The following is a 110,185-nucleotide window of genomic DNA, read 5'->3' on the forward strand; positions in this document are numbered from 1 at the left end:
TCCACTCCGGTCTTTTATCATTGCCTGAAGAATCTATGTCTGTATCTAACTGAGCAGATGTTGAAGGCTGGGGAGTATCTAAAAAAATGGAGGGTAGTGTATAAGAAGATAATTATTACTAGGAAGAGAAAATATGAATTTTAGACGTTAAATTTGATAAACATAAGTATTCCACTTAGTTTCTAACACGAGTTAGTATATTGAAACTTTTTACAACACTGTTTTTTTCTAATAACATTTTAGAAAATAAACTATGTATAAAAAATGGAATTGCCAAACCTCCTACGTACCTAACTGACGTATATACTTCATCTTTTTCTTTTTAGGGCGGTCTTCTTCAGAACTGCTTGAAGATATCTCGCCGACCAAATATGTCGGATCCAAATCAGAATCTGAGATATTTGAAAACTCGTCACTCATGTCGAGGTCTCTATAAATCTCTATTTATTCTGCTGCAGCCTCCACTGCTTGTTGCATCTCAGTATCAGAAATAATTCTTTTCTTTGCCGCCATTGCTCCTCCAAATTATAGCCCACAAAAAACATGTTTTTACACCGATTTTTATAGAAAGAATCACTGAAGAAAGCAACAAACATAAAATGCACGTAATATTTACGCTTCTAGTGAAAACCGTCTCGAAATCTGCTGCCATCTCTCCAGGCGAATCAACATTGACCTTGTACGTGTCCAGATAAGGTACACATGGCACACGACATCAAAAAATAAAACCTGTACAATCAGGTGCCATGTGTACCATATTTGGACACAGCTTTTTTAAACTAAAAAAAGCAAAAATTACATAAATTTTTACACATGCGTTCCTTTTGATGCACACAGACACTGTTTTTAATAAAAAAGATACGTGGCCTGTAGGACCCGGTAATTTTTTTTCTAATTGGGACTGGCAGTTAACGTGTTAATAGTTCCAGGCATCTGATTTCATTAATATTATCACAGGTAATTGAAATTTCCATCATTTTCAGACATTTTTTATTTGAGTTTCGTATTGCAACTTCTTAACTTCAAGATTTTCAAGACTTTCCAGGAATAAATCTAAATAAAAAAAGTACTGCTTACTCAATATTTCCGGTTGAAGCCAGTTTTTTACACAATAGCTACGTTTACAACGCGTGTACCAAATATTTAATACTTGGATCAAATGACGTGATGTAAACTATTTTTAAAATTTGATTCCCGAATTTGATGCTTCCCAAACGGGGTAAATTAAATTAATTTTTTATGGTGTAAACACCCAGGACCTATTTCGAAGTACCAAAATGACAATTTTGACATTTAAGTTAACTTAGAAGGTTTTTATTTTTGTACACAAATATAAAGTAGAAGAGAAAGAAAAGCCTTAAAAAATTATTAGTTTATTTTTATTATTTTTAAACAACAATAACACTTTTAAGGATTTAGAGGTTATATCCTATAATTCTTCGTCTAAACTGATTAACTGCATTCAACTGACATTTTGATTCTAGAGATAATCGTGCACTAATTAATTTAACCCTCATAATCAATCCTTGTAAACAGGGCTGTACTAAATAAAAATAGTCTATCATTTGATCCATGGACCTCGTAAACGTAGCTAATAAGTCATTTTCTACTGCTGCCAAAATAATGGAAGTAATTTTTTATTTCTTCTAGATAGTTAAAGTTAGTTTTAATTTTTTTGAAATGCATTTGAAGCCAGTTTCTCATTCTGCCAGGTAGTCGAAGTCAGATATATTTTTTTTAATTGTCAAAATAGCTTTTAAATTTTTACTGGCCGTTAAATCTAGTTTTTCATTCAACATTTTTTCAGAATGAACCCCTAGTTCTTTTTTCTTTTAGACCTCGGAAAATGCTCGATTCCAGATTTGTACGATCTTCTGGATGGTCTAACTGATTTTATGAGAAACAAATAATCGTTATTAAGCACGAACTCCTAGTTATTTTTCATCACAATGATATCATCTAATAAAATGAGTCCGAACCAAATTTAGCCATCAAGCATATGACATCTCATTATATATAAACACAATGTTTTCACTATAACTCGTCATCGAAACAAATTTTGTCCCCCCCCCAACCTCGATTCGTCAACGCACGTGAACAACACCACATCGTTTTCCCCCCATTTTGTAGAAACAGAAATCAAACTTCCCGAGAGAGAGCGAGAAGAATTTACCAAACAGGTAGTCCGTCGCGGTACCCATTGAATAACCTCGACCAAAAGTCACCTTCGTGGTTTCGAAAAGTATTAAACATCTTGTGATGATTTGTGATAGTCGTGGTGATCTGTTTCTGGAATAGTTGTGAATTTTTGAGAATAATCTCGTGGTTCCGTTCCGAATTAGATGCGTGCGGTGCATTTATAGTACCAGTTGTTATTATTGAAAGGGAAATCGATCGGTTGTTTCACGGTAAGGTACTCGGTTTGTTTATCTTCTCCGTCTCTTTGGGCTTTAGCATTGAAAACGGTGACGTCATTAAAAGATGTTTATTTCATGCACCTTGATTGGTGTCTAGTTTAATTGCGTTGCACTTCAAACTATAATTGAGTCATTATATTTATTTTAATTAGTATTTACGTGGGAGAAGAATTATTAGATTGTTGTGGTGTTGGTTCACTTAGGAGTGATTTGAAGGCACAACAGTAAGTTAATTGGAAAATCAACCCTTTAGATATCTGGATAATTTATTCTTATATATATTATTCTGGAAACTATTAATCTTTCCTACTATAACTCTTCCTAGTCCTACTTGCTGGGATTTAGTTGGCTCATTTGATCATGTTTTGGCTGTACGTTAGTTCAAACAGAAACTTTTCTTCAAACGATCTTCAAGGTGAGCACTCACTTCAAAGTCTAAAATTTCAAAAACAAGTGGGAATATACTAAATAAAATATTTAAGTATCTTTAAAGATTAAAATAGTCCAAGCTCAAAGGTCCGAAATATCGGACATATTATGCAGTGTTGATCAAAAACAAAGTGAGCCTTTAAGGTGACCACTCACTTCAAAATTTAAAATCTCATAAACTAGATAGGGTATTATTGTCATTTAACAAGTAGAATAAAATTGAGAAAAACATTCCGAAGAAATAGTGTTAAAGAATTAAAATAGTCCAAGCTCAAGTTTCAGAAATATCATACTTTTTACGCCATGATGACAAAAAACAAAGTGTACCTTTAAGGTAACCACTAACTTCATAGTCCAAAATCTTAACAACTAGTAGGAATATTCTCATTTAAAAAATAAATTAATATTAATAATATTCTTTAGAAATAGTGCTTAAAGATTAAAATAGTCCAAGCTTAAAGGTCCGAAATATCGGACATTTTATGCAGTGGTGATCAAAAACAAAGTGCGCCTCTAAGGTGACCACTCAGTTCAAAGTTTAAAATCTCATAAACTAGTTAGAATATTATTTTCATTTAATGAGTAGAATAAAATTGAGAAAAATATTCCAAGGAAATAGTTCTAAAGAATTAAAATAGTCGAAGCTCAAGTTTCAGAAATATTATGCTTTTTATGCCGTGGTCACAAAAAACAAAGTGTGGCTTTAAGGTAACCACTAACTTCATAGTCCAAAATCTTGACAACTAGTGGGAATATTCTCATTTAAAAAATAAATTAATATTAATAATATTCCTTAGAAATACTGCTTAAAAATTAAAATAGTCCAAGCTCAAAGCTCATAAATATCGGACATTTTATGCAGTATTGATCAAAAACAAAGTGCGCCTTTAAAGTGACCACTTACTTCAAAATTTAAAATCTCATAAACTAGTTTCAGAATATTATTTTCATTTAAGAAGTAGAATAAAAATGAGAAAAATATTCCGAAGAAATACTGTTAAAGGATTAAAATAGTCCAAGCTCAAGTTTCAGAAATATTATACTTTTTATGCCGTGGTGACAAAAGACAAAGTGTGCCTTTAAGGTAACCACTAACTTCATAGTACAAACTCTTGACAACTAGTAGGAATATTCTTATTTAAAAAATAAAATATTATTGATTAAAATATTCTTTATAAATAGAGTTTAAAGATTAAAATAGTCCAAACTCAAGTTTCAGAACTATCGAACCTTTAAACCAGTGGTGTCCACAAAGTTTGCCTTTAAAGTTGGCCACTAATTTCATAGCTCAAAATCTCGAAAATTAGTGAGAATATTCTCATGTAAAAAATAGAATAAAATTGAGAAAAATATTTTACAGAAATAGTGTTTAAACACTAAAATATTCCAATCGCAAGTTTAAAAACTACTGAACCTTTTAGGCAGTTATATCCAAAAAAACATGTGCCTCTTCAAGGTGACCACTAACTTTAAAGTCAAAAATCTTGAAAACTATTAAGAATATTCTTATTTAGAAAATTGTATATTATCGTGAAGAATATTTCTTAGAAAAAGTATTTAAAGATTAAAATATTTTGAGCTCAAGTTTTAAGACTATCACACCTTTTATGCAGTGGTGACCAAAAACAAAGTGTGTCTTTAAGATAACCACTAACTCCATAGTCTCAACTAATGAAAATATTCTCATTTAAAAAATAGAATATTATTGACCAAAATATTCTTTAGAAATAGTGTTTAAAGATTAAAGTAGTTCAAACGGAAACTCCAGAAATATCAGACTTCAAAAACAATATTTTTCTTTAAGGTGACCACTCCCTTCAAAATTTTGAAAACTAGTGAAAATATTCTCATTCAAAAAAAAAAGAATATTATTGAGTAAAATGTTACTTAAAAATAATATTCAGAGACTAAATTAGTCCAAGCTCATGTTTCAGAAATATTGGATCTTTTAGGCAGTGGTGCCAAAAACAGAAAGGGCGTTTAAAGTGATCACTCAATTGAAAGTCCAGAATCTCGAAAACTAGTGGGAATTTTCTCATTTTAGAAATAGAATATTATTGAGTAAAATGTTTCTTAAAATTAATATTTAGAGACTAAATTAGTGCCAGCTCATGTTTCAGAAATATTGCACCTTTTAAGCAGTGGTGCCGAAAAACAAAGTGTGCTTTTAATGTGATTACTCACTTCAAAATCCAATATCTCAATAACTAATAGGATTATTTTCCTGAAATAAAAACCATTCAATTTAAAAATGCATTCTATATAACCCTGGTTAATTTAAACTGATTTAAGCAAGAATTTCAGAAATTTTTGAGTTTCTATGCACTGCTATCCAAAAACAGAGTTTGATCTTCAAAGAGACGGTTGTCTTCGAATACAATTATCTAAATAACTATTGGGAATATTTTTAAAAAACAAAAATCATGGGATTAACAAACCTTATCTCCAACAGTTCAAATAGATCTTTCAGAAATATCTCCTCTTTTTTATATGGTGGGGCCTAAGGAGACAATTCTGATTTTAAATTTAACAGAAGTTATAATTAAATTTTTCGTCAGCAAATGAAAAAAATGGAAGGAAAAATCTCGCATAGCGGTTTGTTAGCCCGAAGTCCGGAAGGTCACGCGGCCCGAGGAATGCAGATAAAAGGCAACGAAGACGTGTGGGTGGAGATCCAAGCGAACACGTTCAGAAATTGGGTCAACGAACACCTACCAAAAGAGCTACGGATCGTCGACTTATCTGAGGTAATTTGCCGCTTTTCTACCACCATTAGATGTATGAATCCATTTTACAGGACTTACGCACTGGGGTGAGACTATGTGCTTTAGTAGAAGCTTTACAAAAGAGACCCTTAAAACCAACGTGGAACAGAAAGCCCGTTAATCAGCACCATTACTTGGAAAACGTTACTACAGCCTTAAACGCCATAGAGAAGGACGGTGTGAAACTTGTAAATATTGGTAAGACCTTCGATTTGCAAGTTATAAATAACCGAAAATGAATCTTTGATAATTGAGAGAGACCTTCCGGTTCATATAAGGCATTTATGAATTTTAATAAGTACGTAGGTACGCTACAGTATTTTCCTTTGATGCATATTTAATTATAATTTGACCAGATTGCATAAACATTTGTTGAGCAAATAATATACAAATTCCTGTTTAAGGCATTTCATGCCGTGACATAAAAACTAAATTTAGTACCTATAGTTGTTTTAACATTAGCGTTCCATTATATGCGAATAAACCGAGGTCGTGTGTGAATGATGCCGTCGATTTTACTTGAAATACCTATAAATTATGTAGTTGAGATGATTATCTCTTGTGGGTATTCAATGGGTTTATACACGTTTCTTTTTTAATTTTTTACACTTATATGTCCTTCGTTTAATAAAGGTGTCCAGGGACCAATTTTGTTTTTCAAGCTCATCATTCACTTCAAAGTTCGAAATTTGAAAAACCTTAAGGAATATCATCACTAAATAAGAGGCATAATATTGAAGAATCTATTTGTTATAACTATTATGAGACAGCAAAAGTGCCCAAAATATTGGACTTTTTATGCTATGGAGTCCGAAAATGATGTTTGAGTTTCAAGGTGATCACTAAATTCAATGTGCAATATCTAAAACACCAAGAGGGATAGTATCATGAAACAAGAAGCATACTATTCACGACAGTATTTGTCACAGCTATTATTTGAGGTTTGAACTCATCTAAGCAAAAGTGCTTAAAATATTGGACTTGGTATTCAGTGATGTCCAAAAACAATGTTTGATCTTCAAGGGGTCCACTAAATTCGATGTGCAATATCTAAAAATCAATCAGAAATATTCTCTTGAAACAAGAAGGACAATATTTATTTAAGTATTTATTACAAAGAATATTTCGAGGTAAAAACTGTACAAGTAAAAATTTTAAAAATATCGGATTTTTATGCCAAGTCTGCTGAGTTCAAAATGAAGTTTTGATATTTAAGGTGTTCATTGAATTCAAGGTCTAAAATCTAAAGAACTAGTAGGAATATTCTTGTGTAGTAAAAAGGATAATATTAAAAAAATATTCTGTAAGATTTAAATATGTCCAATTAAAATTTTTTTAAATATCAAAGTTTTCATGCAGTGGAATCCAAGAACAATGTTTAATCCTTAAGGTAACAATTGACTTTAAAGTCTAAGATCTAAAGAACCAGTAAGAATATTCTTGTGTAATAAAAAGGATAATAGAAACGTATCATCCATTTTTCTCTAAGAGACCAAACGAAAACAAACACAAAGGTAAGGACACAAAGTCACGGTCTCATCCAATCTATATAATTTATTAAAAAAGCTTAAAAGCTACACGTGTTTCGCTCTGTGTAGGTCTAGGCCTGATGATGCTCCGACAGGAGCGAAACACGTGTAGCTTTTAAGCTTTTTTAATAAATTATATAGATTGGATGAGACCGTGACTTTGTGTCCTTACCTTTGTTTTTGAAAAAGGATAATATTTAAATAAATATATACTTTGCAAATATTCTATAAGGTTTAAACATGTCCAATTAAAAGTTTTAGAAATATCAAAGTTTTTATGCAGTGGAATCCAAGAACAATGTTTAATCCTTAAGGTAACAACTGAATTCAAAGTATAAAATTTAAAGAACTAGTAGGAATATTCTTGTGTAATAAATAGTATAATATTTAAAAATATATATTCTTAGCAAATATTCCGTAAAACCAATAAAAATTCTTAAAATATTAAAGTATTTATGTAGTGGAATCCAAAAATAGTGTTTAGGGTAATAACTGACTTCAAAGTCGAAAATCTAAAGATTGAATAGGAATATTCTCGTGTAATAAAAACATAAAATTTAAAAAAAACATTCTTTGCAAATATTCGTGTTGGCTCAAAACTAGTGTTTAATCCTCAAGACAATGACTGACTTTAAAGTCTAAAATCTCAAGAACTAATAAGAGTATTCTTATGATAGAAAAAGCATTATATGAAGAAATGTATTCTCTACAAATGCTATTATTGGTCTAGCTCACCCAAGAAGAAACTTTAGAGCTATCAGACTTTTCTATAGTCATGTTCAAGCACATTTAATTGTTAAAATAATTGTAGTGGTGGTAGCATGTACGGAATGACATTTTATTTTATTAGGCACTAGGGTCTTGTTTTGTCCAAGCATCTCAAGTTTTTTTCAGGGAGTATAAAGTTCAGTTTTCAATGCCCTGGATATACTTGTTTATTTCTTATAGGCACTTAGTTGAATGTTCATTTTTTAACTGGCTAGTCATTTCTCATTTCTTTTAGGGAATTGATTTCAAGTTTTCCAGTGAGTATTCATTGTTTAACTCTCTGGAAGAAATTCCTTCATTTCATCAGGGACGTTAATTTCTTTCATGCAGTTGAACGAATTTCTGAAATTTTCAGGTCAACCTAAAAATAATTTCTAGTCTAGGAGTATTTTTCCAGGCACTTGAACTCATTTATAGGATTTGCAGAGAGTTGAAAGTTAATTTTTTAACTGGCTAGTTATTCCTACGTTTTTATGAAAATATTCTAATTTTCCATTGAGTATTCATTGTCTTTGGAAGACATTCTTTCATATTTTCAGGGAGTTGAACGTTCATTCTTCAACTACCTAGACGTAATCTATTGTTTTTTCCAAGCAGTTGAACTCATTTCTGAAATTTTCAATTATTGAACTGCCTGAAATAATTTCTGATACCTTGCAGACAGTTGAAGTCATTCCTAGTTTTTCCAGGGAGTGTCAAGTTAATTATCAACAACCTAGAGGTATTTCTTCTAGACACTTGAGGTTCTTTATAGGATTTGCAGAGAGTTGAATGTTCATTTTTTAACTGGCTGGTCATTCCTCATTTCTTACAGGGAATTGAATTCAAGTGTTCCAGCGAGTATTCATTGTTTAACTCTCTGGAAGAAATTCCTTCATTTTATCAGGGACGTTAATTGTTCAACTGCCTTAACGTAATTCATAATGCCTTTCAGGCAATTGAATGCATTTCTAAAATTTTCAAGTACTAAAACTGCCTGGAAATAATTTCTTATGCCTTTTAGGCAGTTAGAGTTATTTCTTGTTTTTCCAGAAAGTGTCAAGTTAATTATCAACAGCCTAGGAGTATTTCTAGGAATTGCAGAGAGTTGCAATTTTATTTTCAACTCGCTGGTCATTTCTCTTTTTTTATAGGGGATTAAATTCAATCTCAGTTTTCACTTGATTTTAAACTGTCTGGAAGAAATTTCTTAATTTTCACAGGGAATTAAAAATTCATTGCTCAACTGCCTGGCCGTAACTCATTATTTCTTTCATGCAGTTGAACGAATTTCTGAAATTTTCAGGTCAACCTAAAAATTTTTTTTTCATATTTTTCAGACAATTGAATAATTTATTGTTCATCTGAAAGTGTCAAATTAATTATCAACAGTCTAGGAGTATTTTTTCAGGCACTTGAAGTCATTTCTAGGATTTGCAGAGAGTTAGTTATTCCTACGTTCTTATGATAATCTTCTAATTTTCCATTGAGTATTCATTGTCTTTGGAAGACATTATTTCATATTTTGTTGAACGTTTATTGTTCAAGTGCCTAGACGTAATCTATTGTTTCTTCCAGGCAGTTGAACTCATTTCTGAAATTTTCAAATATTCAACTGCCTAGAAATAATTTCTAATGCCTTTAAAACAGTTCAAGTCATTCCTAGTTTTTCCAGGGAGTGTCAAGTTAATTATCAACAACCTAGAAGTATTTCTTCTAGGCACTTGAGGTTCTTTTTAGGATTTGCAGAGAGTTGAAAGTTAATTTTCCAATTGGCTCGTCTTTCCTCATTTATAAGGAATTTACCTGAATTCCAGGTTTCCAATGTGTATTCATTGTTTAACTGCCTGGAAGAAATTCCATTTCTGAAATTTTTGGATATTCTACTGCCTGGAAATTCTCACGTTAAGCCTATAATTAAAAACTCCTAGACTACGTGACCAAATGAATCAAGTCACGTAGAGCAATAATAGACTTATAGATTTAAAAAAAAGAAGAAACCAGAAGAAAAAAGAAGAAAACATTATGAGTATTTTCTTGATGAAGTTCTTAATTCCAGGAAACCTAGACATAGTAAATGGGAACCTAAAACTAATCCTGGGCCTAATATGGTCCCTAATCGTCCGCTACCAAATCGGTCGTTCCAAATTCCCACCCAGAAAACTAATGTTGTCGTGGCTCCAGGCAGTACTGCCCGAATGTAAAGTGAGCAATCTTACCACAGACTGGAACTCCGGAGTGCTACTATCCGCCTTGATTGACTATTGTAAACCAGGGCTCTTTTCCCATTGGCGCAGACTAGGTGAGCGACTTTTCCACTACTAAACTAGTGAGTTACTAAACCTGATTATCCAGATAAGGCCAACGGAATCGAAAACTGTCGAAATGCCATGGACGTGGCCCAAAAAGATCTTGGAATCCCCGCAGTTTTGGAGCCAGAGTATTTGGCATCTCCATGGCTGGATGAGTTATCGGGCATGACTTATTTGTCATATTTCATGAAACCTGGATCGCCCGGCTTTCAGGCTACTTTAAAATGGGTTAACTCCCGACTCGATAGGCCAGTACAGAATTTTACCGTAAGCAACAATTTTTTTTACTATAATTCTTATAAATGCTCATTGAATTAATTGCAGAGCGAATGGAACGACGGCAGGGTGATAAGTGAGATAATAAGGTCTTTAGGTGGTTCCGCAGCTGCTCCGGAGAAACTACGCACCGATCCACTGTTTTGGGAACAAAACCATAATCAAGCCATTGAAGCTGGAAAGAAACTAGGTAGGCTAAAGAGTCTTGATCAACAAATGTTTTTAAATAAAAAAAATATATTTAGGTGTGCAACCGGTGTTATCGGCAAAAGATATGGCGGATAAAAACGTGGAACATTTGGGGGTGATGGCGTACGCTGCTCATTTCCAATGGATCCCAGAGCGACCCCCTTTGCATGACCTCATTAACGTTTCCCTTAACTCGACCTCGGGAAGAGTAGGAGAGACTGTAAGTAAAAAAATGACTCATTTAAATTGTTTTTAATGGAACCCGATACCATTCAAGGTACCGTAGATAATACCATGACTGCCGTCATTGTTTTTTTAACCATAAAGCTTATTAGAATTCATGTTTCGTACTTCCTTAGGTATCGCGAGCTTATTTTAAATGTTATTTATTGTTGGCTTTGAACGTGACATATTAACTTGTGTGTTGATATTTTGGGTGAGTTAAGAGAATTTTTCTTGTTTGGCTTTTTGTAAGAATAACACACGGCCCACCGGCAAACATTTCACCTGGAGAGGTTTAACTGAGCAAAATTCCAGGCTATTACCTATTATTGCATTCTATCTTCTTTTTTTCTAATTTTATATAGTTACCATACATTATTTTAAGTTTAAAATATTTAACAGCTAATTTAGAATAATTTACCTATTTCGGTATGTCACACGCGTTTCTTGGTAAATTATTAATATTCTAACTCGACCTATGTTGCACATCTTCACTCTCTTAATCCAACGCTTCTTCCATGAATTCTTACTTTTTTATAAATTGTTATTAATATTTATTACGACTAGTAATTCTTTCCTTGATTAGTTGAACTTGTTTAATATTGCATAACCAGGCCCAAAACATTTGGTCCTTCGAGTCGGATTCTGCAAAGGTATAACTGATTTGGGGTGATTAATAATCAGAAAAAACAACATGTCATAAATCTATGGAATTATTGCCTTATCACTATTTTTAGGAATTTTTCGAGTAATTTTATTCCAGATTGTCCACGTTGTTGTAATTATAAAATCGGACATTTCTATTTTTTCATCTATAAATGAACTGCCTGGAAGTTAAATTAAATTATTCAATTAATATTCATCACTTTATTAGAGGCTCAATTGCCTACTATTAGTAACCAAAAAATCTATATATAACTCAACTGCCTGGAATTATGATTGTATGAAATCTGAATATATTCTAGGGAGTTCAGCCAATATAAACTTTGGTTGAGCTAATTGATTTCCATGTTTTTATTAATAGATATGTTTCTATTCCAGGCATTTTAACCATATATTTATTCAATATAGTTCAATTTTTAATTAATTATTCTACTTAAGTAGTTAAACATTTGAGACATTGTTAGACGGTTCAGCTATCGGTTTCTTTTTATCATTTTCATTTATGATCCATTGTTTAATTGAAATATTTTAGATCGCCCTTGATAAGCCTTTGATTTATTTTATGTCTGAAGCTGTTGAGCATCTTTTAAATAGTTGATATATGAATTTTTAATCAATAAATTATAATTTTTTAGCATTTTTTAAAATTTATGCTATATTTTATATTTTTTCCACATTTTTGTTTTGGTTTTAGTAAATTATATTACGTTAAAAAAATGTCAAATCTACTTTTGCATTCCTTAATTTGCTCATTATCTTTGAATGATTTTTTGAAGTTGTTGGTTTAGCCCGAGCGCGTATGCCTTAAATTAAGAAAAATAAAAGATCAAATTCCATCATTTTTCCTATTATTATAACTAAAATGTCTGGTAGTAGAACATTTTTTTTTCCCGCTTTTTTAATATAAAAGAGAACGTACATGAACCCAAAATTGCGATATTTTACACATACTCCTGGACTAACAATTTGCAAGACCAGTTGTCAAATTTAATTTGAGAAGAATAATGGACAAGGCAATGGATTAGAACGAGAGAAAAACATTAATAGGCAGGAATTATTAGTCCAAGTGCCAAAATATCGAATACAAACATTGTGCACATACTCCTGGACTAAAACAACACAAGACCAGCTGTCAAACTTAATTTGAGAAGGATGATGGATAAGGCAATGCATTAGAGCGAGAGTAAAATATTGAGAGGCAAGAATTATTAGTCCAAGTGCCAATATATCGAATACAAATATTGTGCACATACTCCTGGACTAAAACTAGACAAGACCAGTTTTCGAACTTAATAAGAGAAGAATGATGGACAAGACATTGAATTAAATCGAGAGCAAAATATTGAGGGGCAAGAATTATTAGTCCAAGTGCCAACATATCGAATACAAATAGTGTGCACATACCCCTCGACTAAAACCACATAAAACCAGCTGTCAAATTTAATTTGAGAAGGGTGATGGACAAGGCAATGCATTAGAGCGAGAGTAAAACATTGAGAGGCAAGAATTATAAGTTCAAGTGCCAATATATCGAATACAAATATTGTGCACATACTCCTGGACTAAAACTACACAAGACCAGTTGTCGAACTCAATTAGAGAAGAATGATGGACAAGGCAATGCATTAGAGCGAGGGTAAAACATTAAGAGGCAAGAATTATTAGTCCAAGTGCCAACATATCGAATACAAATAGTGTGCACATACCCCTCGACTAAAACCACATAAAACCAGCTGTCAAATTTAATTTGAGAAGGGTGATGGACAAGGCAATGCATTAGAGCGAGAGGAAGACATTGAGGGGCAAGAATTATTAGTCCAAGTGCCAATATATCAAATACAAAGAGTGTGCACAAACTCCTGAACTAAAACTACATAAGACCAGTTGTCGAACTTAATTAGAGAAGGATGATGGACAAGGCAATGCATTAGAGCGAGGGTAAAACATTAAGAGGCAAGAATTATTAGTCCAAGTGCCAATATATCGAATACAAACATTGTGCACATACTCCTGGACTAAAACCACATAAGACCAGCTGTCAAACTTAATTAGAGAAAGATGATGGACAAGGCAAAGCATTAGAGCGAGAGTAAAACGTTAAGAGGCATGAATTATTAGTCCAAGTGTCAATATATCGAATACAAACATTGTGCACATACTCCTGGGCTAAAACCACATTAGACCAGCTGTCGAACTTAATTAGAGAAAGATGCTGGACAAGGCAAAGCATTAAAGCGAGAGTAAAACGTTAAGAGGCAAGAATTATTAGTCCAAGTGTCAATATATCGAATACAAACATTGTGCACATACTCCTGGACTAAAACCACATTAGACCAGCTGTCGAACTTAATTAGAGAAAGATGATGGACAAGGCAAAGCATTAGAGCGAGAGTAAAACGTTAAGAGGCAAGAATTATTAGTCCAAGTGTCAATATATCGAATACAAACATTGTGCACATACTCCTGGACTAAAACCACATTAGACCAGCTGTCGAACTTAATTAGAGAAAGATGATGGACAAGGCAAAGCATTAGAGCGAGAGTAAAACGTTAAGAGGCAAGAATTATTAGTCCAAGTGTCAATATATCGAATACAAACACTGTGCACATACTCCTGGGCTAAAACCACCCAAGACCAGCTGTCAAATTTAGTGACTCAGCGAGAGCAAAACATTGAGAGGCAAGAATTTTAAGTCCAAGTGCTAATATATCGAATGCAAACATTGTGCACGTACTCCTGGACTAACAACTTGCAAGACTAGTTGTCGAATTTAATTAGAGAAGAATGATGCATAAGGCAATTTGAGTATGTGAAATAAGCAGTGTAAGTACAGTATAAGTGAAATAAGCAAGTTTGGGTTATAACTCAAAAACTATTTTATTAATCAAAAAAATATATATCTATATCAGTAGATTCTATGGAAAAAAATCTATAAGAATGAGTTAAAACTTTTACAAAAACTGTAAAAATAACGGAGATACGACGGGGGTCCCAAAATGCAAAAATTTCAAAAATGTAAAAAATTGTGTATCTTAAAAAATAAAAGGGCTATGAGAATTTTGTTAACAGCATCTTTGGTTTTACGAAAAAGTAGCACCGTGTCGCGAAAACCGGAACTCTCTATCTCTAAAAATAACGGAGATATCCCGCGAAAGTACCCAAAATGGGACAACCTGTACAGCACTAAAATATGCTACAAATACTTTTACTTCTATTCCTACGAAAAAGGGATTACAGAATACTTTGTCTGCTAGCAAATCCACAATACCAAAAACACAACATTTCCCGTTCGTTAAATAATTCAACTTTCTATAAGAAAACCTTACACATATCATTAATCCCTAACTTCAACAACAACAACATTTTTCAGACTCACTATCAAGTAACTCTCAAAAACTCCGACCTCACCTATTCAAAAACAACCGTGGAAATCCGCGGTCCAGACAACAAAATCTACCAAGAAAAACGCTTAACAAATGGCCGCGGCACCTTCGTACCATCCAGAGTTGGAATGCACGAACTCGCCGTAAACTACGACGGCCAAGAAGTACTCAGCGGTCACTACTTCAGAGTACTACCGCCTCTGGTTCAGGTGGCGCCACCAGGAATGGCGCCCTGTGCCCTAGGCTCCTTGGTGCAGGTACTGGTGAACGCCACTGGAGCACCAAAGCGCGAAGACATCTTGGTGACGGCCTACAGTCCTACAGGGCGACCGTTGGATTGTCCCCTTACCACCATTGAAGGCACCAACAGTGCCACATTTAAACCAGACGAACCTGGAGAATGGAGCATCGAGATCACTTATCAAGGGAAACAAATCCAGGGCGGTCCGTTTACTTGCTCCGTTTTCGATCCTAATGGGGTGCGAGTCTCCGGTTTAGAAGGGGCGCTGCCTTTGATCCCTCATAGTATTGAACTGGACTGTAGGCAGGTTGGGGTGCCCGGGGAGGTGTTTGCTGATATAGTTCACGATAAGCGATCGGTGCATTGTCACGTTGAGAAGGTTGATAGTCAGGGGTTTCACTATAGGGTGCATTTCACCCCCAAGGATGCCGGCAAGCATAGGGTAAGCTCCGTTACACTGTTGCGCAAGATTATGCAAGGATTCTTTTAAAGGTTTATGTGTACTTTAATGGATATGACGTCAAAGGATCACCGTTTATGATGAGGGTGGGTACTCAGAGGCGCAGCAAGTCTTCGAATTCTAGCCCCAATAGCACCTATCGGCAAAGCCCTACAAATCGTTACGCTAGCCCCAGCCCCACGTCTAAAAATACGATTTATAACAGTTACAGGCAGAATGCTAGTCCTTTACTAGGTAAGTGTTTTCTTGTTTTGGATTTGAGCTTAATGTTTATTTATATGTAGAAGAGACGCACAAGTATGCTCAAGATTACCATAGCAGATCAGTGGCAGCGGAAAAGGCCAGATTTGCCTCGAGTTCGCCGAGTTATGAAAGAAATGGTAGTCCGAGCTACATGCATCGGACTGCCAGTCCAAACTACCCCCCTCAGAGAAATGAAAGTCCTAACTTAAGAGGATCTAGTCCGATATATGGTCGGGATAGTCCAGATTTTATTAGTAGTAAAAGGTAAGTGAATAATAGGTTGGGAGTGAAGATATAGAGCAGGTACAATTCAAAGTCTTTAAACTTGACAATTCTTTAGATTAAACGAGAAACGTTACGAAACATCAAGTCCAAACTTCGCCCAAAAAACCGTAGACTCCAGTTATACGAGCAAAATATCCTCCATGAGAATAAATGAGTCCAGAAGTCCGATTTATGGTGAAAGAACGACCAGTCCGGACGTCGGGTATTCTTCTACGAGCAGAAACGAAAAACGATACAGCGAAAACCGAAGTTACAACGATGGTGAGAAGGATGAATGATCAATCCGAAATGTTTTATTGAACAATCAATTTCTGGATAGGGGTCGATACCACTCCATTGGCGAGAGTTTCTACTATGGCGGACCAGTCCACCCGCAGGGACTCTTGGGACGCAATCAATAAAACGAAAAACATATTTTCGGAAAGAAGTTTGGAGTCTCTGGCTAATCTTACCGATAATCAGTTGGATTCTGAGATTAGGAGGCAAAAAACTGAAGAAAACAACAGGTAGGGCATAGGGGAGACTCGAGAGGGTTGATACGTACATACTTCTATATAATTATTTGACACAATGTTCATAACTCAAAAAATTGACTAGATACAATTTTGATAATTTGTACACATATTCCTCGGACAATTTAATTGGACCCCTATTTTAGCGTTTTTTCAAATTCGTACAAAATTTTAAGAAAAAAAATATTTTTTGAAAATATTGATTTTTTTTCTAATTATTTGACACAATGTTCATAACTCAAAAAATTGACCAGACATCATTTTGAAAATTTGTACACATATGCTCCGGACAATTTGATTGGATACCTATTTCAGCGTTTTTCCAAATTCGTATAAGATTTTAGGAAAAAATTTTTTTTTTGAAAATATTGATTTTTTTTCTAATTATTTGACACAATGTTCATAGCTCAAAAAATTGACCAGACATCATTTTGAAAATTTGTACACATATTCCCCGGACAATTTGATTGGACACCTATTTCAGCGTTTTTTCAAATTCATACAAAAATTTGAGAAACAAAATATTTTTTGAAAATATTGATTTTTTTTTCTAATTATTTGACACAATGTTCATAACTCAAAAAATTTACCAGATACATTTTTGAAAATCTGTATACATATTTCCCGGACAATTTAATTGGACACCTATTTCAGCTTTTCTTAAAATTCGTACAATATTAAAGAAAAAATTTTTTTTTTGAAAATATTGATTTTTTTTTAAATTATTTGACACAATGTTCATAACTCAAAAAATTGACCAGATACCATTTTGAAAATTTGTACACATACTCCCTGGATAACTTGATTTGACACCTATTTCAGCGTTTGTCCAAATTCGTACAAGATTTTAAGAAAAAAACATATTTTTTTAAAATATTGATTTTTTTCTCTAATTATTTCACACAATGTTCATAACTCAAAAAATCGACTAGATACCATTTTGAAAATTTGTACACATACTCCCTGGACAATTTGATTGGATACCTATTTCAGCGTTTTTCCAAATTCATACAGGATTTTAGAAAAAAAAATATTTTTTGAAAATATTGATTTTTTTTTTCTAAATATTTGACACAATGTTCATAACTCAAAAAATTGACCAGATACATTTTTGAAAATTTGTACACATAGTCCCCGGACAATTTGACTGGACACCTATTTCAGCGTTTTTCCAAATTCGTACAAAATTTTGAGAAAAAAAATATATGTTGAAAATAATGACTTTTTTAACTATTCGACACAATGTCCATAATTCAAAAAATTAACCAGATCATTTTGAAAATTTGCCTAGACAATTTGATTGGAAATACATGAATTTCATAAAAAGGTTAATCTGAACTACTTCTCAATAAAATGCTTACACTTACCTTAAGTAAATATTCAAATAGATAATTAGGAAGCGTTACACTGATGCCAAATCTCACAAGTAATTCATATTTTTGGGCGGCAAATTTGAAAGCGTATCAAATTTTCCGTGGTATTAACCCTCCCTAATTTCCCTAACCCTAACTTTCCTAAACCACCTGATATTTTCTCCTAAGAATCATAGGACATATCCTATGTATGGCCCAAGGAGTTCGACTTTCCGGGATATCTCCCATTCATAAGATCTTCTCAGGAAAGTTTTGCATTCTTCTGGAGTTACGTTTGGTTCCCTCATTTCCTGCCTATTTGACCTCCTAGTTCATTTTTCACTGATACAGTGAGTCGAAAACGACTTCCAATAAAAGCTGACCCTCCCGCATAAGTTTCACAGTAAACGAACAGAAATACACGACAACGAACTACACGTCATCGACCTCAGAAAAATACAGCAACAACACGGACCACTACAATGAAAGAATCTACGGATCTCCGTCCAGACTGAAGAGGAGTGGAGGAGCTTCCGCCATCCGGGTCCAAGCGGTCTCCGAGGGTGTCTTAGGAAAACCGGTCGAGTTCGAACGTGAGTTTTATCAACGTTTTCAGGTGGTACCGGAGTCTGATTTGATGGTTTTGTTACAGTGGATGGTAGCGGAGCTGGTTCTGGTGACTTGGAGATCCTCGTGGAGGGTGGCAGGGTCACCTCGAGCGTGAGGAGTCTCGGCAATCAAAGGTTCAGGGCCGCCTTCACTCCTCACCAAGCGATACCACATAGGGTCGATATCAAGTTTAATGGCGATACCGTGCCAGGTAAGTAGGGAGAGAGTTTAACGGTTTTGGGTTAATTGTTTTCGAAAAGTTTCGTTAAGAGGCTTATTTATCATTTTGGTTTAGTTATGACCTATTCGTTTTTTGTGCAACAATGAGCTAGTAAACTAATAAATGACCACCAGGTCGTTTGAGTGGAAAGAAATTGAGCTGACATTACAATTTTTTCGCTTAATATGAACTAAAAACCTTGAAGAGGAACAAAAATCAGCCCTCTCTTTACGTCAAACAAAATGTCAAATCGATTTAATAGGTTAGGATTCATCTCTTGACACATAATTCTGTCAACTAAAGGTAATAACGTTGGTTTTTATTATGAAGTAATCTCTCCTAATTTTTATTGCCTGTCAAATCTATAAAGAAATAGGACAGACATAACCTAAGAATGTATAGGGTGTAATTATGTTAAAACTACGTTTGCTTGATAAAACTCTTTTTTGAGAAGGGACTAGTAATCCCTTTTACAATTATTTTACATTTATTGCTACATCAGCCAATGATCTGTCAAATCCTTAGAAATATGGTAAGTATTTAACCTAAAAATATATGGCAATGCTGGATCTACGTGACGAGTTTTTTGGTGCAATTTAACAACATGACTTAGCATGTTTCCTGCATATACAGTAGCTCTTTACATTCAAGTTATGATTTTACTGTAAACAAGAAAAGTAGGTCGTCAAAATGATAAATAAGCTCCGCCTAATTACAATTAACATGATTTCTCGTTTGACAAACAACAATTAAAAGGGAAATCGATTGGACGTGTATATATATGTTAATATTCGCTCTTCTATCTTGCGGCGAGAATTTTCCATTTAATTAAATATGCAGTGGCGTCCGTCAATTTTGCGAATTCCATTTACGAGGGAGCGGCCGGTTACGTGGTGGGCAAACCGTGTAGAAAAATACGTCGATAGTGTAGCCCACCTATAGATAATGCTTCGTTGGTATTCCTCCGTTTGGCGAAGAAATAAGGTTGAGTTCGAGCGTAGGAGTCTTGGGTGGATGGCGATTTCAGACAGTCAAAGTGACTTGTTAATTATTTCAGGCAGTTAGAAGATACAAGGCCTGGAAGTATCAGAAGTAGACTGGAGTAATAAAGCCTGGAAAAATGAACAAATTAACTGACACTCAAGTTACCTAAGAAAAATACATAAATTTCAGGATACAAATGCAAGAATGCAACACCAGTGGCCCAGGTTACCCAGGAATGAAAACCTGAGGTCACAAAGCTAAATTGCCTAGAAAAATGAAACAAGCGCAAAAATAAAGGATAATGGATAGAGGTCCAAGGATACCAACCCAAGTTGCCTAAAAAAAAATAACTAAAATTTAAGGATATAAATTCGGGAATAGAATGTGAAATTATGCCGAAAAGATATCGAACCTATTGAGATAGAACGCTTAAGTTTCACTCACTAGGTGCCTGAGGATATAAATTTAAGACTAAAAAATCAAGGACTTAAGCCAAGTGATCAAATAATCCTGGAGAAATTGGACAAACCAGAAGAGTAAAAGGATCTTGCTACTTAAAAAAAAACAAAGCCTCTGGAAAATGTAGAGAAATTCAAAAACGGGCACGAAATTCAAATTTTTTGCAAATTCAGGGATATTTTGAACCTGGGGATAAATGAACGTAAAATTGAAGCATATAAATCCAGGAACGTACACTCATACTCTCTAGGAAAAAGGAACTCAAGACTGCTTAAAAAAGTGAAAAAGATGGAATGAAATTAAGGATACAAGCCTGACTGAGAAAATTACACAAATATAAGGACATAAACCTTTTATTAAATAAAGACTCCAGGATACAATTTCAAATGTCTTGAAAAAAAATTAAATTATTCAAGGATATATATTCTGGAATGGGAACTCAAAAATACAAAATTCTAAGAACCGTATATATATTTTATAATAAAATGAGTCCAGGGACAAATCCAACAAATACAACCCCAAAATTAATGCAAAAAAATACTAAAATCCAGGGAATAAATCCTGGAATGAATAGTTGAAGATACAATATAGTTAAATTAACTGTAAATAAAAAGAAAATTCAATTCTAAGGAACGTATTTTAATTTTCTAAAAAAATTATTTGCAAACCCAGGAATAAAAGGATATACAAATTGAAAATGTAAATCCAAGGATAGAGACTTAAGGATACAACTAAAGTTTTCTGGAAAAAAATTAACAAAATAGTAAAATTCAAGAATATTAATCCTGAAAAGAAAACTTAAGGATACAAAATTTTATTGTCTGAAAATCAAATAAAAACTCAATTTTAGGGATCGTAGTTAACTTTCATGCAAAAAGGGGTAACTCAGGAACAAAATGAAATGAACTTGAGAATATAGACCCAAGCATACAACCAAAGTTACCTAGAAAAAAAAATTAAAATTCAATATTAAATTACCTAAAAACTAAAAGAAAGGAATGTAAATAAATTACCTGAAAAAGAAAACAAAATAAACATGCCTGAAAAAAGTTCTTGCTGGTTAAAAACTTAGTGTAGAAATTCAAGTTATAGGTACGAAATCTTAAGGCCACAAATCTTAAGTTTTTTAGAAATATTTGGTAAATCTAGGGATAAAATGAATCTGACAAAATAAATTCAGGGTTAGTGAACTAAACTTATAAGCTGGAGTTGCCTTTGAAAAAAACTGAAATCCAAGGTTATAAATGCAGGGAAAAACGAACTAGAGACTGCTTGAAAACGTGAAATACATTAAGGATATTAACCCAAGTTTTCTGGAAAAAAAATGAAATTACTATGATTCAAAGATATAAGTTCGGGAATTAAATTTAATATATATAAAACAAACCTGAATTCTAAGAGCGATGCTTATATTACTTGAAATAATATTTTAATAACAACTTTATATTAGTAGGATTGCCTGAAAGTATTAAATAAATACACGGATTTAGATTTAATTAGACTCTTTATTGAAAAGGATACACAAATCCAAGGATATTATATATCAGAAATATCATAAACGAAAATGTACTGGAAAAGGTAAGAAATTCCAGAAATCTATTAGAAATTCAAATTGCGTGGAAAAATTAGATAATTCCAATGATGAAAGTAAGGAATCGAGGAATAAAAATTCAAGGATATTCCGACTAGCTTAAAAAAATTAAAGCATAAACCCAAGTTTCCTGAACAAAAAAATTTTAATATCAAAATCTACGTCCAGGAAACTAAAGGATATAAATATGCATAGAAATAAAAAAGTGTATGATAATAAGACACACCTTAATTTTAAGGGCCATACTTACCTAAAAGCCTTACTTAGATAAATTACCTAAAGTAACCTAAAAAAAGTTTAAAAACGTTACGTGGATTCAAACCTTTTGACTTAATTTTTGGGCTTGTATCCAGGTATACAAAAATTATACAAATCAAGGATACACCGTTCCTGGAAAAACGTAAAAAATTCCCCGAAACCCAAATTACCTGGAAAATAATTAAGAAGATAAGTACATGAACCTGAGAAAATAAATCTAGAGCTTAAGGATGCATCAAACACAAACACCCTGGAAAAATCAATTAATTATATTTAATGATAAAAACATAAACTGAAGAACACGAATCCTAGAATATAAATTTACGAATACAAAAATTTAATGCCTGGAAATCGTGAAAATAACATAATGCCTAATGAGCAAAACGTCACCAGTTGCCTAGAAAAGCGAGATAAAAATCATGACAAAAACAAAGGTAAGGACACAAAGTCACGGTCTCATCCAATCTATATAATTTCTTAAAAAAGCTTAAAAGCTACACGTGTTTCGCTCCTGTCGGAGCATCATCAGGCCTAGACCTACACAGATCACATTACAACTGAGTTGTAATGTGATTGTTTTCGTTTGGTCTCTTAGAGAAAAAATGGATGATACGTTTCTATTTAAAAATCATGAACCTGAGAAAATAAATCTAGAGCTTAAGGATGCATCAAACACAAACACTATATTTAACACACTTATAATATTTAATAATAAAAACATAAATTGACTGAAAAACACGAATCCTACAATATAAATCTACGAATACAAACATTTAGTGCCTGGAAATTGTAAAAATAACATAATGCCTATTGATCAAAACGTCACCAGTTGCCTAGAAAAGTAAGATAAAAATCATGAACCTGAGAAAATGAAGTTCCTGGATAAAAATTCCAATGACAAAAGAACATGAGCTTGAGGACGTAAATCCAGAGTAAGCAACCAAAGTAGACAAACTAAAAAATTGCCTGGGAAAAAACTCAAAATTACACAAATCGTCTATAGGGACTTTCCTGGAAAAAATTGAGTTAGAACCAAACGTTGCATTAGAAAAAAACAATTGTACGGCCTCACCTTAATTGCCTAGAAAAGAAACCAGAACCTAAGACGTCATGAAAGTTAGCGACACAATTAGAGGCTAAAATCAATTTTTTACAGTCGCCCAGATAAGTTCTGCCTCCAAAAATTATTTTTCATATTTAGAGGTTAGATTAAGTCTGATGTTTAACTTCTAAAATGAAGTTGAGACATTTTTTCAAAAAAAAGGGATGTAGATTTGTTGAAGTGTTAGAATGTTCATAATAAGTAATTGATAACAATTTTATTACACCATCAAACTCGGTGTATGGATAAAACAATATAAAATACACCATATATATATCTCATAAAAACACGTTTTCTCAGGGAATGAAGGGGTGCAAACTACCCTCAAATAATTATTTGATAGACACACCAAGTTTAGTTTGAAGGTGTAACAAAATGTTGATGGCGACTGTAAACTTTTGATCCTTGTTTCTGATTCCGTTGCTAACTTCTATGACGTCTCGAGTTCCAAGCAATTAAGGTGAGACCTTACAATTGTTTTTTTCTTAAGCAATTTTGGGTTCTATCTCTATTTTTCAAGCAAATTTCTATAGTGTAATATTGAAAATTTTCTTTCAGGGGTTTTTTTTATTGCTAACTCTGGATTTACGTCCTTAAACTCGTGTCCTTTTGTCATTGCAATTTTTTTCCAGCTACATCTAATCCCAATAACAAATCTCACACTCCACCCAATTCATCTTCGACCGATATAACTCGCCGCTTGCTCACCGTTTATATCGTAGGAATACCATTCCCCGTCCCACGCCCCGCGTCCCACCGCCGCTGCCCGGGGTAATGGTACAGTGGTACCGCTCGTTGCCCGACCGAGGTACCATTTTACATAGATTTTATACCGTACGGTCGAGTAGTAATATCGGTAAAAACAGTCGAAGAAATCGCGTTTAAGTGTTCGGAAATTGTGCAGTTTATCGGTGTTTTTTCACCTATTTCCGGTTATTGGTTAGTGAGTTAAAGAGTGCCAGGTAATAGGATTTTCTTTGGGTACCATTAGTGGTGTTGTTTAAAGAGGTCGCCTGCGTGTCATCTGGAGTTTAGTTTTGTTTATGTGGTGGCCCAAGAATGTAGAAATTGGCTGAAATAACCTTTGTAGAGGTTGTAACGTAAGTAGCATCTGTTGAAAAGTACTTTCACCTGTGCCTTAGGGCTTTTAATATGGTACTATTATATTACGCAACTCCTAGGCAACCCACTTGTCTTAAATTGCATTTTGCAATAATAATTAAAGAAATTAGATTCAAGGAAGTGCGCTTTGTGGGTAAGACCTTGAAGTTTTACTTAAAGTACATACCTAGGATTCCAGTTTGGTTTTAACCTTGTTTTAAAAGAAAGTAGGTAGGACCGTGTTTTTTTTTTAAATTGCCTTAAAATGATGATTTCATTTTTAGTGTTATTTAAAACCACAGAGTTTTCTTTAAAGAAAAACTCAAGTTGCCTTGAAAAGACTAATTGCTCAATTCTAAGTACACAATTTAAAGCTTAAAAAAATAGAGGGACTCCATTAGCCTGGAAACTAAAAGGTTTAAATAAACTCAAATTGCTTGGGAGTAAATGGGCAGGAATGTATGTAAGTTGTAAAATAACCTCTGGATCCTAGTCGAAGTTTCCTGGAAAAAATAAGCGACAAAAAAAGATGTCTGAGAGAAATACATAAATTGAATTTAGCTTAGAAAAAAAGGCTCAATTTCAAGGACAGAACTCGGGTCATAAATTCGTCAATTTGGCTGGAAAGTTTTCTTAAGAAGCCTAAAAAAATACAATTTTTTAAAATATAGTATCATTGCAATTAAAAGAAATGAATAAGTTCAAATTGCCTGGAAATAGGTCTTAAATAAATACACAGAAAAAGATATGTGCCTGGAAAAGTTACTTGAATGGAAAAGTACTTTGAGGAAAAAATTTGACCCATTTTTTTTGAAAAAAAAAACACAATTCTTAAAAATTACTTATTATAAATTTATAAATGTTCGTTTTTGAGGATACGTATCTTAATTGCCTGGAAAAACATATTTAAATATTTTTAGTTATCTCGAAAAGAATACGTAATTCCAATTTTCCAAACAAACATAAATTGCCTGGAAAAACTGTAGAACACGAATAAGTTGCCTAAAAAAAATCATTTCTCAGATTGCAATTACAACATATTTATATAAAGAAATATTTAAATAATATAATATTAGTTCCTTGACAAAAGAAGCATAAGAATTCTAAAGACAAATCTAAGTTGCCTGAAATAAAATACCTAAAAGATCAGAATTGCCTGGAAAAAATACAATAAACAGAAACGATATAAACAATTAAGTTTCCTAGGAAAAATCAAAAGGATACTGAATGGCAAAGTTTCTGGAAGAAAGAACAATTGTAAGGATACAAATTAAAAAAAAATACAAACCCATTGTGCCTGAAAAATATTTATTAATGTTCATTTTCAAGGATACAAATCTTAATTGCCTAAAAAAAATTTAAATACAGCTAAGTTGTATGGAAAATTTTTAAAAAAGTTATCTGACTGAAAACTTTAAAGGAAACTCAATTTTAATTTTCAGGAGCACAATATTAAGTTCTTGAAAAAAATCTAGAAATTCTCATTTTTAAGGACATAAAATCTAAAAAATCAAAGTTGTCTGGAAAAAAAAATTAAAACAATAAATTTAAGGATAATTTTAAAAGATAATAGAATAAGAATAAAAATTCTAATAAGAATTCAAGCAAGAAAAAATTAAAAGATTCTAAGGACATATATAAATTAGCTGAAATAAAAGAATTCCTATTTCCAAGAATGCAAACCGAAGTTGTGTGGAAAAACTCTTAGTATTTCCAAGGGTATGCATAATTAATTAAATATAAATATAAGGATAGATATATTGGATGCCTGAAAAAAATACAAACCTACGTTGCTACGAAACAAATGTAAGGATTTTTATTTCTAACGATGTAAATTTTTTCTATCTGGAAAAATATACTATATAAGTAAATTACCTGGGAAAAATACTTAATTTCAATTTTTGTGGAAGAAACCTCAATTCTAAAAATATAAATTTGGGTTTTTAAGAAAATATTTTTCTAGCAAAAAAAAATTAAAAGATTATAAGGATATAAATATTATTTGCCTAAAAAAATGTAAGAATTATTATTTCCAAGGATGCAAGCCCAAGTTGTCTGGAAAAACTCTAGGAACAATAGACACAATTAAGTTGCTTAGAAAAAATCTCAATTCCAAGGATGCAGACTTAACCTTTATAAGACGATTTAAATATTAGTTGCCTGGATATTAGAAAAAAAAGTTGAGGCCTGGAATAAAAATTGTATTATATTCTGATATCCTAGTATATAGTCTTAGTTGCTTGGAAATAAATAAATAAAATACAGAAACCTAAGTATTCTGGCAAAAATGTAAGAATGCACAAGCCTAATTTTCATGGAAAATAAACCATTTCTAAGGGTACTAATTTAAATTTCCTAAAAGATATTAAAAAAAATACAACTATGAAAAAAAAACTAAAATATCAGAACTGCATGGAAAGACAAAAAAAAATACAATCAAATTGCCTGGAAAAAGTGAATTCCAATTATTTCATAAAGAAACTCAATTGTGACGATAATAAATTAAAAATTTTTTTCTGGGAAATATTTAAAAAATCGAATTTTTCTGATAACAAAAAAACAAAAGATATTTAATTCTGGGGATATAAACAGCCTGCAAAAAAATGCAAATGTACAAACATTGTCTGGAAATAAAAGTAAGAATTATTGTTTCCAAGCATGAAACCTTGAAAAAAATAAATAAACTCAGAAACCCAAGTTTCCTGGAGAAAGTTTTAAAAAATTATACAAAATAATTAAAATGCCTTTTGGAAAAAAAATTTACAGAATATACAAACCTAATTTTCGTGAAAGCACATCAGTTCCAAGGACTCCAATTTCGGTTTTCTGGAAAATATTGAAAAAAATTCAAACCTAAAACTTGCCTTGTAAAAAGATGGGAAATATTCACATTTCCAAAGACACAAACACTACCTTACCTCGAAAGAAGACAGATGTCCAAAAAAATAGTTGAAAAAACCCAAGTTTGCATTAAATTATCAAACATTTTTTAAAATAATTTGTAAATTTTTTATACTTCATCACAATTGAATAAAACGTGTACTTTCTCTATACAATTATTACAAAAAGGCCACTATATAAACAAAAACCTCCTCCAGATGTCCCTTGAAAGACCAAAAAAAAACAAGAAAGAAAAGATAAAATTTTAACATTCAAGGAAGTCCCTGGCACGTGGATGTCATGCCTACGCAAGGATCGCCAGTATCGGTGATGGGCGAGTCCACTCGGCTCGTACCAGCCAACTCGCCCGCCATTTTCGAAATTATCACGAACACGAATCTCGCACCGGACGATTTGCTCGTGCACGTGATTGCACCGAGCAAAAGGACAGTTCCAGCCAGGGTGTTACCCGGAAATCGCACAGGTAGGTTGAGATTTTGTTTGAGAGGAATTTGTCAGTTTTTATTTGGGCTTTAGGAAAATTCGGGAAGAGCTAAGAAGGAAACATTTTTGGGAAATAACTGAATTTTAGGTTTATGTCAAATGTTCCTGATAAAACAATAAAAACTTACATTTTCCACTAAAGAAATGAACCTTTTTCTCTATAACCCCTCGATCAAAACCGGTTTTAGGCATCCAAAGTGTGGAATTCGTACCCACAGAAGTGGGCACCCACATCGTAGAAGTGACAGTGAATGGAGAAAAACTCCCTTCGGGCCCTTTGATAGCGAAAGTATACGATTCCAGCCTAATACAAGTAGCCGACGTTAGTGGTGGGGTTGTGGGACAACCTGTACAGTTCAGAGGTAGGTCCAGTAGTAAATTATTCATTTCAGTTAGTTATTCAGTCTTGAACTTAAAAAATTCCAAATATTCTAAAGAACTTGCATAAAGCTCTCTCAATCATAACAGTCAATTTGCCTAGGTTATATTGGAATCTACTTTCTCCCATAAACTGCTGTTACGCGTACAACAAACTGTCCGTCGTGGTAATTAAAATTATGCATCGCCTACGTCACCCTAAGTAAAACAACAACTTTCTTCTATGTTTCATATAACATTGATATAAATAAATATTAATATGATGATTGGTCTCACTTTTCGCAACGGTTCTGCTAAGATAAATAATTAGTAAAGTACTCAGAGCATGATAATTGGTCCATGTTCAGTCTTCTGTTGCCTAAGACGTGGTCTTTCTTTTTTTACTTCTACGTTAGTGCTGGTTGTTTGTTCGTCGAAGACTGACCGGTTCTAAGAATAGAATTTGGAAAATTGTGATTTTTTGAAAAATAAATTTAAGGCTCAGAGGTAATCATGAATTAATAACCTGATATTGCATGTTCGTATTTTTTTCTTTGGTCTCTCTTTAAGTTTTCCACTTTTTATGGTCTTTATCGCATTTCAAGTCTACATTACTAAAGCAGTGATGTAGACTTGAAATGCAATCATCTGGAAATCACTACTCACAATTCTTCGTTAAGTGACTTTCTGAACAGTGATGAAATCCCTGGTACTGATAATAGTAAGATACTCTTATGCTATCATAGACTGGTAAGTCCAATAACTAGTAAAAGGAAAGACTTCAAGTAACATCCTTTAAAAAAAGTTTACTTACCTTTAAGGAATGACTTTAAATATTTGTAAATAGCATGAATTGACCTCAAATGCCTGGAATAAATTTCAATATTTTTAAAGTTTCTACTTTAAATTCCTGGATGTCCAGAATCGATGTCGAACTTCAATTGCCATTCTGCCATAGAATTCAGCCCCAACAATTTCCTAAGGAAATCTTGTTCTACCTTTAAATTGAAGACGAATTACAAATTCACTCAACCCATGCATTATCAGAGTAATTTAATTAATAATTATAAACATTTTTAGGAATTAATTAATTTTTTGACGCGAATTTTAATTTGGAAGCTTCAGCGTGTTACAGAAAATTTCAGTGTGGTGCTGAAATGAAGGGCAGAATGGCAAGTGGTGCTCAAAGGTTCATAAAGTGAAAGTATTTCTTGATTCATAATTTTTATATAAAGGCTTCCTCATCACTTAGCAAAGATTGTTCCAGTCCAATTTTATTTATCCATTTTATATATCTATCAAGTGGTATTATAATTTCATATACAAATAAACAAAAATCCTTCAAAAATCTGGATTATATAGGGAATCCCTTTAAGTTCCTGGAAGAAGTAACATGATTTCAAGACATTGCTGCATTTACCAAGGAGGAATTTAATATGGATTTAAATTTTTCTGCATTTTAAATGCTTAATGTCCGGAATCGATGTCGGACTTCAATTGCCATTCTGCCATAGATTTCAGCACCAACAGAAAATTTTATTCTAGGGGTAAACTGACATTGAAGAAAATTCCCAAATTATAAATTCACCGAACCCATACATTATCAATGTAATTTAATTAATAATTATTAATTAAATTACTTTGGTTAGTTTCAGACTGTAAAAAGAATGAGGTGCTGAAGTGAATGATAGAATGGCAAGTGGTGCTTCTGATCAAATGAATTGATCTCAAATGCCTGGAATAAATTTGAAAATTTGTATCATACAAGAATAATTAATCCATTATTTAAATTGACTTAAAGAAACGACTTTAAATTTCACACAAATTAAATGCTAAATGTCTAGAATCGTTGTCGGACTTTCAGTTGCCATTCTGCCGATTTCGGCACCAACAGAAAATTTTATTCTATGTTTAAATTAATGACGAAAAATACGAATTATAAATTCACCCAAAATAAGTTAATTAATAATTATAAAAATTTTTAGGATGTTTTTTCGTCTAGAATTTGGATTTGAAAGCTTATTTTTCGAAAAATTCAGATCGTAGAAATGACGTAGTGCTGAATTGAAGGGCAGAATGGGAAGTGGCGGTCAAAGAATCATAAATTGTCTTATACCCAATTTAAAATCTGGAGGCTCTTTTGCTGCCTTTATCTTTTCTTTGCTTATCTTTACACTTTGTGCTTCTTTCGACTTAATATTGATTGATGGTAGTGATGGTTGAGTTTGGAATTTAATCTTTTTTCATTTCCTCCAGCAATCTATCCGTGTAGGGCATTTTTGCAATTAATACTTTGCAAACTCCACATATAAATCGTAGTCATCAACGCAGTCCTGTTTACATTTTACACAATAATATTTAGTCCATACCAATCAATGCTTAGCCTTGATGAAAAAGTTTGTTTTCTCTCGTCCTACTAAATCCAATGAAAGTATTTTCAAGGTTGTACCTCTAAGAGTTCCTAAGATATTGACAATTTTGTGGCTAATTTGGGCTCAAAAAAAATATTCGAATATAGCAAATTTAGCAATTTTTATTTCCTGTAGATTTACTGAAATTCCTTTAAAATCTTGCGTTTTCGTGATCTGCATATTGAAGTATTCCTATTGGTATAGATAGTTTAACTAAAAAAAATTTTTTTTGGTAAATAATTTCTATAGCCGAAAAACGAAAAATCTTAAACTTTAGCAGACCATTACGAAAAAACTATGAGTCCTTTCTTTATAATTCCAATGATTCTTGAATCTTCCCGTCCTTCTAAATCCGATAAAACTATTTGCAAGGTGGTACTTCTAGTAATGTTTGAGATATTGTTAATTTTGTAGTTAACTTAGGCCAAGGTCTTAAGAAATTCCTTATATTCAACTAATATTCCAGTAAATCCAGCAATTTTAACTCTTGGTAAATTTGCTATTGGTTCATCTAATCTATATTTGTCTTTAAGCTTTACCTTTGCTTTCTGCTTCCTTTAATTGTCTTATACCCAATTTGAATCTGGGGGCTCTATTGCTGTCTTTATCTTTTGTTTGCTTATCTTTACACTTTGTGCTTCTTTAGGCTTAAATTGATTGGTGGTAATGATGGTTGAGTTTGGAAGAACATTTGCATATCTCAAATGCATTGAGACGATTCTTTTAGAGAAATGTAGTACATTCTTGCAATTAATACTTTGCAAACTCCACATATAAATATCAGTCATCAACGCAGTCCTGTACTGTCCTCCATACTTAGCCTTGATTCCAAAATACTTCTCACATCTATGCAAGAGGAATGCCATGGAATGCAATGGATCTTTTTCTTTCTTCACACTATTGTATAATGGTTTTCATTGTTTGTTCACTATAAGCTAACAAATCTCAGACCCGCAAAAATAGAGCGTTTCTTGTAAGAATTCACCGCACTTCAAGTATTGCTGAACCACTAATGTCCAAATCATCATTTTCTGATGCCATGAAATCTACTTCATACAACTCAGTGATACTGATCAGGTCTGAAACTATAAAAATATATTTTTTTTCCACTTTTTGACTAACGTAACACTAACCGCCATTAATTTTTAGTTGACGCAAGCCAGGCCGGCGAGGGCCAACTGGAAATCTCCATAAACGAAGGCGAGGTACCGAACCACGTCCAAGTGGTAGGCGGCGGTCGTTGCTTGGTATCCTTCACCCCGGACCAAGCGAAACCCCACCTGATAGACATAAAATTCAATGGAGAAACGGTGCGTGGTTGCCCGTTCGTATGCGCAGTCGCAGATACGAGTCGCGTGACCTTGAGTTTATCCCATTTGGAGTTGGTGCCGGTGAACCAGCCGAGTTCGTTCCATATGGGCGTGGCAGGGGGCGGGGCCGCCGAGCTCGCGGTGGCGGTCAGAGGTCCCGTGGGCGAGTTACCGGTTAAAGTAACCGGGGATATTCATTCTGGATTTACCGCCGAGTTTACTCCGGTGCAGGTGGGAGCGCATCAGATCACCGTCGATTATAACGGGAGACCGGTGCAAGGCACCCCGTTTGTTGCGAAGGCGTTTGATTCGAATAAGGTTGGTTGATAAAACTGTTTAAGGTCCCTAAAGGGCTTAATTTGCCCTTCATTTGTCTTCTGTCTTCTCCCACAACCTGACAAAGTCGTACATATCAACAGGTAACGGTCGGTACCGTAGCCCGGGGTACCGTAGGACGTCCCGTGACATTTGCAGTTGATGCCAGTGAGGCAGGCGAGGGTAACTTGGAAATCACGATTTCGGCCCGGGGGTTGAACATCCCCACGCAGGTTCATCCTCAGGGTAATGCACGGTTTGCCGTCAGTTTTGTTCCCGCTGAGGCGTGTGACCACGTTGTCAATGTGGCATTTAATAAGAGACCGGTTAGTTTTCTTTTAAAAAAGAGAAACCTGGAGAAACTGTTCAGGTCGAGATTCCTCACCTCAAAATGGCTTTGCAGATGGTCAGTGTCATTTTAAAATCGAGATTTTCTGAGAATGATTATTGTCGACCCCGGTAGCACCGTGGGCAAACTGTTAAAAAAAAAATACGACGCGAGTAATTGAGGAAGAAGAAGAAGAAGAAGAAGAAGAAGAGAATGATTATTGCTCTTCCAGTTGACCACTTTTTATTTATTTATTAGTAATCACACACTTCAGTTCCAAGTAGCTAAAGCAACTTTCCCAGGCATTTAAGGTAATTCTGAAGTAAGAGAAGTCATTTTTTAAAACGTCCAGGCAGTTGAAATTAATGAGAGTAATTTTCTGCCACTTCCAGGCAGTTAAGCATCAATTTCTTCCACTGAATCGTCGCATTAAATTGCATCAAAATATGATACGATAAATTTAAAAGCAAACTGCTATAAGGACTCAATACGTGTTATTCATCACTTTAAGTCATGTTGTACTACTACACCAATTAAAGTCACTGCAGAATTATCATCAAACTTGAAATCAGAGATTTAAATAAATAAAATAAATATGTCTTTATATGATATCAAATAAAGACATATTTATGACGAAGATTAGCTAAAGCTACTTTTATCTCTTAACCCTAATAATAATAATTACAAATGTTTTGACAAACAAGCAGTAATAGTAATATATAAAAATTAACCAAAGAACAAATTGAGAGAAAAAAATGAATTAAATACATTTGTAAATCCGCAGAGAACAAAAAAACTAATTGTGCAATTGTTCCTCCAAGAACAAAGTTTTATAGTCATTTTTAATATTAGGGAGATAATTGAAAAATTAGGTCCAAATCGATTATAAATTGTTATGCCAATGTAAGTATAACTACGTGAGAAAAGAGGTGTGCTACGGTGTAGCCATGTCAGAGTCTTATGTGTTATATCTCTGTCATGAATTGCATATCTTGGAATTAATTTCTCTAACAGATATTTTGGCTTTTGGTTTTTATAGAGCCGATACATAAATGTAAGAAAACTAAACTCAAAGAGAAATGACATTTTTAGCCACTGCAATCGATAAAACAGTAATTTAAAAGCCCGTTCTATGTCATCTGGATCGCAATAATGAATTAACTGAGATTTGGTACTCTTATGAAACCAAAAGTAGATTATTAAAAAAAAACGCTTGCTACCTCGGGCTTAAATCAATTGCACCAATAGTTTCAAAATCAAATTGACCACTGACCTCAAAAGCCTGGAAGAATTCTAACAAACCTTATACTCAATAATTCAAGAGGTCCTGCAATCTGAACAGTTCTTATCCAGGATAAAACTTTGCATATTCCTTGGAGGATGTATTAAAGATCATAATGAATTGTTGTTAGGTTGTGGGATGTCCCCTGATAGTATCTGTGGGCGGTAGTGGTACGGGACCAAGTGTAACTTTACCGGGTCCTGGACCGGTGCACCGCCCTAGCACCCTCTTGGTAAACCACCCCGGAAGACTGGAAGATATCGAGGTGAACGTTGAGGGTGAGAATCGTTTTCTTGGTGGTTTCATGGTCCTTGGAGGGAAGTCTTGCTTGTTTTTTTGCCTAAGCAGTTAATTTATTTTCTCTATATAAATGAGGTGTCTGAATTAGTAATTCGTGAATGGGCTAAGATGGCACTGCTGTAGCTAAATAGAGTAACAAAAATTCTTTTTGTTTAGTCTATTGGAGAGTATTAGAAATTTTTATGAGCCTATGTACAGGGTGTCGCAAATTCGAGGGTGACTATTGGAATCTCGGAAACCATAAGAGTTACAGGGTCGATTAAATAGAGGCAAAGTTGCGTAATTTGGAGCTTAATAAAATGATGTTTAAAAACATTTAAAATTTTAGATACTCTATAAAAAATCGAAAATTAACAAAATCGTTTTTACCTTCTACCGACTTTATTTAAAGAGACATCGAAAAACTAAAAACAGGAGTAATCGGATATGCAAGTGCGATACCTCATTTTAAAGACAATTAAAAATACTTTTTAAAAATGAGAAAATCCAATATGGTGCCTATAAGAAAAATTAAAGTTGATGATGATGATCGAAAAAAAAACGAAACGTTGGATTTTTTCTTACGTCATGTTGTAGAGCATTAAAAGTGTATATATCTCCGGAAGTATCTGGAATTTTAATTTTTTTTAAATGTCATTTTATTAAGCGAGATCCCAATGGTTAGCCTCGAATTTGGGACACCCTGTATTGTAAAATAAAGTATATCGAATATATTTTTTAAGTGATGGTTTGAGCCCTTAAGATTAATTTAAAAAACGTCTCAAATCACCTTAAATTTCGATTTGTTATCTTTGCTCTAAACTTTGCTCAAATCTGTAAAACTATCGAGTTGAAAAAATTTTCTGGACATATATTTATAGGCAATTAAATTCCTTACAAAAAACTTTTCTGTTTTCGAATAATAAGGCTTTAAGCATTGATATATTTTTTATTTTGGAATTTTGTAACTAATGAACAAATAAATATATAAAAGAGAATAATATAGATTTTCTATAAAAAATTTAATGCTGTACAAAAAAGGTTTCTTAAAGTTTGTACATAAAATCAATCTTTCAAGAGTTATTCACAAATTAAGACATAGTAAATATTTAACTTAAATAATAAATAACTTTTAAAAGAGTGGTTTCATGTAAAATTCTTAAGAGACCTTTTTTATAAAGGGTTAAATTTCCTTTAAGAATCTATATCGTTAATTTCGATATATTTATTTGTTCGCTAGTTACAAAATTCCAAAATATAAAAAGTGAATCTAAAAAATGTATCAATGTTTAAGTTTGATTATTCGTAAAAGGATCGTCTGGCGAAAATTTTCAAAGAGAATTTTATTTCCTATAAACGCGTGTGCAGATAAATTTTTTTACCTCGATTTTTTTGGTCAAGTCTAATGTACATGTTTTTTCTGATAATTTGTTTGACTTCAAAAAGGATTTCACTACTCGAATGTTGGGACATTCTGTATATGTTTTGCTAAAATATGACGTAATCAAAAAGTCTCTTGAGACTTGCTAGGCTAAAAATATCTGGTTGTGTATAGTGCTTGCTTGTTGTTATACAGGGTGGTCCTATACGAGCAAATTTTCTTGTTTTAACCGGAATATGATTTTTTTGATCATTTATTGCATTCTATGCAAAATTCTAAGTAATTACTGTCACACGTTATACTTTGGACTTGCGGTTTTCAATATATAAGCGGCTGAAAATTGCTTTTTTTTGACGCTGTTGTTAGGCAAAATAATCTGTCAGATGTCAGCACTTTTGACATAAAAAATTGACACTAAGTCAGCAGATGAAATAAATATACGTGCACAGTTAATTATTTTTAACTGTATCACCTTTAAAAGTTTTAAAAAATAGCAATTTAACTCAAAAACCACTTGACCAAAGTATACCATGTAAAAAATTGCACGTAGATTCAAAACTGTAATAACATACAGTAATTTGTCATTGTTTTTTTTTTATGATCACCCTGGTTTGCATTAAATATTTTTTCTTGTCGGTTTGGCTTTATTGGCATGTGCTTAATTAAAATATTTACAAACTTTAATTATGTAAATGCTTTATTGTTAGCTTTGCATGTTGTGTTTTGTTTGCTTTTTTTTGCATGCCAAAAAATGTAATTTTCCATATTACGGTACAATATAGATAAGACGACAAACAAGTGTATTATTGTAAGTTTTTAGTTTATTCCTTCCTCTGTAACTAAAATTGAAACAAAATATATCGATTTTCACGTTCACGTTTGTTTTCCTTTTTTTATTTGTTTCTTATTTCATACTTTTGCACGCCCTTTTTTTCTTGTTTTCAGGTCACCACCCATATGTATACTAGATGATCCCGATTCTCCTCCCTTATCACTTTATTTTTATTTCACACCCTTCGTTTTTGTCTTGCTTTTGTTTTACTAACCATTCCTCAACCCCTTCCTTACCAGTTAAAACATTAATAAAAGAAAACATGTTTTAAGAATGTTTGTTTTTATTTCATTTTTAATGTATAAGGTTTTTTTGTATTCGTGTTTGACGAGAGGCAACAATTTAATTTTTTGATTTAAATGATTTTTTTTTTCAAAATAAACTCCGAGCTGTTTTAAGTCATTTAAATGACACTTTTTTATGGAATGATCTGTATATTAAGGGTCCAATTGTTGGATATTTAAAATATAACAATTAAAAAATTAGACGTTTCAAAAATATCCATAGAGTGTCCCATATAAAAAATAAACCTGCATAATTTGTAAATTGTCTTTCTAGTGTTCTTAATTTTTTTATTTGGGCGGGGCACGCTATAGAAAACAATGCAATTAATTTTTTTTCAAAATTCTAAATGCTACGCCCATTTTTTTTTGGAAAAAAAATCAATAGAAAATTTTGAGCAAAGTGGATATTTTTTCGTAGATGCTTCAAATGAAATTACATTAAAAACCTCAGTACTCTATATAATACTTCTAGTAGGGAAACTATGAGGATATTTCCAGGTTTTTTTCATTATTTTTTATACAACATTGAATAATTAATGGAATTTTTAGATTCTGCATAATATTCTTATGCCTTACTTTGGCTCAATAATTTCCAAGATCAACAAATAAAACTCAACTCTTTTTTAACGTTTAAATACTCAAAAGTCAGTTGTATTCAACACAGAAAGAAATACTTTAACTTTTTTATCTTATTTTCTCAAACTCTTACCCATTTGAATAAATTTTAATATTCACAATAAACATGTCTATGTGTCAAACTTTTAAATGGCCATTTTCTATTAAATTTTGCACTAACACATAGTTGTTGAAAAGATGAAGAACAAAATTAAAACCGTTCCCCACTATATCAATTAGCTTTGACTCCATTAACTCTAAAATTTAAAAAAAAAGTTATTTTTAACTGCTAATATCTGGATAACTATTCTACTGATATAACAATATATGGGGCATTCCAGTTAAAATACTGCCTAAGCTTCTATTTTTGGTTATCAGTGTAAAGACACTGGTGATTTCATTCAGATTTTCGTAATTATAGTTTCCACCAAAAAATTTTTGCTCTCGTCAAACGTGTATCACCTTGAATATTTTTATTTTTTTAATAATTCGAGTAGAAAAAACTAATAAAAAAATACAAATATAAGTTTTAAAAAGACTGACATTTCCTTAACTGTTGCATGATTTCCTGCTCTATAATCACTTGCCTTCTATAATTTCTTCAATAAATTAAAAACTTACATACTGCACGTTGCGTCTATTTCTATCTATATGAGTACGTTAAGAAATATGGTATAAAATATTCAAGTTGAGGAAGAATGGAAAAATACTCCTTTATATAGGAAAATTCCATTATATTTTATACCATAGAATCTATACAAGGAGTTCTTTAAATACAGTATATAGTTGCCATTCACTTGTGAATCTATGAAAAGGACTCCCTCAGAGAACCACTGGAGCAGCATGCTTAAGTGCCATAACAAAATTCCAAAAAAAATGCATATTTCTGACAAGCATTCTTAAAAAAATACTCCGCATGCCACAATAACTCTAACCACCAGCCCCACATTCCAATTTTACCCCAAAACCCTATGGAGTCCAGGTCCAGGCGGTCAGGCGGTCCCCACCCAAGTGCAACCGCTCGGCAACGGTCAGTACCAAGCCGAGTTCGTTCCTAGAGTGGTCGGAGAACATCGCATTAATGTCTCCGTATGTGGAGTACCGACTGCCGGCAGCCCTTATGCCGCCAAAGTCTACGACGTTCAAGCGATCAAAGTCAAAGAGGCCGCCAGTGGAGTGGTGGGAAAAGCGGTGACATTCTTGGGTAAGTTTTCCAAATTTCACCTCTTGCTGCCTTAACAAGCCGTTTTATAGTTGAAACGAGCCAAGCGGGTCCCGGGAACCTTGAAGTGACGGTAAACGGAGGCTTGGTACCGACGTCAGCTCAAGCCCAAGGACCTCACACCTACGCCATCTCGTTCACACCGAGAGAGCCCACGGTACATTCCGTAGATCTTCGATTTAACGGCCAAGACGTCCCAGGCAGTCCGTTTAAATGCAACGTTGTACCAGCCGCCCGAATTATATCCCCGGAAACGTTGGATAAGGTCTCAGTTGGACGCGCTTGTACCTTCATAGTTGAAAGCCCCACACCACCCATCGTGGAAGTTCTAGGACCAGCCAGAAGATCCCTCCAGACCCAAGTGAATCCTCACCTCGGTGATACGGGAAACTTCGAAGTTTCCTTCACACCTCTGGACGTGGGAGATCATAGCGTGGAAGTCCGCCTTCCGACCGGACACATTGAGGGCAGCCCCTTCCTAGTCAAAGCCTACGATGCCAGCAGAGTGACCGTCACCGATATCATGGACGGTGTGGTGGGAAAACCGGTATCTTTTAGCATTAACGCTTCTCAAGCTGGTGCTGGAAACCTGGAAATAATCGTCGCGGTAGGAGGACGTAACGTGCCCAATTTCGTCCAGAGCGAAGGCAACGCCAGATTCAAAGTGAACTTCAAACCTACCGAAGCTGCCACTCATACGCTCAGCGTCCGGTTCAATGGCCAACCGGTACCTGGATCGCCGTTCAGCTGTAAAGTGAGTCCTGGCAATATCCAGCCGAGATTACCTGTTTCGGGATCCGGGGTGGAGCTTGCGGCAGTGGACACCCCGGCTGAAATTAAAATTGAAGGAGTGACAAGTGGGGAGCCGCAGGTCGTGGTGACCGCTCCAACGGGAAAGCTTATTCCAGTGAAAATATCTGGTATCGGGGACGTGTATACTGCCCAATTTGTTCCAGAAATGGTGGGGAGACATTCCGTGGCCATATTGATTAACGATCAGCACGTGATTGGGTCGCCGTTTAGCTGTAACGTGTATGACGTTAACAAGGTTAATGTCACTGGACTGCCTGGGAAGAAAAGCGGTGATGTTAGTAGAGTGATGAATGATTTAAGGTATATAGATAATTTAGAACTTAATAAGGTTCACCTAAAATTTCTGGATTATAGTGAACTTGGTCCAGCTGAAGTAGGCAAGCCGGTAACATTCAGTGTAGACGCTGCTCAGGCAGGCGAAGGCACCTTGGAGCTCGTGGTATCCACCCAGCACACAACGATCAAAGCAGAAGTGGTGGCTTGTGCTAGAGGTCTCTATGACGTCACCTTTGTGCCCTTAACTCCCGAAGATCATTTTGTGAATATCACTTTTAATGATATTGCTGTAGGAGGCAGTCCTTTTCATTGTCCAGTTGTAAGTAGCATGTCATTCAATCATACTCGAGCTAACCTTACCAAAAAATCCAGATTGAGACAACTCAGTACCTCCAAATCGGCACCACCGGCTACATGGACTTACCGTCAGAGAGTCATCGTCTGGAAATCAAAGATCCCAACAACCATAACGTAAAATACGTCGTAAAAGACTACAAGGCCCAATATGTTTTGACCCAAACTGGCACCTACCAGATCCACGTGTATAAAGGCCACGAAATATACTCGACTAGGACCATGCACGTCTTCGACACCACCAAGATCGACATAGTGAACGTTCCAGAAGCAACTTGCCATCGGCCAGCGGTTGTGGGGATCAATATGGCCAAAGTTGGTCCGGGACAACTGACCGCATCGGTCCGAGTGGCCAACAGAGATGTCGCCCATAGCGTAAGACAGAACCCGATGAATCCCAACATGTGGGAGATCGTTTTCCATCCCCTTATCGCTGCACCCCATAAGATAACGCTGTTTTACAACAACGTACCAAAGTTTGGAGTACTGGAGGTGCCAGTAAAAAGTCCCGGAAGTGAGCCGTGGGCTGGCGGAGCTGGACTTTACCAAGCCAGGGTTGGAAAAGTCACGTCGTTCCAAATAGACACCCTGGGTCGTTCGGCAAGGGAGTTCGATGTAGTCGTGAGCGGTCCCACGGGATCCGCGGTTCCTGTAAGGTGTTACCAAACGAAAACCGGGAAACTGCAAGCGGAATTTACCGCGAGGGACGTCGGAGCTCATAAGGTCGAGGTACTACATCAAGCTAAACAGATTAACGGAAGCCCCTTTACTTGCCAGGCCGCTGATCCAGATAATGTTCGGATCGTTGATATTCCGACGTCGCAAGGGAACGTGGGGGAGAAGATTGTCTTTAATGGTAAGTCAGTTCGAGAATGTAAGAAGAGCCCTAAATTGTTTTCCCATTAAAGTTCTTACCAAGAATGCCGGGATTGCTGACTTGGAAGTCCAAGCCACGAATCCGATCAATCAAACGTTGGCAGTCCAGGAAATGTCCCTGGGGGATAATTTGGTTCAGATTAGTTTCGTGCCTACGTCAGCTGGTCTGCATCAGGTCGCCGTCACTTATGGTATGCCTCAAAGTTAATTACTTAGGATCATTAAAGTAACTCCTTCGAATTCTTAGGTGGAGTTCCGGTTAAAGGGTCTCCACTAGCCCTAGGAGTGGGCCCGGTAGGGCCTACTCCGCCACCAAGAGCTGTTGGTAAAGGGTTAGAATTCGCCAAAGTAGGAGAAAAGGCTACTTTTACAGTCAGCAGCGTCATTCAACCAAGAGTGTCTATTGAAGCTGTCGAAGGGAACATCGAGGCTCACATCCAAAGTCCCAAGCCCGGAGAATACACCGTCACATATATTCCTAAATGGGTTGGAACGTACGATATAATTATAGGGATAGGACCCAATGATGTAAGAACCTTTTTTCATATTTCTTGTTAATCGAAATTATGAAGAACATTCGTTTTAGCTTCCCGGATCACCATTTAGGCCCAATGTAGTAGATCCCGAGGGAGTGAGGTTGATCGGGGGTTGGGATCAGTATTTGGATGAATCCGGAAGGCTTAAGCTGCCGGCCAAGTTGGCCTTTGATATTTCAAATGCCGGACCTGGTTCTCTCGAATGCCGGATCGATGGCAGAAGAGTAAATCCGGATAAAAATGGTACCCGTGTGAGGTTTGACTTGTCTGGTAAGTCATTGCCGAGTAGATTTCTGAAAGTCCAAGAGCATTTTCAAAGCTCGTTATCCTTTTAGGTGAAGGCTTGAACTCTGGAGAGCACGACTTTGAAATCAAATTCGCAAACTCTGTTCTACCAGATGCCCCAAGCAGCGCAGTCTCCTCTGGAGATCAAGTGGTACTGACTGGAAGAGGTTTGGCGGAAGCCAAGTGTTGTGAACCCTCCGTGTTCACCATCGATGGTTCTAAAGCCAGTGCAGGTAAAGAAAGGAAAGCAGTAATTCCTTCCTAAGCATAAATGTTTCATTTGTTTTATAGGAAACCCTGAGGTGACTCTGCATGCGGCCGACACTAACATTCCAGTGCCAGTAATGATCAGTTTGGCGGGTGAAAAAATTTGGAGAGCCACCTACACCGTTAATACACCTGGAAATTATCTGTTATCGGTATTATGGACTGGAAGGCCTGTTAAAGGTTGTCCACTTATGGTGGAGGCAAAGGGAGGTGCAGATGCCTCTAAGGTACTAAAGAAATTTATATTTGATATCGTAGAAATTGCCTAGCAATTTTTATTGTTTAAGTTTGGCTTACGTCAGTGTAGGCTCTTGATGGGTTCAGGTCAAGTTTCTTGGTTGATAACTCTTGATCCGCTGAAGATAGAATAATGAAATAAACAGCTTCCTCGATGTTTGGTACAGAATTGTACAAAATGAGTTTCAGAGGCATTAAGAATGCACAAATGTAGTCTCTTACTCTTTCTCTCTCAGATAATCAAGTCTACACAACTGCCTGAAATAACTAAAAATATTCTTTTAGGCAAATCAATTGAGCTAAACCTTTTTACGTTTTCTCTCTTTCTCTCTCTCATATGGTTAAATTCACTGAAATGCCTGAAAAAAATAGAAAATTTTTACAGGCCGTTAAGTTAGAGTTTCTTCTATCTGTCTTCCTCTCTTAGAGTATTGCATTCAGGTGCCTGAAATAGTAAAAGAAATTCTCAGGTAGTTAAGTTGAAAATGATTACTCTTTTCTTTCTCTCTCTCTCTGTTGTGTGGTCTAATGCACTCAATTACCTAGAATTCAAAAAAGACATTCTTCCATATAAATCAATTGAGTTAAACTCTCTTTCGTTTTCTCTCTTTCTCTCTCTCTCATATGGTTAAATTCACTGAAATGCCTGAAAAAAAATAAGAAATTCTTACAGGCCGTTAAGTTGGAGTTTCTTCTATCTCTCTTCCTCTCTTAGAGTATTGCACTCAAGTGCCTGGAATAGTAAAAAAAATTCTTCCAGGCAATTGAGTTGTACTCTTTTACTCTCTTTTTGTCTCTCCTCTTCTTAGAGGATTAAAGGCACTCAAGTGCTTGGAATAGTAAAAGAAATTCTTAGGTAGTTAAGTTAAAAATTATTACTTTTTTCTTTCTCTCTCTCTCTCTCTCTGCCGTGTGGTCTAATGCACTCAATTACCTAGAATTCAAAAAAGAAATATTCTTCCAGGTAAATCAATTGAGTTAAACTCTCTTACGTTTTCTCTCTTTCTCTCTCTCATATGGTTAAATTCACTAAAATGCATGAAAAAAATAGGGAATTCTTACAGGCCGTTAAGTTAGAGTTTCTTCTATCTCTCTTTCTCTCTTTGAGTATTGCATTCAAGTGCCTGGAACAGTAAAAAAAAATCTCCCAGGCAATTAAGTTGTACTCTTTTACTCTCTTTCTGTCTCTTCTCTTCTTAGAGGATTAAAGGCACTCAAGTGCCTGGAATAGTAAAAGAAATTCTCAGGCAGTTAAGTTGAAAATTATTACTTTTTTCTTTCTCTCTCTCTCTCTCTGCCGTGTGGTCTAATGCACTCAATTACCTAGAATTCAAAAAAGAAATATTCTTCCAGGTAAATCAATTGAGTTAAACTCTCTTTCGTTTTCTCTCTTTCTCTCTCTCTCATATGGTTAAATTCACTGAAATGCCTGAAAAAAAATAAGAAATTCTTACAGGCCGTTAAGTTAGAGTTTCTTCTATCTCTCTTCCTCTCTTAGAGTATTGCACTCAAGTGCCTGGAATAGTAAAAAAAATCTTCCAGGCAATTAAGTTGTACTCTTTTACTCTCTTTCTGTCTCTCCCTTAGAGGATTAAAGGCACTCAAGTGCCTGGAATAGTAAAAGAAATTCTCAGGCAGTTAAGTTGAAAATTAGTACTTTTTTCTTTCTCTCTCTTTTTCTGCCGTGTGGTCTAATGCACTCAATTACCTAGAATTCAAAAAAGAAATATTCTTCCAGGCAAATCAATTGAGTTAAACTCTCTTACGTTTTCTCTCTTTCTCTCTCTCATATGGTTAAATTCACTGAAATTCCTGAAAAAAATAGGAAATTCTTACAGGCCGCTAAGTTGGAGTTTCTTCTATCTCTCTTCCTCTCTTAGAGTATTGCACTCAAGTGCCTGGAATAGTAAAAAAAAATCTTCCAAGCAATTGAGTTGTACTCTTTTACTCTCTCTTGCTCTCCTCCTCTTAGAGGATTAAATGCACTTAAATTCCTAAAATTGAATTCTTCCAGGTAATTAAGTTTTACTCTCTTACTCTCTATCTCTCTCTCAGATGATTAAATGTATTCAGCTGCCTGGAATAAAAAACAAGATTCTTCCAGGCAAATGAGTTGTAATCGTTTATTCTTTCTCTCTCTGAAATAATGAAATGCACTTAAATGCCTGAAAAATAATTTTTATAGATAGTTCACTTGCAGTTTACTTTCTCTCTCTTCCTCTCTTAGAGGGTTAAATGCACCCAAGTGCCTGGAATAGTAAAAGAAATCCTCTCTCTGTCTCTCTATCGGGTGGTCTAATACCCTCAAACTGCGTTAAATTATTTTCTCTTTTTGTCATATGATTTAAGAAGTGGAATAATTCTAATAAGTGGTAAAAAATTTGAAGTGGAGTGAATAGTGATTGCGGAAGATGTTTTCTAAAGGGAAATCTTTTTCTCTGTAAATCAACTGCTACTTTTAGGCCTAACCTCAGTCCCATTTCACTTATAATGCAAGCCCACAAGCCAAATGCTTTAAATGAGCCGATGATGCTACTTTAATGTCTTTGAATAAATGCCTGGAATAGTTTTTTAATTATTACGAATGAATGATACATTTTTCAGAAGTAAAATTTATCAAAATCTTCTAAAACCAGTTTAAGCACAGAATTGCTCAAAAACATCTTTCAGGTCCTATGCTCAGGTGAAGGTCTAAGACAAGGCGTGGTGGGTCGCGAAATCCGCTCCTGGATAGACACGAGAAGGGCCGGTCCTGGAGAACTTACCGCCCACTGTACCGGTCCAAGGAAAGTCGCTTACTGCGAACTGTACGACCATGGAGACGCCACGTTTACCCTTAACGTAAAACCCCAAGAGCCCGGCAGACATCAGCTTACCATTAAATATGCCGGACAGCACGTTCAAGGATCTCCGTTCATCTTAAGGGTAGCGGGAGCACCCGATGCCAGCAAAGTAAGCTTTAACTCAAAATAGAAATGGAAATGTGCAAAATATAGTTTTTAGGTTAGGGTTTATGGGCCGGGCATAGAGCATGGGGTCTTGGCGACTTTCCAGTCAAGGTTTATTTGTGACACCAGAGGTGCGGGGGCGGGACAGTTGACCGTTAGAGTGAGAGGCCCTAAGGGGGCCTTCAGGGTGGAGATGCAACGGGAAAGTCAAAAGGATCGGACCATATTGTGCAAAGTATTGTTGCTTCTGTTATGTTAACGAATCGATAGTAAAGTTGTGATTTTTCAGTATGATCCAACGGAACCTGGTGATTATCGGGTCGAAGTTAAATGGGCGGGTGAGTTGGTACCCGGGTCGCCCTTCCACGTGATGATTTTTGACACCCAGGAGGAGCTTAGGAGGTATATCGCCTCCCTGTAGAGTAGCAATCGGTTTTTAACTTAGTTGAATTTTTAAATGGAGTTTAGTACAAACTGTTATAGTTAAAAAAAAATATTTATACAGGGTGGAGCATGCATAAGGGATTTTTTATGAAGGCTTAGAATGAGTGAAGAATTTTTTTTCGAGAGCAAAGTGCCACTAATAGTTTGCTCCGTTTTGGTTCACTCTGTATTTCATCGAAACGAAAATCTTTATTTAAAATTATTTTTTTAATTGTTTAATATAGTTTGTTATATTATTATTTATTAAAAGAAAATGAAATAGAAGAAAAATACAAGTACTGAAATTGGTCATATTATAGGCATCTATATTTACGCTAATATTAATGAAGGATAACGAGATTATTTTAAATTGTATATTTTAGTCTTTTAATAAAAATCCTGTTGTTTTTTAACAAAATATTAGTTTTATTTTTTAACCTTAAAGAAAATTTGGTGTTCCGGTATGATGGTAGAAGAAAATGTTAAAATTTATTAGGGAACATCCCAAGAAAAGCTATAAAATTGACATTCTTGGAATAAATTAAATATTCCCATGGTAACAGCAGGGTTACTTCAAGATTTTGTAGATTTGGGTTTTTTGGTGCAAATAAATGCAAAATAGGATTTTTGACTAAAAAAACTGTAAAATGATTTTTTAAAGGTTTCATATTTTAGATTTTTTTTTAGGTTTTTGTAGAAAATCAATAAATTATGAATATTATTTTAATACATGATAGATAATTATGAATTTAAACAAAATCACAACAATTTTATTTTTTTTATTGGTATTAAATTTTATTTAATTTTTCCGTCATTTAGTACTAATTAATTAATTATTATGTTTCCTTGATTTCTTCTTTAAAAAATTGATAATTTGATTTTTTTGCAATATTTAAACATATTTTTTAAAGAAATACTTTTTCAATCTAATTTTTGTTAGATTGAACTAAGTACTCAAACTGACTCAGATTTTTTTGAAAAACATGGTTCACCTGAAGGATATCACATTAGGCTCAAATGGAAAAAATTCCTGAAATACTTAAACTTAAGTACAACAGGGCTAGTTTCCTCTGAAACCACAGTTTAGAATCGCTCAAATTCCTTCAGACTCAAAATACAGCTTTTAAGCTCGCTTTACTAAAAGAAACTCAAATATACTTAAAAAATAATTTTTTGTACTCAACATTTCTATAAAATACCATCAAAAGAACTTTTGAAAAATGACCCTATCTGTAAAGTCCAAATTTAGTCAGACATCTTTTTAAGCTCACATTCGTTGAAAAACACTTCGAACCATAAAACTATCCATTCAAAGCTACAAGATTTTAATTTTACTCAAAAGGTCCAGTAAGGAAATACTCAGTAGGACTGAAACTGGAAAAAATTTTGCCAGACCCTCAAAAATGACTCAGAATCCAGGAATAAGACTCCTAAAGTAACTGGAGTTCATGAAAAAAAACTTCAAATGTTCTAAGAATGATCAATTTAGAAAAAACTAAAGATAATTTCTCAGTATTCTCAAATAAAGTGAAGAGAATAGTCAAATAGCGACAAATAGATAGTTTCTTTAATTTATTTTTTTTCCTATTTATATAAGTTTACTTAAAAGTTTTAAATATGTAGGCTTTTAATTTTTTTAAACCTTAATAAAATATCTAATTTTTTATTTAAATAATTTATTATTTGTTACACTTTGTAATTCTTCGATTTTTACTTAAATCAAAACTGAAAAAATTATTGACTACGATTTTTATTAAAAATGAATCAATTTTTCTAGGAATTTTTCTTATTTTACCAAATTTTTATATTCTCAAGTTTGTAGAAGTGTATTTTATACTCACTTACTATAACAATTTTTTTTATTTAATTTTTCTATGCAACTGGAACACTAGAAATTCATTTATTTGTCCAGGCACTAGTTATTTTATTTAACAAGCTTATTTCTCGTGGCTTGTCAGATAAAAGAACTCGTGGCTGGACAAATAAATGGATTTCCAGTGTTTCAGTGCCAATTTTAGTTTTTTTTGGCTATTCCAGATAGCTATCTAAATATTTCTCACTATTAACAGTATTTTTTTTTCTTTTTTCTAGTAGTTTAGTTAAGTAGAAGCAATTTCTTTTTTTTTTCTTGAAGGTCCAAGACTGTTTTATTTAGGCAAGACTTCCTAAATTCCTGTTTTATTTAGGCAATAATCCTAAAATTGGAAAAACTATTGACTCCATAAAAGTTGTTATCAAATAATAGAAGAATACATATAGTTTTTTTTTAATTTAATTTCCCAGGAACTCAAACACTGGAAATTTATTTTATTGGTCCAAGCAGTTGAATGCAGTTGGTATTTAACGAGTAATTTTCTTAAATTTGAATTTTCTTTACTTTTCCAGGTAGTTTTCCAAATATTTCTTACAATTTTTTTTCTTTTTTAACCGGTTCAAATAGATTTTTATTATTAGAAATCATTGAATTTAAATCTGGATTATTCAGGGCTTACCTGTAATTTTCTTAAATAGCATTTTTTTGTCAGGCAATTATTTTCTGGAAAAAAGCCGTTTTTCATTAACCCTACTCTTACCCCCCCACCCACCCCACACCACTTACCAGTAAGAATTTTTTTTTTACAATAATTTTTTTTCCCAAAATAATAAGCATGAATAAAAGCTGGTTTCATAGTTAATATCCAATCTAATAATACACTTTGTTTATGTAAATTTGAGATAATTATATATATGTATATTAATAAATATTTAATACAAAAACAGTGCTATTAGAATACATATTATGGACGAAAAACAGTGATTTTTCAAAGGAATTTTTTACTGGGCGTATGTTTGGGGTGGGTGGGGGGGGTAAGGGTTGTTTTGAAGAAAAACAATGTTTCTGCAGAAAATATATATGCAATATTTAATTTAATAACATTGTTTATTTAAATTTAATATAATTTTATATGTAAATATTTAGTATAAAACAGCGTCATAGCCCGAAAAGGTATCTAATTATACCCGGAAAACAGTTTTTGTTCCCATCCTCTTCTAATTTTCAGATTGATAGGAATATATAAATAATAATTGGTTTTTACCACCTTTTTCTATATCATCGTTTCATTTTCTAAATAGGGTCTGAATTTTCCGAACTGAAACTGTATTTTCCAGCCATAAAGTATTTATTTTCAATATCATCGTTTCGTTGTCTAAATAGTGCTTGGATCGCCTGAAAATGGTGTCTTTCTCCTGTAATATATCCAATTATACCCAAAAAACATCATTTTATTCCTATCTTTTTCCAATTTTTAATTTCTGAAGTCTTAATTGCACGAAAATCCTAATAATTCCCGGATTTCTTATTGCCAACTGGTAATTTTGCAGCCTGGATAGCAAGTATATTTTTTAATAAAATAAATTTGGTTTTCAGGCTAAAAAAAATATTGTTTTTTTGGCAAGACTGTTGAAATTCCTGGAATTATTACACCTTATTCCATTTCAACAGTGTTGCAAAAAAATATATTTTTCTTAGCCTGAAAACCAAGTTTATTCCATTAAAAAATTTATTGCTGTTTATTCCATATAAAATTTTTTTTTTTGACAACACTGTTGAAATGTCTGGAATAATTGATTATTGCCTGGCATCCGAAAATAACAGTAAGGAAATATTCATTTCTGTACTGTAAGGAAATGTTATTTCCATACAGTAAACTTTACAACATAAATGCGAACAGGATTTTTCCTAAACAATTTTATTTTTAAAACTTTCAGCACAAACAAGGTTAACATTATATTTTAAAATTATTACTTATTATTTGTTATATTTACTGTTATTTGACAATTAGTACAAGTATTGAAAACTGGAAGAACTTGGGAACTAATAGCATTATTTTGTTGAATATGTTCCAAACTAATAATTTTATTTGTATGACAATAACTATTACTATAAATGATCTTGATGTATTGGTTTTTGAATCCGGTATGGTAACTAAAAGTTTAGATAGTAGGTCTTGTATATCTTGTACAGTGGTTTTAACCAGCTCGTCCATTCTGCAAGCTCCGGAAATTCCAAATATTACAGCTACCTACAACAATAAATAAGCATATAAATAATCCAAATATAATTTGAAGTTTTGTAAGTTACCTTAATCATTAAATATTCCTTATCTGGAGCTTCCTGAATAAATTTGTTTATTTCTTCTTTAGTTAAAAATCTTGGATTTTTTTGGCTTATAGGCATGTGCTTGCCGTTTCAGGAATGCCCGAAGTTTTGAATATTTAGATATATCCACATCATGTCTAATTGCAAGGGTTGCCTTCAGCATTGAATAATTGGCCCATAAAGTTGAAGATTTTATCTTGGAACCAAACTCCAAGAAGTATGCCATTACAACATTTTCCGAGAAAGAAGTTACATTTTTATTCGTACGGTAGTTCATGAAGCGGTTGTATGCATAGTTATACTTATTTCTAGATTTTACTGGTAACAATTCCAATGATGCAGCATTCACTGCCTCCGTGAGTTCTGGGGGGGTTCCAGAAATGGTCATCATCACTCATCATTTTACACGTTACTTTGGCTTTTTAAAACGTTAAAAAATCAACACTTTGGAAAGACGCCACAAATAAACTTTTCACTCGTCAAGTTTGACAATTTAAAATTATGTACTTCGTTTCCGTAGTTACGAAACAATGTTTCATGGCTTCTTTTATTTAAGGGAAAAATAATAATATTGATTTGAAATTTTTAACATGATTAGTAATAATTTATCGTAATTTTAATGATTCCCGATTTTCGGAAAAATAGTATGTAGACCTCGTAGGAAAAGCCACATTCTCGGACTACGTATTGCCAGGCAATTTTTACGATCGCCCGGGAATGTTAGGCTTTTCCTGCTAGGTATACAATATACTATTATTCCATTAAAAAATATATTGCTGTTTATTTCATATAAAAAACAATTTTTTTTGACAACACTGTTGAAATGCCTGGAATAAGGGAATAATTCCAGGCATTTCAACAGTGTTGCCAAAAAAAATTATTTTTCTTTGCCTAAAAACCAAGTTTATTCCAGACTTTTCATTAAAAAATAAGCTCGAAAAAAATAGTATTCAATTAGTTCAATTTCGTTTTTTTCTACTAGAGGTGTCTGAGGATATTAATCTTGAAATGGTCTCTTATATCTTTCTTACGCATAATATAAAAAATTAATGAGAATATTCTTTGGAAATGTTGAATAGGGTTTTGGCATTAATTTTGGAAATATCAACCTTTGGAAGGTGGGTGAAGGGAAATGCTCCCTTCTAATTCCAAAATTTCGAAAACCAATTGAGGTATTATCATTCAACAAAAAGTAGATTATTTTGGACAACATTCCCTAAAAATTTCGTAAAGAGCTTAAAAAATACAATTTTTGAAAATATCGACATTTTGGAAGACATTCATCATTTTATTCCATTCTTCTAAATTCAAGAGACTATTTTTTCAGTACTAATTTAAACACAACTAAAAAGTGATTTCTTGCGTGGAAAGAAAATAGCCAATTTTGTTCCAGACTGTGCGGATTTTTTCCAGTTAAAAAAAAATCTTTATTATCCATTCAGGTCCTGTTTCCAGGATTGTCAGAACGTGACTTTTATAAACCTGTAAGCTAAATTGTCACTTAATTCTAGATTTTCCGACGGTAGTTCCTTCTGTTTCAATTCTGAATATTCATTGGACTTGGATCCAGATTATTCCAGGCTTCCGAATAGCGTTGCCAAGAGACCAAATTAATTGATTTTCCTGTCAAGTTCAATTTGAGGCCAATAACAAATTAACCTCTTGAAAAGTCCAGTAATTCCAAAAAGTGATTTCGCTCCTCAAATCATAACAAAATTTGCATATATAGTCACTGCAATGTTTAAGTAATTAATTTCGATCAATATTCAAAAAAAACGTAGTATTCCTAATTGAGTGCACCACGTTAAATATTGTGAGTTCTAAAAGATAAATAAAAAATATTGGCTCACCGAGTTCAGGTGGAAAAATGTAGTAGGTAAAGTCCAGTGCAACGATATATTAGAATGGTCACCCGTCAAAACACCAGCATTCCACCTGCCAAACAATGTCATCCACCTTCTATTTACATTGTTTGGCAGGTGGAATGCTGGTGTTTTGACGGGTGACCATTCTAATATATCGTTGCACTGGACTTTATATTTTATTGTCGCACCTATGTCAATTATATTAACAGTTCTTATTTCTAAAGCTATAGATGGCGATGCATTTAGGTCCTGTGACATCCTGAAAATATTTATCCTTTGGCTTTTGAAACGCTATACATTTAACAGAGTGTTTGAAGACATCATTAGGAAATGCAAAACATTTATCACTCCTAAGGTATTATAGGCCCGTTCTGCCTAATGTGTGCCTATTCAATATTCAAGAACAAGTACGTCGACGATTTCTCCAAAAGCCTGTCGGCTAACGACGTACCCCGTTTCAACTTAAAATGTGGCGAAGAATAACTAGGAGCGCATGCCCGGCACGGACTCGTTTCTTCGGCATTTTAACGTCCTTGTCTTCTCTTATGTGTGTCTCGAAGAAATTTCTAGGTCATGAAACAAGGCCGGCAATTTCTCCGGTTTGTAGCAGGATTCTGACGCCTACTATGCCGACTACGGCGATTTTATTGAAAATCTACCAGCTTAAACCAACTAAATTATATCGGTCGGACACCAAGACAGAACAGTAATATTAATGGTCTCAGATGGATTTCTGGGTTTGACAGATGTGAAGCCAGTGCTTGAAACAAAGTGTATTAATGGAATTTCATCAAGTTATTGGAATTGTCACACTGCTGTTTACTAGTCATAATAATTTAATATAATATGATTTTTCAGAAACAGGAAATTTAGGAAGAAATTCGTGTAACACCCGATACTGAATATGCGAGCTGAACATTAATGGGTCCAATGGAATAATATGCTAGTAACAACAGTAGAACAGAGGAAATTATGGCGTTTATAAGAAGTAATATTTGCATGTTGATAGTTTTGTTTGGCTACTATTTATTGAAATGTCTATGTATGGTGTAAAGCACTTAAAGAAGAAGATGCTAAATTAATGGATTTTTTAATGAATATCTAGATGAAGCTATTAGAAGCTCAGGAATAAAAAAACAATGAAATTTTTGTTGGTGCAGTCAGTAGGATACCAGGAAATATCCGGAATAAAGCAATAAAATAACCTTTAAGACATAAAAATTGATTTGTAAGGTCTGAAAGAAACAAGAAATTATTCTTTCGGAGTAAAATCTAAAGTGAAAGAAGATAAAATTCCAAGGAATTTGTATACGTTTGTTGGAGCATTCTGTAGGATAACTGGAAATATCCGGATAAAACGTTGACATTCTTCAAGGCATAAAAATGGATTTGTAGTGCCTGGAAGAAACAAGAAATCATTCTTCCAGGCAATTAAGAAAAATCTGAAATAAAAAAAATTTAAGTCTGAGGAATTTGTGTGAGCTCATTGAAGCAGTCTGTAGGATAACTGGAAATATCCGGAATAAAGCATTGACAGTCTTCAAGGCATACAAGTAGATTTGTAGTGCCTGGAAGAAACAAGAAATTATGCTTCCAGACAGTTAGATAAATCTGGAATAAAACAGAACAAAATATTTGAAGGAATTTGCATAGGTTTGTTGGTGCAGTCTGTAGGATATGCAGAAATATCCGGATTAAGGCAATAAGAGCCTCCAAGGCATAAAAATGGGTTTGTAGCGCCTGAAAAATACAAGAAATTATTCTTCCAGGCAACTGAGTAAAAACGAATTAATTTGTAATAAATTCGGAGAGCTGGAGCTGTCTGTAGGATGCCCAGAAATATCCGGAATAAAGCATTGATAGTCTTCAAGGCATACAAATTGGTTTGTAGTGCCTGGAAGAAACAAGAAATTATTCTTCCAGACAGTTAGAAAAATCTGGAGTAAAACAGAACAACATTCTAAGGAATTTGTATACGTTTGTTGGAGTATTTTGTAGGATAACTGGAAATATCCGGATAAAACATTGACATTCTTCAAGGCATAAAAATAAGTTTGTAGTGCCTGGAAGCAACAAGAAATTATTCTTCCAGGCAACTGAGTAAAATCTGAAGTAAGTAAAAAGAAATGAAATTTGCATGCGTTTGTTGGAGCAATCTGTAGTTTGCCTGGAAATATCTGAAATGAAGCATTGACAGATTTCAAGGTAAAAAAATGGGTTTGTAGTACTTGGAAGAAACACGAAATTATTCTTCCACGCAGTTGATTAAAATCCGAAGTAGAAACGAATTAATTTGTAATAAATTTGCATGCGTTTGTTGGAGCAGTCTGTAGGATGACTGAAAATATCCGGATAAAACATTGACAGTCTTCAAGGCATAAAAATGGGCTTGTAGTGCTTGGAAGAAACAAGAAATTATTCTTCCAGGCAATTGAGAAAAATCCGAAGTAAAAAAAAATTAAAATCTGAGGAATTTGTACGAGCTTACTGGAGCAGTCTGTAGGATGACTGGAAATATCCGGATAAGGCATTGACATTTTTCAAGGCATAAAAATAGGTTTGTAGTACCTGGAAGAAACAAGAAATTATTCTTCCAGGCAACTGAGTAAAATCTGAAGTAAAAAGAGATGAAATTCTAAAGAATTTGAATACGTTTTTTGGAGCAGTCTGTAGGATATCTGAAAATATCCGGATTAAGGCAATAAGAGCCTCCAAAGCATTAAAATTGATTTGTAGTGCCTGGAAGAAACAATAACTTATTCTTCCACGCGGTTGAGTAAAATTCGAAGTAAAAACGAATTAATTTGTAATAAATTTGCATGCGTTTGTTGGAGCAGTCTGTAGGATGACTGGAAACATCCGGAATAAAGCATTAATAGTTTTCAAGGCATAAAACTGGATTTGTAGTGCCTGGAAGCAATACGAAAATATTTTTCCAGGCAATTGAGAAAAATCTAAAGTAAAAAAAAATTAAATTCTGAGGAATTTGTATGAGCTTATTGGAGCAGTCTCTAGTATGACTGAAAACATCCGGAATAAAGCATTGACAGTCTTTAAAGGATAAAAATGGGTTTGTAGTGCCTGGAAGAAACAAGAAATTATTTTTCCAGGCAATTGAGTAAAATCTAAAGTAAAATAGACTGAAATTCTAGCGAAATTACATACGTTTGTTGGAGCAGTCTGTAAGATGCCTGAAAATATCCAGATTAAGGCAATAAGAGCCTCCAAGGCGTTAAAATTGATTTGTAGTGCCTGGAAGAAACAATAAATTATTCTTCCACGCGGTTGAGTAAAATCCGAAGTAAAAACGAATTAGTTTGTAATACATTTGCATGCGTTTGTTAGAGCAGTCTGTAGGATGACTGGAAATATCCGGAATAAAACATTGATAGCTTTCAAGGCATAAAAATTGGTTTGTAGTGCCTAAAAGAAACACGAAAATATTCTTCCAGGCAAATGAGAAAAGAAGAAGCAAAATGAGAAAACAAAGAAGCGTTTGTTGGAGCAGTCTGTAAGATAGCTGCAAATATCTGGAATAAAGCAATAATAGCCTCTAATGTATAAAAATTGGTTTGTAGTGCCTGGAAGAAACAAAGAATTATTCTTCCAGATAGTTAGATAAATCTGGAGTAAAACAGATCAAAATTCTAAGGAATTTGCAGACGTTGGTTGAAGCAGGTAACAAATTAACTAAAATGCTATTTATTCAAAGGGTTTCACACAACTTTTTCAACAACTACCAGCATGGTTTCTAGAAGTAAGACATAAATCGATTTTATCATTACTAATAATAAGCATCTGACATCTTAAATAAGTGACTAATCAAATCTGCAACAAAAAGAAGAAGTTACCGATATAATAAAATATCAGCGATCTTTGAAAAAATATAACTGCGAACAACTACAAAAATGAGCTGCTGAGCATTAACTAGAATAAGAAGCTCTGACTTGACTTTATTGACTGATCCGTTTATTTGATTAAATTTGTTTATTTGATTCAATAATGAACTCAAAAAAGTTCAATGCAATCATTTATTTGATATTTTTTGAAATCCCTGGAAGAGATTTAAAGAGATGACTCCGGAATACTGGAAAATTTGGAAAAATTTAAATTTGTGAAAAAAAATTCTGAAAACTTCTGGCTGACCCAATCAAAAGCTTTAGTTACATCACAAAACACTGCTGCGATGACACCTCCCTCTTTGATACAGAAGTAAAACTGGTGTATATTGGCTCTAGTAAGTATATGTACATCTTCTTCTTTTGCATGTTCTTCTTCTTTAAGGGTTTGAGTTACTACAGCCATAGTTCTTTTTGTCTTTCTCCTTTATGATCTCAACTGCCTGGACAAAACTGATGGGTTTACTTTTAAAGCAGTTCATTTGTTTTTTCCATCACTCTTTTAATTATGCCAACTGCCAGGAAGCTAAATATGTTTTAGATTGAATGTGTCCTGAGGTCGATATGTCGATACAAAATTGATAATTTATAACATTAGAAAAATGACGCTGGAAAGGGATATTTTATATAAAAGGGCTGTTCTAAATAAAAGTGAGGGTGCTTGAGATGAGTAAAAATAATAAGAAATGGTTTTGTATAAAATTAGAGTAGAAAAGTGTTATAAGAAATGCGTAGATTAGAATAGAAATAATCTTGAAAAATTGTGGAATAATCTTAAGATCTTGGTACCTTATAAAAAACAATTTTGAAGGAGAAATAGTCCACGAAGAGGCAGAATAGTAGAAAAATTTAATAAATATTTCATGGAGAGTATAGACAAACTAGTTGATAATATCCCACCAAGAAGAAACCAACATTTTCGTAATAATTGCTGCTTTTAAATGCTATACAGATGACCAAAATGAAACTACTCATCATTTTCTTATAAAATGCGGATCTATTAACCGGTCTCGTTCAAATTGATGCAATCACTGGTTACTCTTCATAGTCAACTAACTAATTTCTGGCACCTACATTTAATTAAGCCGACTTTGGAATATATTCAGTTCATATGCCAAAGAGAGAGTTTATTTCATTCATCTAAACCGAGTACTAATTTATAATGAAGTCGGTGAATTGAGATATGGATTGATCAAGAACTTCATTAGTATAATCTCCAAATGCAATTTGAAGCTATAAAACTCTTATTACCTGAATTACTTTTATTGATTCCAAGTCCTGGTATTGAGTGTTTTCTTAGAATAATTATTTGCAAATTAATATTTTCATAATTTTATACTTACTAAATTAAACTGATTTTGACTTAACATATCTATCGTATGTCGAGTTCTTTTAACAAATCAGAGCAAAACCCTTGTTCAAAATTCCATAATTAGTTAGAGCCTCTAATTAAATGGGTATTGAAATGATCATTTTTCAACTTTCGGGAACGCTGCATTTTCCAATTAACTGAATTATCTGCATCTGTTAGATACGATTAATACATCAACGTTTGGTTCCTTGGAAGTCTTAAAAGATGTCTACTGTTTGTTTTTCTTAAATTTAGTAAGGAAAGTCCCCCATCAGTCCTTAACAACAGGTTTTCCTGCGATTGACAAGTGACAATTTTTTAATTCAAGTGTATTTTTGTATTTGAAGAGAGCATTTGAAACTATTTATAGGAAAATGTTGTGTTTAAAATTGGTCTTTAAATTCTTAAAATTTTATTTGCGTAGTATAGAGACCCACAGGTCCAACATGACATTATTAGTTTAATTTTTGGTGAGGCGCAGAAATATTAGTGAATGGATCAGATAGAGAATAGAAGAGACTTTCAATTGAAGGAAAATGCATTAAACTGTATTTGACTAGTATCTACAGTTGACCTCGATTATAATACAACTGTCACACCCCTCTTAAAAATTATAATTCAATAAAAAAAACCTCGTGAGAACATCTCATTACTATCTCTCTGAAAAAAAAACATAAATAAATGGCTAAAAACGAGTTATGCAGCGCGAGATGATGACTGTGTCCTACATTATTACACCGCTGTACCGTAGCGTATTATTTAAATAATAATTAATGCGAGTGGCGTCCTTTTTTACTATGAGAGCAACGTAATCATCGGTACTACTGAATATCTATCTATAAACTGTCCACGTGGTTTACATTAGGCCGGTACCATGTGTCTCAGTTTTTTTTTTCTCTTAAGGACGAATTTGGCCGTGGCTAATTTTATAAGAGAGCGATCGCACTTTTCTCGTTAAAATCCGTCAGATGGTACTAATAAGGCGTATCATGTTTTTATTGTGTTAAAACGTAAATATTTTGTAAATGCCTTAATAACTTACAGATGTACTTAAGGTTCTATAGGTCATATTTTTTTATGGCACCATGCTGTATAGCAGCCACGTGTTGCCATTATCTTGAACTGCGTTTCGTCAGATTTAGTTATTATTTAAAAAAAGGCAATTGAATTGATTTTTAAGGTTTTAGCTAAGTATGTTGGAAAAAAAATTAAATGATGATAGGAAAGTAAGTAATTCTTATGAATTATTCAGAAAAAACTTTGATCTGAATCTGACATTAAGTCACTTTTATTAAATTAAAGAAACTTTCAGTCAATTTTAATTATTTATTTTTTCAAAGAAACACTGAATGCAAAAACATTTGCCAATCATATTTAAAATATTATAATTTTAACAATTTTATCATCTACCCATTGAATAAAATGAATATATATGCATCTAAGGTTGTTCCCTAGAGAATTCCATCTAATTTCGACATACTTTTATTGTTTTTATGTATCTATGACCGTGTGACCTGTTCTGAGTATTGGATTTGAAGTTGTACTATGCAGTTTTAAAACGTTTTGCAATAATTTGGATTCAATAAATTATTTAAATTGAGCGTTAAAAGAAGTCTCGTTTTTCTGCTCGAATGCCAATTTTTTTATATGGCATTTATTTTCGTTTTGTTATTTCAACGGTACATTTGATTTTTGTGTTATATTTTTTAGTGAAAATTTGTCCTAGATTTTTTCTCTTTTAGCACTTAAACACACTTAAAGAGACAAGTGCCTTAATATTATGAGTCTTAGTTAATTTAATATAGTACTAATTTTTTCCAGGCAGTTAAGGATATTTTAGACTCCTGGAAGGATTCAACTGGCAGATTTTTTTAAAAGTTAAGTTCTTGGAATAAAAGATACGTGTAAATATTTTAAATAATTGAATCCCTCTACAGACAGTAAGATGGATTTCAAATTTAATTCCAGTAAATTAATCCAGTAAGTCGTTATTAAGCTTGTGAAAAAATATTGGATCTATTATGTGAAAATGTATCGGAAATTAATTTAAGTAATTAAAGGTATAAAAAAAGTCTTTGCACGTAGTCCCTGGAAAACATAAAAACTATTTTTTAATTCCAGGCACTTATGTAAGGAGCCTTAATATTTTTTTTCAGAAAATGATTATCACTGAATAATAAGTATTTTGGATTTTTGCTGATTTTTGTATTTTTTTCTTTTGTATTTTTTTCTTTTAACTTTTTATCGAAAAAATTTTTTTACTTAATGCTTCGAACACTATTTTTCAAATTTCAGGCAGTTATTTCCAACCTAAGAGTTCGACATTTAGAGAGTATAAGAAGCCTATGATTGTTAAAGGGTGAGAATGATGTATGTTAAAAAACTAAATTTTTTCCAACCATCGGGTGGAATTTTCATAAATAATAATTTTTCAAAAAGTTCTATAAGCTCTAAATCAACCTTTAACTTTTACCTATACAATGCAATTTTAATCATCTTCCTAGATAAACTAGTAAGGAATTACAGGCAATTTGGTCAAAGAACCATTTTTTTTTCAACTGTGCAACAACATTTTGGGCAATTTCTCAAAAGATTAGGATTTCTCAAAAAATTTATAGATACATAAAATGATCCTCTTACCTTTTTCAATCAAGCACCATTTAAATTATTTTTTTAACTAACATAATAAAAATTTTAGAAGGAATTTTGTTATTTTATTGTTTTTTATTTGCATTTTTATTCAACTGTTCGACCTTATTTTGACAGATTTCTCAAAAACTAATGGTTTCTGAAAAAATGTGTAAATATAGTAACGGATCTTTTAATTTTTTTCAATCGAGCATGATTTAAATCACCTCCATAGCTAACATAATAAAAAAGTTACAACTAATTTTATTAGAGAACAATTTTTTTTTCAACTGTCTGACCCCATTTTGGGCAATTTCTCAAAAACTGATAATTTCCTAAAGAAATTGTTAAGACACAAAATGAACCGCTAACCTTTTTCAATCGAGCACTATTTAAATCACTTCCTTAACTAACATAGTAAAAAAGTTACAACCAATTTTGTTAGAGAGCAATTTTTTTTCAACTGTCCGACATCATTCTGGGAAATTTCTCACAAACTAATAATTTCCCAAAAAATTTATAAAAACACGAAATGATCCTTTAATATTTTTCAATCGATTACTATTTAAATCTTTTTCTTAACTAAGATAATAAAAAAGTTACAAGCAATTTGGTTAGAGAATAATTTTTTTTCAACTATCCAACAACATTTTGAGCAATTTCTCAAAAACTAATAATTTCTCAAAAAATTTATAAAAACATAAAATAGTCCCTTCATCTTTTCCAATCGATCGCTATTTAAATAACCTCTTTAACTAACATGATAAAAAAGTTACAACCGATTTTGTTAGAGAATAAATTTTTTTTCAACTTTCCGACAACATTTTGAGCAATTTCTCAAAAACTAATAATTTATCAAAAAATTTATAAAAACATAAAGTAGTCCCTTCACCTTTTCCAATCGATCGCTATTTAAATCACCTCTTTAACTAACATGATAACGAAGTTACAACCATTTTTGTTAAAGAACAATTTTTTTTTCAACTGTCCGACATCATTCTGGGAAATTTCTCACAAACTAATAACTTCTCAAAAAATTTATAAAATTACGAAATGATCCTTTAACATTTTCCAATCGATCACTATTTAAATTACTTCCTTAGCTTATATAATAAAAAAGTTACAACCATTTTTGTTAAAGAACAATTTTTTTTCAACTTTCCGACACCATTTTGGGCAATTTCTCAAAAACTCATAATTTTTTTAAGAAATTATAAGAAATAAACGTTTAACCTTTTCCATTCGATCACAAGGCATGCCAGGCATAAGGGTACTTCTTATATCACATTATATTTAGATAAAATTCCCATTTTGGTATTATAATATGTTGGGCGCCAAAATAGTGCTTTAATTTTTTAATATTCGATTGTTTTAAATAATGTAATTACCATGACCCTCTACTTACAACAATAAAAAATACTAATTTGATTAGGTGATTTACCGCCCCGTCCCCTTATTATAATTTTATTTTAACCAACGTTTAATTGTACATTATAAATGAAAAAAGGGTAATTTTTCTGGAATCTCAAATGCCTGGAAGAATTTTTTTTTCTATGAATTTTCACGTAAGATATACCAATTCTCGAAAATATTATAACGAAGAAATAAAACAACATAAAATTAATTTTTCTTATTAAAATAATGGTATTTATTACATTAAAAAAGTATTAACATATTCAACAAAATAACAATTAAAAAAAAAACTTGAAAACCAAGTGGTTTTTCTGGAGAGTTTTAAGTAGTTACACCTACACGGCCTATCTGGGGTGCCCTTTCTACATACATAAAAAATAAATAAATAGGTACATAACTATACATTCTTTATACATGATTATCACAAGTAATCAAAACTAACTCAGTGAAACTAAATTTCGAAAAATCAATACAATAAATTATTAGGCAAAAAAAAGCGAAACCAGGTGCGAAGCAAAAACGATATTTTCTTCATTGTCTTTCTTACATGCCAACTTAAACTGAGATCTATCATTTTGTCCATAAGTGCTTACAAAGAATTTGTAACAACAATAACAACTTAAATATTAAGTACACTTTTGGTCGGGGCGGAAAGTACATACATATTTCCAAGCCGGGACCTAACTTTGAAAGCGATTGAAAAATAATAAATAATAAATAAATATACAAAATTAAAAAAAAAAATGGCGTAGAAGACGAAAGAAAATTTACAAAACAGTCGAGACTAGGAGCGAAGAAACTTGCATCAGACATTGATTGCACTTTGTCCTGCGGAATATTAAGGTACATCCATTATAGCACTAGTGTGGAAACAATAAGACACTTAAACAGGCATAAAAAACTAGCGTAAAGAAATTTTTTAGAGAAAATAGGAATCGAGTTTTTTGTTTTATTTTAACCGCTACACTATACAAAATCGACAAAATATACAAAAGAAAAATCAAGATACCCGTATCTTTTATATACACTCTTTAAAAAAAAAAAGTTTCTTATACGTATTTAAGTGGTTATACAATTTATAGGGTCGCAAAGATAAGATAAAGGTGATGAATTTACACATAAGTTTTATAGAAATTTCAAAAATGTACTGTAAAATGGATATAATAGCATAGTAAGTAAAATAAGAAGTCCTAAATTTTTGCAAATCTGGTAGTTTTGTATAATTGTTTAAATTATTATTAAATTTTTTTTGTACATATTTTGTAAAACTTTGAAATAGGTGTCCAGACAAATTGTCCAGAAAATATTTGTACAAAATGTCAACGTTTTACCTAGTCAAGTTTGTCAGTTATGATCATTTTGTACAACTTTTTTTAATTAATATTTAAAAAAAAAAGTTCTCAACTTTTTTAACAAACTTTGAAAACCGCTTAGATAGGTATCAGGTAACAGTCAAACTGTACCTAGTCAAGTTATTGAATTATGTTATAATGTACCATTTTGTACAATTTTATTTCATATTTTTCAAAAATATATTTATATTAAAATATATTTCAATATATTATAATTAATATATTTCAAAAAATACTATAATATTTTGTGTTCAGCCAAATTATCCATAGAATATTTGTACAAAATTTCATAGTCCTACCTAGCCAAGTTTCTAAGTTATGATCATTATGTACAATTTTTTTATATATTATTTTTCGATTTTTTTTCCTCTATTTTTTGCACATATTTTGTAAAACACTGCAATAGATACCCAGTTAAATTGTCAAGAAAATATAAAAAAGATAAAATAGTTCGTCAGTTATAATAATATAGTACATTGTTTTTTTATTAATAATTAAAAATAAATATTTTCTTATTAACTTTTTGCATATATTTTAAAAACGCTAAAATGTGTATCTACTTGTACAAAATTTTAAATGTGTACCTAGCCAACTTTGTAAATTATAATCATTTGGTACAATTTTTTTGTACTTAACATTTTTCGAAAATTTATTTTCTTACTTTATGCATATATTTCGAAAAACGCTAAAACATATCTCTAGTCAAATTATACAGAGAATATTTGTACATAATTCTAAAGGTGTACATAGTGAAGTTTTAAGGTTGTAATCATTTTGTACATTTTTTTTAAATTATTATTAAAAAAAATACTTTTTTACTTTTTGTACATATTTTAAAAAATGCTGAAAGTCCAGTCAAATTATTTGGAGAATATTTCTACCAAATCTCAAAGTTGTACCTACACAAGTTTGTGACGTATGATCATTTAGTACAATTTTTTTTTAACTCCTTGTACATATTTAAAAAAAACGCTGAAGTAGGTGTCCACTAAATTATACAGAGAATATTTGCACAAAATTTCAAAGTTCTACCCAGTCAAGTTTATGACTTTAAGTACATATTTTGAAAAATGCTCATATAGGTATCTAATCAAATTATCCAAAGAAACTTCTGCACAATTTCAAATTTGTACCTAGTCAAGTTTGTGAGTCATGATTTTTGGTAATTTTTTTTTTTGGTAAGAAACGCTAAAATAGGTATCGAGTTAAATAATTTTTTCAGAGAATACTTCTACAAATTCAGAAAAAAATAATTGTAAGTAATCTCACCCTCATCTTATCTCGCAAACCCTTTATTAAAAATTTCAACAAAAAAACTAACCACACTTAATCCCTTCCAATTCTCTTATGAATCTGTTGATGTTTCAACAGGTGTGCCTTTTGCCTAAACGCTTTCGCACACGTGTCGCACCTGAACGGTTTCTCACCCGTGTGCGTGCGCAGATGCACCTTAATATTACTTTTATTTAAAAAACCCCTATTGCAAATATTACACCTATGCACCGGCTTCTCTTTGCCCAATAAACCTAAAGTCTGATCCGTAGAAAAAACCGCGGTACTGGCCGACTGCTGTTTCTTCGGATTCCGGTTTCGTTTTTTCGTCGAACTCGATGTGGTCGTTGTGGTGGTCGTGTGAGGGTAGTTCTGCCCCATCAGCTCCGGACTTCTTATCCGATGATCCTCGTGCAGACTGTGAATGCTGTACTGCGGTATAAATCTACCGTTAACCGTTAACAGTAGATTATCCGTGGTAGAGACAACGTTAGCTGGTGGGCTCGCGGTCGGAATCAGCTCAGCAGCATAGTTGGTCGAACTAGGAGCTTCTTGCTTAACAGGAGGGCCGTTCTGAAGTCTGTATTGTAACAAAGGCATGCTACCGTGAGTCAGTAGACTTTGCAACGTCGAACCGCTTTGATGCGCTTGTGGTTTCCCGTTTCCACCGTAAATGTTGCTTTGGGACTTTTGAGAGAATTCACTGCTGGTGCTCGGCACCAAGAACTCACTCATGCTGTCGTTAATGATCAGCGCCTCTTTCTGGTCACCGTAGTTCTGATCGATCCACGCGTCCAAGTCCATCCAACTGTCCCTGGACGCATTCGGATCGTCACTTTCTGGATTTGTACTGGGAACGGTGGTGTCAGCTATCGCGGACCCGATGATAGCAGCGATATCGTCAATGGACGATATATCGTACTCGGTTATTTCACTTTTAATTTGCGCGGCCGAGTCTATGCTGGCGCAATCCTCGAATTTGATCGCGCTCGATACGGAATCGGCACAATCGTAACCCAACTTCGCCACCTCGTCTACCGTATATAAAGTCTTCTCGTCACCGGAGTCTGAACCGATATTACACGTCGAACTGGACACTATATTTTGCTCGCTAAAATTACTATAATTATTATTGTTCTCTTCTGGTATCCTTTGGGAGATTGTGTGATAGTGGTGCCCTTGGATCCCGTTGATGCTCAGGTTCGCGGTGTAATTTGTGAAGGGCGGCAAGGGCTTCAGTTCGGCCAAGCTCATCGTTTGGGAGGAACTAAGTAGGTTATTGAGGACGTCCATCGACGCTTTGTTCTCCATATCCGAGTCATCTTGGACGGAGGCTTCCAGTAGTAACTTATCGGAGCCCAAATTACTAATCGCCCCGTCCAGGATCAGTTTGTGATCGATAAACTCGCTACTGCTGGAATTTTGCCAACACGGCGAGGTGAATATCGAGTCTACTTCGTCTACTGCGCTGCTTCCGCTTACTGCCATATTGCTACCGGATAGGTTCGGATATTTCATTGTTTTCATCTGGGGTAGTGGGGCGGTTTCTTTCTTGTCATCTTTTCATTGTGGCCCAGGAGTTTCTGAAAAATAAATTAAGTTTATTAGTTTTTATTGTTTAGGGAAGGTTTATGGGATTCGGGGGGTTGGTACTCCATAGTGGTGACTTGCTTTAGCATGGATGATTGGCACTTGCTTAATAAACATGATCGAGTATACATCACATACATTTTTAAGAAAAGGGTTTTTTATTAAAGCAATAATTAATAAAAGCAATCAACTTTGAAGCAGTCTCTTGTGCAACGCTAAACCAACTAATGTTGGTTTAGCGTTAGTAAATGCATGCGCGTAGTAAATGCAATTTACTAATTTTCAGACCGCCCAAATATAAACTCGTTAGCGTTCAATCAATCGCTAAGGGTTCCAAGTGATTCAGGTTCAATAAAATTAACTTAAGTACCAAGCAATATGCAAAAGAAGCGTCATTTGGACGGTCCCTAATGATAGACCGCGACGTTCTTTTAATTATTCGCCCATTAAAAATCTATAATAAACAAAATGGTGTTATTAGAAGAGAAAGTTTCGCGACGACGTCGAGGCCTGACCTCAAAAACTGACTCTTCAAACGATATGATCCGTGGTTTTATGGGTTCTATGGCACATTATAATTCGATATTTTTGTTTGCTTGTGCCACTTTGAATTTCTTTAATTTCACTTTTCATTGGTTTGGGTGTTTTTTTTTCACGTTGTTATTGATGGAAACATTCGTTGTGGTTCCATTCGAACGAGCTTTTAAATTATGGAAAAGTATCTGGGTTACTCGCCCGTGAGATTCTTGAAGACATTGACGGGCAATTAGGGTACAAACCCAATTTTTTGGATAAATGAGAGTGTTACTTTAAGTATTCTTCTTGTAACTTTAGAGCAACGAAACGTTAATTATTTTTTTCATAATTCAACGGAAAATTTATAAATTTCTCGCCTTGAAAATCCTAACCCAATTGTCTAACTGAAACGGAAAATTTTGAAGTTTTTTTTCCGAAATTTGGGAAAACAATATGGCGGGTTTTATTCACTGCTTTGCGATTTTGTATAGTTCTGTTTTTTTTGTCATATTTGTCGAAAAGAAAATGGTGAAATAAAAATTAATATAAAATGCCATAAATAAAAATTAAAAATCATTTCAACTACTTTATAAATAAAGACTTTAAATCCTTAAGTTTTGAAAGTATTAATATATAAAATTACTAATTTTTTATACTGAGTAATTTGAACTTAATCAGAAATGAGTATGATCTGACATTTTATATTTTGGAAAAAATTATTTTCAAAATAATAGCTTAAATTAAAGTCGCAGTTTTTATAATACCTAGAACAACTGCCTGGAATAAATTTTTAATTTAAATCACAAAAAAAGTTTTTAATCTCTTTAACACAGTTTTTCCTAGTTGTAAAATATTTAATAATTTTTTCCAGGCATTAAGTGTATAAGGTATGAAATTTTTTTAAATATACTAATAACAATTGCTTGGAATAATTAATTTTTTAATTTTTAAGCAACCAAAGCAATTTTCCAGGCAGTTTTTAAGCACTTTACGTGAATTTTTTCCGGGATTATTTATTAGAACTGCCTGGAATACATTTTTAATTTAAATCGCTACTTGAAGTCAGTTTCCAGGTAGCCTTTGTGCTCCTAAGTCACTTTTTCCAGGATCTTGTAGAATTGTTTTAATTTCTTTCACTTTTTTACGCATGTATGAACCTTTCGCATTCAAATATTATATAGAACAACTGCCTGTAAGAATTTTTAAGAATATATATTTTTTTCTAAGCAATTAGAGGTAGCAGGGAGTAAAATTAAATTGCTTTTTAACTTTCTTAACAGCTTCGCAATTTTCAAGTATCTGGACCTATAAAAGTTAGTAAACAGTTTTTAGTCTATTGATTTAAATTATCTAGCTGATTCTGGAATTTTCTTGAATCAATTTCTTTGTTTTATTTTCTGAGAAATATCATCAATTTTCAAAAAAGGCGAGGAATCATTCATGAAAAATGAGTGAAGAAAATTTGATTGATTTTCTTATGACTCTTTGATCACACTAATACTACAAATTGACGTGCAGTAATTAAAATAAGAGGCAAGGAAAAAGTCCCTGCAGAATCCAACTGAGAGCAGACGATACCGCCGTGGTGGGTGGTGATCAGAGAAATTTTGGATCTAATGCAAAAATTAAAACCCAATGATATAGACCCACTCATAAAATTATTGAGAAGCAAAAGAGGACTGGATAAGGACGAGGTGTGAGGTACTGCAAGACTTACAGCAAAAACATGATGGTGTCAACTTGCACAAAAAATTAAAGGAAATATCTGGAGCAAATATGCGACCAGCACCATATAGACTAATAAAAACCAATATCTTCAAGGAAAATTACATCCTTGACTTATTTGCCAACTTACGATAATTAAATGTGAAGTTGACTATTAACTAATTAAAGAACAATAAGGGTCTAAGATCTGACAATATTTATACAGAAGTTATTAAGTTAGTTGATGCAGAAAAGTTGAATCTGTTTCCAAAGCTACTAAATCAAACTTTTAAGTCTGGTAAAATTCCAGAATGGCTAGGTTCATTCCTATTACCAAAAGGCCAGATCCTCGTCAATGTAATGACTTAAGTTTGATTATATTAATAAAAAAAAAATTTTTAATTAATATTCCTTAAATTTAATTTTTTGCTGAAAATTTTATAGGAATTTAGATTGTTTTATGAGAAAATAGAGAAATGCAAAAATTTCACGAAAATTGGTTACTATCCAATCCAATTAGCTTAATTTATTTCAATATATTGATGTAAACTTTAAACTTTTAATTAATTTTGGAAAATTGCAGAAAAAAAAACATTGTGTTTAAGTCGTTTTTAAAAATCGTTGAAATAATTTCGTAAAATTATAGAAAATTTTAATTTCATAAATTTTTTAATCAGTTTCTCCAATAGAACTCAATTATAAAGAATCATTGTAATGTTAGACATATTAATGAATATTTAATTTTTATTAAATTTAATTCTAGGCGAATTTAACTAAATACAATTTTATTCAATTTTTGCTAAAAATTTAATTTTCACAAGAGAAATGCGTAAAAATTGGTCGATATCTAAGTTAACCCAATACAATTCAATAAACCCATCACAGAAGCAACTAAATCAGTTATTATATTACAAGTTAATTCCAACCCTGCTACAGAGTTCAAAATTTTAATTTATTTTGGAAAATTAAAGAAAAATTATTGAAATTTCATCCAGGATCATAGAAATCGTGAAAACGATTTGATAAAATTAAAATCGTCTAAATTTTACACATTGTATTATTCAGATTAAAAATATGATATTGTGACGACAAGCCACCTATTTGAGAGACCACCCTGTACGAGCTAGACATCCGAAGCGCACGTGGGCTGGGAAACAACGACTCAGCATAATGTGTTATTGTAATTGCATAGCTAATAAAATGTACTAATAATTAGTTGTCACGTAGACACCAGAATTATAACATCTAGGCAACTCAATATACCATCTGTTCATTAAAGCCCAACACAGTAGTATTAATTAAGCTACAACCCCCAAAGAAAGTACTGGTGTCACAACTGATGGAGGCGCCGCGTAATCCTATCGTACAGAGTAACTTCCGCGAAAACTGATCTACATCTACAGTTAAAGTACTAGTTCACGTGGTTGATCACTCGTAACGTAACGTCGGTCGTAGAAAGTGTAGAGTACATGTTAATGGTTAGAAAGTGTAGTGCGAGTGTAGTGAATGTTCTTAAGAAGTCACGCTAGAGCCAATAGACGCCGCTCATCACTTCTACCAGTTAGAAGTAATCAAACAGTTAACATGCCTAATAACCAAGATAATGATGAAGTAGGAGAAAATCCCAGAGGTCAAGACCGAAACGCAAGGGAAGTCTATACTTCCGTAAATCCAAAAGTATTCGCAGGAAAAGAGGGTGAGAACGTGGCATCATTTATAAAAAATTTTAATAGAGCCGCAAGAGCAAACCGTTGGTCTAAGGAGACTAAACTTCTCCAACTACCATGCTATTTGGAAGGTGCAGCTCTAGAATGCTTTGAAACGATAGAGGAAGATATAGAGACGTACGACGAAGCAATAGAGTCTTTAAGAGCCAATTTTACAAAAACAAAAGACCAAGAGCAGGTGTATGTTGGGCTTTAATGAACAGATGGTATATTGAGTTGCCTAGATGTTATAATTCTGGTGTCTACGTGACAACTAATTATTAGTACATTTTATTAGCTATGCAATTACAATAACACATTATGCTGAGTCATTGTTTCCCAGCCCACGTGCGCTTCGGATGTCTAGCTCGTACAGGGTGGTCTCTCAAATAGGTGGCTTGTCGTCACAATATCTTGAGATTTTGGTATAATCTCAAATGCCTGTAAGAAATTTTTCATTTTTTATAGGCAGTTAAGAAGGTAGGTCTCATGGCTTTAAAGCATTTAAAATAATTTTTTCTCAGTTATCTTAACTCAGTAAACTAAATTTTCAACTGCCTGTAAATTCATAATTAATATTCAATTTTTTAACTACCTGTAAATGATTTCTCAATTTTTTCTAGGCAGTTGAAGGCATTTCTTATTTCTTCCAGGCAATTAAAGGCATTCGTTCTAGGCACGTACAGTATTTTTCCTTTACTCTCAGGCAGTTAATACTGAAATGTCAAATGCCTGTAAGAAATTTCTAATTTTTTATAGATATCTAAGAAAGCATGTCTCATGTCTTTCAAGCATTTAATAAAAAGGTTTTTTCTCACTTCACTTAAAATTGAATTTTCAACTGCCTGGAAGAAATTTCTGATTTTTTCCAGGCAATTGAAGAAGCTTTTAATTTTTTTTCCAGGCAGTTCAATATTCAATTTTTAACTACCTATAAATTATTTATAATTTTTCTATGCAGTTGAAGGCATTTTTTCCAGGCAATTAAAGGTATTTGCTTTAGGCACGTACAGTATTTTTTTTTACTCTAGGGCAGTTAATACTGAAATTTCAAATGCCTGTAAGAAATTTCTATTTTTTTTATAGGTATCTAAGAAAGCATGTCTCATGTCTTACAAGCATTTAATAAAGTGATTTTTTCTCACTTCACTTACACACAACTGCCTGTAAGAAATTTCTGATTTTTTCCAAGCAATTGAAGAAATTTCTAATATTTACCAGACAGTTCAATAATCAGTTTTCATCTACCTGCAAATGATTTATCATTTTTTCCAGGCAGTTGAAGGCATTTCTCATTTCGTCCAGGCAATTAAAGGCTTTCTTCGTAACATCTACAGTATTTTTCTTAAGTATTTGTCACAGGTAGTTGCTAAAGTTACTATTTATGGATCACTCACTGCGTGTAGGTGCGAACTGAATGCACACCTAATTATACTACTTGATTGACATTACGTGATGCAAAATTCAATAGAGACACATTTAGATCATACAGTGCACAAATGACATTTACTTGGCACTGCTCCTTCAATACCTCCAGTGGGGCATGTTCGGGTGGTCGGGTGATCCAAGACGGGTCCATGCTTTTTGTTGTTTCTTCAACAGCATTATTTGTCTGTTCAACTATGTGTTGTGGTGATCATTAAATCCTTTTTATATGTGGTTAAGTCTATGAATTGTAGACCATTGAATGGGCACTGTTTCCGCTTTTTTCCAATGTTAATAACTTCGCGGCTAATTACCTTTGAGGTTGTACACGATTTTTTTCTTGTAACGGGATTTGACCGAGAAAAAGAAAATCCAAGGAAATATGGAAATCTGAAAATCGTGATAGATCGAGTTAAGAAATTCATTAGATATGATCTCAACTGCCTATGATGTAATAAAGATCTGTGTTTCAAGTATCATCTTGACTTTTTTTAGATTTACCTTTTGATAAGCACTAAAGCTACTATAGCAAAAAGATAGGTAAAAACTGTGTACGAGTGAATCATCAGTGGCTTTTGTGTCAGAAAATATCTGAAAAAAACAAAGATGCCAAAAAATTAAAAAGAAAATTTTTTTGCCATTAAAAATGTATTAAATACAAAAAAGAGAGATGCTGGCTTTTTGGATTGAATCAATGACATGATTAAGACATACATAAGAATACTAAAAGAATAACTGACATTTTGTGATTTAGTGATGATCCCATATTATAAGATTCTGTAGAATTTATGAAAATACCTTTGGAAGAGGAAAAAAGAACAGATGTGGCAAAAAAAAGGAAAAGAGATTGGACTTTTTTTGTTTGTTTTGAAATTATAATAGAAAGGAATATAAGGTAACTCAAAGGGAAATAATTTAAAAACCACAACTAGTTCAACAAATTCATATAAAAAACCATTAAATCAGATGATATTTTATTGCGATTTTGCTAGACGGTCCAAACTTGAGAAAAATTTAAAGGAATTTTAAAAGAAGAAAATCTCATTTAAAAAAAATGCAGATGCAAATAATTAGCTAATTTATAACAAATTTATTAAATCAAATTACAAAATTCAGCTGCAATGTTTCCAATACAATTTCCTTACTTATCATATGAGAGATACTCATTAAAGAAAATATCCTGAGTCGTCTGCAAAAAACGCCTCGCCTCGGGAATACTTATAAGCAAACGCTCATAAAATACAAAAGGCGGTACCGTTAGCCGAGCGGCGTGGAGGACGGGAGGGAGGGAGGGCACTTGGTACTGCTGACACACTTCTACTGTACCGGGCAGACGGAGGATCTCCCATCGTTGCTGATTTGCCAAATGTCGCAGAAATATTTTTTTTTTACTTGCGTGCGGTATTAGAAAGTGGTATGGGCTTTTATGGGTGTATTATTTTGTTTTTATTGAATGCGTTTCTATGATGTTGACAGTGGCAAGGATTATTTTAAAGAGGTTTGATAAAAAAAATGTTTTTTTTGCTTGTTTATCGAATTTAATTCGATATAATTAATTAACAATTTTAAGTACGTAGACTTACTGAGAAAAACGCCTCAGCTGCCTGAAATTATTGAGTAATTTCTCCTCGTATTTGGAATTTTTAATCAGAATTTGTTGAATTATCACGGTTTGCATTTTTTTCATTTCCTTCAATTTTAGTCACTTTTTCTTAAATTTCCTACAATTTCCTTAATTTTAATCAACTATCTAGGCGAATTCAGGAAAACGCCTCAACTACCTGAAATTATTGATTGACTTCTTACAGGCAGTTGAAATCATATCTAATGAATTTCTTAACAATCCTCGTATGTGGAATATCTAATCAAGATTTGTTGGATCTATCACGATTTTCAGATTTCCATATTTCCTTGGATTTTCTTTTCATATATCCTTCCGTTTCCTAAATTTTTGCGACTACTTAAATGAGTTGAGGAAAATGCCTCAATTGCCTGGAAATATTGATTAATTTCTCACAGGCAGGTTGAACTTATACCTAATAAATTTCTAAAAAATCCTCGCATTTGGAATTTCCAATCAGGTTTTATTGGACCATTATGGTTTGCAGATTTCCTAATTTCCTTGGATTTTCTTCACTTTTTCATATATTTCCTTTTGTTTCCTGACTGTTTTCAGCTATATAGACAAATTGAGAAGAAAAATACCTTAACTGCCACTACAACTGAACTATTGATTGATTTCTCACAGGCAGTTAACGTAGGTATAACCATCAATTTATTAAAAATCTTCGTAATTTCTAATCAGGATTAATGAATAAGACCATGATCAGTTTTAGATTTCCTCCGATTTCCTCAAATTGATTTTTCAGTGTGTTAAGATCCAACTTAAATATTGGCTATCGGACTTCTGACTTCGTAGTATCTGAAGTTTTCTGTAATGTTATATTTTCTTAGTTTTATAGACGAAAAACTACTTGAAATTATTTATTGTGATGTGCAAAAGATATTTTCATGCTGTCTTGAATATCTGATATTTGGAATCATTCTGGACAATGAGAGGTAAGAAAATTTATTATACCTCATTAGAGTTTTTCAAATTTGCTAATTAATTTTTTTTTTACTTTTCAAATTTTTCATAAAAAATGCCTTAAAAAAATTAAACCGACGAGGATCCAGTTTAATTTTTAAATACTCTTAGGTTGGTTTGACTTTCTTTCCTCGTAGCTCCTTAGATTTCCTTTCTTCATTTTTTTTGGTTTTCCTCAATTGCCTGGACGAAATATAAATATTAACTTAACTAACTGTTCTTCTCTTATATTCTACTGTTCTATCCCTTTAGTTGCTAAATATTTCAATTATTAAAGTTATAAGCACAAACACTGGTTGATGTTTAAAAGAGTTCAACCGACAATCAAGCAGCAAACACCCATGTATAAACTGCTACGAGTTTTAATTAAGAAACCCAAATAAGAGCAAAAAAATTACATTTTAAGCACACGAGGTAAAGAACGAGTCGATTAAATGAAATAGCAAAAACGGTGCATCCAACATGGCGAGGAGAAAGTGGTTGTGACTTTTGCGAGAAACGCACGAGCGAGCCATTGACTTCTTCATCGTTAAGTTCAAAGAAATCTAAACCGCGGATCATGGAACAACCTTTACCTTTACGTCGGTTTATTCATCATACATCGGAGTTGTTCGTACACGCTCCCAATTAACCATAATGTTAATTTATAATTAGTGTTTTCAGTTACCTAACCCAAATAATCCGTAAATATTCGGCGATGCGGGCCAGAATACCGTAACGTATTAAATAAAACATATAAATATATAACGTTGTCAAAATTTATTCGATGTGCTTGTGCCCACAGCCTTTTTTTTTTCGTCGAAGAAAGATAAGAGATTTAAAACGGTGTTTTTTTTTTAATTAATTAGATATTTATTGAGAGGGCAGATTTTGAGTGTAGAAGTACCAAACGTTTAACTGTCTATATATTTCCAAAGGTTTTCTGTGACACATTGTCTACAAACCAAAAGTTTGAACCCTAACTGACTGTTGATCTCGTTTAAAGTTCAACAGACAAGTAAGTCAGTAACTTTAGGACCAAGAATTAAAGTGATTCTACCAAAAATTTCCCCAGTAAAGATAAATGAACGCCTCGGCCCACGATGACATTTATTTAGGCCATCCAGCCATACCTTTGCAGATAGGCACGTTAGAAATACGTCTTTACAGACTGTCAACCCAGATCTCAGCGATGACGCTCAACGCGAAACAATACCCAATAAATACTACAATATGCCTCTTTGGCTCATTTACAAACAATGGTCACATCGGTAATATATGCCACAACATAACGGATCATGTTATATCTAGCATCTGCATCTCATTAGTATCTATTTGTAAAGGAGGATCGACGAAATTGGTGCATATAAAACTAATAAAAAAATTCATATGCAGGTTGGAGAGTCGATGGTTACATATAGAGACGTATTTTCCCAACCTGTATAAAAATTCTTTTGGTAACGAATCGATTGGAAAAAAATGGAAAAGTGACATAAGAAGACCCAGGAATGGAATTTACATGGATATTATTTTTTTAAACTTAGTGATGGAACTTCTAGGAAGTTAAGATGTAAATTCAATAATTCAAAGATATACACACAGTTGCCTGGAAGGAATTTAATTTTTTTTAAATAAATTCAAAAGTACTATGGGATGTAAAAGCCAAATTGTCTTGAAAAGATTATAAAATGCAACGATGTGTATAAAAGAATGAAAAGGCATATTGCTTAATGACTAAACTGAAAGGATATAAATCCAGGGCTGTAAACCTGTTGATCAAAACCCTCTAATAAAAGTACGTAAATCTAAGGGCATGAATTCATGGATAGAGACCCAAGGACACTAAGGACACCTTACCTGGAATAATAATAAAAATCACAAGGATAATAATACAGGAATAGAAACTCAAGTTGATGGAAAAAAAAAGAACTGATGGTTAGAAAAAGGAGTAACTTTAAGAAGAATTACAAATATTACCTAGGAGAAAACGAGAAAACAATAGAGGCAATTTAAGATGCACTAAAAACCTTGGAAAAATTGAAACTTGTAAGAGCACATACGAAAATTGCCTGGCTAAAAAATACAGATTAGATTTGCCTGGAAAAACTTAATTAATTAATCAAAAATACAAAACTCCAAAAATATGCATCTAAATTGCCTAAAAAAAAACTGTAAGAGCACATAGGCAAATTGTCTGAGAAAAAAGACACATTGATTTCTCATACTTCAGGCAGTACAACCATCAATTTAATCAAAACATTTCCAGACAATTAGGCCAAAGTAGTTTAATTATTCCAGGCGTGTCTCGGCTTTATCTCAACTGACTGGAATAGTAAAACCACTTAAGTGCCTGGAAATGATAAGCCTCTATTACATAGTTATCTGAAATTTCAAATTCAATTGCCTGAAAAAATTTTTCTTTTAATTACCAAGCAGTTGACTCATTCAAACAGTCAAAGCATTAGTTGCCTGAAATAAAGCAGTTGTTTCATAACTTCTTACGCAGCTGTCTGAAATTACAGTTTTACAAATTCTGATTTAATTGCCTGGAATAATTTTTTTTATTCCAGTAAAGCCATCAATTTTTTTAAACATATTTGCAAGAAGTTGGAACAAAATAGATTTATTGTTCCAGGCAATTGGTCAACGACAATTCCAGATAGTCCAGAAGTTTCGGGCCTATAAAAATAACTATTCTAGTTACGGTAAAATTACTGAAACTCCGGTTGAGTTTCAACTATGCCTGGAAAATTACTTAACATGTACTCAAATTGTCTGGAAAAATTGGAAAAAAATACAAAACTCTAAAAATATGCACGTAAATTACTTGGAAAAAATATAAAATGCCAAGGATTCACTGACGTATTGTCTGAAAAAAAAAATTATATACATTGGAAATAATAGAAATTTTTAAATAATGAATTCCAATATTCGACAAAAATGTGTTTTATATAAACGTTGTTAATTGAAATTTCCAATATAAATCAATTATATTCAATTAAAAAAGCAAAAAAAATATTGTATTGACTGATATTTTTTAAAATTTAATTAGAATTTACAATAAATTTCCGACCTAATATTATTACGCTACTTATCCTACCGACTGCGCTTATTTTAATAAACAAAAAAAGAAAATCGCGAAAAAATTTAGGAAATTGAGAAAAACTTAAATAAGAATTTGCTAAATATTTAATTTTGCGATTTTTTTGGAAAAAATAAGGTTTGTTATATATCTAAATAATTTACTGTTAGAAAATAGAGAAACAGTGAAATTTCCACTTTTTTTTTCATTCTTTCCAGAACTATTTTTAATTTAAATCAACTGTATATAATTAAAAAAAAAGCTATGGAAAAAAAAATAGTGAATTGAGGTATATTTTTATATATTTAAATATAGAAATTAATTTAAAAAAAATTAATAAAAATAGAATTTACAACAAATTTCACATATTTACAGGAATTTATCACAAAATGCCTGGAACTCAAAAACTTCAAAAACTGTTAAACATAGAACTTAACATTTTTATAGAGATTGTCTAGGTAATTTATTTGTGACACATATTTAAGGATATTTAACAAAATATGTAAAAATGATTAGAGAAAAATTAATAAGGAAATCAAAAAATGCCTGTCACTCAAAAACTATTAGGCATAGAAATTTGAAAATTTGTCTACGAATTTTTTAAATAATTTAATTGGACACCTATTTTGAGATTTTTCAAAAAAAAATACGAGGATAATATTTTTAAAATTTTGAAAAAAATGAATAAAAAAGAAGTAAAATTAGAGACTTAAAATTTTATATACGGATTCTTTTAATAATTTAAGTAGACATCTTTTTCAGGATTTAAAAAAAAACAATAAAAAATTAAAATTAAAAAAAATCATAAAACGCCTATAATTAACAAACAAATACCAATAGAAATCTAAGAATTTTTATACGGATTTCGTGATTAATTTAATTCAATATCTACTTCAGGATTTTTCAAAAAAAATTATAAAAAACCACAAAATGTCTATAATTCAAAAACTTTTGGACATAGAAATATGAAAATTTGTATACGAATTATTCGGTTAATTAATTTAACACCTATTCCAGGACTTTTCAAAAAAATATATATAAAATTTAAAAAAAAATTGGAAAAGGTTAAAAAACAAATCACAAAATACATATAATTACACAGTGCTACTCGGCTATAGGTCATTGGTCAATTAAGTTACATAACAGTATTACCAAAAATTACGAAAAAATATAAAAAAAGAGAGTTAGATACAACTTTTAACAGTAAATAAGAATAGAAAATGTAGGAATTATTTTGCATTATAGTTCACCATTTTCACTGTTCTACTTTTCTTCTTTCCTTTCTAAGCCAATCTACTTCTATAAAAGCCGTTCCAGGACTTTGTTTTTTGAACTAACAATCCTGGATAATTTGACAATTTTATTCCAGGAATCTGACTCTACTATGGATCCTTAAAGTAACTCTATAATTTTCTTCCAAAAACACCTTGTCTTTAATATACTCTATTGGTTTTCAATACTGCTGTTACCAACATACAACCACAAAAACACCTTTTTTAAGTTCAAATATTTAATCCGTGTCTAATAACACTAACAAATAAAGTCATTATTGATCATTGTCTCTCTCTCTCCTGAGAAAATTTCCGTTCAAAGACGGTGATTCGAGATGGAATCATTCCATTTATCCACAAACCGTGTACCGCAAGAAGAAGAAGAAGAAGTAAAAATACACAGTCGCAAACAATGATGCAAAAACTGGAGTAGGCCACGAAACGAGTCCAGTTGACTAAATTCACTTTCAATTAACGGTTTTGGAATGATTAGGCTTTGCTTGCCGCGATCTACGTATATGACGCGCTTTTAAAAGTACCGTTAGGGCGAATCCTCGCTATTAGTGGCCACTACTCGGTAAATCGTCGAGGATTTTACGAATTAACGTTACATTTATAACTCGCGATGTGCCTAATTAATGTTTTCTTTAGTTTTGGGTTATTTCTGGCATAATTTAGCTTGCGTGGTAGGAGGAGATCTGATGGGCAAATGGTCATTGATGATATACTTTGAATTTGCAAGAAATTTTACCTATTGCTAGGAGGGTATACCTATATATGGACTTAATTTTGTTGGATATTGGAAGAAAAATTAAGGAATTAAGGAATGTGCTGAGGTATTTTTACTAAGAAAATCTGAATAATTTAAGGTGACTTAACTGAATTTACAAATAATTTTTTTTTTTTGGTCTGTGCATTTTTTCCAGACAATTTGAGTACATGTTATGTAATTTTCCAGGCATAGTTGAAACTCAACCAGAGTTTCAGTAATTTTACCATAACTAGAATAGTTATTTTTATAGGCCTTAAACTTCTGGACTATCTGAAATTGTCTTTGACCAATTGCCCGGAACAATAAATGTATTTTGTTTCAACTTCTTGCAAATATATTTAAAAAAATTGATGGCTTTACTGGAATAAAAAAAAATTATTCCAGGCAATCGAATCAGAATTTGTAAAACTGTAATTTCAGACAGCTGCGTAAGAAGTTATGGAAGAACTGCTTTATTTCAGGCAACTAATGCTTTGACTGTTTCAATGAGTCAACTGCTTGGTAATTAAAAGATAAATTATTCCAGGCAATTGAATTTCAAATTTCAGATAACTATGTAATAGAGGCTTATCATTTCCAGGCAGTTAAGTGGTTTTACTATTCCAGTCAGTTGAGATTAAGTCGAGACACGCATGGAATAATTAAACTACTTTGGCCTAATTTTCTGGAAATGTTTTGAATAAATTGATGGTTGTACTGCTTGAAGTATGAGAAATCAATGTGTCTTTTTTCTCAGACAATTTGCCTATGTGCTCTTACAGTTTTTTTTTCAGGCAATTTGGATACATATCTTTGGAGTTTTGTATTTTTGATTAATCAAGTTTTTCTAGGCAAATCTGATCTGTGTTTTTTAGCCAGGCAATTTTCGTATGTGCTCTTACAAGTTCCAATTTTTTTAAGGTTTTTAGTGCATCTTAAATAGCCTCTATTGTTTTCTCGTTTTCTCCTAGGTAATATTTGTATTTCTCCTTAAAGTTACTCCTTTTTCTAACCATCAGTTCTTTGTTTTTTCATCAACTGGAGTTTGTATTCCTGTATTATTATCCTTGTGATTTTTATTATTATTCCAGGTAAAGTGTCCTTGGTGTCCTTGGGTCTCTATGCATGAATTCATGCCCTTAGGTTTACGTACTTTTATTAGAGGGTTTTTAAGCAACTTGGGTTTTGATCAATAGATTTATAGCCCTGGATTTATATCCTTTAAGTTTAGTCATTAAGCAATATGCCTTTTCATTCTTTTATACACATCGTTGCATTTTATAATCTTTTCAAGACAATTTGGCTTTTACATCCCATAGTATTTTTTAATTTATTTAAAAAAATAAAATTCCTTCCAGGCAACTGTGAGTGTATCTTTGAATTATTGAATTCACATCTTTACTTCCTAGAAGTTCCATCATTAAGTTTAAAAAAATTATATCCATGTAAATTCCATTCCTGGGTCTTCTCATGTCACTTTGACCCTTTTCCATTTTTTTCCAATCAATTCGTTACCAAAAGAATTTATATACAGGTTGGAAAAATACGTCTCTATATGTAACCATCGCCTCTCCAATCTGTATATGAATTTTTTTATTAGTTTTATATGCAGCAATTTCGTCGATCCTCCTTTACAAATAGATACTAATGAGATGCAGATGCTAGATATAACATTATCCGTTATGTTGTGGCACATATTACTGATGTGACCATTATTTGTATATGAGCCAAAGAGGCATATTGCAGTATTTATTGGGTATTATTTCACAAATAAAGAAAAATTTTTTAGTTGTATCTCATCTAACTATATAGCCAGAGATTTAATTATATCAGTTATAGCATATGAGTATATTGATTAAAAAAATAATTTTAATTAATACGTCTTAAATTTAATTTTAAGAAAATTTTTGGAATTGTAATTTTATTCCATTTATTCTGAAAAGTCCAAATTTACAAAAAGAAATTCTATGCAATTTAGATTATTTGAAGAAGAAGCCAGATAAATGCGGAAAATTCATGAAATATGGCTGATATCGAAGTTGGCCTAAACCAACTCAAATATTGCATTTCAAATTTATTTTAATTGTTGAGAATTTTGGGAAATTACTGAAACATTAAATAAATTTAGGCCAATTTTTACAAGCCGTGAAAATAATTTCAAAAATATTAGAAAACGGGAATTTTATAAAATTTCAACTCAATTTCTCAACCCATTGATAAAGCAAGCCTGCCTCATCTAACTATTCCTCAGGAAAAATCAACTATGAAAAAATCTATTTCAATAATAAATGCCGGGTAAATACATAGAATTCCAGAATATTAGAACCTCCAAGTTAACTCAGTCCAGTTCGACAAACCCAATAGGGATGGGATGAAACTAGGAAACAGCATTTAATTTTTGGTGGAAATTTCACTCTTTTGAAAATTCAAAATTGGAATTTCCAACTTAACTGAATAAATCTACAAGAATTAATTAAATCGATATTTAATAAAATTGTGGAAACCATGATAATTTAACAAACCGTGATTTAGAAAATCCACATACGACATTAGATGTGGACCTTAATTGCCTGTGAGCAATTAATCAATAATTCCAGGTAGTTGAGACCTTTTTCTGAATTCGTCTAGATAGTTGATAAAAATGTAAGGAAATTTAAGAAAAAGTGAAAAAAATTCAACAAAATAAGAAAAAATGCAAACCGTGATAATTCAACAAATTCTGATTTAAAATTCCATAAAACGAGAAGAAATTAATCAATAATTCCAAGCAGCTGAGGCGTTTTTCTCAATTAGTCTACGTACTTGAAAAAAATCAGAAAAAAAAAGAAATATAAGAAAATGAGGAATTGTGGAAACCATGATAGTTCAATAAACCCTGATTTAGAAAATCTAAATACGAGGATTTAAAAAAAAATCCATTAGATGTGGACTTCAATTGCCTGTGAGAAATCAATCAATAATTCCAGGCAATTGAGGCACTTTTCTCAATTTATCTAAAAATTCAGGAAATAGAAGTAAATGGAAGAAAAATTTAAGAACATCCAAAAAAAGGAGGAAATCTAAAAACCATGATGGTTCGACAAATTGTGAATAAAATTTCCAAATACGAGGGTATTAAGGAAAGCCATTAGATATAATGAAGCTGCTAAGAAATTAACTATTTCAAGCAGTTGCAAAAGTTTGAGAAAAAGTTATGAAAATCACACGTCCAACAAAATTCTGATTGCAAATTGTTAATAGAAGGATATGGCCTCAACTGCCAGAAATGATTGATTTTTTAGATACGGTCTCAACTGCCTGTGAGAAATCAATCATTTCTTGCAGAGAAATCATTGAGGTCCTGAAGAAGAAATCTCATCAAATTCTCAGCTTATGTTAAAACTGAAGAAAATAATTTATTTCTTCTAGGAGTTACAGTCACTAAAAATGAGAAACATAAAAAAAATTCAGCAAACTTAAGAAGCCTTAAGAAAACGTCAGGAATTCTAAATATGAGAAAAGTCAAGATGTTTCACCTTAAGGAGTTAAAAAAAACAGATTCAAGGAAATTCAAAATGAGCTTTAATAACCTGAAATTGAGGTAAAAAAAATCCAAGAAAATTAGGAAATCTGTCATGAAAATCTAAGAAATTCTGATTTTTGAGAAAGCCTATGACCTCAACTGCCTGGAAGGAATTGACCATTTCAAGCGGATTAAATGCTATGTCAAAATGACCCTAGGCAACAAACCCTGACCATAAGGTGACACTGAAAAAAATTCTGTTTAGTTGACAGTTTTTTTGATCAACGAGCAAAAGTTTTCTGGATAGATAATGACTTTGATAGAATCATTAACCAGGAAACCTTGAATGGGCTTAATGATGGTTTTCACCATCATCCACTACTGCTGAATTAGCAGATGACATAACAGGTATTTCCCTGATTTCACCTTCTTAGATCAATTTAATGATCATGATGCATTGATCCCAAGAAATAATTTGCTTATGGTGACAGTGAATCTGTCTCCCTTATTATCTGGTTGAGAAAGACTTTAACTTATTTTGTCTCTCTCTGACCTAAGACACCCTGTCGAAACTAAAAGTTTTACATAACAACAATAACTTTTAAGTAACAAACGTAAACAAAAATGATTCAAGTCGATTTCGTAGTATAAAAATTCCACGTTTCGTAACTTGTTTTTAACACCGCACTATAATACCAGGTCCGCATTGGGCAATAGAAAGGACGGACGTTGACTCGGCTTTTAACGTTAATACATCGTTATCCTTATATACCCATATTTAACTAATAATATTTCGCTCTCTAATGAATAATTGCATCCCACATCCTCTAATGATTTTATGGTACCAGCAACACGATGCAGAAAAAATGCTGTCGAGAGAGAGAAAGAGAGAGAGAGAAAGTTGCCTTTACACGCATTTCCTATGTTTTAACTAATGTTTATGAATAGTTGTTAATAAGGGCGCCGTTTGTTTATTATAAAACTTATTCAGCTGAATTGGTAATAAAATGTTAATGACACGGATACGCAATGCAACAACTGGTCTTCCATTCAGGTGAAATACGAATGAACAAATAATTAATTTGCTGATAATAAATTGGTATCGAGAGAAAGTTGCAGAACCAGACGTCATATCTTCAAGCTGTCGTTAGAACAATGTATATATGACCGGTTCGGTGAAGAGAAAAATAGTTTTTTTTTTTTACTTACTTCGAGAATTACGGAGAAAAGTCGACAGGAATCGGAGGATTTTAAGGTTAAGGTGGTGTTTGCCTGTTAGTTTTTAAAAGAGTTCGATGGACAAGTAGGAGGAAAACTTTCTTTAAAACTTGATATTCTGGATAAGTTGGAACATTTTCCACCCTATTTATTTCAAATCTGCTAAATAATATTGAATCTTCCTTACTAAAGATACTTAAGTTCTAATTTTGATACAGTATCTTATGTAAGCAAAAACTGCATATAATTTAATAGATTCGCAATAAATAGTGTCCTAAAGGTAGTTTACTCCTGAATAGAAAAATATCAAACTTTATTAAAAGGTACGTCTATGAGGTATCGCATTTCTTATCCTGAGCAAAAGGTGCGCCTTATAACGTTACAGCTTTCTGCTAAAAATGAAAAAGATCGCTCAACAAATAACCAAGATGTCGGTTTGTATCCATTTTGAGGCAGACACTCTATATATAATAGAAAGAGAGGCCAAGGAAATTGAAAGAACTTGAGGAAAAAATCTCAAGTATAAGCAACTAGAATTATCAAGAAATTTGTATCCTGGAATAGAATTCTTACAAAAGATCCTTCCTGCAAAAAAAAAACAAAGTTCCTGACCTACTCGCCTGTCAAGCTTCTTAAGATGAGAGTGTCAAGCAGAATTGAAGATGATCGAAAGAGAAATCAAGGAAATTCAAAGAATTAAAGGAAAAATTCTCAAGTACGAGCAAAGTGTATCTGGAAATCCTGGAAAAGTTGCAACAATTTGACCAAACAAGGCACTTGTACCTTTGGTATGTTCATCAAAATGTTCACGTTTTTTATACCAAGAATTTCGACTGGAAAAAAAAACAAAATTTGTAATGTGGATAAAGTAGGTCAGATTATGCAGTCAATGGATCATGATGTGAGTTGCAGAAGCAATACAGTTCCAAAGTAAAAAAACCCTTTCTGCAAAAAAACAAAGTTTCCGACCTACTCGCCTATTAAGTTTCTTAAGATTAAAGTGTTGAGTAGAATTGAGTATGATAGAAAGAGAAGCCAAGGAAATTCAAAGAATTTAAGGAAAAATTCTCAAGTACAAGAGCAAGGAGTATCTGGAAATCCTGGAAAAGTTGCAACAATTTGACCAAACAAGGCATTTGTACCCTTGGTCTGTTCATCAAAACGATCACGTTCTTGACTATGAACACCAACACCAAGCATTCCAATTAAGGAATAACGAAAATTTTAATGAATCTTAGAATTAATTGAAGAAAGTTGCAGGATGAAGGCAGTTCAGAGACAAAAAACTTCCTAAGAGCCTCCATAAACCAACAATGTTCCTGACCTACTTACCTATTAAGCTCTTTAAGACTAGAGTGTCGAGCAGAATTATGGAAAAGTTCGATTAATTTTCTTTCTTCTTAAGAGATTAAAAAATCAATTTGAGGAAATCGGAGGAAATCTAAAACTGATCATGGTGTAATGAATTCTGATTAAAAATTACGAGGGTTTTTAATAAATTGATAATTATACCTACCTCAACTGCCTATGAGAAATCAATCAATAGTTCAGTTGCAGTGGCAATTGAGGTATTTTTCTTCTTAATTCGTCTATATAGCTGAAAACAGTCAGGAAGCAGAAGGAAATGTACAAAAAAGTGAACAAAATCGAAGGAAATGAAAAAATCTGCAAACCCTAATGGTCCAATAAAACCTGATTAAAAAATCCCAAATGCGAGGATTTTTTAGATATGAGTTCAAACTGCCTGTGAGAAATTAATCAATAATTCCAGGCAATTGATGCATTTTCCTCAACTCGTTTAAGTAGTCGCAAAAATTTAGGAAACGGAAGGATATATGAAAAGAAAATCGAAGGAAATAAGAAAATCTGAAAATCGTGATGGATCCAGCAAATCTTGATTAGAAATTCCACATACGAGGATTCTTACGAAATTCATTAGATATGATCTCAACTGCCTGTAAGAAATCAATCAATAATTCCAGGCAGTTGAGACGTTTTCCTGAATTCGCCTAGATAGTTGATGAAAATTGAGGAAATTGAAGGAAATTTAAGAAAAAGTTAATAAAATTCAAGAAAATGAGAAAAAAATGCAAACCGTGATAATTCTGATTAAAAATTCCAAATACGAAGAGAAAATCAATAATTAGAGGTAGCAGAGGCTTTTTCTCAATTAGTCTACGTACTTAAAAAAAAAATCAGGAAAAGGAAGAAATGAACGAAAATGAGAAATTGTGGAAACCATGACAATTCAACAAACCCTGATTTCGAAAATTTAAATACGAGAATTCTTAAAAAATCCAGTTCGATTAATTTTCCAAAAGTTCAATTAATTTTCCATAAGGAGGTTGTGCCTGAGGTCTATTTATCAAATCACGTTCTTGATTCTGGAGACAAACATCAAGAACTCCAACTGGAAAAAAAAACAAAATTTGTAATGTGAATAAAGTAGGTGACACTCTACAGTCAAAGGATCGTGACAGGAGTTGGAGATTAAATACAGTTCCAAACTGAAAAAAAACTCTTCTTGCAAAAATAAATTTTCTGACCTACTCGCCTATCAAGCTTCTTAAGATTAGAGTGTCGGGCAGAATTGAATATGAAGCCAAGGAAATTCAAAGAATTTAAGGAAAGATTCTCAAGTACAAACAAAGTATATCTGGAAATCCTGGAAAAGTTGCAACAATTTGACCAAACAAGGCATTTTTACCCTTGGTCTGTTCATCAAAACGATAACGTTCTTGACTATGAATTCCCAAACCAACACCAAGCATTCCTATTAGGGAATAACAAAAATAAATCTTAGAATTAATTAAGGTAGTTCAGAGACAAAATGACCTCCTAAGAGCCTCCACGAACCAGCAAAGTTCCTGACCTACTCGCCTATCAAGCTCCTTAACATTCCAGTGTCGAGCAACATGTCAATCAGTCACCTGCTCCGACAATTCACCGTCTTCCATTTAATTTGTCATCAAAAATCATTAGGAGACCATCTGCATTTCTTCTCAAGGATCTTAAATAGTACCGGCAGCAACGAAACATAAAACCGTGGTACCAACAAAGGCGAGCGAAGTAGGTCTTCGACCCACTTTGCCCTACTCGGTGCCGGCTCCGGGTTTTCCCCTCCCCCTCCTCGTCGTCATCATCGTCAAGAACGGTCACGCGACCGAATCTTCCGGTTTCGACTGCTCCGCAGGACCGCGGCATGCCATCGCAGGACGTTGAAGAGAATCGCTCCGACCGAAATACTCTCACTTCTGTGTTGTCCATTGCATTTCTGGTTTAACGGGATATGAAAATTGCGATAGGCAATCACGATGAGTCATTGAGTTGTTGGAAAGAAGGATGGTTTAATGTAGTTTCAAAATGATCAACAGATCAAGGAGAGACTTCTTTAAGGTGGAAGGTTTCAGAACCTTGATGAAGTATTGAATTGAAAGCAGCACAGGAATGAGAAGCTAGGGACTTATTATCTATCGAGGACAACTTTTGCCTGAAACAACTTCTGCGTCATACCTACCACTATCTCTTTACGTTCATTTAAATGATTTTGGGCAGATTTGAGAGACATTATTTGGTTTGTCAACAAGTGGTTGCGTTCTTGAATGAGTATAATCTCATTCCAATTCATCAGTCTGGCTTTCGAAAGTCCCATAGCACAACTACAGCATTAATTAAAGAGCTGGATGATATTGGTAAAACCACGGCTTTGGTTCTCTTAGATGAATTTGACACCATTGATCATCGAATGTTATATGCAAAATTGTCTTATTAGTGTTCAGATGCCACTGTGCTGTTTTTTAGGAGCTACTTGAGCAATCGGCTTGAAGCTGTTGAAATTGATAACAACATATCATCATTTTTGCCACTGGATAGAGGAGTCTCACAAGGCTCTATTCTTGGTCCTTTATTGTTTATTCTGTATACTAGAGATATTGGACAAGCAATTAAAAAATCTTGTGTACACCAATATGCTAATGACACTTAATTGTATACCAGCTTTGACAAAGAAGAATACCTACCTGCATCTATAGAAGAACTTAATAACGATTTAAATTCCATATATTCTTACTCAGCTAACAATGGACTAAAATTAAATCCTAGTAAATCGGTAATTATGTTTTTTGGGCCTAACAAGGACTGGGTTAAGGATAATGTTATAATAACTTTAAATGATATACCATTGCCAAATGTAGATAAATACAAAAATTTAGGTATTATTGTTCATGACAGCCTAAAATTTGAAAGTCAGGTTGTGAAGGTGATCCAAAAATTTAAAGGGGAAAAGTAGTAAAATTATTAAAGTAGGGAAATTATTAACACAAACCTGAAAATAAAATTAACGGAGTCGCTTGTTTTATCACACTGTAATTATGGTGACACAGTTTATTGGCATTTTCTTAATAGAAATTCAAAATACCGGCTTCAAAAAATACAAAATGCTTCTGTACGGTTCATTTTTTGGTTGAGTATAAGAGAACATATCACTTCAAAACATTGGGAACTTGGTTCCTGTCCAGGCTATCTGTTTGATAAGCTTAATAAAATAAATACTCTTCATAACAGACACGCGCTTTAATGATTTATTTGATGTTCCTAGGCATAGAAGCAACATTATTATTATTATTATTATTATTATTATTATTATTATTATTATTATTATTATTATTATTATTATTATTATTATTATTATTATTATTATTATTAAGTAAATATTACAGGCAGCACATAAACAACTCACGTTCATACAAAGCTTGGAGCACGTAAAGGAGTTGGAGGGCGATAGAGAGAGGCAAAAATGCCTTACGAGGCAGCCCGAGGCACAAACCATCTTCTGTCTTAGGTACATAAGAGTAAAAGAGCAGGAGACTTAAACAAACAATGAAGACAATGTAGTCACTTATAAGAGTTTTCAAAATAATTATATATTGGAAAGAGGTAAGGGAAAAAATGTTTAGTGGAGACAAAGGAACACATAATAGGGAGCTACCAAGGTCTTCATGAGGTAGCGGAGAATTCTCTAAGGCAAAAGAACCAGACCCTCTAAAAAATCAGGACACCAAGAGGCTGAAAGATATAGAAGAGCGTCTTTTCAGACATAAAGACAAATTTTCCAAGCACCATTATTAAAATTATTAGAGCATCATAAGCGCAATGATGAAAATAGTGACGAAACTTTAAATTTCAGAAAAAGAACTGGGAAGTAGACTAAAGGGGGCGCTTTTGAGCCCAAGTAGAACGATTAGAGGCTAGAGCCCTCTATTCTACTCAAATTGATAGTAGTAATAAAATAATGCTAAATAAAAGATCAGATATTAAAGAGCCTATCCAGGCCTCACTCCAGATGGAAAGGCCTCCCAAGCAAGTTAGTGGAAGATGGAAAAAAGTGTGTCAGAGTGTTCAAAACCCTGTAAAGACCACTAGAATTCTTTCGGCTCGGTGACTGATGACGTGCTTTCAATAAAAAAAAAACAGCAACCCGATATGATCAAACGAAACCACAAGAACCCAAAAGTCACTTGACTGCCTGGAAAAATTTAAGTTATTACTATTTTTTACTTCTGTGCGAGGGTTTACTGCACTGAAGTTCCTTAACAAAACAAAAAAAACATATGTATTATTATATTATTTTATTGACGAATTATATGCAACGAATATAGAATTTATAACGTGGGTAATTAAAATAGCAATATTGCTCATCTCCCATTCTGCTTTGAATTTTCACAACGATAATTATGTACTTTAAATTAAGAAAACTTGAAATAAAAAGCCTAGCAACATTATACATGTTAGAAATACATTTTACGTCCAGGATTTTCAAGGATTTTATACCGTACTGGCAAATCAATATAACTTTAAAATAATATAATTAGATAGATAGTGCAACAGAAGCAAGTACATAACGTAAGTGTATGAATAGTGTGAAAAGACTCTATCCCCATGCGTAATCCTTCTATATATATATCTGGTGGGGATTCAGTCTTTTCTTTGTCATACCTTAGTAGTTGAGAATACACTATTATGAACTCCCTTTTCTAATGCATTATTCTTCTGTAGGCTAGAGCTCTCTATTTTACTCAAATCGAAAATACCGGTACAGATAGTAGTGATCAGTTGTTGAACAGCTTACCCAGGCCTCACTTCAGACAGAAAAGCCTTCCAAGCAAATTGTGGAAGATGGAAAATGTTCGTTCTCGTCATGGAATGTATAAAATTTAAGTAAATCCAACAAAAACTGAAAAAAACTAGACTCAAAATAAAACGAGTCAAAAGGTCAAATTCCATATTGAAACTGGACACCTCTATGTAGTTTGAACTTCAACGGCCTATGAGAAATCGATTAATAATTCCAGGCAGTTGAGGTTTTTTTTCCTATTTCTTCCAGGCTGTTGAAAATCTAAGAGAAACCAAGCAAACTGGTGATAATTATGGAAACTAGAACTAATGCAGTATAAATATAATAAAAAGGTCAAAAATGTTGAAAAAAGGTTTTTCGCATGTTTGCCTCACTTCAGACAGAAAAGCCTCCTAAGAAAATTAGTGGAAGATGGAAAAAAGTGTGTCAGAGTGTTCAAAACCCTGTAAAGACCACTAGAATCCTTTAGGCTTGCTGACTGATGAAGTGCTTTCAATAAAAAAAAACAGCAACCCGATATGATCAAACGAAACCACAAGAACCCAGAAGCAGCTTGATGATCAGTCAGCGTAAAAGTGGGTCAACGGATTTTATGTCGAGATAAAGTGTGTTGAGGTACCGAAAAAAAAATGGTTCTTTGTCTCCTTTTTTTTAATGAAAACAACAAGTTATTGGCGCATAACGTCGTCACCGATGATCACCCAGTATTTGCCTACGCGCTTCCAAGTGTATTCATTACTCAAGATTTACAGTTAGCCAAACAGCACAATTAAAATACAAGCCCCCATGTCTATTATATTCGGTATTTAATGATACGCGAGTCGTCTCTCCAAATAGGTAACATACTGAGTATGATTAACCCACGAATGTCGTGAGGAGGTCAGCAGGTCACAGATATTATTTTAGTTTTTTTTTTTGGGGGGGGGGGAGGGGGAGGTTGTTTAGTGAGTTTTAGTGGGATTTTAGCTGCATTTAGTTAGTCAAGAAATTGAAAACGTTATTTCTATACTTGCCTGCTGTACTCTTTTGAAAATCGACAGGTGGTTAGGTCAGAAACTTTTCTTTTTTTTGGTCATAGAGAAGCTTGTTGTGCAGTTGGTTCAGTAGACATTAGGGACCTAAATAATAGGTTTGGGGGTTCTCTTCAAGCAAGAATAAATTTGGGAACAAACAATATTTTGTTTAGTTCTTAGTTCTTAAAGAAGAATTTAGATTAACTACCTCCAATTAAAAAAAAATCAGAAAAATCTAAAGTTTTACTTTTCATGTAGTTCGTTCTCGTCATGGAATGTGTAAAACTTAAGTAAATCGAACAACAAAACGAGTAAGAAAACGAGTCAAAAGGTCAAACTTTCCATATTAAAACTGGACGCCTCTATGTAGTTGGAACCTCAATGGCTTATAAGAAATCAATCAATAATTCCAGGCAGTTGAGTTTTTTTTCCTATTTCTTCCAGGCTGTTGAAAATCTAAGGGAATCCAAGCAAACTGGTGATAATTATGGAAACCAGAACTAATGCAGTATAAATATTATGAAACGGTTAAAAATGTTAAAATAAAAGTGAAAATGGTTGATAAGATATGTTGAAAAAAGGTTTTTTATTTGTTTGCCTGTTGAACTCTTTTGAAAGTAGATAGGTGGTTAGGTAAGAAACTTTTCTGGGTTAAAGGTAAAAATTGCTGTAAGTTTCCAATTACCTTAATACAATTACTAGATTGTCAGTTTTTGACCCTATTTCCATCTTTCTTTGGATTTTCTTGATCTTTGTATATTCAATGAGTTCAACTGCCTGGATGTAAAAAAAAATTAATTAAAAATTGAAGATACTGAAATAGGGGTCTAATGAAATAAATTCAGGAATCCAAGTACCAATTCCCAAGTTTTTTCCGTAATAAAATGTTTAAGTTATGCTACTTTTTTGGAAATAGAACTTTTCGTCCAAGAGCCTGGACTAACGCCCATAATAGGTTCTATGTAAGTGTGCCTGGACTCTTGAAATACTCCAAGATTTTTTCCAGATTTCCAAGTGCCTGGAATAAGTCACTAATTCTCATTTTATTTTAGGCATTTCACGTCATTTTTAATACCTACATTCAGGTTTCAGATTTTTTGGAAATAAACAAAATTTATAGGTAGACGACAAGAAATTGGGTAGTAATTCGTTCGCTAGATATAGAGGTTTTTAACAAGTTAATTTGGGGTTTCTGACCTTTTTTGCAGATTTCTTTGGATTTTCTTATTTCATATATATTTAATGAATTCCTGGACGAAATAGAAAGAATTGCCGGGAATTATTAATGGATTACTTTGAGGCACATTTAATTTTTTGAGTTTTTTTATTTTTCCTGAATTTTCTATGGTTCTCAGATTTTTTTTAATTGTACGATTTCTAAGAAATGTGTAGACCATGAAGACAAAAAGAAATCTCCAATTACCTTACCCCTAGACGTGAACCTGAAAATTATTTAACTGTTTCTTCAAGGTCTGAAAAAACGCTGATGAAGGTGCCTTATGAAATTAATTGAGGAGTTTGAGAGTTTCTAAGTTTTTCCGTAACAAAATGTTTAAGTTATGGTACTTTTTTGGAAATAGAACCTTTCGTCCAGGAGCCTGAACTAACGCCCATAATAGGTTCTATGTAAGTGTACCTGGACTCTTGACTTACTTCAAGATTTTTTCCAGATTCCCAAGTGCCTGGAATAAGTCACTAATTTCTATTTTATTTCAGGCATTTTACGTCATTTTTAATATCTTGATTCAGGCTTAAGTTATTTTGAAAATAAAAAAATTATATAGGTAGACTACAAGAAATTGGGTGATAATTCGTTTGCTAGACATAGAGGCTTTTAATAAGTTAATTTGGGATTTCTGACCCTTTTTGCAGGTTTCTTTGCATTTTCTTAATTCGTATATATTCAATGAATTCCTGGACGAAATAGAAAGAATTGCCTGGAATTATTAATTGATTACTTTGAGGCACTTACGGTCACATTTATCTCACTTTTTTTTTTAATTGTACTGATTTCTTTCTTTTCAATTCTTTCTAATTGATTTCCATATCATTAAAAAGAATTGTGTAAACCATTAAGGCAAAGAGAAATCCTCAATTACCTGACTTGTGAACGTGAACGTGAACCTGGAACTTATTTAACTGTTTCTTGAAGGTCTGAAAAAAACGCTGATATAGGTGCTTAATGAAATTAATTGAGGACTTTAAAAATTTTCAAGTTTTTCCGTAACAAAATGTTTAAGTTATGGTACTTTTTTGGAAATAGAACTTTTCGCCCAACAGCCTGGACTAACGCCTATAATGGCTTTTCCATTAGTGTCTGGATTTTTGACCTACGCCAACATTTTTTCCAGGTTCCCAAGTGCCTGGAATAAGTCACTAATTCCCATTTTATCTCGGGCATTTTATGTTATCTTTAATATCTTCATTAAAATTTTGGTAGTAATAATTACTTTGATAGAGGATTTCGTCATATTAATCTGAGCTTTTGGCTGTCCTATATAAAAATCAGAATAATCAAATATCCATAATTTAGATAAAAATTTACTAATAAAAGTACACCATTAATAACATATTTGCTTGCCAAAGTAAGTTTATCCTACTCACGTACCCGTTGCAACATAACAACGTACCATGCAACGGAATGCCACGATCTTTATCATTAGACAAGTTAACTGTACCACTGTAAATTTATTTGCCAAAAAGTGTAACGTGATGTCACAATGGATGGAAATAATATAATTATTTAGAGTCCAAAACCGCTTAGTACCGCAATCCAATTTTTGGCCAGAGTCAAAGACAAAAACTATGCTGATGAAGAAACAACAACGGTTTTTAATTAAATGCGGCCGGACTAACTGAACCCGCGAGTTATTAGACCGTCAAGTGACAAAAGAGACAATTTTTTTTTCGTATTGTTAACTTCGGATGAACAAATTGTTTAATGTGCTTCAGGTGTAGACGACAAAAATACGATGAACCGTTTGACGAATAATGAATCGGTGTGTGGGTTTGGTTGGCGTTGGTTGGTTTATAATTCATCATGAATTTTTTCTAAATTGCTTACTAAAGTCAAAGGATGCCTGTACATTTTTAATTACATTTTTATAAAAAGTTTTTGGTTTATTAACTTCTTACTCTTCTTCAAGGCAAATTAGAAAGTAACTGGTACCACTAAGAACCTCCCTTAAATTTAAATTTTTTTGATACTGGTATTCTTGTAAATATTAATAAAATCAGAGTTAGATGAACTACTATGAACTTCCCCAATTTCGACGTTATTATGAAGTGTTTGTAATTTAGAACTTTTTTAGTTGGAGGTTAATACCTGACCATAAGGATATCATGCTTAAATATAATTTTTATAATTAATTAAATTTAGAGTGGTACAATATAATATGGAAAAAAAACATCACTAGCAAGTTGAAAATAAGGGCAGTTTCTGTGTTTTCCATTCGTTTATTTGTAAGTAGTTTTTTATGATAAATTGTGGCTCTACTTTGATTATTACTAATTTCAACCCAACACAAACGACTTTTCTTTCCACCCCTATCCAATAAAAATCCACTTAAAACACTTGACCAAAAAATGATTTTTTGACATTGCTGTGCAACCCAAGAAAACTGGCCAAAACCGAAAATTCAGGACATGTTACAAGACTAAAATTACAATAAATAAATATACAATTTAAAAAATCTAAAAAAATGGAATTTTAAGTACCAAGATGAGCCAAGAAAAATGAAGGAAAAAATATATAATAAATGACTTTAACTGCCTATAAGAAATCAATCAATAATTCCAGGCAGTTGAGACTGAGCCCTAAGGATCACATATTCAAGGAGTATTTTTTGATTCATGCAATCAAACGCCTGTTATAAATCACAAAATACTACTGCTGCGTCAACTTGACTAATAATCAAATTATTATATAGGCAAAAGAAAAAGGCAAATATAGAAAAGAGATTGGTTACTCTAATTTCATCTAATGTTTCTACTATCTTGGCTAGGTATTGTTTGGTAACGTTTTAATGAATTCTTCGAAAAATGCAATTTCTAGTCCATTGAGTCTATAATAAATAAGCAAACTAATAAATCTAAGTTGCAAATATCATGAGAAGGTAAAAAACATAAAAACAAAAACTGGAACTGTTACGGAAATTGAAGTTCTCTCGACATTAATTTTCTCCAACAAAAAAATAAATATAATAGGGAAAATGGAAAAACTCTATGGTGAAAAAATTATGCTGGAAACCTTAAGGTAGTTGGGATCTTAATAAATCAATCAGTAACTCCAGGCAGTTGAGATTTTTTGCTATTTTTTTCAGGTAGTGGGAAATCTAAAGGAATCCAAAAAAACTTGAAGGTATTCAAGAAAGTTGAATAAATGGAGTGTAAAAATCATAAAAAAACTAAAAATGGAAATAGTGGGATAATAAAAAAAAATAGAAAAAATTTCTCTTTTAGGTAGTTCGAGTCATGAAATAATTAAAACTCAAATAAACCAATGAGTCAAAAAGTTCCATACTAAAACTGGAAATCTCCATGCAGTTGGGGCTTCAATTGCTTATAAGAAATTAATCAATAATTCCAGGCAGTTGAAGTCTTTTTTATTTCTTCCATATAGTTAAAATTATTGATAATAAAAAACTCAATAATATCAATAGCGCTCCTAACTGGATAAAATACTTTAAATTGTGAGACAAATTTAGTAAAAGGACTAAGAGTACATAAGAAGGAATTCCGAATATATGGACTAAAACATAATCTGAATTGCCTATAAGAAATCAATCGATAATTCAAAGCAGTTGAAGTTTTCTTTCCATTTCTTGCATATGGTTGAAGTGATTGACAATAAAAAACTTAATAAAATCAATAGCTCCAAACTGGATGAAATACTTTAAATTGCATTAGCACTCTTAGTCCTTTCACTCTTTTAGAAAGAAGTAAGAGTACATAGGAAGAAATTCCAAATATATGGACTAAAATACAACCTCAATTTCCTGTAAGAAATCAATCAATAATTCCAGGTTATAGTTTTTTTCTATTTCTTCCATATAATTGAAATTATTGATAATAAAACACGTGAATGGTCAAAAAAAAACCTACATTAAAACTGGAAACCTTAATGTAGTTGGAAGCTTAACTGCCTGTAAAAAAATCAATCAATAATTCTAGGAAGTTGAGGTTTTTTCAATTTCTTCCAAGTAGTTGGAAATCTCAGGGAACTTAAGAATTAAGAAAATTAGAATAGAAAATAAGAAAAAATAAAAAATTATCAATTCCAGGCATTTGTTCTCTTTTTCAGATGATATATATAAAATTTCCAAAGGAAACTGAAAAATGTATAAAATTAGGAGAAAATACAAGAATAGGTGAGAAATCCTACACTAAAACTGGAATTCTTAAGGTAGTTGAAATTTCAATCAATAATTCCAGGCAGTTTTTTTTCTATTTCTTCCAGGTAATTAAAACTGGAAACCGTAGGGTAGTTGTGACTTCAATTGCCTGTAAGAAATCAATAATTTGAGGCATTTAATGTTAAATTCAATTTCAGGTACTCCAAGTCAATAAAATTAAAAAGCCTAAGAAACTTTAGAAAATTAAAAGAAGGAAAAGGGTTAAAGAAAATTAATTGAAATCTCAGAGTTTTGGAAACTCTCTCAATTTTCTGCAGGAAACTATGAAAACATGGTGCGAGTTATTTTGGTTAATTTTTATCAACTGCGTGTAAGAATTCAATCAATAATTCCAGGCAATTGATTTTATTTTACATTGTCAAATAGTGCAAACCAATAAAAGAAGAACTTCAAGAAGTATCAGGAGAACTTAAAAGGGAAATCGAAGAAAATATAGACTGGAAACTCTAAGTTAATTGGTAAATCTCCGGCTTACGTTAACTTCAATTATATTTCCCAAGAAATCAAGAAAAAAATTAGGAAAAAAGTAAATTTGGTTAGTTATTACTCAACTGCCACAGAGAAATCAATCACTAATTCCAGGCAGTTGAAGTTTTTTTTATTTCCTCCATACAGTTGAAATTATTGATAATAAAGCACGTGAATGGTCAAAAAAAATCTTACATTAAAACTGGAAACCTTCATGTAGTTGAAAGCTTAACTGCCTGTAAGAAATCAATCAATAATTCCAGAGGGAACTTAAGAATTTAGAAAATTAGAATAGAAAATAAGAAAAAGTAAAAAAATTACCAATTCCAGGCATTTGTTCTCTTTTCCAGATGATATATATAAAACTTCCAAAGGAAACTCAAAAATGTATAAAATTAGGAGAAGATACAAGAATAGGTGAGAAATCCTACACTAAAACTGGAATTCTTAAGGTAGTTGAAATTTCACTTTTCTGTAAGAAATCAATCATTAATTCCAGGCAGTTTTTTTTCTATTTCTTCCAAGTAATTAAAACTGGAAACCGTAAGGTAGTTGAGACTTTAATTACCTGTAAGAAATCAATAATTTGAGGCAGTCGATGTTAAATTCATTTCCAGGTATCCCAAGTCAATAAAATTAAAAAGCCTAAGAAACCTTAGGAAATCAGAAAAAGGAAAAGGGTCAAAAAAAACTAAAGAAAATTAATGGAAAATCAAAAATTTCAGAGTTTTGGAAACTCTCAGTTATTTGGAAATCATATTCATTGTCTACAGTTTTCTGCAGGAAACTATGGAATAATAGAACAAGTTATTTTGGTAAATTTTTATCAACTGCGTATAAGAATTCAATCATTAATTCCAGGCAGTTGATTACAAAATCAATTATTACAAAATCTACATTGCCAGGTAGCGCAAAATAATAAAAGAAGAACTTAAAAGGGAAATCGAAGAAAATATAAACTGGAAACTAATTAATAACTATTCGACTTTCCTTAACTTCAATTATATCCCTCAAGAAATCAAGGAAAAAATGATGAAAGAAGTCAAATAAAATCGAAAAATTATCAAAAGTACTTTGGTTAGTTGTTATTCAACTGCCACTGAGAAATCATTCACTAATTCGAAGCAGTTTTTAATGCGTAAAACTCTTATGACATACTTGCCTGTTGAAGTCTTTTGATATATGACAGGCGATTAGATAAAACACTTTAATTGGGACAAGTTCTCAAAGAGTCGAGTGTCAGATTAAAGATAGTTTGCATGTAATCATCAGTTCAACATTCTTAATAATTTGTCTCATTCGACTTTACTTAAACCATTTTTCATCAATCCATCACTTTGGGTTCGAAGCTGCTGCTTCATACTGACATTTTCTCGATGTAGTATGACTATTCATTTATATTTCTATTCACTGATGAGGAAGATAACCTATTTATATAATATAATTTATTATATTTGACTTCCAATCAAAAAATCTATATTAATAGTATAAATAATAAAATTAATCTTAATCTTAATACTAATTTTTGCATTTACAATAATCCTTAATTTAATCTCAAAAAAAAACTTTTAATGATAGAGAAAAAAATGGACAATTTGAATGTGGATTTAACCCCATAAATCAAGCACGTTTACCGTTTTCTTTACAATTTTTTCTAGTTGCTGTCATTATTTTTGACGTTGAATTAACCCTTCTCCTTCCCATAATTTTAGCAATAAAAATCTCTAATTGAATCAGATTCTCTCTAACCTTAAACTATTTATTATTATTCTGCTACTCGGATTATTCCATGAACAAAACCAGGGATCTCTATATTGAGTAAAATAGGACAATAGTTAAATTTATAACGTTTAAGTTGCATTTAAAAATTATTGTATACAATTTATCTTAAACAAGAAGCAAAATTTGCATTTAATTTCGACCTAAATTTTTGATTTTGATTAATCCTTGTTAGCGGTAAATCACTGTTAATAATTAAATTGAGTCCTATACTCTAATTAAAAGCTAAGATTAGTCAAAAAAAGCTTCTAACTTCATCTCATAATTCATCGATATAATTTTGTACAGTACTTGGACAAAGTCCTTTTAAAAATTAATCTAAAAAAAAATCTTAAAAATTAAATTATTTAAATCTTAAAAACCTAGGTTTAAGGCATACGTGCCTACTGAAGTCCTTTCATATTAACCAGGCAATTAGGTAAGAAACCTTAAAGTCTGGATATATGAGTCGCGTAATTGCATTCATATTGGTATGTATGGAGCGATAGTTGGAGATGTATGGAGAGATAGCTCATATAAAGCTAAGTAAGGAATGTTAATTAAACTAGCTTAAACAATCAATAATAACCCGAGAAAACCTTCAACTGTTCAGCCCATTTCTCCACGCACGGGTCATTACAAAATACCAATCTCGCAGCAGGAAACCTGGTGAGCTCCAACCTGTCGTCCTTCACCCACTGCCAAGGCAAGTCAATGCACCTTTTTCGACTTGTAAATATAATTGAACCATTTAAATCACTTACCTCAAACAAATGATAATCCAAAAATGAGTAATCACGAAATTTAGGTCACTTTTATTGCTTGTCTGTGTTTATTTGTATTTGTGATGGTATCCGCACACTCACTTCCGCAAAAAAAAATCTTTTTTAATATCAGTTTCAATCACTAGGCACTAGAAGAATTGTATTTATTTTTGCAAAACACCATTGAAAGTGTGTTAGGGTGTCACTACTTATCACTGTCCTTAATTAACTACTTTGAATTACGCGCATCACTTTTAATTTAAATTAAGTAAACGTACGACAACCACCCCCGTAAAAACGAAATAAATAATTTCCAAAGTGGTGAGCGCGATATCTTGGGGGTGCGATTTTCGTATAAGTCCAGAGAGGGGGGGGTTGCGATTTCGGCACTGGCCTACTTACTACCCTTCAGCGTGCTCTCGGTAACAAGAGAGCCAAGACTGGACATCGAGGATCCTGACGAAGAACAACCGAAACCGACTGCCCCCACCTCACGAAGAATAACTGTACCTGTTGTAGATTTACGCCGAGGTAACCCACTTCTTCGCGGAGGGGCTTCGATGGTCGATACTGCTGCTGCTGCTGCTGCTACTTTTGGTCGTTGATGATGGTTTTTTTTGGTGTAGACAAGGGTTAGTTTTAAAGTACTTTAACCAGTTTGACGCTATTGAGTTTTTAAGTAGAAAGAAAATTTTAACTGTCTTGGATAATTGACAAATTTCTTACAGGCAGTTGAGGTTACATTTTACTTCATATATTTGGAGTTTCTTCCTATGCACTCTTAGTCCTTTTACTTTATTTTTCTCATAATTGAAGGTACATCATCTAGTTTGAAGCTACTGATTTTATTGAGTTTTTTATTATCAATAATTTCAACTGTATAGAAGAAATAGAAAGAAAATCTCAACTGCCTTAAACTATTGATTGATTTCTTACAGGCAGTTAAGGTTATATTTTAGTCCATATATTTGGAATTCCTTTCTATATACTGTCAGTCATTTCACTCCATTTTTTTTACAATTTAAAATACTTTATCTAGTTTGGAGCTATTAATTTTATTGAGTTTTTTATTATCAATAATTTCAATTGCATGGTAGAAATAGAAAGAAAACCGGAACTGCCTTAAATTATTGATTGATTTCTTACAGGCAGTTAAGGTTATATTTTAGTCCATATATTTGGAATTCCTTTCTATACACTGTCAGTCATTTCACTCCTTTTTTCTCACAATTTAAAATACTTTATCTAGTTTGGAGCTATTAATTTTATTGAGTTTTTTATTGTATGGAAAAACTGCCTACTGGCAGTTGAGGTTACATTTTACTCTTTATAAAGAGTATATATATTTGGAGTTCCTTCCTATGCACATTTATTCTTTTCACTCCATGTTTCTCATAATTTAAAGAACAATATGCAGTTTGAAGCTATTGAGTGTTTTATTATTAAAATTTTCCCTTATATGGAAGAAATAGAAAGAAAATCTTAACAGCCTCAAATTATTGGTTGATTTCTTACAGGCAGTTGAGGTTGCATTATACTCCATATTTTTGGAGTTCCTTCCTATACACTCTTGGTCCTTTGACTCCATTTTTCTCATAATTTAAAGTACATTATCCAATTTGAAGCTATTGATCTTATTGAGTTTTTTTATTATCAAGAATTTTCCCAATATGGAAGAAATAAAAAGAAAATCTCAACGGCCTTAAATTTTTGATTGATTTCCTACAGGCAGTTGAGGTTACATTTTACTCCATATATTTGGAGTTTCTTCCTTTACACTCTTAGTCCTTTGACTTATTTTTTTTCATAATTTAAAGTACATTATCCAAGTGGAAGCTATTGATCTTATTGAGTTATTTTATTATCAAGAATTTCCCTATATGGAAAAAATATAAAGAAAATCTCTACTACCTTTTATTATTGATTGATTTCTTACAGGCAGTTGATTTTACTCTATATATTTGGAGTTCCTTCCTATACACTCTTAGTCCTTTTACTCAATTTTTCGCACAATTTAAAGTACTATCTAGTTAGGAACTATTGATATTATTGAGTATTTTATTATCAATAGAAAATCTCAACTGCCTTGATTTATTGATTGATTTTTTATAGGCTGTTGAGGTTATATTTTAGTCCATGTATTTGGAATTTCTTTTCCTTTTTAGGCACCCTTAGTCCTTTCACTCCATTTTTCTCACCATTTAAAGTATCTTATTCAGATTGACTATTGAGTTTTTTATAGTCAGTAACTTTCTCCTAAAACCTTTACTGCCTTTAATTATTAATCGATGTCTTACAGGCAGTTGAGGTTACATTTTACTCCATATATTTGGAATTCCTTACTATGCACTTTAGTTCTTTTACTCTATTTTTTTACAATTTAAAGTACTTTGTCCAGTTTGGAGCTATTGATTTTATTGCGTTTTTTATTATCATTTTTTTTAACTATATGGAAAAAATAGAAAGAAAACCTCAACTAACTTGGTTTATTGATTAATTTCTTACAGGCAGTTAAAATTCTCTTTGAGTCCATATATTCGGAATTCCTTCCTATGCACTCTTAGTCCTTTCAGTTAATTTTTTTTACAAATTTCCTAATTTTTCTTGGATTTTCCTGATTCTGTTTTCAATTTCTCTCCAGAATTTCTAAACTTCTCGCGAGTTTTCTTTTTCATATTCTTCTTGGATTTTCTCACTAAGAAAATTAAACTATGTCGAGTCATAAATTTCTTCAAGCAGTTGAGGTCATATCTCTTTAGTTTCCAATTCCAACTACTTTGAAGAAATAGAGAAAAATATTTAGGATAATTAATTTTCTGGAATTATTTTCCATTTTTTGCTGGATTTTTCAGTATACTTATTTTTTTTCTCGACGTAATTTCTTATTTTAGTAAAGGAGGAATGGTAGACAATTGAAGTAAAGAAAACACCTATCATTCTTTCCATTAAAAGGTCCAGTTTTACTAAGGCATTTTAGGCTTCTCATAGATTTTTTGTTTTTTTATAGTTTTTTAAACTTTTTCTAATTTTCTTAAATTTCCTTGATGTTCTTATTTTTATTGACTTGTACTGCCTGAAAATAAATAATAACTGCCTGGAATTATTGATTTTCTACAGGCTAATCATTTACCAATCAATTACCCCAAGCTTTTCAGTTTTAATATAGGATTTCTGACCCATCCACGCGTTTCCTCTTATTTTTATAATTTTCCTAGTTTCCTTTGGATTTACCTAATTTTTGTATATATCACCTGGAAACAAAAAATAATGCCTGAAATGGTGATTGATTCCCTTTTTTCTAGTTTTTCTTGGGTTTCCTCAAATTTCCAACAACCTGGAAGAAATAGAAAAACAGCCTGGAATTATTTATTAATTTCTTAAAGCCAATTGAGATCCCAACTACCTTAAGGTTTCCAGTAATAATATGAGATTGTGAGCATTTCATGCATTTATGTCTGGAATTGTTGCTTTGACTTCTTAGAGGCAGTTGAGGTCATATTTGAGAAATAAGGGAAACATTCATTCACTTAACTTTTAACTAATTTTAACTTTAACTTTTTGCTAATTTTTGCCATTTTTCAGATTCTTCCTTTTTTTGTTGGCTCAAGACATGTAAATCATAGGAAACACCTATCATCTGCGAATAAGAACTGCCAGTTGTCTTAAGTATTTTGAGCGTTTCATGGATTTTTCCTTTTCCATAATTTTTGCAATTTTCTTTGGTTTTCTTCAAAATATTTACTAATTTTAACTTAGAGACAAAATAAAAAGTTAAATACTTACAAGCAATTCAGCAAATTTCCATGGGTTTCCTTAATTTTTCCTATTACTACTTCTTACTAATTTAATATTTTTCACCTTTTTATACTCTTGTAATTGGAATATTCAGTTACTCTTGGACTTTTTAATTTTTCTTGGATTTTCTTGTTTATTTTTTATTTCTAAAATATCTTAAATTAATATTTTATTTTATTGAGGAACATAAGCTTAGACAACAAAATCCAATGTCTTTCCAGACAATCTCTTCGGTTTTCTTAAATTTTATTCTTGGATTTCTTTGCATTTCCTATTTTTATTATTGACTGAAAAAAATTAAAATAATCATCAACCGCCTAAATTCATTCATAAGTCCTTCAATTTTAATATAGAATATTTAATACTTAAGTCTATTTCTATAACTTTTTCCACTTTTCTTTTAATATTTTTCCAAGATTTTTTAATTTACTTTCTTCAATCTGGGATTATTGATTGATCTATTTCAGGTAGTTTGGCTTTACTCCAATTTCTAGTACACTACCTGATAGAAATAAAGGAAGCTACATCGAACTATTCCTACAGGTTCCATTTTTCGTGGATTTTCTTGAAGTATCGTGGATTTGCACTTTTTTCTCTGGAGTTACTGGAAAAAATAATTTTAAGCAATCAGATCCAAGAAAATCCCAATCAAGTTTGATTTTGAGATTGTTGACTCTCAGAAGTATTTCCTTCTTTATATGCATTTTTTCACATATAATTGATAGTCCTTTCTCTCTTTATATACGAAAAATGGTTTTTCTTAACTTTAATCTTTTAGAAATCATTATAATAAATTTTGAGAAAATCATTGCCAATCATTTCTAGTTTTGAAAAATATTATTAGAACGGATTTTTCACAGTCACTGAGTCGGTGACTATTGAATTAATCTAGATCCTTAATAATCACTCTGACAACAGCTACTTTAATCAAGAACTTTATCACAAATTCCAAATTGATTTATCGATATTGCGCGCGACCTAAAGTGAGGATATTTTACCGAATACATTTGCAATCTAGATATTACAATAATAAACGTTAAAGAGCGAACGTAGTGTCGCAAGGCACATATATAGGAAGTACTGCGGCCTTGCAAGGACGATGACTCGCTCCTTTTACCACGAGCTGGTAGTTTTTTTTTGTCGAAATCGTTAATTAATTAGGTTTGATTTTTTTTATATCTAGTTTATAGAGCGTCCTTAATAAACGCTTCCTTTGGAATGCTTCCCATAAGATTCTATTTGGCACTATTGTGTTTTATGACTTGAGTAAGGCGTTTGACTATAAGGACCCAGGGAATGCGTCCCTTCAATCAATCCTCCCTTCTTAGATATCATAACAATTTTTTGTTCATATTTTAATTCTCATAATTAACAGGTTGTCCTGCGCAATATCAGAGAAGATCTGCCTAATATTTACAAAATACATAGATCTAATTACCGTCCTTTTTTGTTTCGAATTTTTAATGATAACTCATAAAAGAGAAAAAAAAATCTAAAACGCACACGAAATCCATGCACCAGTGATGCCTGGCTAAATATTGCAGATTTTTACGAAACGGTTTGGCTTCGCTGACTCCATTGTGTTACTTAAACTTGGACTTTTGCAAGTGTTCGAATTATTAAACGAAATAACAACACACTGTGTAATATAAATAATAATTACGGTGTTCACGAGTGAGTCGAATCGCATTTTATACGTGCATAATGAAATTATTTGTCGATGGATATCTTTGAATAGTTCATCCAGGTTTTATCGTATTGAGATCCAATGCCTTTATTTGTATTTAATCAGGTATAATTTATGGATAATCTACTAAAGTTCTGACTAATTTAACTAAATATTTTGGAAGAGTATTATGCAGATTAGGCCAGAAAGATCAAGAAAATCTAAAGAAAAATAAAGGATGGCTGGAAATTTCCAATATAATGGTTTTTAAGAGGAGATTAATCAATAATTCCAGGCAGTTTTTTTTTCAACGAACGAAAACTGGAAATGCTGGACTGGTGCGTGAAAAGGTCAAAAATATAAAAATAAAACTGAATGATCCTACGGTTTTTAGTATATTGATTTTTTTGGTATATTGAATTATTTCCTTAAATAAAATCAAAAGTAACAACAATGAAATTTGAGCTCAATTGCTTGTAAGAAATTATTCAAGGTTTATTTCCTCTAGGTCTTTAAAATAATTTTTTTACAAATTCGATGCATTTGAAAATATTTAAAATTATTTTACTAATTATTCTAAGTATTTGAAGCTGTTTTTAATTTTATTCTAGGCATTTAATACCCTGCTAGTTGAAGCTACTTCTCCGATACAGTCAAAATTATGATATATTTTATCGAGACACTTGAAATAAATTTTGTATATATTTTATAATTTTTCTATTTATTCCAGGCATTTTAAAACGTTTCGAAAACTATTTCAGATTTTTGAAATAATTTTCCTATTTATTTCAGGTATTTTTAAATACTTTGCTAATAGAACCAATTTTTTCGACGCAGTCAAAATCATGGTATATTTCTACCAGGCACTTGAACTAAAATTTTGTATGTATTTCATTAAAATCATTTTCCTACTGATTCCAGGCATTTTAAGCCATTTTCGGTTTCATTACAAGAATTTAATACCCTGCTATTTAAACCCACTTCTTCAATGTAATCAAAATCATGCTTTATATCTTTCAGACACTTGAAATATTTTCTTATATATTCCAGACATTTTAAAACGTTTTTAGTTTTATTTTAAATGTTTTAAAATCATTTTTCTATTTATTCCAAGTACTTCAAATCATTTTCAATTTTATTCCACGCATTTAATGCCTTACTACTAAAAGCCACTTTTTTGACGCAAATAAAATTATGATTTATTTCTTCCAGACCCTTGAAATAAATTTTGTATGTGTTCCAGTCATTTTAAAATATTTTCAATTCTATTTCAGATTTTTGAAATTATTTTCCTACTTATTTCAGGGATTTCAATATTTTATTCCAAGCATTTAATGTGCTGCTACTTCAGGCCACTTAACCGACGTAGTCAAAATCATGGTTTATTTCCTCTAGGTCTTGAAAATATTTTTTTTACGTATTTGATGCATTTGAAAATATTTAAAATTGTTTTACTCGTTATTCTAGATATTTAAAGCCATTTTTAATTTTATTGCAGGCATTTAATGCTCTGCTAGTTGAAGCTACTTCTCCGATACAGTCAAAATCATGGTTTATTTTATCCAGCCACTTGAAATAAGTTTTGTAATTATTTTATAATTTTTTTATTTATTCAGATTTTTGAAATTTTTTTCATTATTACCGACTTTATTCCAGCTATTTTTAAATACTTAAAAATAATATAATAATATAATAATAAATTCCAAGTCATTTTAAATTTTATTCCAAGTATCACACTCGACATAGTCAAAATTATAGTTTATTTCTTCCAGGTACTTGGAATATTTTTAATGTATTCCAGGCATTTCGAAATATTTACAATTAAGTTTCAGATTTTTTAAATAATTTTCCTATTCATTCCAGGCATTTGAAGCAATTTTTTCAGTTTTATTCCAGGCATTGAATGCCCTGCAATGCCACAGATCACATCTTTGATGCAGTCAAAATAATACTTTAAATCTTCCAGGCATTTGAAAACATTTCTCATTTTATTTCAAATTTCTGAAATTATTTTATTATTTATTACAGATATTTCAAGACATTTTCAATTTTATTCCAGGCATTTAAGACACTGCTACTTGAATCTATTTCTTGAACGCAGTCAAATGTCATGATTTATTTCTTCCAGGCACTTGAAATATTTCAGGTATTTGAAAATGTTTTCAATTCTATTTCAGATTTTTTAAATAATTTTTCTATTTATTCCAGGTACTTAATACTTTGCTAGTAGAAGCCACTTGGTATATCAAGGTAATTTTCTACCAGGCACTTGAAATAAATTTTGTATGTATGCCAGTGATTTTTATATGTTTTCAATTCTATAATATATAATTATAGTTCAGATTTTTAAAATCATTTTCCTACTTATTTGAGGCATTTTAGGCCATTTTCGGTTTTATTCCAGGAGTTTAATACCCTGCTATTTAAAGCCACTGCTTCGATGACATTTTGAAACATTTTTAGTTCTATTTTAAATGTTTTAAAATCATTTTTCTAGTTATTCCAGGTACTTCAAGTCATTTTCAATTTTATTCCACGCATTTAATGCCTTACTACTAAAAGCCACTTTTTTGACGCAAACAAAATCATGATTTATTTCTTCCAGACCCTTGGAATAAATTTTGTATGTATTCCAGTCATTTTAAAATATTTTCAATTCTATTTCAGATATTTAAATTTATTTTTCTACTTTTTCTAGAGAGTTGAACCAATTTTTAATTCTAATTTAGACCCTGCTCTTTGAAGCCACTTCTTCAACACAATCAAAATCATGATTTGTTTCTTCCAGACCCTTGAAATAAATTTTGTATGTATTTCAGCCATTTTAAAATGTTTTCAATTTTATTTCGGAATTTTTAAATTATTTTTCTACTTATTTCAGGTATTGTAAGCTATTTTCAATATTTCAAGCATATAATCCTCTTGCCACTTGTTCAACGCGATCGAAATCATGATTTATATCTTCCAGGCATTTGAAACAGTTATTATGTTTTTCAGGCACCTAAATATTACTTAACCCATTAATTTGGAGCCATTTTCAATATCATTTCAGGCGTTTAAAGTCGATGCCTACAAAGAAAGACTTTTCAAGTCATTTTTAAGGTTTCTCCCATCTATCAATCTCGTATATATTTAACAATTGAGGTAATTTTTCATGATTCTGACCCTCTTCCATGAGAATGTTGAGACTATAATGAGCCTTTGAAGTGTCATGCCAGTAATTTTCTTACATCCTTATTGTGAATATTAAATAAAAAATACTGTAAAATTATGATCTGAATCCAACAAACAAAACAAAAAAACGCTCCCTAACGGTAATTTTTCTATTCTTCAAATTCATCTTGATCCGTTACACTTGTGCGTAATATTGCGTACCGAAAATTCTTATTATTATCACTCGAAAAGTCATATAATAAAAATGTGTGAATTGCCGCATAAATAACCCTTGTCGGGCGCAAAATTAGTTTCTGGAAAAGAAAGTCGATCAAACCCGATTCTCTGAACTTCTCTTAACATACAAAAAATTCAAAATAACCCGTTTTTTTTTTGCTCATATAATCATCTCGGGTCGCACAAATTATACCTTTTATTGGACGAATTATTATACCGCAAGAACTACTGTATCTGGGAAACTGTTTTTGTCAAAAAGGGGCAATAAAAGAATCCGTTTTTCTCCTCATAAAATTATACCCTTATTTATTGTGGGTGTGATAACAGAACACCCTGTCCCTATTGTATTATGTACACTATAATTTCATATAAAAACTGTTTGACCTAAAAAGGGGTTATTGTAATAGAAAGGGTTACTTTTCTCAGGCTAACATATGCCACTTAGGTTGAATTTGGGTTATTTCTTGACCAATGGGTCGAACCCTTTTTATATAAACATTTTTTCTTCAGCGTTTATACTGAAATAAATTCGGCATGTAAAACATCACGTACCTAAAGTACTACTACCATCTAAGACCCAAAGTAGGTCTTCAAGAGAACTGAATTTATTTTATTTTTTTTACCACGGCGTTTTGGGTATTGTTTGAATGAGGAGCACGTATTGTAGAACACAATAAGGTATTCGCTTCATGCGGCAGCCAGTCAGCGAACAAGGGTAATTATGGTTAAATATTTTCGCTTTCTAATGTCGTATCAAGCATCGCTAATTCAGGTTGAGTCGAGAGGCGGCCATATCAGACATCTGTAGTATCACTACCACTATCAGTCCGATCAAATTATTACGAATTTTTATGAGAATTGAAGAAACGGTGCATTAGCAGATCATATTATTGATATCCTCACACGTTCCTTCTGAGACGCTTAATATGATCTTTCACAATACTACGACCCAAAACTATCATGGGTAATCTAAGTAAGTAAAAAACATTCTTTCTAACTGTATTATTAGCATCCATTGGTACATTTTGGTCAATCAAACTTGCCGATGGTATCGCGTTCACGTGTTACGGAACACGCTGTCATTCCTTGACTAACGGCACTATTTTGACTGATGGATATCCCCAAAGAATCGACCTAACCGATTGCTAGTTAAGATGGACGACAATGATTGAGTAATTGAAGGGTATTGTCAATTGTTGGAGAGTTATGGGTAATGTTTGTAGTAATAATGTAGAATGAGTTGGTCTTTTTAATATTAATCTACCATCGCCTAATCAGTTTTGAGATAAGATTAGATTAGTGACTGTGTTATATGCAGAAAAAGTTTTTTTCCTAGTGTTTCACGGATTATTACAATATTTCATATTATTGTGAAAAATCAATCGCCTTTTTGCTACTTTTGTTCCTTCTGCCTTTATTATTAATCAAAAGTCATAATTATATAAAAAAATATCAAAAAGAGGAATAGTTTTATTAAATCGGTGTTGTCAATTAAATGTATCGTTCTTAATGGTTTAATTTATTTTAATGGCACACCCTATGCCTTATTTTTTTAAAAACCTATACAAAATTTGATAGAGAATTTAATTCTGATTAAAATAAGCCTAAACACTTCATGATTATCTTTATTGGTTTTTGAGTTATGTGCATTTTTGTGAAATAATATACCGGTAGGCCAAACAAACATGAATCTTTAAATTCAAATATCTTATAAGCTATTTGAGATAACTATAAAGTGTTTGATATCATTGTAATCAGAAAAAAATTCTTTATCGGTATGTCCACATAAAAAAATAATTTCCACTGTAAGAAAATTAAATTGTAATAATACAAGTTTGGAAATGTCGTGGCATGTTAGCGAATTTTATTCCGATTAGAATGAACCCAAACGTTATATGGTTACCTTTGCTGGTTCTTAAGTTATGGGCATTTTTGTGACATAATATACTGGGTGGGTCAAACATTATTAATTATTAAATTTAAATATTGGAAATAACCGTAATATCTTTGGTATCAAAAAATCTTTGGTAAAAAAAAATTAATAGCAAAAATACATATTTGAAAATATCATGGATTGCTAGCAAATCTTGTTTTGAATAATATAAAGTCAAACACTATATAATTATCTTTATTGCTTCTTGAGTTATATGCATTTTTGTAAAATAATATACCGGTGGGCCAAACAAACATGAATCTTTAAATTCAAATATCTTATAAGCTATTTAAGATAACTATAAAGTGTTTGATATCATTGTAATCAGAAAAAAATTCTTTATCGATATGTCTACATAAAAAAATAATTTCCACTGTAAAAAAATGAAATTTTAATAATACAAGTTTGAAAATGTCGTGGCATGTTAGCGAATTTTATTCCGATTAAAATGAACCCAAACATTATATGATTACCTTTGCTGGTTCTTAAGTTATGGGCATTTTTGTGACATAATATACTGGGTGGGTCAAACATTATTAATTATTAAATTTAAATATTGGAAATAACCCTAATATCATTGGTGTCAAAAAAACTTTGGTAAAAAAAAATTAGTAGCAAAAATACATATTTGAAAATATCATGGATTGCTAGCAAATCTTGTTTTGAATAATATAAAGTCAAACACTATATAATTATCTTTATTGCTTCTTGAGTTATATGCATTTTTGTAAAATAATATACCGGTGGGCCAAACAAACATGAATCTTTAAATTCAAATATCTTATAAGCTATTTGAGATAACTATAAAGTGTTTGATATCATTGTAATCAGAAAAAAATTCTTTATCGATATGTCTACATAAAAAAATAATTTCCACTGTAAAAAAATGAAATTTTAATAATACAAATTTGAAAATGTCGTGGCATGTTAGCGAATTTTATTCCGATTAAAATGAACCTAAACATTATATGATTATCTTTACTGGTTCTTAAGTTATGGGCATTTTTGTGACATAATATACTGGGTGGGTCAAACATTATTAATTATTAAATTTAAATATTGGAAATAACCGTAATATCTTTGGTGTCAAAAAATCTTTGGTAAAAAAAAATTAATAGTAAAAATACATATTTGAAAATATCATGGATTGCTAGCAAATCTTGTTTTGAATAATATTAAGTCAAACACTATATAATTATCTTTATTGCTTCTTAAATTATATGCATTTTTGTGA

General features: G+C 32.3%; 2 protein-coding genes across 5 annotated transcripts; one reads left to right on the forward strand and one right to left on the reverse strand.

Annotated features, from left to right (window-relative positions):
- Positions 1–2,135: 2,135 nt before the first annotated feature.
- On the forward strand, positions 2,136–45,783 carry LOC126743531 (filamin-C). 4 transcript variants are annotated; one of them, XM_050450655.1, is made up of 31 exons: positions 2,147–2,408; positions 5,405–5,593; positions 5,644–5,809; positions 9,947–10,189; positions 10,243–10,466; positions 10,524–10,665; positions 10,721–10,884; positions 14,921–15,616; positions 15,667–15,868; positions 15,919–16,141; positions 16,218–16,423; positions 16,482–16,668; positions 18,423–18,619; positions 18,679–18,846; positions 27,508–27,714; positions 27,923–28,096; positions 31,652–32,130; positions 32,232–32,453; positions 33,868–34,015; positions 38,111–38,332; positions 38,383–39,463; positions 39,518–39,758; positions 39,812–40,649; positions 40,702–40,860; positions 40,917–41,197; positions 41,256–41,475; positions 41,541–41,723; positions 41,782–41,984; positions 44,665–44,946; positions 44,998–45,177; positions 45,232–45,783. In XM_050450655.1, the coding sequence occupies exons 2-31, from the start codon at positions 5,408–5,410 to the stop codon at positions 45,361–45,363; spliced, it is 8,256 nt and encodes a 2,751-aa protein (XP_050306612.1). In that variant the 5' UTR covers positions 2,147–2,408; positions 5,405–5,407; the 3' UTR covers positions 45,364–45,783. The 4 variants fall into 4 exon arrangements, with proteins under 4 accessions (XP_050306614.1, XP_050306611.1, XP_050306612.1 ...); XM_050450654.1 differs by having other exon boundaries at positions 2,146–2,408; positions 38,383–39,758; XM_050450657.1 differs by lacking the exons at positions 38,383–39,463; positions 39,518–39,758; positions 39,812–40,649; ... (6 more) ...; positions 44,998–45,177; positions 45,232–45,783 and having other exon boundaries at positions 2,136–2,408; positions 36,343–38,183.
- Positions 45,784–62,269: 16,486 nt separating this feature from the next.
- On the reverse strand, positions 62,270–98,610 carry LOC126743740 (ichor-like). The gene is made up of 2 exons (XM_050450954.1): positions 98,168–98,610; positions 62,270–64,869 (listed from the first exon to the last, which is right to left on the reverse strand). Exon 2 carries the CDS (start codon positions 64,811–64,813, stop codon positions 63,341–63,343), a length of 1,473 nt encoding a protein of 490 aa, XP_050306911.1. The 5' UTR covers positions 64,814–64,869; positions 98,168–98,610; the 3' UTR covers positions 62,270–63,340.
- Between the last annotated feature and the right edge of the window lie 11,575 nt (positions 98,611–110,185).

Source organism: Anthonomus grandis, chromosome 13 (assembly GCF_022605725.1).
Source record: "Anthonomus grandis grandis chromosome 13, icAntGran1.3, whole genome shotgun sequence".
Classification (NCBI taxonomy): domain Eukaryota; kingdom Metazoa; phylum Arthropoda; class Insecta; order Coleoptera; family Curculionidae; genus Anthonomus; species Anthonomus grandis.

Excerpts from the sequence above, each read along its gene's own strand:
- LOC126743740 (XM_050450954.1), bottom strand. The coding sequence starts at position 64,813 with ATGAAAACAATGAAATATCCGAACCTATCCGGTAGCAATATGGCAGTA.
- LOC126743531 (XM_050450654.1), top strand. The coding sequence starts at position 5,408 with ATGAAAAAAATGGAAGGAAAAATCTCGCATAGCGGTTTGTTAGCCCGA. Across the intron at positions 18,847-27,507 it reads TAATGGCGATACCGTGCCAG|GAAGTCCCTGGCACGTGGAT; the intron begins GTAAGTAGGGAG and ends TTAACATTCAAG. Across the intron at positions 45,178-45,231 it reads ATCGGACCATATTGTGCAAA|TATGATCCAACGGAACCTGG; the intron begins GTATTGTTGCTT and ends GTGATTTTTCAG.